General features: G+C 43.1%; 3 protein-coding genes, 1 long non-coding RNA gene and 2 other non-coding genes across 6 annotated transcripts; 3 read left to right on the forward strand and 3 right to left on the reverse strand.

Moving 5' to 3' along the window:
• Positions 1-6,873: 6,873 nt before the first annotated feature.
• CDR2L (cerebellar degeneration related protein 2 like) lies at positions 6,874-56,394 on the forward strand. The gene is made up of 5 exons (XM_033961516.1): positions 6,874-6,952; positions 36,329-36,441; positions 41,173-41,321; positions 49,651-49,815; positions 53,013-56,394. Exons 1-5 carry the CDS (start codon positions 6,874-6,876, stop codon positions 53,896-53,898), a joined length of 1,392 nt encoding a protein of 463 aa, XP_033817407.1. The 3' UTR covers positions 53,899-56,394.
• Positions 56,395-60,254: 3,860 nt separating this feature from the next.
• MRPL58 (mitochondrial ribosomal protein L58) lies at positions 60,255-70,634 on the forward strand. Its single transcript, XM_033961054.1, has 6 exons — positions 60,255-60,539; positions 62,022-62,058; positions 63,222-63,281; positions 63,695-63,777; positions 69,543-69,712; positions 70,388-70,634. The coding sequence occupies exons 1-6, from the start codon at positions 60,360-60,362 to the stop codon at positions 70,470-70,472; spliced, it is 615 nt and encodes a 204-aa protein (XP_033816945.1). The 5' UTR covers positions 60,255-60,359; the 3' UTR covers positions 70,473-70,634.
• LOC117367936 lies at positions 69,545-75,164 on the reverse strand. Its single transcript, XR_004540883.1, has 2 exons — positions 75,021-75,164; positions 69,545-70,556 (listed from the first exon to the last, which is right to left on the reverse strand). It is a non-coding gene; the product is annotated as an uncharacterized LOC117367936 (long non-coding RNA).
• Positions 75,165-77,243: 2,079 nt separating this feature from the next.
• Positions 77,244-77,316, reverse strand: TRNAR-CCU. Its single transcript has one exon. It is a non-coding gene; the product is annotated as a tRNA-Arg (tRNA).
• A 481-nt stretch (positions 77,317-77,797) lies between these two features.
• On the reverse strand, positions 77,798-77,870 carry TRNAR-UCG. Its single transcript has one exon. It is a non-coding gene; the product is annotated as a tRNA-Arg (tRNA).
• A 20,704-nt stretch (positions 77,871-98,574) lies between these two features.
• Positions 98,575-109,042, forward strand: LOC117367906 (5-hydroxytryptamine receptor 3A-like). Its single transcript, XM_033960988.1, has 4 exons — positions 98,575-98,696; positions 102,052-102,221; positions 103,757-103,914; positions 108,821-109,042. Exons 1-4 carry the CDS (start codon positions 98,575-98,577, stop codon positions 109,040-109,042), a joined length of 672 nt encoding a protein of 223 aa, XP_033816879.1.
• The last annotated feature ends 35,137 nt before the right edge of the window (positions 109,043-144,179 follow it).

The raw sequence follows: 144,179 nt of genomic DNA on the forward strand, positions 1-144,179 counted from the left end.
TTCTTTTCAATCTTTCCCTAAGCACAGGAAGGGTCCCCTTGGACTGGAAAACCGCCAATGTAATCTCACTCCACAAAAAGGGCTGCAGGACAGAGACAGCAAACTACAGACCAGTGAGTCTCACGTCTATAGTGTGTAAACTCATAGAAACACTGATCAAACAGCATATTGACACAATCCTAGACGAAGAAAAACTACGTGATCCACACCAACACGGGTTCACCCAGGGTAGATCATGCCAATCTAACCTGATTAGCTTTTTTGACTGGGTTACTAGACAACTGGACGCCGGAGAGTCACTGGACGTGGTATATTTGGACTTCAGCAAAGCATTTGATAGCGTCCCTCATCGAAGATTACTGAACAAGCTAAAATCGATAGGATTAGGAGACATTCTAACTACATGGATTGGGGATTGGCTGAGCGGCAGACTTCAGAAGGTGGTGGTGAACGGTACCCCATCTGAAGCGTCGGACGTGATCAGTGGAGTGCCGCAGGGATCGGTCCTGGGCCCAATTCTATTCAACTTATTCATAAGAGATATGACGCAAGGACTTAGAGGAAGGGTATCACTATTCGCCGACGATGCCAAACTTTGCAACATTGTAGGCAAAAGCTTATTACCTGATAATATGACACACGACCTACTGCTGCTGGAACAATGGTCAAATACTTGGCAGCTAGGCTTCAATGCTAAAAAATGCAAGATAATGCACTTGGGCAAGAGAAACCCGCGTAGAGCTTATGTACTAAATGGCGCGACCTTGGTTAGGACCACGGAGGAACGCGATCTAGGAGTGATCATTAGCGAAGACATGAAAGTTGCCAATCAAGTGGAGAAGGCTTCCTCCAAGGCAAGACAAATATTGGGGTGTATCCGCAGAGGTTTCGTCAGCAGGAGACCTGAAGTTATGATGCCGTTGTACAGAGCCATGGTGAGGCCACACTTGGAGTACTGTGTTCAGTTTTGGAGACCACACTACCGAAAGGACGTGCTGAGGATCGAGTCGGTTCAGCGAACGGCCACCAGGATGGTCATGGGGCTCAAGGATCTCCCGTATGACGAAAGACTAAAGAAGTTGCGACTGTACTCACTCGAGGAAAGAAGAGAACGGGGAGATATGATTGAAACATATAAATACATCATGGGACGCATCGAGTCAGAAGATGATATCTTCTGGCCCATGGGACCCTTGACCACCAGAGGACATCCGCTGAAAGTCAGGGGAGGGAAGTTTCATGGCGACTCCAGGAAGTACTTCTTCACCGAAAGAGTGGTGGATCATTGGAACAGACTCCCACTCCAGGTGGTAAAGGCCAGCAGCGTGACGGATTTTAAGAAAAAATGGGATACTCTTGTGGGATCTTTAAGGGAGTAAATTCAGGGGGGGGATACTTGGAATGGGCAGACTTGGTGGGCTGTAGCCCTTTTCTGCCGCTTTTTCTATGTTTCTATGTTTCTATGTACCACACAGGGCAGTGCGCTGGCATTTTTCAAGATGGCAGCACCAGAACTAGGAGTGAATGGGCATAGCTCCTGCCTCCCATTTTAAGGTATGGCAGGTGGGCTCAGGCAGGCCTGGGAGAAGGTTCAGGGTGGGAGGGTGCCAAGGATTTAGGCCCTCTTTTACAAAGGTGTTTTAGCACGGATTTAGCTCACGCTAAATCAATGCGTGCGCTAACCACTAACGTGTCCTTAGGATAACATGCATGTGTTAGCATTTAGCGTGCACTAAAAAGCTTAGCACACCTTTGTAAAAGAGGGGGTTAGTTAGGGAAAGAGGTTTGGGTAGGGTAAGGGAGTTTGGGTCATTGAGTTGGGAAGGGAGGATGCCAATGCAAGATATTTTGGGCAAAGTGGTTGGGCTGGAAGGAGAGGGGCACTAAACGACAAGAGTAATTATTTTCAAGTATGGTTAGAGGGAGTTGAGGAGGGAAGGGAGAGAGTCATTAAACTTATCATGGATTGGAGTTTGGTTTAAGGAAGGAGGAGGCCAATGCAAATGCTGGTATGGTTTGTTTTTTTTTTAAAAATCATCCTTCCTGTCAGTGCATGAGCCAGTCACTAATCACGGACTGACAGAAAGGGTGACATTTAGCAATAAGCTGTACATTATTGCCACAATTTTAACATGCCATTAATTTACGTGCTCATAGCTTAGAGCATGCCACGTTATTTTAGGATCAGTAATTTCATAAGTATGAGAGCGTTACTGGGTCAGACCAATGATCCATCTAACCCAGTATCTGATCTTCACGGAGGCCAACCCAAGTCACAAGTACCTGGAAAAAACCTAAATAGTAGCAGCATTCCATGCCACCGATTCAGGGCAAGCCACTGTTTCCCCCATGTCTGTCTCAAAAGCATGGACTTTTCCTCCAGGAACTTGTCCAAACCTTTTTTAAAACCAGCTTACATGAACCGCTCTTACCACATCCTCTGGCAACACATTCCAGAGCTTAACTATTCTCTTGAGTGAAAAAATATTTCCTCCTATTGGTTTTAAAAGTATTATTCTGTAACTTCGAGTGTCCCCTAGTCTTTGTAAATCTTGATGCAATAAAAAAATTGATCCGGTTGTAAATAAAAATCGATCCACTTCTGTGTCTTTTTTTTTAAGTGTGAAATGTTTTGCTATATAGGGGATCCTCTGTGTTTATCTCATACCTTTATGAATTCCATTACTCAGTCTCCACTAGGAGGGCATTCCAAGCATGCGTCAGCGTCACTCTTTCCAAGAACATGTGTTTCCTGATATTAGATAGATTGTGAGCCCGCCGGGACAGACAGGAAAAAATACTTGCATACCTGAATAAATTCATGTAAACCGTTCTGAGCTCCCCTGGGAGTACAGTATAGAAAATTGAATAAATAAATACAGTCAAACCTCAGTTTGCGAGTAACCCGGTTTGCGAGTGTTTTGCAAGATGAGCAAAACATTCTCGCAAAACTTGTCTCGCAAACCGAGTGTTGACTCGATTTGTGAGCACCCCCTCCCCCCGAGAACCAGCATCGCTATCCCCCGCTCGCAAAGGCCCCCTGCGTGAACCGGCACTCCCCGTCCGGGAGAGATTCTCGGTGAGAGGGTGAATTTGAAGGCCTTAAGCATGGGCAGATGCATGCTTAAGGCCCGGCAGAGGCAGGAAGTTCTTCGAGCGGCACCGGCACATCCTGTGGGCTGCATGCTGGTGCCAGACGGGGGAGTAAGTTTCAAGTTTTTCAGGTGGAGGGTGCCGGTTTGCGCGGGGGGGGGGGGGCCTTTGCTAGCGGGGGGGAACAGTGCCGCTGGCCTGGGGGGGGGGGGGTGAGAACGTATCAAGCGAGTTTCCATTATTTCCTATGGGGAAACTCGCTTTGATATACGAGTATTTTGGTTTATGAGCATGCTTCTGGAACGAATTATGCTCGTAAACCAAGGTTCCACTGTATTGCTTTTAAGTTTGCCTCCTTGTAGCTTCAGTTCCTGTCCTGTACTCATATAGCTTCCCCGTCTTTGGGAAAGCCTTCCTTGTTTAAATATTTGAAAGGTATTAACAAACATCTCACCTCCAAAGCAAGAAACCAAGACCAATGTGTCAGAAAAAAACAAACTCTCAGAGGTCCTTTTATCAAGGCACGGTAGGGGTTTAACGCGCGGAATACCGCGCATTAAACCGCCTGCCGCGCTAGTCGCTAATGCCTCCATTGACCAGGCGTTAGTTTTTTTGCTTGCCGCGGGGGTTAGCGCGTGATGAAATGTCCGACGCGCTAACCCCGCTAGCGCGGCTTGATAAAAAGGAGCCCTCAGTTTCAATTAGGATAAATAACACATATAGATCCGTTGAGTCAGTTTTCACACAGTAACTATTGGGGGCCGTGCCCAGTATTTTGTATCGCAGGTCGTGCATTAACATTCGCATTAATGCACAGTACCTGCTGCTGGGAATGTAGAAGTACTTGGTGCCACCGAGGTAGGAGATGGTAAGTGGTCTTCTGTTAACTTCACATTAGTTAGCATGCAGTGAGTTAATCACCAAACACCTTCACACCCATTCTCCACCCAAGCCACAAACCCTGACACAAAAAAGCACGTAATACAGTTTGCCATACAGTAATTGCTAAATTACTGCAAAGCCCTTAACACGGCTCTTTGCTACCAGTTATGACACAGTAAACTCTGCATTATGTGCTTACTGAGGTTTAGTAAAACGGGCCCCTAAGTTTGTACCTGAGCCAAGAGAGGATAAGGTAACTTGCCCGATATGACATGGCGTGGCAAAGGAATTTGAACCCTGGCTTCCCTGGTTCTCAGCCTTCTGCTCTAATCATTAGGGTATTTTTCCATGCTCTCATTAGATTAGGGCAGGGTTGGCAATCTGCGGCTCGTAAACCACATGTGGCTCTTCTGCCTTGTGGATGTGGCTATCCAGGCCTCAACCTTTTAACCTCCCAACCCCATGATTCCCCTCCCCCTGGGCCTACCAAAGTACTTTGTGGTCCAGTGGGGAGTGGGGGGGGGGGTCTTCATGGTAGTAGTGCAGCCCTCTTGCTTCTGCCTCCTCACGACTGCTTTTTAAAATGGCTGCCGCAACAGCTTGCAGTACTACAGGAAATGCCACGATCAGCCGTGAAAGATCATGGCAGCCATTTTAAAAGGCAGCCACATGGAAGCAGGAGCAAGAGGGCTGCGCTCCTGCCATGAAGACCCCACTGGACCACCAGGTACCTCGGTAGGCCTGGGGGTGGGGGTGATTATGGAGCTGGGAGGGAGTTTAAAGAGTCGGAACCTGGAGAGGGGAGAGAACCTTAGCTATGGGTTGGGGAGGGGGACAGGGAGGGGAGGGAGGGAAGAGAGGTGCAGAGAACTGTGAGTGGTTGGAAGGAAGAAAGAGGGGACAGAAGCTAGACTTTGAAGAGGGGAGAGAGAGTGAGAGACCTGGAATATCTCAAACTCCGTTCTCTACCCGTTGCGGCTCTGTAAATCTTGGGTCAATTTTTTAGGATAAATTGGTTCTTTGCTTTAAAAATGTTGCCGGCCCCTGGATTAGGGGATGCATCTTGGGGTTTTTTTTTTTTTTTAATGATTTTACATTGATAGTATATGGTATATGCCAGCCACATTAGGGGCCATATTCTATATATAGCACTTGAAAAATTAGTGCCAACTAGAATAGCACACAGCTTGTAGAACTACACTAAGTGCCAGCATCTGTCATAACTTTTAGGCGCACCCATGTAGACCAAGGAAAACGGCCTAAATACCTGAACCTAACTTATGCGCGCATTGGGTGTATTCTATAACAGTGCGCATAAATTTCAGGAACACGCATGATCTATCCATGCTCCTTCCCTCTTTTCAGATGGGCACACTAGAACTGGCACGCAGTACTTTATAGAATGTGCCATGGTGAACGCATAACTCCTAATTAATACCAATTAGTATCAGTTATGAGGTGTTAATTTCCAACTGGTGCCATTTAGGTTGGTTAATTAATCGGTGCACATAAAATCAGCTTTGCGCACAGAATTGCATGCACAAATTAAGGCACTATGTACAGAATTTGGGGGTAAGTGAATAACTGCTCATATAAGGTAGTATGTGAGCTGACTCAGGAATATGTCCCTACCCCCCCCCCCCCCCCCCACATGGATTGGATCCTGTTTAATGTTAAATCAGACATAGATCCTACATTCCTTTTGGCTGCTTTACATCCACAGTCACCCTTCTGGCCAGGATCGGCTAGCCACCGAGCTCCAGATGTGCCACGTTACTATAACCCTTGGCTTACACCTTAGCAAGTAGGGACTTGTAGTTACGATTTCCCAGTTATATCGCCTAAAAAAATAATCAAGGCAAGCCCTTACTTGCAGTGAGGTAAGCCAAGATTGGATGCACCCTGTGTAGCCAGTTGGCAACCCTGGTACCTCCTCCCTCTCTGGAGTAGGGCTGTGCCCCATTGACATCTCCCAGAAATCATGCTTCTGAGTGCTGCAGTGAATCAATAATACCTTTGGGCTCAGTTGAAGGGGGGGTGAGGGATATTGCAAAGAAGCCGAAATTTTACAGATCGTTTGCCGTGAGGGGGGTGCCTTACCAACCAACCTCTCCAAAGAGTGAGCAGGGAAAAAGCTGGCTGCAAACACCTCCTCCCATTTACGGCAATTGAAGCTAACGTGAGTGCAACAGGGACAGCCCTCTCTCCCTTTCTCGTGGGCCAGAGGAAGGGGTGGGATCGATCGTTTCGTGTAGCACAGATGATGCATCCCGGTTTCCTCTGACAGCTAAGCACGGCTGCAGGAGAAAGGGGGGGGGAGGCTGTCTGTTGCCCACGACCGCCCTCGGCATTTTTCTGCAGTCGTGTGATGCCAGAGGTCTCGCTAGCTGAGAAGGCCTGTCTCTCCTCCTCTAGTGCATGTGACACAAAGCAGACTGCAGTCCTGGAGGAGCTCTCTGCTTAATCCCTTCCAAGATAGCACTAAAAAGAAAGGCAATGGAATCCGAAAGAAAGATGGATTGAAAGGGGGGAAAGAAGAGCGCGGATTGGATCTTGGAATCCCTGCCACACTAGGAAGGACAGATGGACACAGAGAGAGTCACTGATGCAAGTCGAGCCTGGTACCAGCGCAGCCTGGAGGGACACATCAGCATTGTCCTGCCTTAAACACTGGCGCCTCTTAAATCTGCCCGGCCCCAGTTTGGCCATTGCCAAACTTGACCTATCCCTGGGGGTGGTCAGCGTCCAACCTGCCCAAACTGGTTGATGGCATCTAGCCAACATCGATGCAAGCCGATCCTCGCTTCGCTTCCTGTCCTCTCCTCCTTTCAAGCTTCTCTGGACCGTCCTGCTCTTGTCCTATAATATTTTCATCGGTTCTCTGGGAGGCCGGTGCTGATGCTGAGGGCTGGAAGAATGGAAGAGTTTCAAAGTGAGGAAGAGGAGTCCTGGTACGATCAGCAGGACCTAGAACAGGGTAAGCACAAGTGAAAACAGGCACTGCCCCATTTAGCTCCATCCTGATTTAATCTTGTAAGAAAATTTGATTTTAAAGCAGGTAAAACCTAACAGAATCCATAAGTTTTGGGACACTTGTTTTGGAGTGGGGGAGGTTAAACCTCTGTTACTGGCAAACCACAAGAATTATGGAAAGCTGCAGTATCAAAATTTAAGGTTTGCTCCTTAAGAAAATGCATTTCTTTTCTAAACATTTCTCCTGAGAAATCTACATTGAAATACATTTTTTCTAAGGTTTACATCCATTATTCATTTTTCCTTTAAAAAGTGTTGTGAGTGTACACAGTGCTATACAATCACATAGATTTTTTTTTTTTTTAATCTTTATTGATTTTCAAACTTTGACAGTGCAATACAATTAATTGAACATACACACTATATAAAACGCACTATTAAATACACAATTAATACATAAAACAATCATTTCCTCCCCCCTCTCCTCCCAATTATTAATACAAGAAGACATAATATGTGATTACAATATTATAATTAAGTAATTTTAATAATCAAAATACATTTCCCTCCCCCCACCCCCGGATGTTCTAGGAAATTTAACAAAAGGAGAGATACATGACATTTATTACGATGCAACAAATGCAGTCAATGGGCTCCATTCCTTATTAAATCACATAGATATTGAAAAGGAAATGTTCTGGGTCCAGTGATAAGGCAGAGAGGAGAAGGTGATAGCACTTAGGGCTCCTTTTACGAAGGTGCGCTAGTGTTTTTAGCGCATGCAGGAAATTACTGCGCGCTACGCTTCTAGAATTAACGCCAGCTCAATGCTCGCATTAAGGTCTAGCGCGCGCAGCAATGTAGCGTGCGCTATTCCACGCGTTAAAGTCCTAACGGGGCTTAGTAAAAAGAGCTCTTAGTTGCCTGTCTCATAATGCAGCTAACTAGAACCGTGTTTCTTCACTCGGTTCTGGAGTACCCCCTTGCCAATCAGGTTTTCAGGATATCCACAATGAATAAGCATAAAATTGATTTGCATAAACTGCTTCCATTCTGTGCGAATTTTTTTTCATACATATTCATTGTGGATATCCTGAAAACCTGACTGGCAAGGGGGTACTCCAGGACCGAGCTGAGAAACACTGACCCTCAGCCACAAGAGGGCATCTGCTCAAACTCAGGGGCGGGAAATTTCATGGCGACACCAGGAAATATTTCTTCACCAAGAGAGTGGTTGATCCTTGGAACGAGCTCCCGGTGCAGGTGATCGAAGCAAACAGCATGCAAGAATTTAAGAGCAAATGGGATGCCCATGTGGGATCCCTTAGAGCAGGGTTGTCCAATGTTGGTCCTCGAGGGCCGCAATCCAGTCGGGTTTTTAGGATTTCCCCAATGAATATGCATGAGATCTATTAGCATATATAGAGATCTCATGCATATTTATTGGGGAAATCCTGAAAACCCGACTGGATTGCGGCCCTCGAGGACCGACATTGGACACCCCTGCCTTAGAGGGTTAAGCCAAGGGAACCTGTCACCAGGAGTGGGATCCCTAGGATAGTAGACTTGGGGGTGGGTCAGTAGAGTGGGTAGACCTGATGGGCTATGGCCCTTATCTGCCGTCATCTTCTATGTTTCTATGTTAAACGGAAACATACATAATAACAAGTATATAATAATAACAAGTACAGTATAATCTTGTTATAACGGACTTCAAGGGACCTGGAAAAATGGTCCGTTATATCCAGAATCTGTTATATCCAGAGTTGCATTTTTATAAAACTTTATTTAGGGCAACTTGATGAACAACAGTCACTGCACAAGCATATCAGCAACATCAATAACAAAACTCAGCAAAACATTGGTATGGTACGAAATAATTGCAAACCAGAACACTGTACTGGAAAGAAAAATACTCTGTCATTTTCTTATGGGCTGCATTTTGATACTATATCACCGGCATGCCACATGCCTTGTAGGCGGAGCCTGCATGTCCGTTATAGCCGAATAAAACTACAGCTAAAAGCAGCTCTGGGGACCAAAATAGTTGTCTGGTATATCCGAAAGTCCGTTATATGCGAGTCCGCTATATCCGATGATTTTCTGTATGTTTATAATGGCGCTCGGTCAGGACCAGCAGACCTCATCCGCTATAGGCAAGGTTCGATAATAAGCGAGTCCGTTATAACGAGATTATACTGTATACAATAATAACAAGTATCAAATGTGAATGTAATATTACATGTATACACCCATCTTTAACATATTAGATTCTGATGTATTTTATCAATCACCTTTTCCAAGGCTTCAGATGACATGCACATTTTTACAGTGTACATTACAATACAAATTGAAATACATGCATCCAAAAGGCTGACAAATCTTTTGTACCACAAAGGAAAAGACAATCAAAACCGTAGTGTTGCTGTAAAGCTGTGCGGGAGTGTGCCTGCGTTTTTATTATTCTACGGGATACCCGAAGGACCTGCCTGCCCTTTGTGATTGAAACCACCAGATTGCAGTGCTACCCTTAACAATTAGAGCGCAGTCATTCGGGCTTTCATGCGGCTTGGAAGGGATGTTGCATCCATCCATATACTGTATAATAGCAAGTTTGTGAGTATCATATTTGGTTCAGCCTGCGTGTCTGCCTTTTCCATTAGTATGAAGCAAAGATAGACAGATAGATTAGAGGTGAGCAGGCCCAAATAAATACATTTCATTTGGTTTCCTGTGTCATTTATACATATTTTTCATTTTGTTCCTTTTGCATGAAACAGAAAAACATAGAAACGTGATGGCAGTTAACGGCCCATCCAGTCTGCCCATCCACTAACTCCTCTCCATAAGAGATCCAACATGCCTGTCCCACACTTTCTTGAATTCGGACACTACCGCCCTTTCTGTAAAAAAGTATTTTCTTAGATTACTCCTGGGCCTGTCACCTCTTAACTTCATCCTATGCCCTCTCATTCTGGAGCTTCCTTTCAAATGCGCATTTATGCCACCTAGGTATTTAAATGTCTCTATCATATTTTCCATCTCCCGCATTTCCTCTAAAGTATACATATTGAGAAATTTAAGTCTATCCACATACACCTTATGATGAAGACCACACAACATTTTAGTAGCCTTCCTCTGGACCGACGCCGTCCTTTTTATGTCTTTTTGAAGGTGCAGTCTCCAGGACTGCACATAATGCTCTAAATGAGGTCTCACCAGAGTCTTATACAGGGGCCAAAAATATGTTAGAAAAAATTCCACTATTACTTATTCAGAGAAGTGCACTCATTTTTTAACTTTTAATTTAAATTACAACGGGAAAAGGCCTCAGATATGGAGCCTACGCATAGTCATTGGCTGAATTGATCAAATTGATCAGCGTAGTTGTCACGCTCCTTGCTCCAGTCATCGGCCAGCAAAAACCCGTGGAATTTTTTCTAACATATTATTGGACTATATACTCCACTAGGGTAGGTTTATTTAGGTTCTTATACAGGGGCATCAATACCTCCTTTTTCACACTGGCCATCGTCTTTTCAACCTGTTTGGCCACCTTAAGATCATCACATACAATCACACCCAAATCCCGCTCTTCTATCGTGCACATAAGTTCTTCAACCCTTAAATTGTACCTTTCCTTCGGGTTTTTGCAGCCCAAATGCATGACCTTGCATTTCTTGGCGCTAAATTTTAGCTGCTAAATTTCAGACCATTCTTCAAGCTTCACTAGGTCTTTATTCACACCATCCAGGACATTTACTCTATTACAAATTTTGGTATCATCCGCAAAGAGGCAAATCTTACTTGGCAGCCCTTCAGCAATATCATTTACAAAAATGTAAAAAAAAACAACAAAAAACAGGCCCAAGAACTGAACCTTAAGGCACACCGCTGGTAGCATTCCTTTCCTCAGAGTGATATCTATTGACCACTACCCTCTGTCGCCTTCCACTTAACCAATTCTTGACCCAGTCCATCACTTTGGGGCCCATATAGAGGGCACTCAGTTTATTTATTAGATGCCTGTGTGGAGCACTATCAAAGGCTTTGCTAAAATCTAAATATACCACATCTAGTGCTCTCTATCCAATTCTATGATCACCCAGTCAAAGAAATTGATCAGATTTGTTTGACAAGACCTGCCTCTAGTGGATCCATGTTGCCTTGGATCCTGTAATCCACTGGATTCCAGAAACTTCACTATTCTCTGTTTTAAGTGTTTCTATTAATTTATTTTTCACAGAAGTCAGACTTACCTATCTGTAGTTCCCTCCTTCTTCCTTACTGTTACTTTTATGGAGAGGGATTATATTTTCCCCTCTCCAGTCAAGTTTCAGGTTTAATTAATTTTAATATACCGACCATTGACATGTACAGCGCTGCATATATCTAGCAGCGCTATATATAGACATAAGTAGTACTAGTGGTTAGTTTGGGCACCTTTTTAGCACTTACTCATTGTTACAACAGGTTTAGCCCCTGAAGTTCAAATTGTGCCCTAGATGTATTCTTAAATGTTCAATGATGGCAGAAAAATGTGCTTATTTATATAAGATGGTCCCACACCTCATTATATGTACTGTATTGCCTAAAGGTGCAGGAGCATTCACAGTATCTGGCATTGACTATACTCTGTGTGGTAAATGTAGGGCAAATGCATTCCATGCCCAATGCATTTAGCACACAGGTTTTGTACTTGCTGCATGTTCAATTTTGTGTTAAACACACAGTAAGTACAAAACTTACCATAGTTTAGCCTCTTGCTTCATTCTTGAGATTCTGAATAATCGCTGCCACCCGCCCCTCCCCCCTCATGTTTTCCCTCACCATCAGGATTGATGGCGTGAAGAGATACCACAGACACTGTTGGCTTTGCATCAAAGGGGTGCAGTAAGGGGACAGGTCCCTTTGTGTGCTCCAAGTAGGGGGACCATGTTAAATATTTTGATTGCAAGTTTTAGAAATTTCTGTTATGTGTCTGCTTACGAACCATGCAGTCCCTCTTATAATAAGTGATGGCAGATGGGAGAAAGGCTGTGCATGTACTATGACTTAATTATTGAATCCGATCTCCTGTACTAGCAACCCTATTGAATGTCCATGTCAATCTGTCCATTGTAACTTCCTGGGTAACTGACCCAAACTCTTGTATTGTAATCCGACCTTGAACTGAATAGGTAAAGGCGGAATAGAAAATCTGATTAACATAACATGCCTAGCTCTATTATGATAGAACATATTCCCCTGACGCAGGAACGAAACGGGCCACGTCGGAACCCTCAATAAAGATAAGTTATTTTGCTACAAGTAAACTAAGTACATTACCATTTAGACTGCACAAGCAGCAAAGAAAGAACCTTTTTGATGTTTGTTCAATCATATGCAATGATTGGGTGGTGAGGCGACATTCTTGGGGTTTGCCCCTTGGTTTTGCCTCTATGTCTCTGAGAATATTTTTGACTACATATGAAGATATGTAGACCCTCCCTGTAGAAGAATCCTCCAAAATCTTAGGTTGCGTCCTGGACTCCACACTTACCATGGAACCACAACTCTCCAGTCTCCGAAAGAAATCCCTCTATACCTTGAGACAACTAAGACTAATCAGACCATACTTTCACCAACACCACTTTGCCTTAGTTGTACAACTGATGATACTTCCACAACTTAACTACTGCAACTCCATCTACATGGGAATCAACACCATGCTGATTCACAAAATGCAACTCATCCAAAACACCACTGTCAGACTAATCTTCAACCTGAGAAAATATGACTTGATTATAGCCACATCAGGCAACTGCACTGGCTACCCATCCTGTCACGAATAACCTGCATCATTCACTATGTACTTTATGGAAACTCTGCGGCTCCTCTCATCCAGCTCTTCTCCAAGGTATGGTCTACTTCCCGCAGAACCCTCAACAGAATACTTCTAAATCTCCCTTCCACAAAAAATCTGCAATACAAACATGTTTTCCACTCCATGCTAACCTTTCTAGGCATAAAACTTGGAATGACCTTACTAAAATGACCAGGACGGAACCTATCCACACCAAATTCCAGAAGAAACTGAAAACTCATCTATTTGACACCTAATCACTTGTATCCTCTTCTCCTCCTGTATCTTCCTGCCCTCCATTGTCCTCTCTACCCTCTTCTAACCCCTTCCTCTGTAATGTCACTAAGAGCTTGTATAGGTATGTGCGACGCAATAAAATAAAATATTCCTAGTATTTTAAGGAGTTTGAATGACCTAAAAGAGAGTGATTTTTTGTAACTTAATTGTGACATTAGACATTAATTGGCATTAATCAATAATTGGCTATAATTGAAGCTAATTTGTGTTAATTGGCACTAAATTGCAGTTACTAACTAGGTCTCTGCATAAAACGGGACCTGTGCTAAAATAGTACAAGTTAGTGGAGAAGTAACCCATCTTAATAGCCCACACTGATAACTTCTCCTCTTTTTTTGGAGGGCTTAAGGTCTTTTCCTTACTCCCCCATTGTTTCTTTTCCCCGTTAAAATTGCCTGTGCAGAGAGATTGAACCCTCTGTACTTAATGTGGAGAATTTACATGTGTAGGTTTGAAAAAAATGGCAGAAGTACCCATGTAAGTGTCAGCATTTGCATGTATAGGTTCTTTGAACTATCCTTTTGCACGTGTGTTTCCACTTGCACGTGTAAGTTCTGAACTACCATTTTACACGTGCTTATTTCAATTTCTAGCCCATTCTCCCCCAACGAGCTCAGAACGGGTTACAGATTAAACAAATATATAGTCAAGACGGTTTACAGGTCAAGCATAAGGTTTAAAGGTTAAACATGCATTCATACATAATATATAGTCTGAACGGTTACAATATGTCATGTTTATGATACAATGTGAATATCCTAGCATGCCCTAAACAGAGAGTCAGGTTTCAGTTTACCTTTCTTTTTTTTTTCTTTTTTTAATAAACATATAATAGTAGGTAAGGGATTAGGTGAAGAGGTATGTTTTTATTGCTTTTCTAATGTTCAAGGGATCGGATCTGAGGATAGTTGGTTCCAGTAGTTTGGGAATAGGATCGTCATCTGGTGTTCTGTATTTGAAAGGCACGGCCTGGGGGTGTCGTTTCTTCCTTGGAGCAGAGTGGTCAGTAGATATGGAATAAGTTTGGTTGACATATAGTCTGACATCATGTTGTGCAGGGATTTGTACACTAGCATCAGGCTCTTAAAAACACAGTGTTTGGCTATGGGTAGCCAGTGGACTGAAGAAAGGGCCCGGGATGCAGAATCATGGATGTGAATGTTCTTTAGAAGTCTGATTGCAGTGTTTTGAACACGAAGATAGTGTATATTCTTTGCTGTGAGACCTCTGAAGAGTGCGTTGCAGTAGTCCGTGCGGGAGAGGAGGAAGGCATAGAGATATTGGGTGAAGTCAGATTCCGAGAGGTAGTTCCTTATTTTCTGGAGTTGTCGCAGGTGGTAGAATGAGGTAGAGACCACCTGAGAGATATGGTTTGAGAATGATGGGTTGAAGTCCAGGAGTATTCCTAGGTTGCGTGCTTAGTATTTTGCAGTTATGGTAGTTGATTCCCATAGTAGGGAGGGGCGGAGGCAGGTGCAGTGCTCTTTGCGGATCCAAATGAGTTCCGTTTTTGAGGCATTCAGGTGCAATTTGTTGATGGATATCCAGTTTTTGATTTTCGAAAGGCAGTTCATGAGTTTTCTGATTTGGGCGTCACAGATTTCACCCAGTTGGATGTCATCATTGAAGGAGTGAATCTGGATTTGGTGTCTATGGGCTATGTCTAGGACGGGTTTGATGTAGAGATTAAATAATAGAGGAGATAGTAGAGCCCCTTGTGGAACATTATATTTCATTGGTTTTGGTTTAGATAAGGCTGTGTTGAGTAGTACACTTTGTGGTCTATTATTCAGGAAGGAAGTGAACCAGTGTAATGCTGTGCCTTGGGTGCCAATTTCTGAGAGTCATGTGATGTGTAGATGGTCAACGGTGCTGAAGGCTGTGCTGAGATCCAGCAGCAGCAGAAGGATCTCATTACTTTTATCCACGAGTTTCCAACAATCGTCAATGATGTTGAGAAGGACGGTTTCAGTACTGTTGTTGGCTCTTGGAGTAGGTTGGCCTACTGCCATACATGAAACAAATAAACGGTTATTAGCCTTGTTGATGTGTGTATTTACATTTATTTAGTAATATAGATACAAACTGAGTTTGTAAGCTCTCTGGGAGGGAGAAGCATGCCTAGAGTACTTGACTAAAACTCATCTCAAGCTACAACTGAAAAGGACTTGAGCTAAAGCTAAAATCCCTTTCATTCCTTCCCATTCAAGAAATAATGTTTAGAATCTTCTAATTATCTTGCCACGTAGCTTTATCAGCTCTAGTACCATATAGGTGATATTTACATATACACTTCCCCCTCCGTATTCGCGGTGGTTAGGGGCAGAGCCAGGCCGCGAATATTAAAAAAACGCGAATAATATTCGGGCCGGTTCTGCTCCTAATCCCTGCTTCCCCCAGCTATTTTAAGCCCTGTGAGCACCCCCCCCTTAAGCCTTCCCTGGTGGTCTGGCGGGTTTTTGGGGCAGAAGCGATCTTCCCACGCTCCTGCTCCGTGCAGATCACTCGCAGGAAATAGCTGCCTTGAGCTCCCGTCATCTCTCAAAACTACGACGGGAGCTCAATTCAGCCATTTCCTGTGAGCGATCTGCATGGGGCAGAAGCGTGGGAAGATCGCTTCTGCCCCGAAAACCCGCTAGACCACCAGGTAAGGCTTAAGGGGGGGGGGGAGGGGGCTCACAGGGCTTAAAATAGCCCGAAAAATGAAAAAGCATTTTTTGTTTTAAAACTGCGAATAATCGAATCCGTAGATACGCAAGCCGCGAATACGGAGGGGGAAGTGTATGTTTAACGCCACTGAAAAATGACTTCCCGTTATTTTCAGCCTTTTTTTTTTTTTTAATTAGCCACCAACCAGGCCAGTATGATTAGTTCAGTGTGATTTCTTTTTCTTTTCCCCCTTCCCCCACCCGCCCAGCTGCATTTCTCTGGCTGGCATTGATGTGCTAACAATGGAGAACATCTGATACAGCTCAGTGGAATCTTCCTATGACTACAGACAGCTGATGGGGAGGAGATGAGGCAAGTCACGGGGTCAAGCAGTCAGAATTTGTTTCTTTTGATTTTTTTTGTACTTGCTGAATCAAGCACAAGGCCCCCCTGGGGTATTGCTGTGGAGGTTTCAAGCTTGATCCAGCAGATTTCCCCCTAGGACTTTACCAAACTGTTAAACTGGGCTCTCCATAAATAAAACCCCTTAAGAGTGCATTCTTTAGTAATGAAGAGGCACAATCTATGAAGTTTTTCTAGTACAGCCATTATGTCATTTCCTTTCTTTCCGTCTCTCTGTTGTCTTTTTCTGTCTCTCACTCTGTGTGTTGGACTGATTTACCAAGGTTTGTTTGGGGGTTTTCCCCATTTTGCATATATGAAAATAAAGTCAATCAAATAAGATCTATGCTAACTTAGGAGTCGATATTCAAAGCAATTTAGCCAGCCGATAAGAACTCCTGGCTAGTTAAATCGCCTGTTTCGGGATAACCGCTAATTTCCAGTAGCACTTAACTGGTTAATGCCATTTATAATGAACGTTTAACACCGAACTAAAAAAACAGCTATTTGGGGCAGTGGCATAGAAAGGGGTTGTGGGGGGTGGATTTCCCTGGGTGCCAGATTGGTAGAGATGTCACCACCTTCCTATTCTCCGCTCCCTGCTCCTTCCCATCCTTCCCCTGCCATGCGCATGCCTTCTCTTCCTCCCCCCCCCTTCCCCATACCTCTAGCTCTTTGGCACGAACACAGCAGCTCCAGCTACTGCTCACGCAGGCCTCAGCTCTCCCTCTGATATCATTTCCTGGTCGCAGAACCAGGAAGTGACATGAGAGGGAGAGCCAAGGCCAGCATGGGCAGCAAGCTGGAGATGCTGCTCGAGCCTGGGAAGTCAAAGAGATATGGGGGAAGGGGTGCACACATGCAGCAGGGCGGGGGGGGGGGGCAGTGTAGGAGCAGGTGGTGGGGAAGAGAGTGAGGGGGGTGTTACCACCTCAGGCACCTCCTACCCTCAATACACCACTGTTTGGAAGCATTCCAGGGTGGAGTCGGCACGGCTTGTTAAAAGTCAATATTCGCCATTTAACCAGTCAGGTTACCTTATATGTAAATAGCACCACATAAAAGTCAGTCCTATCCTGCATTAGCCAACTCCAGAATCCTGGCGTTGAATTTCTGGGTTTAACACCGGTGGCAGTCAGCAAAACACTGATCACCCAGCTGACTCTCGGCCCTTAGCTGAGAACCAGGGGAAGCCAGGATTTAAATGTGGCCTTTGATAAAACTCACTTAACCATCCCATACTTCAGGTACAAACTTGGAGCTTTATTTACTAACCTGCAACCCCATTTGAAAATTCATCACCCTTCCTGCAGGTTCAAGTATACACTGAGAATTCTTTGCGTCTGTATGGTTGTTACAATTTATTGTCTTGCTTTGACATAGGGTTGCTGGCAAAAGCCGGATATATCCTCTTTTTAGAGGACTGTCCAGGTGTCCGGGGGGGAGGGGGATTTCCAAAACCCGGCAGTTTGTCTAGGTTTTGGAACACCCTGAGCGCGGGACTGCATCTGAAGGGCCTCCAAGCATGCGCAGATGTGACAATGTCATATCACATCTCTGCATGCTCGGAGGCCCTCCAGACGCTGCCCCTAATCGGGGAAGATGAGATGAAGTTCATGTGGGGTGGGGCTGGGGGCGGAGCTGGGCAGGGTCACGTGTTCTCATTTGTTATACAGATGAAATCTGGTAATCCTGCATTGACTGGAACTGCTCCCACTCCCCAAGCTATTGCCCTAGACAACTGCCTAGTCATGCCTAATGGTGTGGACAGCCCTACACAGGTTAGTCAATGAGACCTTTTCATTGTAAATCCTCTTGGGCAGGCATGTACCTACTGTTTCTACAGATGTAGCTCACCTTGAACTCAGATTTGGAAAGGGCAACATATTAAATCTAAAATCCAAATCCAATCCTATGCATTTTTTTACATATGACAGATTTTGCCAAGCAGTGGAAGACTGTTGACAAGCCTAGCTCTGGTGGTCATCATTTCTTTCAAAAGGGCTGAAAGAAGACTGGTACTTTTGCAAAACCTGCTCAAAAATACATCATCTGATAACCAGAGCAGATATTGTGACATCATAATGCCTCATTCCACCAATAAGAGCCATCCTCATCAGTGGTGCATCCAGTGTTTGGGCCTGGACCACTGTGTGACATAAGACATAAGAAATAAGACATAAGCAGTGCCTCTGCTGGGTCAGACCAGAGGTCTATCGCGCCCAGCAGTCCACTCACGCGGCGGCCCATCAGGTCCAGGACCTGTATGATAATCCTCTAGCTATACCCTTCTATTCCCTTTTCCTTCAGGAAATCATCTAATCCCTTCTTGAAACCTAATAGCGTACTCTGTCCTATCACATCCTCTGGAAGCGCCCTTTGGGTGAAGAAGAATTTCCTAGCATTGGTTCTGAATCTGTCCCCTCTCAATTTTTCCGAATGCCTTCTCGTTCTTGTAGTTTTCGAAAGTTTGAAGAATCTGTCCCTCTCCACCCTCTCCATGCCCCTCATGATCTTGTAAGTCTCTATCATGTCCCCTCTAAGTCTATGTTTTTCTAGGGAAAAGAGCCCTAGTTTCTCCAATCTTTCAGCGTATGAAAGGTTTTCCAAGCGCGTTGCTCTTTTCTGAACCCTCTCGAGCATCGCCAAATCCTTCTTAAGGTACGGCGACCAATACTGGACGCAGTACTCCAGATGCGGACGCACCATCGCCCGATACAACGGCAGGATAACGTCCTTCGTTCTGGTTGTAATACCTTTCTTGATAATACTTAGCATTCTGTTCGCCTTCTTAGAGGCCACTGTGCCGATGGCTTCATTGTTTTGTCCACCAGTACCCCTAAGTCCTTCTCTTGGCTACTTTCACCCATTACCAGCCCTCCCATTGTATAGCTGTACATCTGGTTTCTGTTTCCTACATGTAAGACTTTACATTTCTCTGCATTAAACATCATCTGCCATTTATTTTCACACTCTCCCAGTTTGTTTAGGTCCCTTTGTAAATCTTCACAATCCTCCTTAATCCTAACCCCATTAAAAAGTTTTGTGTCATCTGCAAATTTTATAACTTCGCACTTCGTCCCTGTGTCTAGGTCATTAATAAATATATTGACAGCCAATTTTTGATCCATCTATGTACGTCACCTTTCACCCCATGGTTCTTCAGTTTCCGTAGTAGGCGTTGATGGGGTACCTTGTCGAAGGCTTTTTGAAAATCCAAGTATACGATGTCTATGGGGGCCCCTTCGTCCATTTGTTTGTTAATTCATTCGAAGAAGTGCAGTAAGTTCGTTAGGCACGATCTTCCCTTGCAGAAGCCATGTTGGCTTGTTTTCATCAGTTTTTTCCTTCCTAGATGCTCATCAATGCTGTCTTTTATCAGCGCTTCCGCCATCTTCCCCGGGACCGAAGTCAGACTTGATTGTCCTTTACTTGGCTCACTTTTACTACATTTTGATTTCTAGAGTGGTGCAGTGTAGAGAATGGCACAGGGACAAATCATGTCAATCAATAATCAGTGAGCAAAGCATGTGTCGAATTCCTCAAGCCCAAATATCACTTCAAAAATGGAAATGTGAAACTCAAAAATATATCACTATTAAAATAAATTTCACTTGTACAAAAAAGGCATAAATCTGTAAAGTTGATAAGTTCAAATCGTAAACCAATTTGTATAAATATAAATTAATAATTTAATTTAACAAGGGAAAAAGCCTCAGGGCACAGCTCAGGACTTAAATGTCCTCATAAACCTTGTCAATGCCTCCTTATCGGCATAAAAAACTCTTGTATTTAACATGCAAAATTAAAATATAACAATTCATTTCACATATAACTTATTTCAAATTGTGTGTGATTCACTAAGGGCTCCTTTTACGAAGGTGCACTAAACGTTTTAGCGCACGCACCAGATTAGCACGCGCTAGCCGAAAATCTACCGCCTGCTGAAAAGGAGACGGTAGCAGCAAGCGCGCGCTATATTTTGAGCGTTAAGGCCATAACATAGCTTTGTAAAAGGAGCCCTAAATTTTAACTTAGCTTGGTATTTATGTGACAATGTTAGGAAATTCTACTTTACGGAGAGGGTAGTGGATGCCTGGAATGTGCTCCCGAGAGAGGTGGTGGAGAGTAAAACTGTGACTGAGTTCAAAGAAGCGTGGGATGAACACAGAAGATTTAGAATCAGAAAATAATATTAAATATTGAACTAAGGCCAGTTACTGGGCAGACTTGCACGGTCTGTGTCTGTGTATGGCCGTTTGGTGGAGGATGGGCAGGGGAGGGCTTCAATGGCTGGGAGGGTTTAGATGGGCTGGAGTAAGTCTTAACAGAGATTTTGGCAGTTGGAACCCAAGCACAGTACCGGGTAAAGCTTTGGATTCTTGCCCAGAAAGAGCTAAGAAGAAAAATTTAAAAAAAAAAAAATTTAAATTGAATCAGGTTGGGCAGACTGGATGGACCATTCGGGTCTTTATCTGCCGTCATCTACTATGTTACTATGTTACTATGTGACTTCAATCTTTGAGTCAGCATTATTTTCAAAGTTCAGAAGTTATTTAAATCCCTGTGCCAACGATGGCCAGTGTTTCGCAAAAACAAAAAACAAAAAAAACCCCAAAAAACTGCTTAAGGCAAACTCGAGATTGTATCTCGGCATACAATGCTCAAATTCTGAACTAATATGCCTCACTCAGTCATGAAATCTGAATGAAGACACAGCCAGGTTCACAATCCCTGCTCCCCTTTTGGTGAATGTGTAACAGGGAAAAGGGAAGTCTGACACCAAAATTAAAACTCTCCTTTGATGAACACACATGGGGTCACTTCGAACTGTCAGAGGTCAGTGCCTCATAGACAGATGTCTACTTTGCCTAATTGATAAGCTTGGCCTGAACAGAGGAGATTTAGCATGGTTCAACATGTCGGGACAAGTTGAGTGGACTTAAAATGTCTTTTTAACCTTATATGGAATGCTTGAGAGAGAGGATATGTTGCTGTTCAGTATCCCACCCTTTCACTGAGTTAGTGATTTTCTGGATAGATTTTTATATAGAATAACCAACAGATGCTTTTGTGAACAATTCTTACCATAATTTAATCCTAGATAGAAAATGACACAGGGACAAATTTTTCCTGTCCCCGCGGGAACTCATTTTCCCGTTCCACCCCTGTGAGTTCTTTTCCTGTCCCTGCCCCATTCCTGCAAGCTCCGTCCTCATCTGCACAAGCCTCAGACACTTTAAATTCATAAGTAGCAACATTCTAGAGCTCAGATTGTGATGTCATAATGCCTCATTCCACCAATGCCTAAGCTCCGTCCTCATCTGCACAAGCCTCAGACACTTTAAATTCATAAGTAGCAACATTCTAGAGCTCAGATTGTGATGTCATAATGCCTCATTCCACCAATGCCTAAGCTCCGTCCTCATCTGCACAAGCCTCAGACACTTTAAATTCATAAGTAGCAACATTCTAGAGCTCAGATTGTGATGTCATAATGCCTCATTCCACCAATTTCTAAGCTCTGTCTTCATCTGCACAAGCCTCAAACACTTTAAAATCGTAAGTGTTCAAGGCTTGTATGATTATGGCAGAGCATACAGGAATGGGATAGGGACAGCGACCAAACTCGCGGGGATGGGATGGGGGGAAATTTGTCCCCATGTCATTCTCTAATCCTAGAGACTCAGACAAAGAGAGTGTGAATCTTATTTGTGGCTCACCACATCTAAATAGCAAGGGGGAGTGGTTAGGACATGGAGAGGGGTGCTTAGGGCAGGCCAAACATAGCAACGGGGAATACGCATGAATATGAAAAAAATATCCTTGTCAGGATTTACACCTGTCACAAGGACAAATAACTGACTGCTGGAAGGGCAGGAGTAAAGGCCAAGAGCCCCTCACCCAAGCAACCATACTCCATTTTGATACCGCCCCCATTTTGATCTCCCAACCCACAAGTCCTCCAGAAAGGACCCCACTCCAACATCAATCCCTAGCCCCATCTCCAGCTCTTATGGGGATTCCTGTGTTTCTAGTGAGAGCAGAAACGAACTTCAGTCATTCCTGCTCCATCAAAGTCCAGACTCAGAGTTCAAAAGAAAGCCTGTGACCCCTAGTACTGTGCTAGGAGTTGCAGGTGCCATTTTGAACACAGGATTTTGGCAAAGCAGATTCTTTGACACCGCCTAGAAGCTGCCGTCTAGTCTGCCAGAACTTAAGCCAGCCTTGAGGTTGCCAGTTGAGGCATGATTAACGTAACCATACATCCCATTTTGAAAGGGACCCTCCTGTTTTTAGGTAGCTTGTCCCGTTGTACCCAAGCTACATCAAAATGTCCCGTTTTCAGGCACCCACTGAAGGAACAAGTTCCATAGTGAATACAGCTCCCCTTTTTTAATCCCGGCAGCTGCCTCCTGTCCTGATGTCTTCCGGCAGTGGCAGAGCGGCGTGCCTGACTGGTCCTGCACCGCTCACTGAATGGCTGCCACATTTTATTAATTTACCCGTACACAATGTTTTTGCCATAGTATTTTAAGATTGCATTTACCATCTTGTAAATAAAAGTGAGATATAAATCTTTTTCCATGGAGTTTTATGTTTCAAGCTATAATTGGTGGAACACATTGCCTTTGGATATTACAATTCAACCTAATTTCTAGATTTTTGGAGAATGTTAAAAAACAGTTTTGTTCAACAAATTTTTACTGGAGGTTAATTATTTTCTAAATTTTATGTAATCTTTGCTTGCTTGTTGACTATTCTGTAAGCCACATTGAACTTTTGAGGTATATATGGAGTATAAATATTAAATAAAGGGGTACTTTTACTAAGACGCGCAAGCCATTTAGCGCAAGCTAAACGCTAACGCGTCCATTATAGTCTATGGACACGTTAGCGTTTAGTGTGCGCTAATACGGCTAGCACTCCTTAGTAAAAGGACCCCATAAGTTGCCAATATCCAGGTCCAAAAACAACAAGGCAACCGACTAACAAAATTCAACATGGAAGAAGACACCAGTAAGCCAATGAGAATAGAACTTTCCTTTATTCACTACCTTTGTTCCAGGATGCATCTGTTTTTAACAACCTGGAACAAGCATCTATTCTATTCTATTCTATTCTATTCTATTTCTAGTTCTAGTTCTATAATATAATAAAACGCTAGGCCGCACATGCGCACTTCCTATGTGTGTACTGGTTTTCCGTGAGCTGTAGCAACACATAAGAAGTGCGCATGCGCGGCTTACGATCTGTCCTGCTCCCTCTTCAAAGACGCAGCGGTCGCCGCCTCTCCGCTCTCTCTCTTCCTCCCCCCTCCCTCCGAGCCGGATTTTGACCGCCCTTACGGGTTTTAAGTTGGGCACTGCTTCTCCTGAAGTGCGGCGGCCCAAGTCGGATGTCGGCCCGAGTCGGATGTCGGCCACGGCGGCCCGAGTCAAATGTCGGCCGCGGCGGCTGCAGGCCGCGGCAGCCAAACCCTGAAAACACATAAGTAGGGCATGGAGTTAAGAAGCAATGTATGGGGGGGAGACAAATACTGCACAGGGAAGTGGGGTGGGAGGGAAATGCTGCAACACACGGAAATGGAGGGCAGAAAAGGGGTTGATGGACAGGGGAAGAGGTGCTAATGAACAGGGAGGGGGGGGGCAGAAAAATAAAGACAGGCCTACTGCTGGACAGGGGGAGCAGGGGGAGGTAAAACAAAGGGAGAAGGGCTTCTTCTGGATAAGGTGGGCAGTGATGGGGTGGTGGAGGACACAGGGGAGGTAAAAGGAAGGGAGAATGGACAGGGGGAGCAGGCAAGGGGTGGTAGTGGACAGCCAAGGAAAAAAAAAAAAAAAAAAACCAGACAGAAATACAGAAAGCGACTAAGAAGAGAGAAAAAAAATAAAAACAGACACACACATATATATTCTAGCACCTGTTAATGTAACGGGCTATAAGACTAGTAATAAATAAAGGTTTTTTTATTCTTCTCATTGGCTTACTGTTGTCTTCCTCCACGATAACCAAGTACTACAGCAGAACCTGTGCAGTTCTAATCAGAGCTCAGGATATTGTGTTTTGATATAACATGTGCAGGACTTCAACTTCAGGGGGCATAGGTTCTTAAATAAACTTTGCTTAGCTAAGCAAAATACAGTAGGAGGAATTGATGGATGAACAGAAGGCACACAAGGTCAGTGAATATAGGAAACCATATTGATTCTTAAATCCCCTGAGCAGTCTCGTACATGAAAATCCTAAACAAATATACATAAAAGTACTTAGTTAACTTGGGAGGAGATTAACTCACTCTAGAGAATGACATGGGGACAAATTTGTCCTTGTCCCTGCAGAAACTCAATTTCCCCATCCCGTCCCCGCGAGTTTTGTCGCTGTGCCTGTCCCTGCCCCATTCCTGTAAGCTCTGCCTTAACCGCACAAGCCTCAAACACTTATGGTTTTAAAGTGTTTGAGGCTTGTGCAAATGAGGACGGAGTTTGCAGGAATGGGGCAGGAACAGGAAAAGAACTCACCAGGACAGGACGGGAAAATGAGTTCCAACGGGGAAAAATTTGTCCCCGTGTCATTCTCTACTTGGGAGAACAGTATAGAAAATTGAATAAATAAATAAATAGTGTGAAAAGTTTCAGCCCCTGATAACCAGAGCTGGTATTGTGATGTCATAATGCCTCATTCCACCAATGCCTAAGAGCCAACCTCATCAGTGATGTCACAATGGCTCGATTGTCCTTTACTTGGCTCACTTATACTACATTTTGATTTCTAGAGTGGTGCAGTGTAAAGAATGACACGGGGACAAATTTTTCCCCCATCCCTGAAGGAACTCAAATTCCCCATCTCATCCCTCATGTTTTCTCCTTGCCTCATTCCTGTAAGCTCTGCCTTAACCACACATGCCTCAAACACTTATGATTTTAAAGTGTTTGAGGCTTGTACAGATGAGGATGGAGTTTGCAGGAATGGGGCAGGGACGGAAAAGAACTCTCCAGGACAGGATGGGAAAATGAGTTCCCTTGGGGATGGGGAAAAATTTGTCCCTGTGTCATTCTCTACCTCACACCAATGAAATGGACTTGTGTGCAGGGTAATTTTAAAGGTCTTCAGGAAAGACATTGCTATTTCTACTATTGAGCTTTTGCCTGCAGTGGTGTCACCTCCAGCACAAGCTTCAAGGTGAATTGTTGCATAGATGCTTATTTTAAAACAGCACTTGCCTTAAAGCATGCAGAACAAATCCCACATGCTTTTCAAGCATGAAATAGGGTGCAGGTGGTGCAGTCGCCTCTTAAGGAGATGCACCAGTTGTCTTAATGTGTCGGGGATGGAGTTTCCATAAGTTGCAATAACTGGGGCTATATTTCATATGTCAGGAAAAAATACAGTTTGCATAGATTAAGAACATAAGAACATAAGATTTGCCGCTGCTGGATCAGACCAGTGGTCCATCGTGCCCAGCAGTCTGCTCATGCGGCGGCCCTTAGGTCAAAGACCAGTGCCCTATTTGAGTCTAGCTTTACTTGCGTATGTTCTGTTCCAGTGGGAACTTAGCCAACCTTGTCTTGAATCCCTGGAGGGTGTTTTCCCTTATAACAGCCTCCGGAAGAGCGTTCCAGTTTTCTACCACTCTGGGTGAAGAAGAACTTCCTTACGTTTGTACGGAATCTTTTCCTTTCTAACTTTAGCGAATGCCCTGTCGTTCTCTTCACCTTGGAGAGGGTGAACAATCTCTCTTTCTCTACTAAGTCAATTCCCTTCACTATCTTGAATGTTTCGATCATGTCCCCTCTCGGTCTTCTCTTTTCAAGGGAGAAGAGGCCCAGTTTCTCTAACCTCTCATTGTACAGCATCTCCCCCAGTCCCTTAACCATTTTTGTCGCTTTTCTCTGGACCCTTTCAAGTAGTACTATGTCCTTTTTCATGTACGGCAACCAGTGTTGGACGCAGTATTCCAGGTGGGGGGCGTACCACGGCCAATCACAGCACAGCAGCTGATGCTACAGTAGGGTTAACTTCTGTCAATGGTAAGCCAAAGCCACATCAAATGTGACAGAATTAGTTCTTTTAAAAAAAATCTACCTAGAAACGGAGCTCCATGAAAAATTTAGGTGATTAGTTGAAAGAAAATTGAGCTGAAAATATGAGATAGGTTTTCCCATTAATGGCAATTGTTTATATATGTTGACTTCAAAACCTCCACAGTAATTGGGATGTTCCTGGAATGTGGGGGACAACCAGCCTCTTTGCTGATACAGCTTAACAGAGCAGCAAATAATGCAAAACTGTTAACTATACTTCAAAGGTACAGTTAAATATCTTTAGTATCTGCCTGCTTTGCAGATGACATGCATTAGGGATACGCACAAGGCAAAACCTTTTTTGGTCAGGAGATTTGATTTTCACCTAGCTGTAGATAGGATTTTCTTAAACATCACAGCATTCCCTCTCTCCTCCCCGCTTGTGGAACAGGTAAGAATAACATAACTAGACTTGGTCCTTCCACAAGCAATGTTGCCATTAGCCCATGGCCACTCAAAACAATTACAGTGTGAGCACTTTGGCCACTCATTTTGTAGGTGGTAAGGGATCATGCAGTGATCCAGCACCATTCAGTTAGCATGCGGTAAAGTAGGGTTGATTAATGCAGACATGCCCCCTCTCTACCCCAGACACACACCCTCATCCAAAAAATATTTTTAAAAAATTTAGTGTGCAGGATTTACTGCAGGGCACCTAAGCTTAGTAAATGTACAACTGCGTAGGGGCATGAATGTGGGTGGAGCATGGGCATGTCGCCTAGGAATGCACGCAACTTATGGAATAATACAAGTTGCTCATATGGCAAACCTAGGCACACCCAAGGAATAGCCTAATGGTTAGTGCAGTGGCCTGAGAACCTGCAACCAGGAAGTGATGTCAGAAGGGAGCTGAGGCTGGAAGGAGCAGCAAGTGGAAGATTCTGTTCACGTCAGCGAATGTATAAGGTAGAACGTGGGGGGCAAAGGGGAGGAGAGGTGCCAGTGCCCACTGTGAAGATGGTGCTCCCCCCCCCTTACGCTACTTCCCATACTGAAGCAGCAAATTGAACATAAAGGGGGCCAATGTTCAGACCACGGGAAGCAAACTAGGTAAATACCCCGGTCGTTGCTGACTGCGGATCTTCATTGCTGAGCCGTTTCTGGTGACTGACGTTGAATGTATCTAGGGGGAGAGGGGGGAGTTGGCAGCCAAAAGGTTAACCAGCTAAGTCAGTATTCAGATCTAGCCGGCTATGTTTATAGCAGCCAAAAATAGGACTGTTATTTACGTTGCCCAATTTGGCCGCTAAACTTAGCCACTGAGCATTGAAGATATACTAAACTAAACTAAACCTTACGTTTATATACCGCATCATCTCCACGGAAGTAGAGCTCGGCACGGTTTACAAGAACTTAAAAATGAGAAAGGGTAGGAAAAGGTTTACATAAGTTTATAAATCGAGTGGAAAAGTAAGGGAAAAGAAATTACATGTTAGAGAAGAGCCAGGTTTTTAGTTGCTTGCGGAATATAGCAGGTTAATTTTTAGTCACTAACCGGGCATATTCAATAGAGATAACCAATTCTCTAGCACTGAATATTCACATTTAACCGTTTAAGTGCTATTTACCGTAACCAGTCAGAGCCATTTCTGGCCAGTTAAATAGCACTGGATATCAGCTGGAAAATGGATAATTGTAGGGCACTTTTACTAAGCTGCGTTAGGTACCTAATGCAACTTAAAATTAGCGTACCATGGGATGTGCTCAGATATCCTGAAGTAACTGCCAAATGTGCACATGCAAACCATGCACTAAAAAATACTTTTTATAATTTTGAGGAGGCGATAGGGAGCTACTGCATTCTAACTGGTTAGCTCACGGATACCACTTGAGCCTTTACGACCTACAAAATGGATGGTGGTTAAGTGTTTACAAAATGGCTCCATTTTCCCTATTACTAGCCTTGTGCTAATTTCCACATTAGCGCTTGGCCATTTGCACGTGAGCCCTTACCGACACGTTTTGTAGGCCGTAAAGCCCGGATTCTAAAAGTGTCACTGTTAGGAAGGCGCTCGACCAGCTCCTAAGTTAATTTTTTCAGGCGATTACGGTGCCACTTTCAGAATCCAGGCCTAAGGTTGGGGGTTACCATATTTTGTAAGTAAAAAGAAAAGAAGACACATAGCCCGGCCCAAGCCCATCCTGCCTTTGCCCCAGTCCCACCCTAGCCCTGCCCCAGACAAACTTAATCTCTCTTCCCTTCATCCCCCGTCCCTGCAGGACGGTACCTCTCTAATGGCAATGGTGGGGGGGGGGGTCAATTATGTCAATTATGGACCCACCATGGGTTCCAGTGGTCCAGGGTTAGGAGCTCCTTTTGCAAGCCATTATAGGCTGATTTGGCACTGGCTGGAAGTGGCAGGAAAGGCCCCCGGCTCTGTCTGAGCTCAGGTCCACGTCTGGAGGGCGTCCATGCATGCACCTGATGTTATCAGACGCGGCCCTGAGGCAAAAGCCAGGGACTTTCCAGCCAGTGCCTAACAGGCCTATAACGCCTCACAACAGGAGCTCTTGTCCCAGACCACAGGTACTTCATGGCAGGACCGCGATTCATACGGCTCTCAACCATAGGTGGCCTCTGCTGTCCACCTGAAGATAAAACAAAAAAAATTAGGCTGTCCAACACTCGGACAAAATGCCAGATTTTAGAAAATCATCTGGACACCCAGACAGTCCTCTAAAAAGAGGACATGTCCGGGTAAATCCGGACATATGGTATCCCTTCCTAAGGGCTCACACACTTATCCTTTGTGGATCACTTAGCATGCAACAATGTTGCTGTCCTAACCCGATTAGCATAGTATATGTCAACGCTCTGCCCCCAGGCACACCCCAATGCTAAAAAGTAGATTTTGCTTTTTAGCACGAGTTGCGTGCCCTGATCCTGAAACTAGCGCAGGATGTCTGGGCGCACCCTGCGGTAGTGCTTTGCTTACTGCAGCTTAGTAAGAGGGCCCCTTAGTGTCAGCAGCTGTTTATAACGCAACACGGGCCAGTTAATATTCAGCCCTGGCAGTCAGTATTTTTAAAAATGCCAGCCACCTCCTTATGTCTGGATATTAAGCGCTGGGGCATACCCAAATATTGGCATTGAATGTCTGGGTATCAGGTGGCTGCTGGCTGCTCTATAAGTATTGATGGCGGAGTGGCCTAATGGTTAGAGCAGGTGTATATCTAACATAGAAACATGGTGGCAGATAAAGGCCAAATGGCCCATCTAGTCCGTTGTGAGTTCAATTCCTACTGCAGCTCCTCAAGAAAGATATAGTGGCGCTAGAAAAAGTTCAAAGAAGGGCGACCAAGATGATAAAAGGGATGGAATTCCTCTCGTAAGAGGAAAGACTAAAAAGGTTAGGGCTCTTCAGCTTGGAAAAGAGGCAGCTGAGGGGAGATATGATCAAAGTCTACAAAATCCTGAGTGGAGTAGAACGGGTACAAGTGGATCGATATTTCGCTCCATCAAAAATTACACAGACTAGGGGACACTCGATGAAGTTACAGGGAAATACTTTTAAAACCAATAGGAGGGGGAAAAAAAATTTCACTGAGAGAATAGTTAAAGTCTGGAACGCGTTGCCAAAGAGCGGATAGCATAGCTGGTTTTAAGAAAGGTTTGGACAATTTCCTGGTAGGAAAAGTCCATAGTCTGTTATTGAGAGAGACACGGGGGAAGCCTCTGCTTGCCCTGGATCGGTAGCATGGAATGTTGCTACTCTTTGGGATTCTAGAATCTTATTATTCTCTGGGATTCCGGAATCTTGCTATTCTTTGAGATTCTGTATGGAATGTTGCTACTCCTTTGGTTTTGGCCAGGTACCAGGGACCTGGATTGGCCACCGAGAGAACGGGCTACTGGACTTGATGGACCATTGGACTGACCCAGTAAGGCTATTCTTATGTTCTTATGACTCTGGGCAAGTCACTTAACACTTCATTGCCCTAGGTACAAAATAAGTACCTGTCTAAAATTCATAAACCGCTTTGATTCTGTAAACCACACAGAAAAGCAGTATCTCAAGTCCCATCCCCTTTACCCTTAGGAACATAGAAAAATGAAGACAGATAACGAGCCATTATGGCCTTTCCATGCCATCTATTATCCCTTCCTCTCCCTTAGAGATCCAGAGGCAGGTATACAGATAAAAGTTATGACTGTCTCTTTACAATTCCAATTTTATTGGAGATTATTCGGTTAGCAGACTGAAAACCGCTGCTAACCGGGTAACTCCTGGCTCTGCCCCGAGAGTGCCAAGGTGGTCTGACCAGATATTCCGGGTACTATTCACGCAATCGCCTGCTAAAAGCAGAAGCAAGGAGATGGGCGATATGTCTTCGGTGCTGGCAGGCTGCAGCTGTGCAGAGGGTAATAGTCATCCTTGTTGGCTTAATTGTGCGTATGCAGAGGGGCAAACGAACGCAGCTGCAGCCCTTGTATTGAGGAGCCAGCGTAGACATCAGCATTTCCTTCTCCTGGCTGTGCATCTATTCTTGGAGGCAGACTTTGCATGTAGGAGGCCAGAGTCACATTCCAAGCATAGCTCCCTTTTTTCTAGATTACAGGAAGGGAGGCGGTAAACATTTCCTCTCTTCCATTATCCAAGACAAAGCTGAAAACTTTCTTATTCAACGATGCCTATGATATCTAATCTAGGATCCCTTCTGCTGTCCCTGAAATGACTTTCGCTTCAGGATTTTCAACTCCAAACGCCTCTTTAGAGGCAAACTAGCCCCTAATGTCCAATCCACCCCTCCATCACTTTTTTTAAAAATCTCAATGTATTTTTTGTAGCTTCCTCCCCTATAATGTCCGTCTTAAGTTATGTTACCTCCCCCCCAACAAAGTTTTGTGATTTTTTTTTTCTTTTTAACATTTGCTTTTAAATTTTAAATTTTTATTGTTTTTACTGTAAACCGTTTAGATCAGTGGTTCTTAACCTGGATTCGACTGAACCCCAGGGGTTCGGTGAGTCAGTCTTGCGGGTTCGGCGGAGGTCAAAACACACCTCCGACTCATATAGCGCTTCGGTCACGTTCAATCATCTATCAGTTATTCAGTGATTTTGATCAAGACTGATCGTGTACTCGGTTTCTTGATCTATCAATCTGTAACTAACGCCTTATATAGATCAATCAATTCCTGATCAAAATTTGTGATTTAACTGATAGATGATTGAACGTGACCGAAGCGCTTATGATTCATGATGATACGCTCCGCTTGTCCATAATTGGCTGCAGGTGATCACGCAACATCGCTTGGCCTATCTGTGCTGCAGGGGATTTGATGCGCACAGTAGTCGAATTTTAACTGTTGTGATGGTACGTCGTGTGATACCTATCTTAATATTTTAATCCCTTACTAACTATGTCGAGCAAAATACGAAAGTGGTCGGACGAATATGTACAATATGGATTCACATGTATAACGGAACGTGATGGGAGTCAGCGTCCTAATTGCATGATTTGCAATGCCAAGTTGAGTAATTCTAGTCTAGCTCCGGCAAAACTAAGGGAATAAAGAAGGGTTCGGTGAACACGCATATGAAACTGGTGGGGTTCAGTACCTCCAACAAGGTTAAGAACCACTGGTCTAGATATTTTTTGATGGATAGTATATCAAGAAATGAATAGACTTGGAAACCATGAGATTGTTATTCTTGTTAACTCTCTTAGGGCCCTTTTACAAAGCTATAGTAACTACTAACACATACTTACCTCAGCAAAAAACGGATTACAGTGGGCCACGCTGAGGCATCTCGCAGTAATTATGGGATGGGCACGCACTGCCCTTGCTAAGGGCAGGTCTGAGGGGTTGAGAGTGGGCATGTTCTGCACTGATTAGGGTTACGAGACGTCCAGGAAAACCTAAACATGTCCTCTTTTTAGAGGACTCTCTGGGTGCCCGAACAGACTTTCCAAAACCCCATAGTTTGTCCAGGTTTTGGAAAGCCCTGACCTCCCGGCCGCGTCTGGAGGCCTGCCTCTGTTTTGTTTTTGTCTTCAAAACAACACGTCTAAAATAAGTTGAAGGAAAAATGTATTAATCACTTCTGAAATCTGATTGACCATTCATGCAACAATTACACAGTAGCTGCAGGGAAACAATTTGTTGTTAACATTTATAAAAAAAAAAATCTAATTTTTAGCTCTGCCAAGATTTCAACAAAGCTATTAAAGACCCTGCCTTAAGCCATTGTGAAAGCTGGCTATAAAGTAAATAAATGAACAATATGAAAATGCAGAGTTGAAAATAGCCGAATAAGCGCCAGGTAGTCTTGGTGGAAAAAAAAGCAGACAAACATCAGTAATTAAGGTGATGGTGCTTCTGCATCTTGTCATTTTGACAATTATTGTAGTTAAAAGAGGATACTAAATTAAACCTTCTGAAGCAGGGATTAAGTTTTATTGAAAAGAGACAGTCTGAGACTAGTTTTAAAAATACAACATTTCAGCCCGACTGGAACAGTTACATACGGAGATAGAAAACAACAGAAGGAATGCAGAGACCAGTTTCTTAAATGGGTTTTTTTGTGACACCGGGCTCTGCCACCCACCATCCCACATGAATATTATGGAGGGCAGCCAGGAGGGGGTTTAGGAGCTTCATTTCCTTGGTGATTAATGAGATAATTTTCCACTGACAAGGCAATAAAGGGGGTAAAACAGACACAGCTAAAGTCAATTACTTACAGTAATTAATCTCTTTAAGTAGCTTCAGGTCTGTCTGGGAAAATTGGCATCTTTTGGATTTTGCTGTTTTGAATGGATTGTTTTGTTGGATTTTTTTGTAGCTGTCCCTGAGCAGGTCCTATCAACTCTATCCCAACACTTCTCTGATAGGGCCTCTCTCCTTCCCCTCCCCCACCCCATCTCCATATTGGAAGCCATAAAAGCCAACATTTCAGCATTACAGAGGGCTAGATTTTCAAAAAAAACTGCATAAAAAACCAACAGGCTGCTAGTAATTGTAAAAAAGCGAGTCATTCTCCACAAAACGCTCATGCAAATGAGGTTGACAAAGAGTAGCAAAGACTCACTAAATTTGCATGTGCCCACTGCTGGTTACAGAGATGAGCACATGCACAGAATAAATGAACTCCCCCCCCCCCCCCCCCACACACACACATACACACACATAATAGCAGCAGGAGATATACCCAATATCTCCCGCCCAACCGATACCCCCCTCCCCGCAGCAGGAGAGTTTCCAAATCTCTTCCAACCAACCAACACCTACCCCCCCAACAGCAGGAGAGATGCCCAACTCCTCTCAGCAGCGGGAGAGTTGCCCATGCTCTCCCGCCGTCATGCAACTCCCGCCTCTCGCCCTTATTTTCAGATGGCTGGCTGGAGGGACGTCTACTCTCTCCAGCCAGCTGGCCCGCCACTTCAAAAAAGGTGGACCTTCCCCCCCCCGGTACATCAGGGAGGAGTCTGAGGCTCTGATTGGCCCAGGCTGTTTAAGACCCCTCCTATGGGTGGGGCCTTATGAATCTGGGACAATCAGAGCCTTAAGCCCCTTCCTGGTGCATCCAAGGAGTTTGTTCAATATTGGGGGTGCTCAAGCATCCACAGCACCTGCAGAACTGACTTCCCTATGCTGGAAGCAATAGGAAACTTAAAAGCCATAGGCTCAGAAAGCACTAGGATACTGGATGTCTGGTTTTAGTCTCAGAACTTATGAACAGAGGATAATGCATGGGGGGGCATGGAGCTATAAATGCCCCTAATATCTTCTACCTTTGGCCCTAAGTAGCATAGCCCAATACACCAGCTCTGCCTTTTGAGTAGAAAGGAAGTACAGTACTAGAACAAGAAGGCCATCTTATGAGACTGCCAGGGCAGATTAAGAAGTTAGCTTGATGCATGGAATAGCCTGTCAAGAGGAGGAGGTGGGAACAAAATGTAATTGAACCCAAGAAAACCAGAGATGGAGTAGGAATTGCTGGACTGCAGTAGGAAGGGGAAATGGGCAAACAACACTTGTGTTCACTGTGGTAATGTGACAATAACTGTCAGTTCTGGATATTTCAAAACAAAATTTATAATTGGGAGAGGGAGTCAAAGAACACATCACAAGAAGAGAAAGAGTGTGGGGCAACCAAACTTCCTTTTATTCAAATTAGTTTCAAGTTTATTAAGTCTTGATATACCGCTTTTACAAACCAAAGCGGTTTACATCTTTACAATGTTTAAAAAAATAGTTAAAAATCAGGGGAATGACAAACAAAACTTAAAGTAACTACTGAGACAAAAATAAAACAAGGGGAGAAAAGGATAAGGATACAATATTAAAAATAAAAGGAAGAGGTACAGGGAAAAACATCAGGAAAATGGTTGACTGGAGCAAGCATCTTTACTGATTTAATAGTTATTTCCCCCCCCCCCCTGTTATCAATCATCGATCTCATAAGCGTCTTTAAAGAGAAAAGTTTTAAGATTAATTTTAAAGTTATTTAAATTAGTTTCTTGCCGTAGGGTAAAGGTAAGTGCGTTCCAAAGAGTTGGCACAACTATTGAGTAGAATAGATGGTTTTACGTGTTGTGTGGCGCAGTGGATGGAGCTACAGCCTCTGCACCCTGGGGTTGTGGGTTCAAACCCTGCGTTGACCCTTGTGCAAGTCACTCAGTCCTCCATAGCCCCAGGTACATTAGATAGATTGTGAGCCCACCGGGACAGATAGGAAAAATGCTTGAGTACCTGATTGTAAAACCGCTTAGATAACCTTAATAGGTGGTATATAAAAAAAACCTAATAAACTTGTGTTGTAAAAAAGCTGCCGGATTGAAGGAATGGCTAGTAGATGTTGCTGAGATGATCTCAGTGACCTAGAGGATTCGTGAGGGATTAAAAGTCTGTCAGTGAACATGGGAGAGTGATTGAATTGGACTTTAAATGCCAATAAAAGAGTTTTGAATGAAATTCTGTGACTGATGGGTAACCAATGGGCTTTTTTAAGAGGAGGAGAGACATGGTCAATTTTTTTTTTTTTTTTTTTGCTTTAAAGATCCTTTTAATAGCTGTATTTTGGATTATTTGTAATCTCCTGATCTGTAATCTCCCTGATAGAGAGAATTACAGTAGTCTAAGCTGGAGAGGCAAACAGAGATCAATCATGGCTAGATTGAACCCATGGATAGTTAAACCTTCCCCTCTTTAAAAGGCATATCCCATACAGGCAAACTTGGAACATCCCTCCTCTTCAGGATCACCGAGCTGTGGAACAGCTTTAATGCCCCTCTTCGGAGTTCGACCTCCCTCCAACGCTTCAGAAAACATTTGAAAACTTGGCTTTTCTCTAAAATGTAACTACTCCCTCCCTCTCCACTATACTAAGTCCCCTCTTTCTTTCCTTTTTACGAAGCCCTTCTTCTTTCCATTGGAGTTCCTTTCTTTATTAATTCCTGTAAACCGTGTCGAGCTCCACTTCTGTGGAGATGATGCGGTATACAAACTTAAGGTTTAGTTTAGTTTAGTTTAGCATGTAAATAAATACACTTGTATGCATGAATTTAATAAATTATACATATAAATAGTGACTCTGCTCACGTTCTACCCGAAAACACACCCACAAGTGGGTTGCAAGAATAAATATGTCTTCTTGGTACAGAGAATACCTTTATATGTATACTACCTGGGGTAATTTGATGAAAGCTTTGTACAACAGTGTTTTATGTGCAAAAAAAAGTTTTTAAAAATTAGGGTTGCATTTCTGAAATAGGCTCTGAAAACTATTTTGCATGCTGTTTTGGATTCTTTGTCAATTTGTATTCTGTGTTTTTTATCTTTTCATTATTTTATATTCTTTAATTTATTTAGGGCTGCATTTTGATTAAAATTTATAATCGTGATTAATTGTGCAATTACTCGCACAATGAAAGGTATGTTATTTATTTATTCTTGTTCCCACCGCAGCTCCTTGGGCAGTAGAGGGTTAAGAGATTTGCCCAGAGTCATAAGCAGCTGCAGTGGGAAAAAAAAAAAAATAAGCTTAAGAGAGCAAATAACATATCTTCGTCATAATTAAAATTTTACTTTAAAAACAGCCCTAATTGCATTCTAGAAGCTGAAACGCCCCCCAACTTTTTAAAACATATTTTACAGATCTACACTTGGCAGCTGAATTAGGGAAGACACTTCTTGAGCGGAATAAGGAGCTGGAGGAGTCCCTGCAGCAGATGTACACAACCAATGAGGAGCAGATGCAGGAGATTGAGGTAATGGGAACAGATTGGTGAAGGTAGGGTTATCAGAAATCAGGATTTCCCCGGACATGTCCTCCTTTTGAGGACATGTCCGGGGGTCCGGACGGCTTTTCAAAACCCAGCACGAGGAGGAGGGAAGGAGAGAAAAGAAGATACTAGAGCACAAGAAGGGAGAAAGGGACGGAGAGAAATGTTGGACTACTGGAGGGAGAGGGAAGGAGAGAGAGATGCCAGACCAGGGAAGGAGGAGAGAGAGAGGGGAAGAGAAGGATGCGACAAAGGAGGAGGAGGGATGGGAAGGAAGGGAGAGAGATGCCATACATGGGAAAGACAGGAGAAAGACAGAGGAGGGGAGAGAGGGAGGAGATGCTGCACAGAGATGGGGAGGGAAGAGAGATGCAGTAGCAGGGGGGCGGAAAGCAGGAGGGGTGACAGCGCCACAAGGTAGATCACGCCAGGGGCAAACTCTCCTCTCCCCCCCCCCCCCCGCGCTTACTACGCCACTATGGGGAGCACATTCAGAGGGAGAACCGAGGCTGGCATGATCAGCAGGTTGGAGCTGCTGCTTGTGCCAGTGAAAAGTTAGAGACCCAGAGGAAAGGGAAGGCATGCACATGATGGGGAAGGACAAGACAAAGAGGAGGAGAGGTGCCGGGTCCCTCCCCCCACCTTATTTTGCCACTGAGTACATTGAGAGGAAGGAATGAGATGGGGAATGGGAAAGAAAATGGAACTTTGATAATTAGGTAGCTAAAAAGTGAACAAGAAAAGAGTGAGAGAGGCAGAAAAGAGCTAAAACAGAATGATCAATATTTCAGAGGCACATTTAGGGAGGGAATATATATGAGAGAGGAGAAAAAGACAAGTGGACAGCAGCCATTTTAAGAAGAATTAGCAAACAGACAGGAAAGCATAAAAGATAAACTGGAAAAATAAAACGTCCAGACAACAAAGGGAGAGCAAAAGCCAACATTTCCCTCTTTCTCTCATCTCCATCTCCTGTGTATCTCTCCCTCCCTCTCATCCACCCCCATGTTTAACATCTCTGTCTCCCTCCCTTGTGCCCCGGGTTCAGTATCATTTTATTTTGAATGTTTTAAATGGAATTTGGATAATAATTAGCAAAAATATTGTTTAAATTTTGACAAATAAACTTGCAGCATTTTGAAGAATTTACTAATTTTGTGTGCAGAATTTTGAATTTATTTTTGCACGGAATTCTGCAACTTTACCCCCAGAAACATCTATGCAAATATTATAAGAACATAAGAGTAGCCTTACTGGTTCAGAACAGGGGTCCATCTAGTCCAGCATCCTGTCTTCACAGAGACCAATCCAAGTCACAAGTACCTGGCAAAACCCCAAATAGTAGCAGCATTCCAGAATCCTAAGAACAGTAAGATTCCAGAACCCTGAAGAATAGCAACATTCCATGCCACTGATCCAGGGTAAGCAGTGTCTTCCCCCATGTCTGTCTCAACAGCAGATTATGGACTTTTCCTCCAGGAACTTGTCCAAATCTTTTTATAAACCAGCTACATTAACTGTTATGAAAGTAGGTGAGATGTTGCTGTGCACCTAGATTTTATGCGCATCTACCCCGCATGCAATTCTACTATAGCCATTTCTATGCAGTGGCGTAGCAAGGGGGTTGCCCCTCCTCCTCTCCGCCCCCCCCCCTTGCCACACGCACATGCACCCCTTCCCCAGTACCTTTTTAACTTTGGCGTGAGCAGCCACCATCTTGCTGCTTGCGTCGACTATGGCTCGCTCTCTGATGCCACTTCCGGGTCCTCACCTTGGAAGTGACATCAGAGAGATCGCCAAAGCCAATGCAGGCAAAGTTAAAAAGGTACAGGGAAGGGGGTGATTGTGTGTGGCAGGGGGGTCGCCACTGCCCTGGCCGCCGCTTACCCTCGCTACGCCATTGTTTCCATACTCTGTGTTATATGGAAAGCATGTTTTACATGTGGCTCTAAATCTCACAAGGAAGAAAAAAAACTTTACCAGGGAGGAAGGTAAATAAAAGCTGTGCTTTGTTTGGAAAGCAGTTGTATTATTTGCAAATTGTCCTAGCCTGCATCGATCCAACTTAACAATTAAACTGAAACATGAGGTTTTTGTACACAAGCTTTCAAACCACGTAGGCTTGCAGAGTCTTGCAAGGAATTCAGATTTCCACAGCATCAATACAATTACGAGCATGTTGTTTTATTTAAAAGTCTTTTTCACAAAGGACTAGGCACAAAGCTTAGGAAAATCCCTTACCAGCTTAGGAAAATCCCTCTCCCCCCCCCTTTTTACAAAACCGTAGCGCAGTTTTTAGTGCTGGTCACGGAGGTAACAGCTCTGACACTCGTAGGAATTCTATGAGCCACGGAACTGTTACCGCTAGAGAATGACACGGGGAAAATATTTATCATCATTCCCACCCCGTTCCCATGAGCTCGTCCCCGTCCCTGCGAGCTCAGTCCCCATCCCCACTCTGCAAACTGGCAGATCCCATTCGCACAAGCCTCAAATAGTTATGATTTTATACTGAACTTATTTTGTTAAAGTATAAAAAGAGACAATATTCTGTGTAATTGTCATTTTATAAACACAAATAATAGAGCAAGGATCAACAAAACCCCTGTCACCCTTCCCTTTCACAAATATCCCCTCCACTATTGTGAAAACTGAACAAACCAAATTACTAAAGAATGCTACATAGAAAAATCAAGCTAACAGAATACTTCAGTCACACATGGTAGGAATAGTGTTAGGGGAGAGCAACTAGGGCAACTGCCCCCTGCTCAGAGAAAGAGTCCTAAGCCAGCTGGAAGCTAAAGAAGCACAGCCTGAGCTTTGCGGTCCCCAGTTATGTCTAATACCAGCTCTAGCAGGACACATATTTCAAATCTGAAATATTCTAATCACAAAATATAAAATAAATTTATTTTTTTCTTTTTGTTGTCTGGTAATTTTATTCTTCAAATCACATTGGTCTCAGGCTTTGGTTTTGGGTTCCTTCTGTCTTCATCGTGGCATGGCTGGCTCCTGAAGGTAAAATAGGCGTAAGAGGAGCTGGGGAGAAGATGCCGAGTCTGACACGGGCGGGCGCAATTTTTTTTACCACAGGAGTAAGACTTTTCACCGCTCCCACGGGGTGGTAAAAGGTCTTGCCCCCGTTCCCACGGGGCGGTGAAAGGTCTTGTCCCCATTCCTGCGGTAAACCAGTTGCAAATGTCTCCATTCCTGCGGATTTACTGCGGTGACCATAGTTTACCGCGGTAAACGGTCCCTATGTCATTCTCTAGTTACCGCCATGGCCAGCACTAAAAACTGTGCTAAGGTTTTGTAAAAGGGAGGGTTAAATCTGGTTTAAAAACCTTTATATTTAATGATGCATGTCATTCCTAACTCTACGGTCTTTGTGCTGCTCAGGTGGACAGTGTTGAACAATGCTGTTCTGGATTTAAACTTCTCTATCTCTCTTTCCTATGATCTGATGCATTTCCTTCTATGCTATATTATTTATAATATGTAAATCACTCTGAAGAATAATTTAAGGGCTGTATATCAAATGCCATTAAATTAAAACTTGAGAAGTAACTTTTTACTATTTTTTGCCCATCACTAATAATAAAACCCTAAGTGCACATGTGCATTCCTTCCTGCGTGATCTGTGATCCATAGCTCCGTGGCCCTGCATGCGCAGTAGGAGTCAGCGGTGGTTTCTTCTGCACATGCAGAGTCACCTTAAGCAGGGACACGTGGAGGCGACTCCTCTCTCCCGCCCTCACTCCATCTAACAGAACAGCCCCACACTCGCGGCACCCCATGTACTGTTCTGAGGCCCGTAGTCTGGCCGTCTCCCTTACAGTCCCTGACCAAAGTTATTTTTAAGTTCAAAGCCGCTGCTGCAACTCCTCTCACAGCCGCACCTGTGTCGGAAACCTCTCCAACATCACATCAGAGAGAAGGCTTCCGACGCAGGCGGAGATCGTGAGAGGAGCCGCTGCGCTTTAAACTTAAAAATAACTCCGGTAAGGGTCTAAGGGAGCCGGCCATAAACAACCAGCTTCGGTGAAGGGAATGGAGGAGGGAATGCTGCTGCTGCACAGGGATGTGGAGGGGGAGGGAAATACTGCTGCTGCTGCACAGGGAAGTGGAGGGGCAGGGAATGCTGTTGCTGCACAGGGAAGTGGAGTGGGGGGAGAGAAATACTGCTGCACAGGGAAGTGGAGGGGGAAGGAATGCTGCTGTGGCTGCTGCACAGGGAAGTGGGGGGAGGGAAATGCTGCTGAGGGACAGGGAGAGAGACAGAAAGAAAGATAGACAGCGGGAGGGAGACAGACAGAAAGAAAGGAAGAAAGACACAGGGGCAGGAAGAGAGACAGAAAGACAGACAAACGGGGCCAAGGAGAGATAGACAGAAAGAAAGACAGATAGCAGGAGGGAGAGAGACAGAAAGAAAGAAAGAAAGAAAGACAGACAGACATATATTCTAGCACCCGTTAATGTAATAGGCTTAAAGACTAGTAAAAAATATATCTGCTGAATCAGAATTTTATGACCTAATTCTATATATGGAGTTTAACATTGTTTGAAGATATTTGGGCACTTGGCTAATTTCTGCCCTTAATTTGATTGAACAACAAGCCAATTGTTTGCAGAGGAAAAACTGTAGGAGATTCAGAATAAAGGCAAGTTGAACTAAAGCACCTCAACAGTTCACCTCCAGCTTCCCATCTTTTGCAGTACCTGACTAAACAGCTGGAAATGTTACGGCAGATGAACGAGCAGCATGCGAAAGTCTACGAGCAGCTGGATTTGACAGCACGGGACCTTGAACTAAAGAACCAGAAGCTTGTGCTGGAGAGCAAAACATCCCAGCAGAAGATACATTGGTAACATATACAAAGTAGATTTTCCCATGCTCTGAGGAATGAGGGCAAAGCATGAAGGAAAATTCACAGATATGAACAGAGCTGAAACAGGCATGTACAAATGCAGTATTCTTAAGGGAATGAGCCAGGTATATGAATGTGGAAAAAAAAGGGGGCAAAATGAGCCGAGTATTGTGTGTCGCGGCACACTAGTGGGCCGCGGCACACAGTCTGCGATACGCTGCTCTAAGACGTAGGGCAGAAAATTCTTGTCAGCCATCAGCAAATATTTTCTTTCAAAAGAATCCCAGGATGTGGGGGGAGCCTTTTTTTTAGCCACCAGCCATTTTTCTCCCACAACCTCCTCATTGCTTATGCTTCCAACTTAGGGCCAGATGCACTAAACTGGGTTGGTGATACCGCGTGGGTCCGCAGCGATCCGATTTTTGGGCAATTCCAAAAGAGCTATTGATGCACTAACAAGTATGCATGCAAACAATTCACGTGGGGGTTTGGCGTAACCCCCCATCTCTACTGTCTGACTGATCACTGTGAAAGCGACTCTTAACACCTGCGTAGAATGGCCCAGTTCATACAGCAACAATGCACGCAAGTGCCAGGTTTGCTACGTCAGTCGTAGGCGTGGATTATTGAAGCGCATCATATCATTAGCGTGCATTAGAGAATAACACGGTGACAAAATTCATCACCGTTCCCGTCCCCGCGGATAACCGCGGGAAACCATCTTCATGTCATTCTTTAAGGAGAGAGGGAAGAATCAGAGTATGAATAGCCACAACCACTGACCCGCAAGCTTTGCTTTGAAGAATGCTGAGATTGAGCAGCAACATTCCAGAGCAGATATTGTGATGTCATAATGCCTCATTGCACCAGTGCCTAAGAGCCAATCACATCAGTGATGTCACAATGGCTTCATTATCCTTGGCTCACATAAGAATCAGAGTATGAATGGCCACAACCACTGCCCCGCAAGCTTTGCTTTGAAGAATGCTGGTGTAGAAGTACTGAGGTTGAAACAGACTCTACAGAATGACAGTCTCTGGTATCCAGAGCAGATATTGTGATGTCATAATGCCTCATTCCGCCAGTGCCTAAGAGCCAATCACATCACTGATATCACAATGGCTTCATTATCCTTGGCTCACATAAGAATCAGAGTATGAATGGCCACAGCCATTGACCCCCAAGCTTTGCTTTGAAGAATGCTGGTGTAGAAGGACTGAGGTTGAAATAGACACTAGAAAATGACACGGGATTATTTCCCGTGGTTATCCGCGGGGACGGGGACGGTGATGAATTTTGTCACCGTGTCATTCTCTAGCGTGCATCAAAGACGTCAGCTGTAAAGCATTGTTATAGCAAAGCACTTTATAACATGGCCATTAGAGATTTTCCTTCTTATGCTGCTGTTGGTATTTCATGAGCTTTTAAATAGTACAGTGAGGGCAATCCTTTGATGCTCTGGGCTTCCTCTTGCCATACAATTGCCGTAAAGTAGCAGCCAATGTAACGCAGTGACATCATATACACACGACCATCGAGGCCGAACGGAGGGGACAGAGAGGCAGCAGCAGACTAAGCAAATGCAAAATTTTAGCCTTCTCTCATTGCCCCATCTTTTCGCTACCCTCTCTTACATATTGTACGCTGTTAATGTGCTCACAACGTGCATATAATACACATCCCTGCTATTGTAAAAACTGTATTTATGGTATAAATGTTATTTTAATTTCAGGCTGAGCCATCAGTAAGACACGTAAGCGCCTGGTCTTGACCAGAGGCTTTTTTCAGATCACTAAAAGCGATCACTTTTTTTTTTGTGCATCGGGAAGCCATGTTAGAGCATCAATCGCTTCGCTAGCTTACATGGCATTTCAATATTAATGAGCTTATTTGCATGGTTGGATCGGGGAACGAGAGAGCTTGCAGAAAACCACGCGGTGAGCCATTTTCTGCATCGGGTCGTCAAATGCAATCATCGCTAAGCCAATCAAAACTGGTTTAGCAACGATCGTTCGACAATTGCTGACTTTGATGCACATGGGCCTTAATCAGAACTGGCTTCTAGTTTAGTGCAGGATTGTAAGCCTTTATTCCCCCGTCTCCCCCCTCCACACTCACATGCATACACTTTTCAGCTCCTCCCTCTGTGATGTCAATGGCTGCTCTAGTCTTGAAAAAGCAGCTGCAGTTCTTTATGAAGCCAAGCACTGAGGTACTATTTACCCAACTAGAAGGTAGAATTACTACACAGTGGCTGGGACTTCCTCTACAGCAGTGTCCCGCAAACTTTCTCGAGCCGCGACACACTAAAGCTAGTGGCCACGGCTCGAGGCACCCGGAAGTGCGCAGGTGTCGCATTGATGACATCACGTGCGACTTCATCACTTCGATGGCCATGCACGCACAAAGGCCCTGAGACGCCAGTGGTGGTGGTGCTAGCAGCACACCTGAAATCCCAGAAGGTACACCGTTTGGGAGACGGATCAAAAGCACGCGAGGAGAAAGGCGTGCCGACAACCAAGCGCGGACAACTGAGCGCAGGGCTTACTTGCGCCGAAGAAAACCCGTATTTTAAACATAGTAACATAGTAGATGACGGCAGATAAAGACCCAAATGGTCCATCCAGTCTGCCCAACCCGATTCAATTTAAATTTTTAATTTTTTCTTCTTAGCTATTTCTGGGCAAGAATCCAAAGCTTTACCCTGCACTGTGCTTGGGTTCCAACCAGTGTTCCCTCTAAGCTGCGCTGGCGTGCGCTGGCGCACAAAATATTGCCTCGCAGCGCACAAGTTTCACGTCACAGCGCATGGCGTACGGAGATAGCAGGGCGGCGAGAGGAGAATCGGGCGAGTTGGCGCTGGCGCCCGATATTTTTAGCGCACAGCGAAAACAATTTTGCTCACTACACCCGCCCGCTTAGAGGGAGCACTGGTTCCAACTGCCGAAATCTCTGTTAAAGGGCTCTGACGAGGGGTGTGGGGGGGAACCCTCCACTCTACATAATAGGGATCGCGCTGCCTCACGCTGCCATGTTGGGGGGGTTAAGTTTCCACTATAATGAGGGGGGTTACAACCCCCCAAAACCCCCTACAACACCAGCGCAATCTCTATTAAGCAAAGTGGGGGGGGGGGTTCCCTACCAACACCCCCCCATCGGAGCCCTTTAAAATATGGTTTTTCTTTGGCACGATGAAGTCCTGCGCTCAGTTGTCCGCGCTCGGTTGTCGGCGCACCTTTGTCCTCGCGCGCTTTAGACTATGAACCCACCGTTTGAGATACACTGCTGTACAGCATCCCCAGCTAACCCGGGTCTCTCCAGAGTGATTGAGCCAGCCCTGATCATTTACTGATAAAAATTTTCATGTTAAAGGACCTGTTCCAACTAAGGGCATCGGAGCATTTACCTCGCCAACCCATGGCAGAAACCTCTACCGCGGCTTCGTAAAAGCCAGCGTAGGGTATTAAAGCATATGCAGTGGGATTTTGGCAGTTCTCTTTCAACCATCCTCTCCGCCCCTGGTAGTAGCCACGTGGTACTTCCTTTGCTTCTCACCGAGGAGAAAGGAACATAATTCCCTGAAATAAAAGCACCTTTCTTATTCCATTAATCCTGCAAACTAAGGGCTCCTTTTACGAAGCCGCGTTAGCGGTTTAACGTGCATAATAGCGCGCGCTAATCTGCCAGCCGCGCTAGCTGCTACCGCCTCCTCTTAGCGCGCGATAAAAAGTCGCGTGCGATAAAGCCACTAACGCGGCTTCGTTAAAGGAGCCCTAAGAGATCATCTGCGATTGTCCTGGTTCGTAGGAGCTGACTGGTGCAGCCATTTGGCTCCAAGCCCAATCTCACCCATCCTCTCTCAACAGCAAACATCAGCAAGGAAAATATGTCATCATTTTTAAAGCTGCTTATGGGGGGGGGGGGGGGTGAAGAAAAGGCATCCTGGTTGCAAGTTAAATAAATAAATAAAGGCTGAAAGAATACTGTAAGGCTATTTTTCGAGTCACGTTCAGCTCTTGCTTGGTTGAGATTTGCATATTAATTTATTTATTGCGATTTCTTAACCGCCTTTATGAAGAGATTCACCCAGCAAGTATAATTCAACACAGAACTTACAATTTTTGTTAACAGAGTAACTGTGGTAAAAAGACCAAATATAAACATAAATGGGATGAATCAGGTAGAGTTAAAATCAGTAAATTGTACTTATTAATAGCACTGAATTTAAAATAAGAGCGATATAATACATATTGAAAGGGAGACGTAATACTTGTATGAATCATCTAATAAGCACAAATCAGAACATTCAAATAACATAGATATGACGCTAATGTCTAATATACTGTACTTCACTGCAATTACCTGAATCATCTCTAAAATGCCTTGGCTGTTTTTTTAATATTGGCCCCCATTAATTTGTTTTTACCCATAAAGAACTGGAACTTGTGGAAATCACACCTAGAACATAAGAACATAAGAATAGCCTTACTGGGTCAGCCCAATGGTTCATCAAGCCTAGAAGCCCGTTCTCACGGTGGCAAATCCAGGTCACTAGTACCTGGCCAAAACCCGAAGAGTAGCAACATTCAATTCAGAATCCTAAAGAATAGCAAGATTCTGGAATCCTAAAGAGTAACATAAGATTCCAGAACACCAAAGAGTTTTAACATTCCATTATCTCAGAATAAGCAAGATTCTGGAACCCCAAATAGTGGCAACATTCCATGCAGAATCCACAAAGTGTAGCAAGATTCTAGAACCCCAAGGAGTAGCAACATTCCAAGGCAAACAGTGACTTCCCCCATGTTTTAATAACAGACTATGGACTTTTCCTCCAGGAATTTGTCCAAACCTTTCTTAAAACCAGCAATGCTATCCACTTTCCAGAGCTTAACTATTCTCTCAGTGAAAAAAATTTCCTCCTATTGGTTTTAAAAATATTTCTCTGTAACTTCATCGAGTGTCCCCTAGTCTTTGTAATTTTTGACAGAGTGAAAAATCGATCCATTTGTACCTGTTCTACTCCACTCAGGATTTTATAGACTTCAATCATATCTCCCCTCAGCCTTCTCTTTTCCAAGCTGAAGAGTCCTAACCTTTTTAATCTTTCCTTATACGAGAGGAGTTCCATCCTCTTTATCATCTCGGTCGCTCTTCTTTGAACCTTTTCTAGTGCCACTATATCTTTCTTGAGATAAGGAGACCAGAATTGAACACAATACTCCAGATGAGGTCGCACCATAGAGCGATACAGAGGCATTATAATACCGCTAGTCTTGTTAACCATCCCTGTTTTAATAATTCCTTGCACCTTGTTTGCTTTTTTGGCCGGTACCACACATTGGGCGGAAGGTTTCTTTGTATTATCTACAATGACACCCAGATCCCTTTCTTGGGCGCTAACCCCCAAGGTGAACCCTAACATCCAGTAACTGTGATTTGGGTTATTCTTCCCAATATGCATCACTTTGCATTTGTCCACATTAAATTTCATCTACCACTTGGACGCCCAGTCTTCCAATTTCCTAAGGTCTGCCTGCAATGTTTCACAATCCGCATGCGTTTAACAACTTTGGAAGAGTTTAGTGTCACAGGTTAGGATCTTAATGTTGTTATTTTTAAAAATCTATCTTTTATCCTTTTTTAATTGTTTGTATTTCTTAATATAGTTAACATTTTATCATGCAGAATCTTTAGAAGATTTTAATCCAATGTATGCATTTGTATTGTATCTGTTGCTTGATTTGTACTGTGATTGATTGTTGTAAACCGCCTAGAACTCTTAGGTATGGTGGTATATAAAAATAAATTATTATTATCTGCAAATTTAATCATCTCACTCGTCATTCCAATTTCCAGATCATTTATAAATAAGTTAAATAGCACCGGTCCCAATACAGACCCCTGTGGCACTCCACTGTTTACTGTCTTCCATTGAGAAAAATAACCATTCAATCCTACACTCCGTTTTCTATCTGATAACCAATTCCTAATCCACAACTGAACTTTGCCTCCTATCTCATGACTCTTTAATTTTCTCAGGAGCCTCTCATGAGGAACTTTGTCAAAAGCTTTCTGAAAATCTAGATACACCATAGCAACCAGCTCACCTTTATGCACATGTGTGAACAAGAAAGGTCATTGCAACAGTCACTTTGCTGCACAGTCAAACCAATAGATAATTTTTTGCCGTCAACATGAAGGCCATTATCATCCATCCAAATCCCTCTAGAAACAAACCCTTTTTGGGCAGGCAGCTTCTGACTACCTCAGCTTCCATTCTGCCCCTCTGTTACTAATTGCACAAGAGGCTTGAAAGGGAGGGTGCCAGGAAATTTCAATTGTAATTCTCTAGGATTTTCCTCTCATTTTAAATTTCACATAGTCCATCCCTTATAATCCAGTCTTCATGGTAGTAGGCCTACAGCTGATGGAGCCTAAGGTTACCAGAGGTTCAGGAAAACCTGAATATGTCTTCTTTGTAGAGTCCTGTCTGGGTGCCCGGGTGGATTTCCAAAATCCAGCAGTTTGTCCAGGCTATGTAATGCGATGACATCACACACATTTGCATGTGCGCGTGATATCATCGCATCACTCCTTTGCATGCTCGGAGGCCCTCCAGAAATGGCTCCGTGCTTGGGAAAGAAGAGATGAGGTCCGTGTGAGGGCAGGGCCACATATCCTCATTTTTTTAATGAGGAAATCTGGTAACCCTAATGGGACCTGAAACACAGCCCCCTCCTAGAGCTAGGGTTACCAGATTTTCCATCTGGTAAAGAAGATGCGTGGCTTCGCCCCGTTCTGCCTCCCAACCCAGCCCCACACAAACCTCGTCTCTTCGGGACAGGACTAGAAACATAGAAACATGATGGCAGATAAAGGCCAAATGGCCCATCCAGTCTGCCCATCCGCAGTAACCATTATCTCTTTCCCTCTCCGAGAGATCCCATGTGACTTTCCCAGGCCCTCTAGAATTCAGACACAGTCTCTTGTCTCCACCACCTCTTCCGGGAGACTGTTTCACGCATCTGCCACCCTTTCTGTAAAAAAAGTATTTCCTTAGATTACTCCGGAGCCTATCACCTCTTAACTTCATCCTGTGCCCTCTCACTCCAGAGCTTCCTTTCAAATGAAAGAGACTCGACTCATGCGCATTTACATCATGTAGGTATTTAAACATCTCTATCATATCTCCCCTCTCCTGCCTTTCCTCCAAAGTATACAGATTGAGATCTTTAAGTCTGTCCCCATATGCCTTATCATGCGCATGCGCAGATGCACTCCAGACTCAGCCCCAATCCCACCAGCTTTTCAAAACCCGGTCAAAGTGCTGGGTTTTGAAAAGCTGTCTGGGGAAATCTGCATGTCTGGTAACACCTACTCTGCTGAGGCTTGGCCATGGAGCAAGTCCCACATCATAAGCATATAGATTTGGGGCCTCAGATTTTTCTTACCTGGATTCAGGAACATTTAGGGGGGAATTCATTAAATGTAATGTAATTTATTTCTTATATACCGCTACATCCGTTAGGTTCTAAGCGGTTTACAGAAAATATACATTAAGATTAGAAATAAGAAAGGTACTTGAAAAATTCCCTTACTGTCCCGAAGGCTCACAATCTAACTAAAGTACCTGGAGGGTAATAGAGAAGTGAAAAGTAGAGTTAGAGGAAAAATAAAAATAAAATAAACATTTTAATAAGACAGCATTGATCTAAATACTTTGGAAGGTAGAGGAGAGGAGAGAAAGGAATAGAAGCAGAAGGGGGAGCCGTTGAACAGTAGAATTCTGGAGAAATTTAAATGATAGAAATAGAACAAAACAAAGACAAAAGGCAAAACAATAGATAAGATTAAAGATAAATCATAAGCTGGAAAGAAAAATAAAATAAAACTTTGTCTTCAATCCACGGTTTCAGCGTCAGTGATGAAGTGGAGCAAGTAAGTTTAGGAGGAGCGATTGACGTTTCCAGAAAGGGCTTCTTCAGGGAAGAGACTTGGCAGACAGGATGCTAAGTGCTAAAGATGCCCATTATATTCCTGTGGGCATCTTTAGCATTTAGCGTGCACTAATTGCACCCTGTGATGAATTCCCCCCTAAATGTTAAATGGCTGTATCTGTTAATATAACTCCATCAAGTATGTTCTGAGTGAGAAGCTATCAGACATTTTTTTACAGGACCTATGAAAATTCCTCCCAAAGCTTTAAGTGTGATATTTAAGAACATAAACAACTCGGAAGGACATCCGTGTAGGTAGATCAGGTATTTCGTATAAGGTCTGATTTGCTCATTATTGTCTCTGCTTTCTCTTTCCTTGCTGGCAGCCTAATGGGCACAATTGAGGGTCTGCAAAATCAGGTAGAAAGTCTGCAGAAACAGGTGGATGAGATGCGGAGCCTGGAGCAGCTGCGGATTCGCCGAGAGAAACGTGAACGCCGAAGGACAATCCACACTTTCCCCTGCCTCAAAGAGCTGTGCTCCAATCCCAGGTAGACAGCAAAGAAATGACAAGAACGCAGAAAAGCTGGGAATCCAGTTGTTAGCTATTGCAAGAATAGATTATAGAAACAGGCAACGTACTTACTACGCAGAGAGCAACAGAAATGGCCCACGTATTCATGTGAAATCCACTTACTCGAGCTTTTTCTTCTTTTTTTTAAGTTCTCATACTCCTCTAAAGCAAAAATGTTTTTTTTTATTATTCTAGGAACTCAACCCCACCCCCTCTTTTACAAAACCGTGATTGTGGTTTTTAGCGCAGGCCAGTGCGCTGAATGCTCTGCGCTGTTCCCGACACTCATAGAGTGTAAAAGGTTATGCACCTAGGAACGAGCATTCATATCAGCCTTTGTACACTTCAAATTCTACTGCCTACTATTCAAAGCTATTAACGGAGAAAGCCCAACCTACTGGAATAACCGACTAACCCAATCCACCTCAACCAGGCACAGGAGAACCCACTCACTATTCACACACCCACCAACCAAAAATGTTAAACGAGGAAAAATATATGACAACCTAATAGCCACCAAAGCAGCTAAACTGGACAGACAAATCACCACTCTGTTGTCATCGACCACAGACTACAAAACCTTCAAGAAAGATACTAAAACCCTACTCTTCAAAAAATACATAAAACTTATCTAACACGACCAGTTCCTACCCAAACTCCACCTACCCACTCTATACCCTTAATATACTCTAATATGCCCCCAACTACCCAACTAATGCTAAATGCCTCTATTTACCCAACACTTACCACCTTAGATCTCGACAATTTCCATTCTAGAATTTTCACATAGGACCCCTAACTTTAGGCAACCCATAGAAAATTACTAACCTAGAGGTCTAATCTTTAAAGGGGTGCACATATTTAGGTACCTAGAGGGTGCCTATCTGAGGCCTATTTTATAAATGCAAGTAGGCGTCTACTTTTCTTGATGGAATACTGGTATAACAGTTTAAATACATGGACCCAATATTGAACTGGCTGCAGGTAACAATTTTCCTGTCTGCCGCTGACATTAAAACTCAGGTATTCAATGCTGAGCCGTTTCCAGCAACCGGCATTGAATATCCAGTTTCATTTTTAGCCAGTTAAGCGGTTAGGCCAATATTCAGTACTTAACAACCATATAGACAGGCCTGCTATTTATGTGGCCTACTTTAGCCGCAAAACAAAGCCGGAATATCTCCACCTAGCCGGCTATGTCATGTAATATAGCCAGTTAGCGGCTAGCCGCCAGCCACAGATAGTCAACAGGAGATAGCTGCTTATCTCCTGAAAATATCTTTAGTTAGCCGCCAAGAGGTTAACAGTTTTGAATATAACGCAGGCATGAGCACTCACACCAACTATAAATTTACCTTTTTTAGCATTCTGTAATTTACCTGCACAACTGTTTACTCTCTCTCATTCCACCCAGATTCCACTCATGCTTATGCCCACCTTCAAACAATGCGCTGTCATGTTTAGGTGCCTGTTTCTAGAATAGTGGGTAGAGAGAATGTCAGCATTTATGCATATATTTGCCAGAATTCTGGTCATTTACACCCTTTCTTGATGCCACCGTTATAGAATTACCCCTGTAAAGGGCAGATTTTCCAAACCTGCATGTACTGTGGTTGCCAATGAAGGAAACATGCTCTGAAACGCAAACTTTTTCCAATCTTGGGGTGGGTTTTAACCCCTGAGAGGTAAGCACTAAACCCTCCTCAAGATTTCCTCACATACCCAGACTCAAAAGAGAAGCTAAATCATAGTTACATATGACTCCAATCTGGTTAAATGCTGACTGGGAAATTTTCTGAAATATACATGCATTGCTATTCTGAAATACAGAAGACGTGTATATTTTGAAGAACCATCGAGACCATGCCCTTGTCATGCCTTCTTCAAACCTATACATACTACAGTCATATATATTCTAAAAGTTCCACTTAAATATGTAGGGCAACTTACATATGCAGGTCAGCGTAGGGTAATCAGATTTCCTTGTTAAAAAAAAAGAAGACATGTGGCCCTGCCGTGTTCTACCACAGTCCCACCCATCCCCACCCCCACACAAACCTCGTATCTTCGTCCTCGAGCTCTGGGCTGTGCCTAGAGGGCCTCAGAATATGCGCAGATGCGATGCGATGACATTGCGTGCATGTGCACTTGTGTGCGACATCATGACATCGCATGCCAACACACGCTCGGAGGCCCTAAATGCGTGGCACTGAGCTTGAAGCTTTCCAAAAAAACAGAAAAACTTCCGGGTTTTGGAAATCCCATCTGAGCACCTGGACACTCCTCTAAAAAAGAGGGTATGTATGGGTCTTCCCAGATAGAAAATGACACGGGGAAAAAAAATCTGTCCCTGTCACTGCCTCATCACCGGACCACTGTCCCCTTCACCGCCCCATCTCCGCTGTCCCCTTCACCGCCCCATCCCCATAGCATCCACCCTTCCCTCTCGCCACCTAACTGCCCTTCTGCACCCCTCGCGTGGTCCGTGTATCTCCCTCCCTCCCCCTTACCTTTGCGGCGCTTTTTAAGGTTTGAGTAGCTTGTTGAAAGCTGCCGGAGTGTTCGTGCAGTCGCATGCGTGTGTGGGTGGAAGCTTCTCCGCTGAGGCAACCGGAAGTTGCATCAGAGGAGAAGCTTCTGCCCACACGCACGCGACTTCACGAACGCTCCGGAGGCTTTCAACAAGTCTCAAACCTTAAAACGCACCGCGAAGGTAAGGGGGGAGGGAGGTAGATAGATAGATTTGGGTAGGTAGGAAGGAGGGAGGGGGGCACGCGTTCCCTCCCTTAACTGCAGGGACAAGGCCATTCACCGCTCCAGGGGACGGTGGATGGCCTAGTCCTCGTCCCTGCGGTGAACATCTTTCCCCACTCCACCGTTTTGGCAGGTTAACAGTGGCTAGTCGCGGCTAGCCAAGGGTAACATCTACCGTGTCATTCTCTATTCCCAGACATCTGGTAACCCAGGCCTGTTCCAAACGTTCACCTTCCCCCTTTTACACCCTACTGCATCTTAAAGTTATTTCTTTAAGCAATTCTGCTTTTGTCAAGAAACGTGTTTTCTTATGCCCTTTTAGTCTCATCTTCAAATGTCCTTTTCTATAAGAACAAAACTAGGAATTATGCTGAATTCTTTGGATATGTTACAGCTCACTGCGGTTCTTCTATTTCACAGGTACGAGGATGCATTCCAGGTGCACAGCTCTTCCATGGAGATCACTCAAAAGAGCATGGAACAGGAGAACGAGCGTCTGCAAACCATGGTGAACTCTCTGAGGTCACAGGTCGTTCAGGAAAAGCAGCGGAAAGAGAGGGTAGAGCGAGAGTACACATCGGTCATCCAAGAGTATTCTGAACTTGAACAGCGGGTCTGCGAAATGGAGAACTGCAAACTGCGCATCAAGGAGCTGGAGGCCGAGCTACTGGAGCTTCAGCAGATGAAGCAGGTCAAGAAATATCTTCTCAGCAGGGAGGAGAACCTATCCGAGGCGCTTCTGGAACCATTAAATAATACCCCAGAATCAGACTACATCGATCTCTCTGAGGAAGACAGGAGGAAGCGTCAGGACCCGGCCATAGACACCTCCCTAAATCACCCTGTCCGAAAAAGCTGCAGCGACACCGCACTCAATGCCATTGTGACTAAAGATGCGGCGAGTCGGCATGAAGGCAACTATACGCTGCATGCCAATAACGTGCGAAAGCGAGGGATGTCGATTCTGAGGGAGGTGGATGAGCAGTACCACGCTCTCTTAGAGAAGTACGAGGAGCTTCTCAACAAGTGCAGGCGACACGAAGAGAGCATGCGTCACGCCGGCGTCCAGACGTCCCGCCCCATCTCTCGTGACAGCTCCTTTAGGGACTTTCGGGTGGAGGGCCAAGAGCTGGAGGAGCGAAAGGCAACAGAGAAGAGCCTCAGCAAGCAGGTGGAGGCTGTGGACAAGAGGCTGGAGCAGAGCCAGCCAGAGTACAAAGCCTTGTTCAAGGAAATCTTTTCGCGCATACAAAAAACAAAAGCGGACATCAACGCCACAAAGGGGAACAACAATTCAAGCAAATAAAGACTAACCACTGTGCATTTTCCATTCTTGTATTCGACTTTAAATGCCACGGCTTTTCTGTCGTTCCCAGGAAGGTTTTCATGCTATTCCATCAAACTTGAACTGAAACTGCAGTAAAATATTCTTAGACTAGATGTAGGACTGAAGTTCGGCAAATAAAATAAAAAAAATATCTCACATAGTACATACCACAAAGCAATATTGTAGCTGTAGCAGCCTCAGACACTTTCTAAGACCTCCTGCATGTGGTGTGTACTCTGCAACCAAACTCACAAGCCTACGCTACACACCAGCTGTGACGTTGACTTCTGCTGCTTCCCTTTTCTGTTATTTGTTCTGATGTGCCATATGGACCAGCTGAATTTGCTAAGAAATGCACTAAAGAAGCTCGGGGTAACCGTTTAGAAAAGCCATTGTCACGTCCTGACACTGTCTCAGGTACCCCATACCTTTTTTATTCCGGTTTGTTATACTAATGAGGACACATAGGCTTGTACCTTAATGATTCCTCTTGTGATCTTCACTAAGTTAAAGAGAGAGTAAATTGTTCCCAACTAAGCCATTCTCACTCTCTCAGGTTTTCTTAAATTGTCTTTAGTGAAAAACCGTGTTGCATACTGAAAAAGTGTGATGAGAAATTGTTGCATCCACGAGTCCCTTAAAATGACCGTTTTCTACATACGTTAGAACACAGCATTTGTCTTTTTCAGTTTTTGCCCTATTTATTTCAGTATATTCAAAGGTTCTTAACTGGGAAATCCAATAACGAAGGCTTTTATTCAAAGCCAGAAGTGAAAATTGCCATTATTCAGAAAATGCATACACTTCAGTTCTTTTCAGCTTTACTGGTTTAGCAGCCAGCACGGTCTCTTCTAGGGATATGCATGTTATTTTTAATCTGAAAAGATCTTTTTTCTGTGTCATCAATAGCACACACTGTTGCTCAGTAATGTACATAATTTATTAGCAGGTGCGCTATTTGAGCAGTAGGGGGCGCCATTATGCAATAATGCACACCATTGTCCCTAAGACGAAAACGTAAAAGAACAAAACAAAAAACAACCCAGAATAAAATAAAAAAAAAAAATAAACAAAATGGGAAACAAAATGAAATGAAAATGTTTGATTTGTTAGTCTTTTCCAGCTAGCTTCTCAGATGCATCAAAGGCTTACAAAGAGCTTGCAAAAACTAAAGAGCCAATCGTAGCGTTCTCTACCACTTGTCAAAGCAGTCTTCCTCACCTGTCCATGTTGTATTTTTGGTTGATAGCTTCCATCGTCTGTTGAAGTTGTGCCAACACTGATTATCCTTTCATAGTTAAAAAGCTCTGTTAGTACCGATGCCTTTGATCCCGCACCAGCTACCCAAGTCTACCTGATCTCAGGAATTGCCACACACCTCTTCCTGTTTACCCAAAGTTGCCCTTGCTGGGTGTCTTCATAAGTGTGCATAACATCTTGAATTCACAGTATTTGCATATAATTCATAGTAACTGTACACATAGCTCACAAGCAAAGGGCAACGGCAACTGAAAAGCTACTAAGCAGTGTTTTATTCATTTTTACTGAGTTATATTTTATCTCTGTTTTCAGAACAATTGTATTTTTAATGCATAACTTATCCAGCACTACATCTCTTCTGTTCTGTCCTCCAAAATGTGGTGTTTAATTTCTGTGTACTTCTGGTTGGCTAGACATGGACCAAGTTTACCTCTAAGATGGCACCATTCCATCACTGCTGTCCTGTAATCAGTCACTAGGAAAAGTAAGATGCAATCCTGTAATCTCCCCACACCTACCCTAAAGCCAAAAGCATTTCTTACACCCGAAGCCAGTTCAACTTCAAATCTAACACGTTAGACACCTTGCAAGTAATTATGATGGCTAAACTACAGATCTCTTGACAAAATAAAGGATCTTTCTGGCGAATTCTATAAACGGTACCCTAATTGCAGCTGCCTAGCAACGCCTAAGTTTGGGATCCACGCCTAATTTTTATTTTTTTTTTAATTGGCTTAATCAGCGTGGTAATTGACCACGCCGATTTTCAGTCAATAAAACAAAATATATCAATTAAACAATTTAAGAGTTCAGCATCAAAATCTTAGAACGCCTAGCGACACCCTCCCACACCTAGGGACGTCTATCTTAAACGATGTTCGTGCCACTCTGTGCCGTTTATAGAATCTGGCCCTTTATGCCTTACTCATATTTGTTTATATTAAAATGTGAATTGCCATCTTAATAAATGTTGGTTTGTCTTCTTGCTGCATTGCTGCTCTCCTAGAAGCTGGTGCTTTATTTATATTTAAGCTTTCAAAACTTTAAGTGACTTTGAATTCATGTTTTAAAAAAATCTGATTTGTTTTCGGAAGATCATAAACCGTGAAAACATGATGAAGGGGGCCAATGTCTGTTTTCATTTGTACATCAGATTAATATATTTAAAAATGCTTTATTCTCTTCTTAAATAAAACATCAATATTCTTAAAGTTATATGCTGTCTATTTCTGTCCTCATTTCTTCAAACACTAGTTTAATATTTTTTTTAGAGTAAGTTTATTTCTAGATAAAAAATATATTTAGATTTCTATTTGAATCCATTGACATAAGCACAGTCAGGGATGCTGAGAAAATTAAAAACTCCTTCTACAAAGCTGCGGTTGCTATTCCCCTGCGGCAAATGTACCAAACCCCATTCAATTCCTATGGGCTTCGGAGTATTTGCCAAGGGAGAATCACTGCCACAGCTTTGTAAACGAGGCCCTAAATTAACCTTCCAATAAATGAGTCTCAACTTGGGCTGAGTATGTTTGGTGTTACGCTGGTCCTTTATAGAAGTGTCTAGCTAACACTGGGGTCCTTTTACTAAGCTGCCGCAAAAAGTGATCTTAGCACACCCTTATCTGGGTCTTTCCTGCATACTTAGGCCATTTTTACCGCAGGAGTAAGATGGCCGATTTTCTAATTTTCTTTTCGTATTAATGGCCATGTGTTAATATTGCCATGAGCGTGTGACAATTTTTTAAAAAGATTACATGAGCACTTACACCCAGGTTCTCTAAACGGAGCAGTGGTCGGTGGTCGCCGATCATGTGTCAATCACAAGACAGTGCCGTTTAGAGAATCATGCCTCCAGCAAACGTGGGTGCCATAAATGTAGTACACTAAGCCCTCTTTCCAAGTAGAAACAAACAGACACAATTGAGGACTTATGAGAATGAAAATTCTTGCTTTTTGCTACACCGCTGACGTGCTTGAATAACACAGGTCTCTGAGAGCGGTGTAGCAAAAAGCAAGAATTTTCATTCTCATAAGTCCTCAATTGTGCCTGTTTGTTGCCATAAATGTAGGCCAGGGTTTTAAAGGCCTACATGTCCAACGCCTTTGATGCGAATTGTGCTTTGAGGCGCCTACTGGCGTCTAACGCCACTTCCGGCATTAGCAATGCCTACAGTAGCGTTAGCTGCAGGTAGGCACCTCTGGACGCATAATTGCGGTGCTGTTCGTTTAGGTGCCAGTAGGCACCTTGAAATTTTATTTAAGTACCATTTGAAATGGCGTTTTCCTCTTAACTTAGGGGCCGGTAGGGTGCCGTTTATAAAATTTCCCCCTTACTGCCACCCATTTTGCAGGCAATAAGGGCTCACATGATATTTCTGTGCTTGCCAGTCAGCATGTGATAATGTGGATATGCTGATTAGAAACATGGAAACATGAAGGCAGATAAAGACCAAATGGCCCATCTAGTCTGCCCATCCGCAGTAACCATTGTCTCTTTCTCTCTCCGAGAGATCCCACATAACTATCCCATGCCTTCTTGAAATCACAGTCTCTGTTTCCACCATCTCTTCCGGGAGACTGTTCCATGCACCTACCATCCTTTCTGTACAAAAGTATTTTCTTAGATTACTCCAGAGCCTATCACCTCTTAACTTCATCCTATGCCCTCTCATTCCAGAGCTTCCTTTAAAATGAGACTCGACTCATGTGCATTTACATTGCATAGATATTTAAATGTCTCTATCATATCTTCCCTCTCCCGCCTTTCTTCCAAATTATACATATTGAGATATTTAAGTCTGTCCCCATACACTTTATGATGAAGACCACCCACCATTTTAGTAGCCTTCCTCTGGACCGACTCCATCCTTTTTATATCTTTTTGAAGGTGCGGCCTCCAGAATATTCTAATCTAAATGAAGTCTCACCAGAGTCTTATACAGGGGCCTCAATACCTCCTTTTTCCTACTAGCCATACTTCTTCCTATGCAGCCTAGCATCCTTCTAGCTTTTGTCATCACCTTTTCAACCTGTTTGGCCACCGTAAGATCATCATAATCACACCCAAGTCTTGCTCTTCTGTCGTGCACATAAGTTGTTCACCCCCTAAAATGTACCCTTCCCTTAGGTTTTTGAAGCCCAAATGCATGACCTTGTAGTACTTAGCATTAAATTTTAGCTGCCAAATTTCAGATTAGTGCAGGAAAACCAACTTTCTGCCCATGACACATCTCCTCAAAAAGAAACTGAAATATTAGCGCAGTTACATTTCTGAGTTATTTTCTGATGTAAATTTAAGAGACACCATCAACAACTTCTATCGTATCAAGCAGCCTTATGGGGCAAAGACCTGGAAAAACTAATTATACACGCAAATAACTATGGCGAATTTAGGAAACACCTAAAAACAAACCTGTTCTTGAATTACCTAGGTAACGAATCTGTACAATTGCTCCCATCACAATCTCTCCCCTAAATCTGATTCCGTAAACTGTTAGCCACTAATCTGTAACTATGTATGTTCCATTCAATCTGTAGCATCTTTCTAATCATTGTAAACCGCATAGAACTTCACGGTCCTGCGGTATATAAACTGTTATTATTATTACCACAGGATGCCTGAGCACATCACTCAGTGCTCTATTTTTAGCTGCATTTTTGTAAAAGGGTCCCATTGTTAGCAAGATACTCACAAAGTAAACTAGTCACATTTTTAACAAATTTATCAAAACATACTTGAATAATTCAAACATTAATGACTTGAGTTTCTTTTTTAAAAAAATATATTTTCAAATAAAACATGTAATGGGGCCAGCACAGTGGCTCTAATTAGTCCAATAAAAATGCAGCACTTAGATTTTTTGTTTTCTTTTTCTTTCTATATATTATCTTTAAGAGTGGACTAATTCGGCTGCCACACTATTTCTCCCAAACATAAATCTCAGAGCAGAACAAGGTTAAGAGTGGATCCCACAGATCTCCATTAGAAAGCATGGAAATCCAAGGGACCGACTACAGATCTGCCAGATCTCACGGATTCTGGACCACCTTAGAACGGCGTCCTCTTCTTTTTTGACCGTATTCTATTAATATAGTTGCGGCTGTAGTTGTAAAAAATAGCAGGGAAATCCTGAAAGATCCGGGACATCCATCCGGACAATCCGGATCTGATTTCCAGACTTTTTTTTCAACTACAACAGTAGCAGCAGTAAAAAGAAGAGGATGTCATTTATGGTAGTCTGGAATCCAGATGCCCCAGATCTTTCCGGATTTCCCCAACTATAAAAGCAGCGGCAGTCAATAAAGAACAGGATGCCTCTACTAGGTTACCCTGCTCTGCCTTGTCCCCCGTTTTTATCCCCTTAATTTTAAAGTAGGATCCCTCCTTTCCTTATATTTCTTTGTTCGACTGTTTAACTGTATTTTACGTTTTATTTATTTTTTCCCCACCCTAATTCATTTTTTTACATTTACTTATTTTTAAATTTTATTGTAAACTGCTTAGATTTACCTTTGGTTTTATATTTGTGATATATTAAATAAATTGAACTAGGACTTTACACCTGATCCAACGGGGATACAGTAGTAGAAGATCCAGGGTAGAGGCTTACGGGATTAAGGGCTCCTTTTACGAAGCCGTGTTAGCGGTTTAATGCGCGTAATAGCATGCGCTAGCCGCTACCGCCTCCTCTTGAGCAGGCAGTAGTTTTTCGGCTAGCGCGCTAAAAAGGTGCATGCGATAAAGCCACTAACGCAGCTTCGTAAAAAGAGCCCTAAATTTCTCATGTAGTTTATTCTTCATTGCCGGTCTCGCCCTCACAGGAAAGGAGTCGGAAAAAAAAGCGGGACAGCCTCCCAAAGCAATGTGGGATTTGTAGTTCCTGATGTTATCCACTGAAATCACTGCTACAGGTGGCATAATGTGACTGGCCTAAAATCTCGCTTCTGGAGCTGGGGAAACTTGAAAGCTCTGCAGTTGTTAAACTCTGCTGCGAGCTACTCCGCAAAGACTAAGAAGAAAAGGAGGGGGGGGGGGGACAGACGCTCTTATGCCGCCCTCTTCCGACTCCCTTTCCTGGTCCCAGAGTTTCCGAGCCGCGGCGCGCGGCCGGACATTTTTATCGCGGACACGTCCGGAAGTGACGTCCGCTTGCCTCGCGTGCTTCTCCTATTCCAAGATGGCGGCGCTCGCTGTCTTCCGGGTTGCTGGCCGCCGCTTGGCCCGGGGAAGTGCGGCGCCGGGGCAGATGTTCTGTGGCTTCCTGCACGGGGCACCCGGCTCGGAGTTCCGTAGCATCTACAGCTTGGACAAGCTTTACCCGGGCTCCCAGGCTGGGGGCAGCGAAGGCCACTGCGAAGTGAGAACTGGAAAAATCTCTAGCGATGAGTTTCTTCGTTGGAGGAAAAGCAGATGAAGCAGAAAACTTAATAGGATAAGGAGTCAGCAACCAGTTCACCTCTGGCGCCTTAGCAGTAAATCTGAGAGGCTAACATGATGCTCTGCATATCCTAGGTCAGAGATGTCAAAGTCCCTCTTCGAGGGCCGCAATCCAGTCAGGTTTTCAGGGTTTCCCCAATTAATATGCATGAGATCTATTTGCATGCACTGCTTTCGTTGTATGCTAATAGATCTCATGCAAATTCATTGGGGAAATCTTGAAAACCCGACTGGATTGCGGCCCTCTGAGGAGGGACTTTGGCACCCCTGTCCTAGGGTATTCCGGAGGGGGGATGGTAGAGCCAGAACTCAATCGGTTATCAGCAATATTCAGCACCTTAATCAGCTAAGTAAGCCATGGTTTCACTTCTGTGTGACCGCAGTTACCTGACTTTTCAATGCTGGAGCCCAGTCCTGGCCCCATATTGAATATCTAAGGTTAATTCAATCCACAACTGTTAGAAAGTATGGACTGCAGCAGTCTGAATGTCTGATGATATATAATGTTTCAAATGTAATTCTTTTCTTTATTGCCACAGCAAAAAAAATCCTGTAGTGAAGAGTCATGTATAGCTTTCAAACTCCAGGTTGAGTTTTATTGATTTAAATCAAGACTATTGAAATCTAGATCTCCCTCACTGAAACTGGTCAGATACAATCTTACTGTCCTCATAGTTCACTAAAGGTAAATAGCACTTTTCTCTTAGTAGCTACTTCTTCAAATTAAGTCACTTCTCTTTACAGGTTTTGTTTTTTTTTTTTTAAACCTTAGCCACCACCATGATTAGAGTTATGGGGAATTCCAAGTTGATATTGCAAGATACCACTAGTAGTAAAAAGCCTTAAGCAAAATTTCTACAAGACATTCAGCCAATTGGAGCTTTTGATTTATTGCGTTTTCTAATTCATTTTATTCTGTACTTAATCCTTAGAATGCTATATATATATAGCCCAACAAATTTGGCTAAAGACCCAATTAGACCCAATAATTGGGTGCTAATTGGTGCAGAATTTGTGCACACATCTTACTACTTGCTAAATAACGTGCCCAAATTTCATAGCGTGCAGCCCAGAAGGGAGAATGGCCATAAGAGGTGCATAGGTGGGTCAAGGACGTTCTTAAAATTTGCACACAGTATTATAAAATACCGGGAATATACACCCAAATTGGGCCCCAAGAATTATACCTGGTTTCAGCAGGCATAAATCTGGGCACCAAAATTGGTACTCATGCTATTCTATAATGGGCATTAATTTTTGAGTGCCTGTTATAGAATGCATTGATCACCATTTACTGAATTTAGCTTAATATGTTCTCATGAAGATGTAAAGGAAAGTACACTTGACTTTGATATCCACCTTCTCTTCAATATTTACCTGTTTACGTTTGTGTATATTGCAGAATGGAACAAAACAGAGCAACACTGATATTCCTTTAGGTAAGATTGCATACCACCTGGGAAAATGCTTTCATGGCTGGGCTATCTAGTGTTTAATTACACAAGGGAGTTTTATCATCTGACCAGAACTAACAAGCAGCTTTCATTTGGATTGTAGTATTTGTTTGACCAGAATAGATATCTCTTAGCATAATGTAAGCACTTTGGCCCGGATTCTCTAACCCAGACATGGGCAACTCCAGTCCTTGAGAGCCAGAATCCAATCAGGTTTTCAGAATTTCCCCAATGAATATGCATTGAAAGCAGTGCATATAATAAATCTCATGCATATTCATTAGGGAAATCCTGAAAACCCGATTGGATTCTGGCCCTCAAGGACCGGAGATGCCCATGTCTGCTCTAACCGATACCGTTGTTCTCGGCTGCCTTAAAAGCGTCTGCCGATCATGTGTCAATCATGCGATGGCACCAGTTACAGAATCATGCCTCCGGTAAAAGGTAGACACCAGAAAGTAGGCCAAGGTTTTCCAGGCCTATATTTTCAGCACCTACCATTGATGTGAATCGTACCTCCGTAGGTGCTTTAAGCCACCTAACACCACTTCTGGTTTTGGCCATGCCCATATTGATGTTAGGTGGCCTAAAGCGCCTATGGCAGTGCAATTTTAGCACTGATTTTGTAGGTGCCGATAGGCACTTACAGAATCAGTTAAACAGATCATTTAGTGTTTTATTTTTACTGAGCTTGGGTGCCTAAAAAGTGGCACCATTTAGAGCCGGGCCTTTGAGTTAAAAAGAAGTTTTAAAGTTGGCATCCTATTGCTTTTAAATCCAACTTGTCATGTGATCTCAGAATGATACATCAACCCAAGCTTGACACACACCGCAGTTATAGAAATTGATTGCGTTCTCTATATTCAGAGTCACTGTGACATTAAATTTTGCTTAGAAATCCAACTGTACAGTTAAGGGTGGAGAAAGGAAAGTATTTTATCCTCTTAGAGCAGCGGTGCATTGTTTTAGCAATAAACCTGCAGTAGTTTCAAATATGTTTAAATGCCATTATCATTAAAGATCTCGGTTTCGATCTTTGTGCAAGTAATTACACAAAATGTTTATGGTGTAGAAAACCTGTGGCACCATATTTGAGACTCTAGATTTGAAAATAATTTTATGTCCCATTTTTGCTTTCTGTCTTCCAGATCGTCTGACAATCTCCTATAGCCGAAGCAGTGGACCGGGAGGCCAACATGTGAATAAAGGTAAAAAAAACAGGTTTGCTTCTTGATACTTTGCACAGATCCTAAAACTCATTGCAGCCAAAACTCCTGAGCTCATCTACCTTCACAGAAAGCTACAAGAACAAAGTCTTGCTTATCCTCAATGACCTCTTTCCATAAAGATACAATATGGTTTCAAATATCCACATTTTAAAGAAAACAGAAATATACATTTTTGTTTGGAAATCCTTGACATTTTAATTTCCTGAAGAATAAATATTTTCAAATGTTATGTGGTTATTTTGATGTTTGTACCTTACTTAAAGATATTATCTTAAGCATCATATCCTTTGAAAAGTGACAAACCCAAAAGCCCATATTTCTGTGTCACTCCTGCACTAGGAACCTTAATGTCACCCTCTCTGGTGATTATCACTTTCCTTTCTGGTTTCCAGTTAATTCTAAGGCAGAAGTTCGTTTCCAGCTGGGAGCAGCAGATTGGATTGCAGAAGATGTACGTCAGAAGATAGCTATGATGGTACGAAGTGACCTTTGACCCTAGGCACAGTTTCTGTTAACAGAGGAGCCTCTCTTTTATTAGCCATGAAGATAATTAGTTTGGGGGTGGGGAGCTCAGCTACCCAGTTTGACCTCAGTTGGACTTCTTTCTGCATGTTTTCATTAAATGTTTTGCTGGCAATACTATGCACTGCTGTATAATGGGCTAAAGTCCTGAACCTGGTTTCTATTTAGGCAGCCAGGATAAGGGATGCTGCAGAGGTGGCATTTACAGCTCCTGGGATGAAAAGTCCATTGCTAACTGGTTGGTTAAGAGTGCACTTGTATCAGTTTGTGGATGGAAACTGTAGCCTCTGTTTCTCAACCAGAGGATTACTGCTGCAGTGTCTGGGCTAAGGAAGAGAGATGAAAAGTAAAGAAAGTGCAACAGGTAGCTGTCATGGATGGCTCATGGTGCCATCTCAAACTGAAAAGCCAAAAGTAATGTATGTTCAGCAGCAAAACTTATTGAGTAAATATGGGATTCTAATTTGGCCTTCTAAGACAGTAATAAAGCTGGAGGTAATCAAGGGAGTGGTGCTGGGTCTGCTGCAGAAGCTACAGAAGGTGAGGCTTCAGAGCCTAAATATGTATATCCAACATAAGTCTGGGGAATAAATAGAAGATGATTATGGAAGCGTTTGAGCCATTCACAGAAACCCAAGCGAAGAAGATGTTGAGAGGAGCAAAAAAGGGCCCTTCTTTAGACACCTGCACAATATATTTGATGTAAAATGTAGACTGTCCTAGACTAACCTACCTGACAGACCTTATTAATTGCTCACTAGAGTCTGGGCAGGTACCAAACAAATGGAAATATTCAGTTATTAAACCCATTTTTAAAAATAAAGAAGAAAATCTTGCAAACCGCAGCCCCTGTAGCAAACCACCCATGGATATCTAAACTAGTGGATATGTTAGTCTGCCAACAAATCTCATCCTTTTTGGAAGATTATTCAAAGCTGGATCAGGCCCAGTTAGGATTCAGAAGACACCCAAGTACTGAGACTGATTAATAGCAGTACAAGATTTAGTTTTAAAGCCCGAGGCAAAAGGGGAGGATGTGCTGCTAGAGTTGCTAGACCTCTCGGCATCATTTGACTTAGGGCAAAATGCACTGCTGGGATCACGATGTAGGGAAGTAGGACTGAAAGGAAAGGTTATGACATGGATAGATTATTTTCTGTCCAATAGGATGACAAGAGTGGAATGGCAGGGAGACAATAGTGACTGGAAGAAATGGATAGAGGAATCCCACAGGGGTCAGCTTTGTCCTCTATCCTGCTCAATATATTCCTAAAACCATTGGGGGAATTTATCTGAAATTTGGGATGAGAATGCTACATCTATGTGGATGATGTCCAACTGATCATTTTGCTGAGGAAACCTGATGTAGGAGCTAAACAGATGGTTAAAACGGGACTGGAAAAATATTTGGATGGTTTCAAGCCAATGGTCTGGTAGCAAACAAAGAAAAAACTGAAGTACTACTGATTAACAAATAGGGAGGGCTTGGCCCATGAATCTAGTTAACACTTAATGGAAGTACAGTAGAATCATCCGTGGGGTGGGGTGAGAAACTGGCTGTGCGGCTGGACCCAAGTTTTGATTTGTCAACACAGGGTCCAACGTGTTATTAAAAACTAGCTCTTTAAGCCCGTTACATTAACAGGTGCTAGAGACGCTTCCTCCCTTTCCCCTTCCCCTTGCATTTCCCTTTGCACGGTCTCCCTCGTGATCAGGACGGGGTGGAGGGCGCTGCTGGCCGGGGCCGGCGGAGAGGAGCTAGGCAGCTGGAGGAGTAGCAGCAGTCGCTGCCGATCGCAGCCTCCGTCCTACCTGGATTTGCTTTTTTTCTGCATCGGGAAGGTGGAGAGCGGCCTGCGAGGTTCGCTACAGCGGCTTGCGAACCTCAGCAGGCCGCTTTGAAGAGCAGCGGGAGGGAGGAGTCTCTGGAACACGCGCCTCCAGCTAGCGCAGGCGCCATGAGGTGTGACACAGAAGCACACCTCACGCCACCAGGAATCACGATCTTTGAAAAGCACATGCGCTCTTAGCCTTTTATTATTATGGATGCTTATGAAAAACTATACTGGGTTAGATGTCTGAAACCATATCTCTCCTTTCAAGCAATGACTAATGTAGTAGTTTCATTAGTTCTCTCGGTCTTTGATTACTGCAATGCCGTCCTGTTGGGATTACTAAAGTACATGATTAGACAAATCCAAACTCTACAAAATGCGGCAGTAAGATATTACTGGGAAAAGCACAGTAAACAAGTGCTACCCTACTATTGAAAAAACTACAGTGGTTCCCAATCTAGAGCAAGGTGAAATTCAAGATTACACTACTGACATTCAAGGTCATGTACCTTTCTGAACCACAATATCTGTCTGCCAAATTACACAAACATTTGCCACCACAGTCCTTACATTTGAGCCAAGAACCATTGCTAGAAATGCCCTCCTTCAAAGACGTTAAGTATGAACGCATCGGGGTGAGAACGTTCTCGGTAATGGCTTCAGTGTGGTGGGATACCCTACCAAAGGAACTAAAAATGGAAACGGATGTTGGCAGATTCAGGAAAAACATGAAGACTTGTTTTCTCAGACTACTTTAGCTGATAAAACATTGCCAGCCACCAGGAAGGTACAATGGGGGAAGAAGCTTTATAAAGGTATACATTTTTATGCAGCAGTATATGTAACATAGGTATCTGGTGTGTATTGTAACTCAAATTTATGAATGTTCATTGTAAACTGCTTTTAATTGACTTTCTAGTTATTATAAGTGGCATATAAATGTAAGATCCAAAACAAAAAAGAGTGGAACAATAGTCTCTGGATGTAGCAGGAAAAATTAGTTAATTAAAAGTTTATTAAAATAAAATGTCCAAATATAAAACCAAGTTTGATAATTAAAGTTTAAAGTTTATTATTTTTCTTGATTAATCGCTTTATTTAATTCAAAGCGATGTACATAGTAAAAAATAATTAAAAGAAAACATACAATACAAACTTTAAATACTTACAATGAATAATAAAAACTACATTACATTGGGTAAGAGGGGTTTATGAAATACATTTGTCGAATAAAAGAGATACATAGGAAAAACACAAAAGGGGAAACATTAAAACGAATGGTACAAAAATATTGGAATTATTGGTTTGAATATTATTAAATTAAGTATTAAAAGCATCATTAAATAAAAATGTTTTTAATTGTATTTTAAATTTTACCAAGTCTTGTTCATTACGTAAGAAAATTGGAAGAGCATTCCAGGTTTGTGGGGCTGTTACAGAAAATATAAATTGTCTTCTGGTGTTTATAAATTTTAATGAGGGAACCGTCAGTAAATATTGATCAATAGATCTTAATGTTCTAATTGGTTGGTACGGTATTAGTAATTTATAAATGAAAGCAGGTGTCTTATATAGTAATGTCTTGAATGTAAGTAGACAAAGTTTATACGATATTCGATGGATGACAGGAAGCCAATGAGCGTTTTTTAGCAAAGGGGTAACGTGATCAAATTTTTTAGATTTAGTTATGAATACAATCCATGTGTACAGTCAAATAATGCATATGCCACAGAAATGCCACAAATAACTAATTGCTCATAGACACGGGTCTGGTATATGTTACTATCTCTGTGAGCAATTAGTTTTTTGTGGCATATGATTTATTTGACTGTACACATGGATTGTCAACCTTGATGGTTTTTTATTTGGACATTTTTTTTTTTTTTTTAAATAGAATTAAACATTATTCCAACTCTTGCACACGTAATACTGAAGGAAAATCTAAAGTCAAGAAAAAAAGTAGGAATCTCCAATAACTCAATATTAATTAATATCTTCCTTAGACCACAATAATAGTTGGAGGGTAGGTCCTAGAAAAGGGAAGAGAACCAATTTAGAATCAAAATAATAGGAAAAGGCCTAACGGCTTAGGGTCCTAATTTTCCATAACAGCATAACTGAACATTTCAAGTCACCGATTTCTTCAAATCCAGGAATGTTCTCAATTGCTCTGGTGAATAAAAAACATATTCTACTCCTAGGTATTTAATCACACACTTACAAGGTTAAGCCAAGAGAAATGAGGCTCCTAAAGTCAGTGCCTCAGATCTCATTGCCGGAAAATAATTTTCTTCTTTCTTGTGTTTGCCGGGTAATGTCCGGAAACATCCACACTTTTTTACCGAAGAACAATGCTTGTGAATTACAGAAATACAATTGAAAAATAGCTCAAATACAAGTGATACAAGTACCAAGGTTCAAGGTTTCAAGGTTTATTAAATATTTGATAAATCGCTATATCTTTATACAAAGCGATGTACATTAAAATACAATTAATTAAGATAAAAACATACAATAAATATATAAACATTAGATATTAGACAAGACAAACAACAATTGGGAGGAAAGGGAGGTTAAAGTTACATATCTTATAATAAGAAACACATTTAAGGGTAAAACATTGAGGAGGTAGTAAAATTATTGAAACGAAAAAATTTTTATTAAAAAACAAAATTTTTATGTATTAAAAATCTTTTTAAAAAGAAATGTTTTCAAAGATTTCTTAAAAGAGGGAATGTCTTTTTCATTTTTTATATATTGGGGCAATAAATTCCACCATTGGGGGCCCACGACCGAAAACATGTCTAATCTACGGGTGCCTATAATTTTTAAAGATGGAATAACTAATAAGTTTTGGGAAGATGACCTGAGTGCGCGTGCGGAGCTATAGGGAATTAGCATTTTAGAAATGCACTGAGGTTCTTTGAAAATCAAGTTTTTAAAGATAAGTAGTAAAACTTTAAACTGTATACGCTGGCAAATAGGAAGCCAATGTGCATCTTTGAAGAGTGGAGTCACGTGATCAAATTTTCGAGCATGATAGATTAGTTTTATTGCCGTGTTTTGAACAACCGTAAGTTGCTTCATTCAGATGTTTCAGAAAAAATTATTTCAAGCAAATCTGTGGTGGTTAAATTTTCCTGAGTGTTTATATTAATTTGTTCCTACTCTGGATTTATTCCTAAATCTTTCTTAGAAGGCAAATAATAAATTTTGTTGATAGGCGGAATAACTTCTTTTATTTTTAATTAACTAATTTTTCCTGCTACATCCAGAAACTGCTGTTCCACTCTTTTTGTTTGTTTGTTTTAGATTTTCCAGTTTGTGCGTTGAACAAATGTCTCATTGTTTTCTTTTTGTGGTTGCTTTGCCCGATATAAACATAAGACACAAAACATAAGTGCACAAACAAGCCTTTTCCAAAGGAAAAGAAGCAATAGGACTAGAGCTCATGATAAGAAGCTCCAAGGAAGTAGATTCAGAAAGGAGTGGTGGATGTATGAAAGGCAAACAAAAGTTCTTAAAAAATATACAAAGAAATCTTAATGCTATCATTTACTGGGTTACTGTAATCTGTGACAGCTTATTTAATTAAAGTGCACATTTTTAAATTCTTTCATTGCTGCTGAGTGATAATGGCTTGTGTATGTCAGGCTCTGCCCATAAAACTGCCAAACAGCTCCAAGCAAAACCTGTAGTATGCCATCTTCACAAACATTTCACTTGGTACTAAGAGAGAATATAAAAAAGTATCGTTATTGGTTGACTTGGCGCTGTACACAGTCACCTGAAAGGTCCTTTATTTGATCCTCAAATCAGGTCTTCCAAGTTGATTGGGTATGCAGTTTGTAAAATGAGAATGTTTTCCCCTTTTTTTTCCTAGCATAAAACCAAAATAAATAAATCTGGGGAGCTGATCATTAGCTCAGAAGTGAGTCGTTATCAGATGAGGAACCTGGCTGAGTGCTTGCAGAAAATTCGGGATATCATTGTAGAAGCCAGTCAGAAACCCAAGTCCATGAGCAAGGAAGATGCGGCGATTCGAAGGGAAAGGTACAAGAAAACAATGTGGAATATGGTTCTGCTGCATCCAAAAGGAACCTTCTGAGTAATAAACAGGCAGACACATTGGGCAGTTTACTTGCACCTTTTAATTGAGGGTTTCCCTTTTAATCATATTTCACCAAAAAATTACCTGTTGAGTCTGTGTATTCATATGCGTAAATGGATAGCCATGGACCTATTGTGAGGCAGCTGCATGTACACAAGTCAAGCAGCTGAAGACATATATAAAATTATGTGCTAAGCAGCAGGATTCAAAATAGCCAGAGTGGGTGGATGTCATTGTTGCTCCAAGGCAGTAGGTGGAGCCGCAGCAGAATGGTCCTGCTACTTCTGCTTGAGTGCAAGAGAACAGCAGAAGGCTGCTGCTGCTTCAAAAGTATGCGAAGTGCTGCTGATCTGTTAGAAGGAGGTGGCTTTAAGCAGGCACTTCTCAACTTTATTTTAAATGGTTTAGCATTATAAATGTAAAACACATCCATTGGTTTGGCATCCTAGTGTTAAAAGCCAGAGAGGATATTCTCATTGCATACAAAAGTATTTCTGCGTTCTTTTTTAAAAAAATAATTTCTATTTTACATGGTGAAGTGCAGCATGGTGTTGCTGACCAAGAAAGACCCCTCTTAAGGAGATCCAAGTTTCTGATTCTGTTGCTTATGATTCTAGGGTAGAGAACATGAATCGTGAACGACTTCAACAGAAAAGAATTCATTCCATTACAAAGCAGAGCCGGAGAGTAGATGTGGAGTAAGCTTTACAGCCTGAGGGAAACAGGACCCAGGAACAGGATGTGATTATATTCTGAAGGACTATCTTGCAGCATATTGAAGAGTTCCTTGTAAAAATGTAAAAAAACAAAAGATATTAACTTGGTTTTGTTGTTGTTTAAAAATAAAATATTCTGTGATGTTAACATTATGTACTGAGTTAATAATATACCTGAATATAGTGAAATTATGCCCAGAGTTTTTCTAATATATAATGTCAAATATGCAGCCTGCATTGTAGTATATAATGCACATTTTGAATTTAATATCTAGTTAATTACATAATTAAATTTGGCTTCTAAGTACCGTATATACTCAAATATAAACCAAAATTTGGGAGCCAAAAAAATGGGCCAAAATGGAGGTCTTGGTTTATATTCAAGTCTACCTACCCCATAGTGTCCCTTCTTCTCTACCTGACTTCGGTAGTTCCCCCACCGTCAGCTTGCTCCACCTGCCTCATCATCCTGCTAGACTACTAGGGAAGCATGGGGTCCTACTGCTGGGTCCAGGAGGGGAGTGGGTCTTGCCTCTATAGGGTGGGAGGAAGGGATGCATTGATGACAGGGAAATGGCCGGGTCAGAGGGCTGATGGGGGGGGGGGAATGGCAGTGTGATGAAGGTGGAAAAGGAACACCACTGGGAGGGAAAGTGGGTTGGAAGGAATGCCTGGGGGATGTAGGGGTGGAATGGTAGGATATCAACCCTCAGTTTACATATATTCAAGTTACCATTTTTCCCCTAAAAGGGGTAGTGTAAAAATGGTATCTTGGTTTATACTCGGATGGGTTTATATTCGAGTATATATGGTAATTGTAATGGGGAGAATAGGGAAGGCAAATATTTTAGCGTGGCCCATCGATGAATGCATGGCTACCGCAGCGGCCCAACATTAGTCATGAGTTTGACATACCTACTCTATGGGGTGCTTTTACTAGGGTGCGCTTAGCTGTTTTAGTGTGCGCTAAATGCTAACGCTACCATTATATTCTATGGCCGCGTTAGCATTGAGCATGCGCTAATATTTAGCACCTGCTAAATTGGCTACTGCACCTTAGTAAAAGGATTACTATGTCTTGAGCTGGGGATTTTCTCCTTTATTTTCTGGGATAAATACAATATTGAATTTAGGATTATGCCTTCTTATCTATCTTTTGCAAAAATTTCAAGACTTATTTATTCCAGAAATCATATTTTTAATCCCGACATGGACCATGTTTCAAGGGTCTTTTTCAAGGAACCCAAGAAAAGAGAGGTTTTAAGACTTCAAATGCCAAGGAAAAACATGTGATTCAGACCCTCGAAACATGGTCCATGTCAGGACCTGTACCAACTCTTTAAGTTAAGTGAATTTATTTTTCTTCCACTGAAAATCTTTATTGTTATTACACAAAGAGCATTTTGCCTTAGCCAGCATTTTTATACTAAAGCCATACACTGTGATGGGACAGTGTGTTCGGCTATAGGAGTCTAGGCTCTTGGTCGGATCACACATTTTCTGAGTGTATTTGAAGAATGTATAGATGCAATTTATATATTTATACTTTCAGTTCCATATATATTGAGAAGTCTTATTTACAGTATTATTTGGATATTGTGGCCATTGATTGTCCAGACCGCCAATATGTCTATCTTGATACCACATTTTCAACCAAAAATTCATCCAAGTCCCAAACACCCAGAACAAAACCATTTGAACATGGGCAGGGCCAGCGTTATGATGGACTGGTCACCCAGACATGGCAACAGAGCAGTGGGGCACCTTATAGGGCACTGCTGTGAACTTCACAAAAAGGGTGCCACATAAACATCTCACCAGAACTCCCTTATAGGTTATGGTGAGCTCTCCCCAAACCCACTATACCCACCTGTCTACAACCCCAATAGCCCTTATGGCTGCAGGTGGCACCTATATGACAGTGAGTAGGGTTTTGGGTTTATTTTTATGAGTTCATATTTTCCACCATGAATGTAGTGCTTAGAGTGGCTTATGGGCCTGGGTCCTCTCTATGGTTCACTAGTCCACCTCCAGGCTACTTAAGACACCCGTATGCAGCTCTTCTAGGCTTTTCTTTAGCAAGTGCTGATGTTCCGAAGACTGGTACATAAGTTTTTATTCTGATAATTGGCAGTGTGAGGGGGGTCAGTGATCACTGGGGAAGTGTGTGGGGGTCTTTACGTTGTCTCTGCAGTGATTATCTGGGCACTTTGGATACCTTTTTGCCACTTATACCTGCTATTACATTGTCTAAGTCAGTGTTTCTCAACTTCTTCAAGCCAAGTACCACCCTAAGTCTAGCAAATATCAGCAGAGTACCCCTGCCCAAGTTCCACCCCCGGCTCCACCCCAGACCCCACCCCCATAATAATACTAATTGTAATGCAATTTCTTCTATCCATTTTTCATATACACACAATATAATCCTATTAATATAAAATGGTAACCACAAAATTTTTAAAAAATACACACAAAGTACACTGTATGCAGAGAAAATGTTAATTATTTATATTTGGGGGTTCAAAGAAGTCAGATGACTTTAAATATGTATTGTCATCTCAGTAACAATAGAAAAAGAGAAACATATAGTGTAAAATATAGACAGCAGATATAAATTCTAAAAATGGACACATTTCGATCACTAAATTGAAAATAAAATAATTTTTCCTACCTTTGTTGGCTGGTGATTTCTTGAGTCTCTGGTTGCACTTCTTTCTGACTGTGCATCCACTATTTCTTTCTTTCTGCCTCCTGCACACTTCCTCTTCTCCAGATCTCATTCCCTTCCCCAACCAACATCTCTCTCTCTGTCCCTCCATGAGTCCAACATTTATCCCTCGGATCATATGCAGCATTTTTCACCACTGCCCACCAGCCCCATGCCCATTTCTCCTATCAGCCGCTATCCAGCACCATGCCACATCTCTCCCTCCATGACTGTATTCAATATTCTTCCCCCTTGCATCCCCTTCAGTCTGTTCCTCTGTTCCCTCTCCACCACCATATCCATTTCTCCCTCTCATCCTTCTCTTCCCCATGCATCTCCTCTCCTCTCTCTCTATGCCCAATTTTCCTCTTTCTTCCTTTCCCCATGTGCTACCATCTCTTTCCTTCTCACTCACACACTCATGCCCAACAATTCTCCCTTTCTATTCTCTCCTATGTCCCAAGTTAGTGCCCCCTTCCTCCCTCCCTTCTGTGTCCCATGTTCATATTCATGTCCCTTCTTTCTGTCAAGTTTGTGCCCCTTCCCTGTCTTCCAGCCATTGTCCCAGAATTGTGCCCCTCCAATGCCCCAATGCTCTCCTTCCCCCCACCTCCTTTCTTTCTTTGTCGCAGAAAGATCATGTCCCCTTACTTGTTTGAGCCCCATTTGCTCCATCTGCCTTCAGCAGATGTTGGGGGAATCCACAGGTAGTGATTCACGCGCTGCACATAGCTGACCCAGAAGCCTTCCCTCCGACGTCAGCTCTGACATTGGAGAGAAGGTTTCTGGGTCAGCTACGTGCAGCATGTGAACCACTGCTGGCTGCATGTCCTCCCCCAACAAGCTGCTGAAGGCAGAAGGAGCAAGTGTGGCAAGGAGGTAACTAGGAATCCCCCCCCCTCCTGCTGATCTGGAAGGCTTTCATCTGATGTCAGCTCTGACATCGGAAGGAAGCCCTATGGGTCAGCTTCAGGATGGAGGGAGGAGAGGGGGGCAGGCAGGGATCCCAGACAGTGGCTTCAGCAGGTGGGGCGGGTAGCAAGAAGGCATCCCCGCTAGCAGCAGCATGGGTTCGACGGACTTGGAGGCAGGGAATATTCTCTGTGGTGGTCATGCTGTGTACCCTCAAGGGTACACATGCCACATGTTGAGAAACACTGGTTTAGGTCACACCATATAAGTTTCGTCCAGGAAGTCTCATGAAACATTCAGTTATCCCTGCAGGATGACTAAGGCTAGGTTGGCTCACATCCCACCCAAATACTGCCCTAACCACTTTGCTACAGCCTTCTAACTGGCATTCTGTCTTGGATAAGAGATGTTTTTCAATCCAAAATATGATGAAAAATAAATAAACATAGGTGATCCTCAATAATCACAACTTCATAATCACCCCCTGAAGAAGCTCCAATTTGTGAAACTCGATTGGAAGAGGGGGGGGGGGTCAAGGGAAATGTGAGACAGCATTTATTAAGTTTCATTGTACAGACCGGAGCAGTTGTTGAGGGATCACAGCCCTACCACCATCAAAGATAAGTCACAAACAGATAATTTTGAGTATAAGATTCATTTTAACATGTGGTGGTATGAGAGTGAACAACTGTGATGGTCTCATTAACAACCGGCTTCGTGTTTAACACTAGAGGTTGGTTGTTGGGTCTGAGTTTTTTACATATATATTTATACTTCCTCTATAATAAAATCCTAAGCGCGCATGCACATTTACGATGGCATGTTCCCCGACAGCCTGATGTGTCCCTCTGTGCCGAATTCCATTTTTCAAACACGGAGGTAAGGAACATGCCGGCGACTCCTACCATCACTCACCGCCAGACAAACCGCTGCTGCAGCAGCTGCTGCTCCCCTTCAAAGCAGCCTGCCACATCTACTTCTCACCCTCCTCCCTCTCGCCTGCTCATCCACCTGACGCATCTTAGATAAGCGCTGCGCCGTGCTGCTGCTGGCCTCAACGTTTTCTCTCCACTGTGGCCCGCCCTCTCTGACAACTTCCTGTTTCCACTAGGGCTGACCGCAGTGGACAGAAGATGCCGAGGCCAGCAACAGCGCGGCACAGCGCTTTTCTATGAAGTTAAACATGGCGGGCGGATGAGCAGGCGGGAGGGAGGAGGGGGAGGAGTAGATGCTGGCAGGGGTGCAAGCAGGCTGGCAGATAGCTAGGTGTAGAAGGGAGGAGCATATGGGACTGGGGAAAGGGAGAGATATGGACAGAGGAAGTAAGAGAGGGAGAGATGGACATGAGGGAAGCAGGGGAAAGGGAGAAATGGATGTGGAGGAGGCGAGAGGGAGAGAAATTCAGTGAGGGGACTTAAGGGGGAGGGAGAGATATGGACAGAGGAAGTAAGAGAGGGAGAGATGGACATGAGGTTCATGCTAGTGGGCCAGAAGGGGTGCTGCTGGACAGGGGGAGCAGGGAAAAGGTGCTGCTGCTCAGGGGGAGAGGTAACAGGAAGGGAGAAGGCCTACTGCTGGACAGGGGGAGCAGGGGTGCTGCTGGACAAGTGGAAGGTAAAACGAAGGGAGAAGGGCTTCTGCTGGACAGGGGGAGCAGGGAAGGGGTGGTGGTGGTGAACAGCTGAGGAAAGAGAGAGACAGAAAGAAAGACAGACAGAAAGTGGCCAAGGAGAGAGAGACAAAGAAAGACAGACACACACATCTGTTCTATCACCCGTTAATGTTACGGGCTTAATAGTATAATTATTAAGGTGATTATGAAGTTGGATAAGAAATGTACAGAAAATACATTTTTTTTTTTAAAGTACCCAACTAGGGTACCTTTTAACTTTGCTTCCTGTTTGCAATATTGCCCTGCCTACCATTAAATAAGTTTCAGCTTGTCTCGTAATTTGCAAATCCTGTGTTCAGCCAAATGCTAATGATGCTATTGGCAGAAAATTGTATCAGTCCAGTACCACTCTCTAAAGACACAGCTGGAGGAAATGAGATAATGGGATTCAAGGAAATGAAAGGCAGAGTTGCTTAGCATAAGTTTATAGATGGGGGCTATGCTTTCAATCAAGATTTATCACAAATAATACAATTTCATTAAACACTTTCAAGTGCACTGATTGACCAACATATAAGAAATAAAATATATCTGGTTGGAAATAAAAGGATACATAGATCCATTTCAGTTTTCTAGTCTATTCACTTTCCAGGCCTTTTGAAATTCTAGCTCCCTCAAGAAATCCTGCCTCATCCAAGACAGAAGGTGTCTAGTCGTTTTTCTTTTTAATCCCTCATCTTCCTTCTAGATCCGGGCATTCAACCTGAGTATCACAAGCAGGTGTCCTCAAGTGTCTTCACAGCACCCCTAGCCCCTACTAAGCCAGAGAAGCCACCGTCACGCAGAAAGCTTTCCTGAACATAAAATCGATGCTTCCACCTAGAAAAAAACCCCCACCCAGCTACTTTTCTTTAAGCTATTTCCTCTTCTTAATTGTGTGTAAATGTTATCTCTATATGGGAGCTATTTGGGCATTTTGTCCTATTGCCTTGAATTGAAGGGGGGGAGGGGGCACATTTAGATGATAAAAAGTGTGTATGATTATCTTACACTTTTGTAAACTGACAGCCTGAAAAAATATGTTTGCAAATTGCAAATAATTGTTTCTGGCAGGTAGAAGAAGCCTACCAGTAAAACCTGAAGCGCCGGAGAATGTCTGCGCTAACATTTGTTCTTTCCGGGAAGAGTTACATGTAATCGGAAGGCACGTGAGCAGGGGCAGCCAATGAAGCTCATAGCTCTGTCCCAGAAATAAAATTAGATCTTGTCCGATTGTGTTTTTTAAGAGGTTAAACTCCAAGCCCAGGAGAGACTTATTAGCGTGGATCACAGTAAACTGCTAGAGATTGTCATGGGTCGTGTATCCCTTCTGAGCATATTAAATAATCATGTGCCCGTCAAACTGGTCAGATCACAAATCCATAAAGATTCAACTACAGAATCTTGGTGTAGGGTGGAGCCTATTAAATTAAAGATAATGATTTTAAATATTTTAAAGTAAAAAAAAAAAAAAAAAAAAAATGAGACACCCCAGATGGGACTCGAACCCACAATCCCTGGCTTAGGAGGCCAGTGCCTTATCCATTAGGCCACTGGGGCGATATGGAGTCGTGGGTCTTCCCTATTTTACTTAACCCTTGCTGAACAGTACTACTAACGGCACAATATTACATTTTCTATTTGTAGGTAAAAAAATAATGTAAATTATTTGGTCCGCAAATATATTTTATGCATTTAGCTAAATCTATTTGTTTGTTTTACTTTTCTATCATAAATTGTATTTCACTTCCCCTTTTTACCTTTTGTTACGAATATGTTGAACTATTTCCAATATTATGTTATTATTTAAGTTTGATTTGTATTATATGTTTAATCATTTTTAAAGTTTGTATTGTATTGTTTCCCTCTGAATGTATTTTAAATTGTACATCGCTTTGAATTATGATTAAGCGATCAATCAAAAAATCATTAAACTTGAAACTCCATTCACCCATTTGTCATGACGTTTATTTCTAAAGGTTGCTGAGTATAAATTGTATTTTACGGAGCTAGTCTCGTTTTATCACTCTTTAAAAGGATGCGACCACGAAGGGACTCGAACCCTCAATCTTCTGATCCGAAGTCAGACGCCTTATCCATTAGGCCACGCGGTCAGCTTGTGTAACACTACACAAATTTTTGTTAGATGTAGTTAGTTGTTTGCCTGTTCTGGGCAAATAGACACTTTCCAAAGCCGAGAAGTATGCTATGAGCAGACAGAATATAATACACGATGGTACAGCAAAAGAGAAGGTGGAGCCATGATTCCCTGGTACCACTCTAAGGAAAAGCTAGAACAATGAAAGGGGATTGGGACTGGTATACATACGCCTTTTTGTAGTTTTACAACCACACTCAAAGCGGTTTTTACATACAGGTACTTCAAGCATTTTCCTTATCTTTCCTGGTGGGCTCACAATCTATCTAATGCAGTGTTTTTCAACCTTTTTACACCTATGGACCGGCAGAAATAAAAGAATTATTCTGTGGGCTGGCATCGGTCCGTGGACCGGAGGTTGAAGAACACTGGGCTAAGTTGTGGGCCAGACCCCGCCCCCATAATAGTACTAATTGCACCTTGCATATCATGTGCCTCATCTGGAAGCCTTCCCTCTGACGTTGCAACATCAGAGGGAAGGCTTCCGGTTCAGGCACAGGATGCCCGTAGGAGCCACTGCCCGTGGCTTTGTGCACTGAATCAGTTAGGAAGAGGGAGCTGGCTCGAAGATAACGCCGCATTGATCGCACCATGGACCGGCGGTTGAAGAACACTGATCTAATGTACCTGGGGCAGTGGAGGATTAAGTGATTTACCCAGGGTCACAAGGAGCAGCACAGAGCAAAAGAAATGCATTGGCTTATGTAACATGTGTTGGAGGTGAGAGCAGTGGCAACCCTCCCCCGCCATCTTTCCCATCCCTCCTGCTGCGCGCACAGTTCCCCTTCCCCGTACCTTTTTAACTTTGGCACCAGCAGCCACTAACTTATTGCCCATGTCAGCTTCAGCGCTCTCTCTGATGTCACTTCCTAGGCGTGGGAAGTGACGCCAGAGAGAGCGCCAAAACCGATGCAGGCAGTAAGTTGGTGGCTGCTCACGCTGAAGTTAAAAAGGTATGGGGGAAGGGAAAGGTCACGAGTGCGGCAGGGGAAGGGGGCAGAGAGGAGGAGGGTTGCCTGCGCCAGTGGCATACCAAGGACGGGGCAGGGGGAGGTCTGCCCTGGATGCACAGCTGGCACACCGAGTGTGGAACCTCCCACCCTACTCTGCCACAGGAGCTTCCTGCAACTTCCCATGGCTGCCACTCCACCCCCCTCCGACGTCACTTACTTGTTCCAGAGCAGAGTCGGTTAACGTGGGGAGGTGCAGCAAGGTCCCGCAATGACTGCTGGCTCTGCTCTGAAAAAAGTAAGTGACATCAGAGGGGGTGGACTAGCAGCTGCAGTCATCGTGAGACCTTGATGCACCTCCCAACAGCTGCCGGTCCACCCCCTCTGATGTCACTTACTTGTTCCGGAGCAGAGCTGGCAGCTGCAGTTATTGCAGGACCTTGCTGCATGGCATTGGGATGGAGGAAGAGAGAAAGGAGCAGGATACTTATATGGAAGGGTGATGGATAGAGAGGGAAGTGGGGGTGAAGGGAGAGAGGAGGGAGCAGGATACTGGTATGGAAGGGTGGTGGAGGGAAAGAAAGGGGGCAGATGCTAATGGAATTGGTTAACATGGAAATGGGAGAGAGACATAAGGGGAAAGGATACTGGATGGAATTGGGTTGGAGGGAAAGAAAGGGGGCAGATGCTGATGAAAGGGAGGGGAAGGGAGAGACAAGAGGCAGATGCTGATGGAAGAGGGGTGGATGGAGAGAGAGAAAGGGCAGACATTGGATGTTAGTGGGAAGAGTAGAGGGGGAGCCTATGCTGGATAGAAGTGCAGATAAGGGAGCAGGTGCTGGATGGAAGTGGGGAGGAGAGAGAGAAAGAGGGGAGCAGGCACTGAATGGAAGTGGAGTGAGGGAGCAGTTGCTGGATGGAAGTAGACAGAGAGAGGAGTAGATATTGGATGGAAGGAATAGAGAAAGAGGGCACATGAATGGGGGGGGGGAAAGAGGATTGAGTTAGTGAAATACTGGAGGGGTGAGGGAAAAAGATGGCAAGCTGTAGGTAGATAGTGAAAAGTGAAATTGCAGTGATTACAGGGGCTTATGAGCATGGATCTTCCTCTCCATGGGTCTCTAACCCACCCCCAAGACTAGGCTTTCCTATGCCAGGCTGCCAGGACCAGTGATGATATTCTGGAGGCACAATTTTCAAATTGTGATTAATATTTTAGGGGGGGGGGTGTCAGTGATCACTGGGGTAGTGTGTGGGGGTCTGTATTATGTGTTTGCAGTGCTTATCTGGTCACTATTGCAATTCTCTCTTCAAAGGAATTGCGTTGAACGAAATAAAGCGCCTTCAAATCATTCAAAATGCCTCAATTAAGCTTATAACCAAATCCAGAAAGTTTGACCACGTAACACCACTTCTTAAAAATGCACACTGGCTTCCAGTTATCCATCGAATTACGTATAAGCTTTGTATACTGACTTTCAAAACCCTTTGTAATAAGACTCCAGCATTTCTATTTAAATTACTAATTCCATACTCCTCAAATAGAGTTTTGAGATCTAATGAACAGAACCTATTGACTATTCCTTCATTGAAAGTTATTAATACAAGACGGCAATTTATTTTTTCGGTTACTGCACCACAGACTTGGAATGCCCTTCCAATGTTTTTTAAGGGAAGAACAGGAACTCAGAAAATTTAAAAGTAATTTAAAAACATTTCTTTTCAAGGATGCCTTTGAAAACTAATTTTAATATCCTCTAACCCTAATAAATTTTATCTTATTATATTTTATTGTCATTTTGTTTACCTTCGTATTTTTCCCTTAATGTTTCTTCTTTACTTTATTGATTTGTATTTCATTCCCCCTTACCCAATGTTATGAGTATGTTAAAATTTGATTGCAATCCCGTGTTGTTTTTTAAATATTGTCGTTTATTGTATTGTTACCCATCAAATGTAATTTTTAAACTGTTCATCGCTTAGAAGTATGATTAAGCGATTAATCAAAAAAACTATTAAACTTGAAACTTGAACTTTAGGTGGGTTTTTGTGACTTAGACCATGTCCAAGTTCCGTCGATCCTGTGCTGTATAACTTTTGGTTATACATGCAGTACGACTAAGGGCTCCTTTTACAAAGCCGCACTAGGGCCTTAACACGCGGAATAGCGTGCTAAATTGCCGCGTGCACTAGCCGCCACTGCCTCCTTTTGATCAGGCGGTAGATTTTCGGCTAGTGCGCGCTAATCCGGTGCGTGCGCTAAAACCGCTAGCGTGGCTTTGTAAAAGGAGCCCTAAGTCTAAGCCTGCCCACGTCCCGCCCAAATCCCGCCCTCAACCCTCTTCCTGACACGCCCTGTTTAGCTATGGTCGTTCAGCGGCACTATGAAGGCCTAGGTCATTTATAAATACATCCAAAACCCAGTTTTATTAACGGCACTTGGATGTTTTTGACTGATGATCATCCAAGTGCCGATTTTTGGACATTTTTCTCTTTCGATTATGAGCCCCGGTGTTCTTCAATGCAAGGCCCGGGGACCAATGGCAGCCCTCGGAGACCTCTTTGGCGGCCCTTTTGCCATTCTGGTTGGGTTGAGGTTTTTCTTTTCTGCTGCTCTGCCTTTCTACCCAGGCTCAGGACAGAAAGTAAGTAGATGCTTTAAATTACTGATATTTTACACCAGTTTTATACAGGAAAGTGGCTTATATACACATTTTAAATCAATTTAATGTCTTTTTATAAATACAAATAGGACAGGAGTTTGCCAAGGTTGGGGGAGCGTTAACAAACTGTGGCAGAAGAGAAACATGAGTGTGGATAAGTGCACATTGGAAATGTGGCACATTGGAAATTTGAATGAAGTCAAGAGGTGTGAAGAGGAATGAAAAATATTGGACGCCCCCACCCCTCCTCATATTTTCAAATATAATTACATTCTGTATTGTATCAGTATAATAATACATTGGGGGGAAAAAAACTACTTAAAGCAAATAGACTAATATCAGAACAAACAGAATGCCTTTGTCATTAGACTTTTAATATCACGTCCGCTACAGCCTCTTTCTTTAAGTGCATTGTGGATTTAATCCAGCACCACCACTACCACTGCCCATATATAAAAGCATATTTGAATCAAGCAGAAGCCAGTTCTGGTGTGATTTATATTATAATTTTTATTATTATTAGGAAAGAAGAAAGCAAGAAAGATGTGGAAAGCCAGTCTGACGGCAATCCTATTGTTACTGCTACCAGGTAAAATTAAGGGTTTTGGTTTTTTTTTCACCTTTAAAACTTTGCAGAATTTAATCAATGTAATGAGGTTCCAATCTCTGTATCTTTGTTGCATAAGTGGTGGTGGTGTTTAATTCCAAATAGAATATATGATAGCATTATACAAAAATGGTGTGATGAGTTGGGGTCTCAAATATCACTTCAAGATTTTAGTCAAGCCTAAAATTATTAAGGGTTATGTCTGGAGGGAATGTACGTATCGAGTTTTGCATATGGCACATTTCTCACAGGTACAAGCATTTCATGCAAGATTAGTTAATTCTCCTATTTGTATCAAATGTGAGAAAGCTCCGAATACTTTATCTCATGCATTGTGGCAATGTCATTCAAAAGAGGGGGGATAAATTTCATTTTATATTATAGTTGTATTAATTACTTCAATACAATGTGAATTGGAGGGGGAAAAAGGGAGGGGGGAAGGAGAGGGGGGGGAAGTAGGGGGAAGGGGAAAGAGGTGGGGGGTAGTAGGGGGTAGATTTGAGTCATATGGAAATATATTTTGAAGAAATGATAGAAATATGTATGTAAATATTATAATTGTGAATTTATTTGAACTGGAATCATTTGTATTATATTATATTATTTCCTTCAATAACATATTATAAATTAAAACTTTGCAGAATGTGTGCACAGTTCAAGAGCTGAAGTACGGACATTTTTTCATGTCTTCAGACACTCTGAGATCTTAAAGAAACCTTCATTCATGCAAAATTATACACTAAAGTTTGTATCAGTTTTATATCTGGGCCAGTGAACAGAAAGAAAAGATGAAAGATAGTGAGAAACTAGCAGAGCTGGGATTCTGTTTTACAGCTTTCTGTTCACACTCTAATTAATGGATGTTAACAGCAAATGGACAAACTCATATTTTATTGAGTCTGTGCCTATAACCATAAAAACCTATGAATGCCGTGAAAACATGCAACAAAGTGGAATTCTGAACATGTTTATGTGAATTTGTAAAGTGACTTGCACTTTGGACGTGTATTCTGATTAATTCGTTTACATGACTGAACAAAATTTTCAACGTTACCTTACAGTTAGAAGGCATTTATCTGGAATGATCCTGTAATGTTTATTTTACATGTCTTAATTCTTAACAGTACCTGATTAGAGACTGGCCAGCAGGGGCAACTTGGTATACAGATGGGTTACTTTTATGCATACCTTCTGGGGGATGCACTAAAGTCAGCGATCGTTGCTAAACCCGTTTTCACAGCTTTAGCGACGATCGCAGTTACCTATCCCAATGCACAAAACGGCCCACCGAGTGTTTTTCCCCTCGATCGCCCATTTTCCAATCCAGCCATGCAAATTAGCTAAAACCCCATGCAAAATAGCCAAGCGATTGATGCACTAACATCACCTGGCTAGTCCAAATGGGGTTTTAGCGATCATAAAAAGCGATTGATCTGCCTGTTGTTGTTTTTTTCTTCTTTTTTTCAACGGCACAGATATTTTGCATGTGTTAGACACGCATAAAAAAAAATGAAAAAAGTCCCCTAACGGCTCTCCCCCAACGACCCCTGACAAACGAGACCCCGCCCCAGCCACTGTTTCCCACCCCAAACTCAAAATTAATGGCAGAAGGGATGCCCAATCCCTGCTGCCACCGGATGCCTCCGAACTCCACACCGAACCCCAAAAGTTTCAAGTTTTATTGAAATTTGATAAAACGCTAGTCATATATTCTAACGTGTTTAACAGTTAAAAAATTAAAATGGGGAACAATTAACAAACTTATTAATGACAGGACAATACTTACATGGAAACAACAGGATGGTAGGGAGACTTACAATTTTAAAAGAAAAGAGAACAAATAAGGTTAAAAACAAGAGGGAAAAGAGAAGGATCATATCAGTGTGGAATATAAATAAAGCAGAATTTGGCATGGAAGGACCCTAAGATCATTTAGCAATCATAAGCATCTTTAAATAAGAAGCTTTTAAGACCGCCCTTAAATTTATCTAGATTTTTCTCAGACTTTAAATGTGGTGATAACGAATTCCATATTGTAGGGGCTATTGTGGCGAATGAAGTTGCCCTATGTGTACTAATGATTTTTAAGGATGGGACATAAAGAAGATGCTGAGAGGCAGATCGTAAAGTTCTTGGAGGATCATGAGGAATAAGGAACTTATGAATAAAAGAAGGTTCCTTGGAGTCCATAGTTTTAATGGAGATTAAGGCAATTTTATAAGTAATGCAATGGTGGATTGGTAAATGCAGTGTGCACTTTTTAGCAAAGGAGTGACATGGTCAAATTTTTTCTTGTTAATAATAATTTTTATGGCCGTGTTTTGTATTAATTGTAAGTATTAATTTGGCATCCCTCCTGCCACCGGACGCCCCCCCCAAACCCGAAAAATGGTAGAAAGAATGCCCAATCCCTCCTGCCACTGGATGCCCCCCACCCACCCCCACAAACCTCCCCTTACTTTTTAAAATTGTTGGAAGCATGAAGCCCGCTCTCAGGCTTCTGCTTTTGGCCCGGCCCCTCTAAATGGCAGGCCTTCTCCCCGGTGCATTACAATGAACGGGGAGGAGCCAAAGACCCTGATTGGTTCAGATGCCTAAGGCCCATCCCAAGGTGGGAGGGAGGTGCCTAATGTCTGATTGACTCAGATGCCTAAGGCCCTACCCCTTGGGAGGGGCCTTAGGCATCTGAACCAATCAGTGTCTTTGGCCCCACCCCATGCATCACATGATACACCAGGGAGGGGAAGGCCCATTATTTAGACGGGTCAGGCCAGAAGCAGGAGCCTGAGAGTGGGCTTCCTGCTTCCAATGATTTTAAAAGGTATGGGGGAGGTTTGGCGGGAGGCATCCAGTGGCAGGAGGGATTGGGTATCCCTCCTGCTATTTTTTTGCGTTGGGGGGATAGTGGCTGGGGGTGCCTGGTGCGGGGGAGGGGTGTTCTTTTTTTTTTTTTTTTAATGGGACAGATTGTGCATGTGTTACACACACATCTGTGCCATTTAAAAAAAAAACCAAAAACAGAAGCCCTAACAACAATGGTAGGAGGCTGCTTCCCCTGTCATTGCTATTAGGGCTCTGCGCATGTCTCAATCACTCACTGAGCAATTGATCCACGCAAATCATTTGCATGCAAACTTAATAGCTCATCAATCGCTGCTGCAGAATCAGCAAGAGAATCAACCATGAGTGCTCGAGCCACTATCTTCAGTGCATGTAGCCCCCATGACAGGCGTGAACCTTATCCCTATGCCAGACTATTTTGGAGACTGTCTCAATGTCTCAGACTCACTGTTAATAACGTTCATCTCTACACTTGATTTGGTCTTATCGGAGCTGTAAGGTGTGATAGGCACCGGCAACTTTGCTCAGTGGGTGGCTCTGGTGATGCCTCTCCCTTTTCTGATTTGGACTGGAAATGTCTTCCTTTCCACTAATGTCAGGGCTGTGAATTCTTTACAGAGTGGACTTCGCCAAAGCAAAGCTGTATGATCTATGATGTTATGAAGTATCTGAACATTTCTTCCCGAAGCACGCTTTTATCCGATATTGTGCCCACGAAAAACTGGTCAGAACCCTTGACAGTCACTTTGGATTTGAAATTACTTTCCATTCTCTCAGTGGTGAGTTCAATAAAGCGTATCATACCGCTACTGCTTATCATTTCTATAACACTACCAGCTGCACAGTGCTGTACATTAACACACACGAGACAGTCCCTGTTCAAAAGAGCTTATAATCTAATTGTGACAGACAAAAAGGGTGAATTAATACACACTGCTTAGATAGGAAACTAAAGGCAGATAGGGTAGGGGATTAAAGAGGGAATGACAAATAGATTTAAGGTACATTTGAAAGCAGAGACGGAGCGTGACATACCGAGTCAGGCAATTTGTTCCAGTCATACGGTACAGCAAAGTAGAAGGGACGGAGTCAGAAGTTGGCAGTAGAGAAGAAGGATATAGATAAAAGAGACTTACACAATGAATAGAGCTCCTGGGATAGAGTATAATGCAGGGGTGGGCAACTCTGGTCCTAGAGGGCCAGAATACAATCAGGTTTTCAGGATTTCCCCAATGAATATGCCTTGAAAGCAGTGCATGCAGATAGATCTCATACATATTCATTGCGGAAATTCTGAAAACCCAATTGGATTCTGGCTCTCGAGGACTGGAGTTGCCCATGTCTGGTATAGGGAGAGATACTGAGGAACTGTAGAGGGAATGCACTTGTAGGTCATATGCGGAAACAGATAGGGAATCGATGAAGTGACTTGAGGAGAGGTGTAATGTGAGCATAACGACCCTGGTGACATTGGCACCAGCTCTGAGGATGCTTTGGATGCTTGAGCACCCCCAATATTTTATGGACCTCATGTGACCAGGGCCAACGTATGGTCTGGGCATCTCTTCCCCTTCAGTTCACCTCCCTACCTTCCCCTCACCTTCCTGAAGTGGCGTACCAAGGGAGGGGGAGCTGCCGCTCGAGGTGCAGCCCATAAGGGGGTACTCTGAGGCCAGCGTCATGAACTTCTTCTGGCAACAGCAGTATTCACAATTCACTGCTCTTGCCAGCTTCAGGGCTTCCTCTCTGTCGGGTCCTGCCTTCGCAGAAACAGGAAGTAGGCAGGACCTGGCAGAGAAGAAAGCCCAAGTTGGCAAGAGCAGTGAGTTGTGAAGGCTGCGCTGCCAACCAGGGAAGGGATAACATAGAGAGGGAGGGAGGGGAGCAGAGGGGGAGAGAATTGCTACACTTGACTGAGGAGAGGAAGGAAGGAAAGGAGATGCCAGACAAAGATCCCAGACCAAGGGGAAAGGAAGGTGAGGCGATGCCAGAGTATGGAGGGGCGGGATAGATGGAAGGGAAGGGAAGGAGAGGAGAGAGATGACAGGGCATGGGGGGAAGAAGAGAAGGAGACAGAGATGTCAGAGCATGGGGTGGGGTGGGAAGATGGAAGAAAGGAGAAGGGAGAGAGATGCCAGAGCAAAGGGGAGTGTGTGGAGACAGAGAGAGAAAACTGGAGAGGGAGTGAAGCTGAAATGAATCATGTACAAAAGAGAGAAGGGGCAGTTTATGGAAGGGACATAGAAAGAGGCAAGATGCCATATGGAAGGGAGAGGATGGGTGGAAGAGAGAGGGCAGACAGTGGATGGAAGGGGCAGAGAAAGAGGACAGAGAAAGGGACAGTTGCTGCATGAAAGGGAGAGAGAAGTCAGACACTGGCTAGAAAGAAGAGAGTGAAGAGAAGATGGTTAATGCAGTAGAAAATATTTTTTTTGTTGCTTTAGAATCAAATAGTATTGTAGGTATATTGATAAACATTTATAAACAGAAAATAGAAATTGGACTAATTTTAATACTTTTTTATTATTATTATTTATATTTTTATTAATTTTCAAACTTAAACATCAAGTATAACACTTGTACAGAAAGCAATAGTAGTATACAAATTAAATTTCAATAAGAGTAAATCCTTAACAATAAACAAATTTACTAACTATCCTCAAGTCCTCAATAGGAATCCAGGATCGAATAGGTGAGTAAAAGAAAAGAAAGAAATATATTTTAAAGAATGCTATTGGCTATAGAGCTGAGAGCAAGGTTCCATATTTAAATCCAAATATAGGGTTCATGATTTTTCTACATCCAGATGAGATAACGCCAGGAAAGTTGTCAATTGGTTCGGTTCAAACAAGATATATTTAACAGTGTCTCAAATAAAATGTAGCTCCCAGAGAAATAACCGCAGGTGTTAAGAGAAGAAATTCACGACAACGCTTTTGCATCTCTCATGAATTATCAGGAAACATCTGTATTTTATGGCCTAAGAATTCTTTCTGTCTATTTTTATAGAAAGATTTTAACAACCATGATTTATCTATCGAAAGAACTAATGTTATAATCAGTGTTGCTGTGTTGCTGGCACTGCTGCCTCTCTATCCAATGTTTCTAATAATACAGACCAGAGTTTAACCAGAGGTCCAACTTCGTCTGCAGTGAATAATAATAATACAGATACATTCATTAGTTCTTGAACTGGAACTAATTTTTGTTGTAGAGATATATATCTATCAGGCAAATAGTATAGTCGTGAGAATGGAGGTAACATTTCTTCTGAGACCTCTAAGATTTCCATTAGATATCTCTTAAGTATTTCCCTAGGGGCTACCATTGCCAACCTAGGAAAATTAATCAACCTTAAATTATTATTTCGACAGTTGTTCTCAACCAAAAAAGTCAGAGGGTCCAACTTCGTCTGCAGTGAGAAACCAACCAGAAGCAAGCAAACCAAAACTGCAGGCTTGTACACGATGCAGGCAAATTTTATTGTGACAAATAAATCATATCTAAAAACCTTTTACAAAGCGAGGGACCCAACACGGTCCGTGTTTCGGACAACCTTCATCAGGGGTCCTATTGAGTACAAATACAATATTAAAATAATCATATAAAAACATATAAAGAAAAAATAATATAATATATATATATAAGTGTTGTATAATCCTGTTTGCACTTAAAGAATTAGGGGTCATGCGTCATTGTTTCTGTGGTGTTTCACTGTATGCAGAGTCTTGGCAGTTCAGTTTAACTTTTATCTACATATTTCTACTTTTAGTTTGTGATTACTTGTTCCCTACTGGATGAGGGTGCATCTGTGTTCTGTATGTATGAAAAGGAAAAGGTTTTCTTTTAACATTGATGGTGCAAAATCAATTTGTATTAATCTGTCTTATTTAGTTTTACAATGGGTATATTGATGTCACAGTGCTCTCTGCAGTGTTTAAGATGCTACCTTTTTCTAGGTGTACCCTTGTTGTGTGTCTCATGGATTATTACTAAAATATATATATATATTTTAATATCTAAAGAAGGGGGTGTTACAAAATGATCAGCCCCAGGTGTCAAATATACTAGGTATGCCACTACTTTCCCAGTCTCCTTTCAAAATTAAAAAAATCTTCTTTTCCAGTGGGTCCTGGCACGGCAGCTATTCTCACAGGCTACTAATGCTACATCGAAGCTTTCCATCTGCCGTGATACGCCTCCCTCTGATGCAACTTCCTGTTTCTGCCTGGATGGATCATGGCAGAGGGAAAGCTAATGGGCAGTGCTGACAGCCTGTGAAAATGTTTGCCACACCAGGCCCTCTGAAAAGACTTTGACTTTGAAAGGAGACCGGGAAGGTGAGGACAAGGGAGGGAGGGAGATAGACAGAAGGGGAAGAGTTGCCTAGATCACAGATCCCTCTGGAGCTGCTTAAGTTAGCCCAAGGGTAGGAGTGGGGGTGGAGAGGGATGAGAACAGGAGGAAATGCAGACCCGGGGGGAGGGGAGATGTTCAACTGCAAAGGGCAGAAAGGAGGAAGGGAGGTAGAAATGTTAGACTGGGAGGGAAGAGAGACGACTCAAGGAAGGGAGAGATGTCAGATATCAGAAAAGGGTGATTGAAGAAGGGAAAGAGAGATGCCAGATCAGAGACTTGAAAGGAAGGAGGGAAAATGATATGCCAGACTGTGGGAAGGACAAGAGAGAGATGCTAAATCATGAGAATGGGGGAAGGGATGGAGAGAGATGTTGGACCATAGGAAGGGGGAGGGAAGGAGAGAGAGATAGATGCCAGGCTATGGGAAAGGAGAGGAATGCCAGGTTCTGGAAAGGAGAGGAGAAAATGGCAGACCATAGGAGGGGGGAGGGGAAAGACAGATATCAGACCACAGGAGAGGGGGAGGAGATGGTGCACAGCGATGGATGTGGAAGGGAAGAGGGATAGAATAAATGCTTTTTATGGATAGATGGGAATAGGGAAGAAAAAGGGAGGAGATGGTACACATGGCTAGATGGGAAGGGAAAGGAAAACATGGAAAAGAAGATAGATTTTGAGAAGAAAGCAGAAAAATGGAAGAGAGTTGAATGTTAAAAGTTAATGCCAAAGATGGATGCAGGAGGAGGCAGGAGACAACTGGCAGTAACGGACATTCATATAGAAGTGAATATGGAGGCCTTTATAAGGCAGCTTTTAATTGACTTGCAATATCACTGAGTCACTTTACTTTGTACTGGGTCACAGCTGTGCCGAAGAGGAATTAAAACTTTGAAGAATATGAACTAAGTGATTTAAATGAAGTTCTTTACTGGTTAACACTACAAGGTTCTTCCATCTTTGGCCAATGCCGTTCACACGGTCCACTGAGCACTTAGTTGAATTGTAAAGTTATTATGTGAAAAACTATTGTGTGATTATAAGTTACTAAATGTTATTAGGTTGGATAATTTTTAAATGAAATGTTTTCAACAAAGAAATTAATTAAAGAGTAATTAGAGGGTATTTCTTATATGTATGTATTTAATTAGAGAATGCCAGGCAATTAGTTAAAATATCCCGTTTTGTGTGGATAGTATAAAGATGGATGTAGTAGAGAAAGTGAAGAAGGAGAGACAAACAACAAATGAATTAGGCGGCCCTGGAAACACAGATAAGAGCACAGATAGAAGGAAGTGCAACCAGAGCCTGGGAAAAGATGATTAGAAAAATAAAAGCACCAGACAACAAAGGTGGGGGAAATGATCTTATTTTCAATTTAGTGATCAAAATGTGCCAGTTTTGAGAATCTATATCTGCTGTCTATATTTTGCAATGTTCAGGAAGAAATTATTTTCTCTCTCTTTCTCTGGTGTTGTATTGCATGACGAGTCTAGCATCTTAGGGTTTCGTTTGTGTATATTAGTACTTTTAGTTTGCGGTCCTGTATTTGCATAGGGGCTCTCTGTGTTCTGCATGTGTGACCAAGGCCAGGTGTTCTGGTAGGAATGAATGTTGAGAAGCATACAGTGTAGTTTAATTTAGTGGTTAACCATTATGTATTGTTAAAAAGATTATAATGTGTGTATGTATATGAAAAATGAATGAAAAAAAATGGCATTACAATTAGTACTATTATTATGAGGACGAGGTCTGGGTCGTAACTTTTGAGCACCCCTAATCATTTTGAAAAGTTGGCTCCTATGCCTGGTGGAATATGAGATGTGCAGCAGCATTCTGAACAGATTGAAGGGGAGACACCTGTGGAAAACCTGTGAGAAGCAAGTTGCAGTAGGCTAGCTAGAGAGAAAGTTCTGCTGAAATTTAAACCTTAGTTTTTCATGGGGGGGGGGGGTCCATATACCCTACCTCAACTAGAAACATAAAAACAAGATGAAGGGACTGGGAGCAGGGCCGGCTCAAGAAGTTGTGGCACCTATATCCCTCCCATGCCCCGCCGCCCACCTTCCCCACCCCTACCTTAGGGCCATTCAGCAACTCTTCTCTGCCTTCCTTCATCTCCCCCCTAATGGGTCCTCCACCTCTTCTCCTCCCTCCCCCCCCCTCCTCCCCATATTGTGACATGTCCCTCCTCTCTTCCCTCAGCCAAGGTCTGATACTTCTATTCTCTGCCCCAGCACCACTCCCTTTGCCTTCCTCCATCTGGGTCATAGGCCTTAGTCTCTCTATTCCCTCCTCCCATGCCCCTTTCTCACACCAAATGGTCCAGCATCTTTCTTCATCTATAGCCCTCTTTCTCCTCTCCTTTCCCGTCTAGCACTGTCCCTTCTGGCTCCCCCATCTTCCCTCCCCCTAGGGAATAGCTCTCTGTAAAATTGCCTTATTTGCCTCCCCCACCTCCCCTGGTCTAGCCCCAGCCCCCTCCCCTCCAATTTGCTGCAGTTCCATGCTCTTAAATACATTTTTAAAAAGCATGCTTTAGCTGCATCTATGCTGTGAGTCCAACACTTGCCTCCTTCTCTCCCCGTGAGTCTAGCACCATTCCCTCCCCCTCTCCACCCCCCCCCACGTCCTTCCTGAACACCATGAATTCAGCCCTTTCTACCCTCTCCTATGAGTCTGCCCTGCTCCCCTGTCCTTCCAGAGTGTCGCAGTACACCAAAACCTGTTGTTTTTTTCCTTCCAGGTGCAGGAGAAGTAACATGCTGGGGACAGCTGACCCTTCCCTCTGCAGCATCCTGCCCCTCTGATATAACTTCCTGTTTACGCATGGGCGGATGCTGAAGACGGAAGGATCCCAGTTGGGCCCAGCAGTCTGTTACCACAGCTGCATTTGGAAGAAAAAAAAACGCCAGGTGTTTGTGCACTGCGGCGCTCTGGAGGGGCAGACTCGCGGGAAAGGGATGGGAGAAACATTGGTTGAGAGCCGATGGCCTAGCTTAATTTATGGGCCGGTGAGGTCACAGGCATGGGCTTTTGGTACCCTTTAGCACCAGAACCCTAGACCAGAGCATCACCTGGCCTGTAGGTTAAGCTTGCCTTGGCTGGGAAATCATTGGCTGGTGAGTGTTGTGTGACATGAGTGAAAAGACAATACAGCTTCAGGGCCTCATATTATAAGATGCTTCACATTGTCAATGTCATAAAAAACTATTAAATTCCTTCTTAATCAAAAGGCAGGTCCTTAAGGGCTACACTTATACATAAATCCAGCCCTGGGCAGAGGTGTAACTAAGGGTGGGCCTAAGGGTAAATGAGAGAAAATTTATTTTAAATAAATATTTCCAAATCCTATTTCGCTCTGCCTTCAGTTCTAGGCAGAGTACAAGTTTAACATATATATGTTAAAAACACAAATAGAATACAAAAATAAAAACATAGTACCGTCAATATGTACTAAAAACAGTATTTTGCCATCTGAGAAAGAAAACCACTTGTGCTGGAAATGCCTCATTAAGTAAAACTGCCATCGTAATAAACCATTTTCATTTTACTTCTCTAGGTTGAAAAGTTACAAATTGCAAACTTTTACGTCTGGCTGGGAATGGTAAGAATCTCTGGTTTCAGCAACATTTTCTCTTAGGTGAATAGGAAATATGACCCTTCTTTTTCAAGCAAAAATCTATAATATGAGCTAGTGGCAAATACAGTAAAACCTTGGATTGCAAGTAACTTGGTTTGCAAGTGTTTTGTAAGACAGGCAAAACATTTTATTAAATTTTAACTTGATATACAAGCAATGTCTTGCAATACAAGTACTTACAGTATACACATGTCACAACTGAGCCGATGGTTCTTCTCTCTTTGACGCTGCAGGAGTATAGTGACAGTTCTAAACGAGTGAGGTCTTGCAATACAAGTACCTATAGTATTTTGTATTAAAGTTTTTGGGTTGTGGAACGAATCGTCTGAGTTTCCATTATTTCCTATGTGGAAATACGCTTTGATATATGGATTTGGATTACAAGCATGCTTCTGGAACGAACTATGCTCACAAACCAAAGTTGTACTGTATTATACAATTAAACAGGCCCCCTGTAGTGCTTGGTATCTTAAAGCATATTCTTTTATACGCCTTGCTGCCTTCAGTAGGGGCAAAAAAAGGCCTAAGAGCTGGAGCCTTATCCCATTTCGGGTTACAAGCGTGATAAATCACTTCGCTCCTACTAAAGTCATTGGCAAAAATACCCCCTTTCATGTCTTCTCATTATTATTTGTCTTCTTATTTATCTTTTTTATATATCTATCTTCAAAAGCAATGTATTATAGTAAAACACCATCTACTTCTATGCTGTTAGTGTGTCTTTGCATTTAGGTAGATGTTAGATAATCATGCAGTTAAAACCATTCATGCATCATCATACTAACTTCTGCCTCAAGATATATCACTAGATCGAAAACCAGCAGTTCAACTGTAACTATAAATAATTTCCTATTATCTCCAAAGGGGTCTGCTCACTTGAGACAACTTTAGATCTTAACAATCCCTTGTATATTACATTGCCGCTGTGTTAGCACCATCTTTTTCATGAACATCAACCACAATTGTTTATTTTCCAGGACTGGAAAAACGATTTTTTGTCTTGGGATCCTCAGGACTTCTGTAATATCACCTCTATTACACTGCCAGTGAATCGATTCTGGGTCCCAGATGTCTTCGTAATAGAACAGTAAGATCCTATTGGGTTTATCTTTGCAGAAAACGAAGTCCTTTTATCCTTTTTATATGAAACTAGTCTTTTAGCCCGTTACATTAACGGGTGTTAGAATATATGTCTGTCTTTCTTTCTGTCTCTCTCTCTCTCTGTGTCTTTCTCTCTCCCTGGCCCCCTTTCTTTGTCTGTCTTTCTGTCTCTTTCCCTGCCCCCTGTGCAGCAGCAGCAGCAGCAGCAGCAGCATTTCCCCCCCCCCCCTATAATAACTTCTTAACCACTCTGATCTGAAGAAGCCAGGAGGTCCATAAAATTTTAACAAACAGACATGCTCTAGTTCAAAATGCCTGCTGCACACTATGCAACCTGTTTTCTCGTGTTATAGTAAGGTGCCCACTGGCTGTTTAGATCTTGCACGCACTCTGGCACTAAGAAGCTGGGCACAGGTCCAGCCTGGCAAGAAAGCTGTGTGAAGCTCATATACGGTTCGCTTGTCATCGAGCTAAACCTGACTGGGATTAAGAAAACTAAGCACAGTGACACTTTACCTTCGCCTGGGCAGCCACAAATGTGATTTTGCTAAAAGTTTTCTACCGCAAGGGAACGCGTGCTGAAAGAAACAAAAAAATCCACCCCACACAACCTTCAGTCTTAAGACAACTGCTTCTGATTCGTTTAAAGTTTCTGCCATAGATGCCTACCCCTCCTTTCTATGGAATTTTTTTTTTCCTTCAGTCTCTTTGCTCTTAGTCGGTGCTCTGCCTTGTAGCCGGTGTCGTCATGTTGGGGGCTGTAGGCAGCTGTTTGGCCGGGGCCCTGCGTGCGTTGAGAGGGGGTAGGGGAAGGGGGTTGGGGTTGGGGTTGCGGCTCTATGAGACGAATTGCCTCCTCTCCGCGTCCCCTTTCCTCCTTCCTTCCTTCAGACGGCAAGAGCCGCTGCGGCCGACAGGCTCCGCGCCGCCTATCTGTGGGTCCCTACAGCTCACGGAAAACGGGCACACACAGGTGGGAGTGCGCATGCGCGCTTAGGGCTTTATTATATTAGATGGTGTGGTGGCCATGTTAGTCCACTTTTCAAGGTAATACATAGCATTCTTTAGCGTCCCTCCAGACCGGCACAAAAACGGATGGGTTTATGCTCCTCTGCCAACAGGTGGAGACTGAGACATTGACTTTTGGCTTCAGTACAAGTGGGCTGTGCAGTCCCTATCAAAATCAGTCTTTTCTCAGTCTCCAGCAGGTGGAGTGGTAAGCTTGTGCAGTCTGTACTGAGGTTTGTTAAGGCCTGTTAGATCTGATTAGTGAATCTTTCTTGTCCCTTTTGCTGTCCAGACAGAGCTTGGGGGACCCTCTTTGGAGTCCTACCGACCTTGGGGATGCCACACTCGGAAGGGTCAAGTCCTTCCCCCCATTTTCTCCACCTCCCCAGATTTTCTGACTTTAGAGGAGCCTGTACACCTGGCTACCTGTTAGGCACAGACTACAGTTTAGAGAGCCAATAGGGTCTAGATAGCTGGTGAGCTGTGAGAGGTTTATAAATAAAAAAAAGAAAAAAGACATAAGAAATAAAAGGAGCATACAAAGGACCTGAGGCCACTGTTTTTGTACGGCGTTGTTGTGCGTGGGTTTTTTGTGCGTTCATTAAGAGCACTTAAAAAAAGCAGAAAAAGTGCATTTTCTGTGGGTGCCGAGTGGCGGATGTGGCCGGCTTGTGCACAAAATGTTCTGGCCGCCTCGAGGGGGACCTGGCTTCGGGGTGTCGGTGTGAGGGCTCCTCTTCGTGTGTGCACCACTTGTCAGCGGGGACAGTGGAGAAGTCCGGACTTCCCCTGCTGCCCATACTGCAGTTTCCTCATTGGCAGTCTGGGAGATTCGGATTTGCAGTCCGCCGGGGATGCTGGGGATTCTCTTACCGCTGCAGCAGTGGGAGCTGGTGATTTATCTTTAGTGGCGGGATCAAGTCAGGCCTCGATGCTGCTTATTCTTTCAGGAGAGAGTTTATCTACGGGCCTTCCCTCGGTTTTGGCGGGAACTGCGCCCATTTTGCCCAGGGCCTCAGGTGACCTTCCTCCTGTCTTGGAACGACAGGAACAAGTCGTAAATGTGTCCTCTGCTCCTGCTATGAATTCTGTATTGCCGTCAGGGTTTATTTGCCCTGATTTTGTGTTGGCCATGTACAAGGCTTATTTACAGGTGTCTGGGGGGTCCTGCTTCAGTTCCGGGGGTCTTGGGGTCTTCTGTGGTTTTTTTTATACCTTCCATAGCCGCCCCCTTTCAGTATCCTGCTCTGGCAGTCTCTGTACAGCCCCCTCAGCCATCATCCAAGCGGACATGGGTGTCTTGGGATGAGGAACTTTTTCTGGCTGATCTGGTTTCTTCGGATGAGGTCTTGGATCTTGTTAGGTGGGTTTGGGGGGACCTCCAAGATCCTTTTGAGGGGCCTGATGTTGTGGATAGAGACTTTTTAGAGGTGTTGGTTGTGCGCATATTTCATTGAGAAGAGCTGCGGAAGCTTATTCTTCAGGTGTCTTCAGTTTTACACTTTGAAGAGGAAGCTAAGGACCTCCTCGTATTTTGGACCCTCTCTTGAGAGGGATCAGATCAGGACCCTCTCTTGAGAGGGATCAGGTCAGCATCCTGCTCTTTCTCCATGCATCAGGATATTTGGGATGTAGTGCACGCTCGGTGGAAAATTCCAAATGCACCTTTTCACTTGGTGTGGTCCATGACCAGACTCTACCCCATTCCTGGTGGGAATAGAGATAATTTTAAGTCTCCTGTGGTCAATGCAGTGGTTTTGACTATCGCACACAGACAAACAGTGCTAATTGAAGATGGTTCAGCCCTGAGAGACCCTCAGGACCATAAGATGGGAGGCCCTCCTTAAACAAAGTTTTGATGTGGCTGCCCTGGCTATCTAGGTGGCGATTTGTGGCGGTCTGGTTGCCCGGGCCTGTTTCCGGTGGTCTGAGTGGGTTCTTGACCAAGAGTCGGCTGACTGGTCCTTAGTGGATCAGGAAGTAGCTAGGATTGAGCTGGGCACTTCTTATCTCTCTGATGCCATATATGATATGTTACTTACTTCGGCCAAATCCATGGCTCTCGGAGTAGTGACCCGCCGTACCCTGTGGCTTCGGAGTTGGCCTGCAGAAGTGGTATCTAAGGCTAAGCTCAGTAAGTTTTCCTTTTGGGGCTCTTTTCTCTTTGGGGAGGAGTTAGATAAGCTGGTTCAGGACTTGAGTGACTCTAAGGTTCCTCGGTTACTGGTGGACTGACCTCACCAGGCTTCACGAGGTGGTTCTGCCTGGGGGGGTGTTTACATGAATTTTGTAGGTACCGCCCTGGCTTTTTCTTCCAGAGGTTGTTTCTTTCAGTGCATGCAGTCCTTTTCGGAGTCCTGCTTGGAGGGGGGGACGGGTGTTCATGACTCCTTCAGAGGCTCCTCCTCCATCCGTCCAGCCCAATGACTCAATGCGGGTCCTTCCCTTGGTTCTGGTCGGAGTCCAGTTGTGGGAGTTTTACCAGGGGTGGGCTGGGATCATAATAGATCAATGGGTCCTAGAAGTGATTTGGGATGATTATTCTCTAGAGTTTTCCCGACCTTTGCCAGATTGTTTCTTCTCCTTGTCAGGCAATTGGAAGAAGAGGGCTTTTCAGCAGACACTGCTCAGGTTGCTAGACCTCAAAGCAGTAGTGCCAGTGCCTCCTCAGGAGATTCACACTGGCAGGTACTCCATTTACTTTGTGGTGCCCAAGAAAGAGGTGTCTTTTCAGCCTATTTGGATCTCAAAGGTGTTAACAGAGCTCTCCTGGTTCCGTCTTTTCGTATGGAAACCCTGAAATCTATAATTCTCATGGTCCAGCCTGGGGGATTTCTGACTTCTCTCGATATGATGGAAGTCTATCTGCATGTTCCGATTCAGGCCTCCCATCAATGATTCCTTTGTTTTGCGATTTGGAGAGAGAATTATCAGTTTTGTGCACTTCCCTTTGGTCTGGCCACAGTGCTGCGGATGTTCACCAAGATTATGGTGGTGGGGGCAGCGGCCTTGCGCAAGGAGGGCATTCTGGTACACCCCTATCTGGACGACTAGTTGATTCGAACAAAGTCATTTCAGGAGAGCTCCCGGGTTACGTCTTGGGTTGTGGAGTTTCTTCAGTCTCTGGGCTGGGTAGTCAACATGCCCAAGAGCCGGTTGGCTCTGTCTCAGCATTTTGAGTATTGCAGCATTCTTTTCAACACCAGCTGAGGGAGAATTTTCCTTCCAGAGGCCTAGGTGGCAAATTGCAGATGCAGATTCGCTCCCTGATGGAATGCCAATGTCCATGGGCACTGGACTTTATCCAGGTCTTGGGGCCCATGGTGGCCTCTCTAGAAGTGGTCCAGTGGGCTTGGGCTCACAAGCGTCTTCTTCAGTATGCAGCCTGCGCAGGTGGCACCAGTCTTCCAATCTGGTTTAGGAAGTGAGTTTCGATCAGTCCCAGTGAACAGTGCTTCTCACGGATGCCAGTCTCCTCGGTTGGGGGCTCAATGTCTCGGTTGTTTGGCTCAGCGCAGCTGTCACCAGTGACAGTGTCCTGGTTGATCAGTGTTCTGGAGACAAGAGTCATTCAGCTAGCTCTGGTAGAATTCCAGTCATTGCTGGAGGCCAAGTCAGTTTGAATTCTCTCAGACAATGCCACAGCAGTGGCCTATGGCAATCATCAGGGGGGCACCAAGAGTCATCTAGTAGCACCGGAGACCTCTCTTCTCATGGAATAGGCAGAGGCTCATCTTCGGGACATCTCAGCTTCCCACATTTCAGGTGTGGATAACATCCAGGTGGATTTTTTTCAGTCATCATGCACTGGATCTCGGCGAGTGGTGTTTTGGGCTGGAAGCCTTCGAGTTGATTGTTCAGTCAATCATGGACCTCATGGCCACAAGTGTCAATGCCAAAGCTTCAAGGTTCTTCAGTCAATGCAGGGATTGCCAGGCCGAGGGGATGGATGCTCTGGTGCAGGTTTGGCCGAAGACCAGCCTGCTGTATGCCTTTCCACCATGACCTCTGGTGGGCAGAGTTCTTCTTCGGATTGCCCGACATGCAAGCCATGTGATCCTAATGGCTCCAAATTGGCCCAGGCACCCATAGTACACAGATCTGGTTCATCTTCTCATGGCAGATCCTCTTTCTCTGCCTTTCTTGGCCGATCTTCTGACCCCAGGGGCCCATTCCAATGTTCAATTCGGGTCCCTTTTGTCTTACAGCTTGGCTCTTGATAGGGCTCGCCTAAGGAAAAAGGGATATTCAGCTAAAGTGGCCTCCACTCTCTTAGAGTCTCGGAGACTTTCCACCTCTCGGGCTTATGTGTGGGTTTGGCATCTCTTTGAGGAGTGGTGTTCTGTGCGTAGCGTGGTTCTCCTTTGCGTTACTTTGCCTCTTGGAGTTTCTGCAGGATGGCCTCCAGCGTGGCCTTGCCTGGTCCTCCCTTAGGGTGCCAATTGCCGCTTTGTCTTCCTTTGCAGTCTTTTGCATGGTTGGCTTTTGGCCTCTTCCCCATATATGATTTGATTCTTGAGAGCTGCGAAATTGCTTCAGCCACCAGTTCAGCTGTCGGTTCCCACCTTGGATCTCAATCTGGTTTTCTCTGGGCTTGTTTGTCTGCCTTTTGAGCCTCTCGGTTCCTGCATGTTGAAGGACCTTACTCTTAAGGCAGTCTTCCTGGTAACCATTACTTCCGTGAGACACGTTTTCGAACTGCGGTCCTTTTCCTGTAGGCCTCCCTTCTTGGAGTTCTCTAAGGAGCAGATCGTGCTGTGGCCGGTTCCCTACTTTCTTCCGAAGGTGGTTTTGCCTGTTCATGGGTAGTCGGGAGGATTCTTTGGAGCAGAGACAGTTGTGCAAATTTGATGTGCATAGAGTCCTTTGCTCTTATGTTCAGCAGACCAAGGAGTTCTGTAAGTCGGATCGGCTTCTTTATTTCTTAGTGGGCCCTCATCCACTTGATCCATATGTAGAGATGGCCCTACTTCCCACCCCATCCCAAATTTTTTTCTCCACCATTTCAAATATGTTTTAGAAATTTTGAGTTTGATAAGAAAAGATAATATATTGAAATAAAACAAAAACATCAAGGAAATAAAGTGATACCTTTTTTATTAGACTAACTTATGCTGGCTTTTACAAAGCTGCAGTAGGGGTTTCTGCTGAGGACAGGCAAAGGAAATGCTCTGATGCTCATAGAATTCTTATCAGCATTTACCTGCCTAAGAGTAGGCCCAAGCCTATTAGGCCTATCCATCTGGGTAGAAACCTCTACCGCAGCCTTGTAATAGGGACTCTAAGTTAGTCCAATAGAAAAGGTATCACCTTATTTCCTTGATGGTTTTCTTTTGTGGAGAAATTAGGTCCTTACCTCCTAATTTTAGTCCCTCCAGACTGGCACAGAAATGGATGGGTTTATATTCCTCTGCCAACAGGTGGAGACTGAGACATTGACTTTTGGCTTTAGTACAAATGTGTGGGTGGGTGGGGAGAGGGGGGATTGAAAAGAGAGATGCCAGATTGAGAGGGGGGGCGTGCACCAATAAAGATGTTCACTCAGAACATTACAGTCCCTTGAGCCAGACCTAGGAGTGGGACTTATCTATGATTGAAAGACTTAGGGCTCTTTTAATAAACTGTAAAGCACGAACGTGCTAGCATACAACCACTTTAAGAGGCTTTGCAGTATTTTTGCAGTTACCATGCACATTAAGGACCCTAATAAGCTTCCAGTGCAGGTGATCGAGGCAGACAGCGTGCCAGACTTTAAGAATAAATGTGATACCCATGTGGGATCCCTACGAGAGTCAAGATAAGAAAATTGGGTCATTAGGGCATAGACAGGGGGTGGGTAAGCAGAGTGGGCAGACTTGATGGGCTGTAGCCCTTTTCTGCCGTCATCTTCTATGTTTCTTCTAATTATATATATGCTGCCTATGAAATCAGTGCTAAGCGTAATTCTATAAAATTTACCAGCACTGTATAGAATCATGCTTAAATCCACCTAAGCACTGCTACATGTTTTAACTTTTAGGCGCACCCATATAGGCCAGGTTTATATTGGCCTAAATGCCTGCGCCTAAGCTGTGTGCCCCATTGAATGCAAGTGAAAAACTGGCACACAATTAAAAATGCCCACCCACTATCCGTCTCTTAACCACACCCACTTTTAGACATAACACTTTGCTATGCACCTAGCAATTTGTGGGCATATTTCAATTAACTCTAAATAGCATCAAATATGATGTGTCAGTTGCCAATTAAATTATGGACATACATTGGGGTAGCTGATATATATGCATAACTTTAGGTGCCAAATATAGAAGTTGGGGGTAAGTGCAGTAGGAGGTGTGTCATGGGCAGAGAGTGGGCATGGAAAGAATTTAGTAGTTCGCATGTTGCACTTACTGTGCGTTAATCAATTAATGTGCAATTAGCATGGGATCACTTAATTCCTCTGCACCAAGTGCCATGTGCTAATGGACATATTTACAGGGGCCTGTATACAACATGCTGGGTACCACTACCATTGTTCCCTCTAAGCTGAGCGGGACTCCTCCATCTACAGATGTGGCAGCGAGTGATGCTGTTTCGTATCACATTTTCAATAGCAAGAGGCGGGCAAACTCCTTAGGATGCCGGGGAACCTACCTGTCCCTAGTGATTGAAAATACAATATTGAAGCATCAACCCCCACTGGCATTTGGAGGACTCTCACTCATTTTAGAGGGTACAGTGACCCCCCCAACCCCAACCCCCCCAAAAAAATTGTCTCGTTAAATTTGCAGCTATTGCCGCAGTAACTGCATATTTTACTGTGGTTTATTAAAAGGGCTTCTTACGCAGGACTAGGATTCCTTAATGTAATCCACACTGCAAATAAAAATCCTCTATGAAAACTCATTCAGAATTATTTGTGGATTTATTCTAGAGACAAATAAGATTGCCTTATATTTATATCTGAGTCTTCTTGCTTTATTTAGGGTTGGTGAGGATAAAGCACCTAAGATGCCTTATCTTGTGCTTAAACATGATGGTACCATGATGGCATCCAACCCCCATCAACTTATTTTAGCGTGCAACCTAGATATCAACAAGTTTCCATTTGATTCGCAGATGTGTGAAATATCAGTTTCACTTTGGTTGCATACAGGTATTTTACATCCCTAAAAATATATTTTCATTTTCTTATTATCAACAATGACTAAGAACATAAGCATTGCCATGCTCAGTCAGACTGAAGGTCCATCAAGCCCAGCCTCTTGTCTCTGATCGTGGCCAATCCAGGTAACATTACCTGGCAGTATCCCAAAAAGTAGCAGAATATTCACTAGCGCATAGCTCTTCCTCCCTGAACTGAGTACTCTTCTTCCCTCCACCCAAGGATTTCCTTACTCTTAACTCCTCCCTGATCCACCTCAACCACTGTTCACATTTTTGCCTTTCATTCTCATGAGGTTCTAGCATCTGCCACAGCCAGCAGATGGTGGACTGAAGACCATCCTACCCTATGCTCTTTGCACTGCCCTCAGCATCCCCTAATGGCCAGAGCAACAATAGCTGGCTCCCAGCAGACATCATGCCTAGTGTTTCTAAAACCATAAAGTTCTATGACCTTAGAGGAGGAGATAGTGGATGCTGTGAATAGGCAGATTGGATGGGCCATTTGGTCTTTATCTGCCATCATGTTTCTGTTTCTAATGCAGAACAGAAATATTTGTTGGGGTATGCACCTTGGGGGCAGGAAGAGTGAGGATTTACAGGGAGCTAAAGCAGGGTTTATGTTGGGGGGGTTCAGAGCAATGGTGTAGCAAGGGTGCGAGACGGCCAAGGTAGTGGTGTCCCTTCCCCGCCCCCTCCTGCCATGTGCCCCTTCCGTTCCCCCCTATTTCTAATTTTCCCAGCACGAGCAGCATCTCCCACTTGCTGTCGGCGTGGGCTCTCCCTCTATTGTCACTTCCTAGATGTGGACCCACAGGGTTGGAGTTACTGCTCGTGTCGGCGAACAGCTAGAGGTACAGGGGGGGGAGTGAAGGCGCATGCGGCAGGGGGAGCAATGGGAAGAAGTGGGGTGGCAGAGAGGAAGAGGGGTGCTGGCGCCCCCACCAAGACAGTACCTGGGATGGGCCTCTCCCCTTACTACACCACTGGTTCAGAGAAAGACCTTGTGTGTTTGTGGGGGGGTGAGGGAAGATCTAAGAGAGCTAAGAGATGTGTGTACCTGAGGGAAGGGTCTAAGAAGGATGAGATAGAACCGGGGTAGGGATCCTGCTGAGGGCAGAAAAAACTAGAGATTGAATTTGCAAAGGCAGGTGGGGAAAGGGTTCAGGTTAGGGGGGAGGGGGGGAGAAATGAGACTGTTGGGGGAGGGGAGAAAGCTGGGAGGAGGTGTTCTCATTAAAAGAGCCAGGTTTTCATGCTAGGCAAATCCTATGCAATTAAAAGGGGGGGGGGAAACCCTGTAAATACAGAATGCAGAATTCCTTCAGGAGTATTACTGTAGAAACAAAAATGCTTCCACATGCGGATGCCTACCCAGAGGCATCCAAAAGCAAACTATTAATGAAGCTCTAACAGGGGAAAATCTTTGAGAACAAGTCTCTGGACTTCTACCTCAGTGGGCTGCAAGCTTCAAGTCCCTGAAAGTACGTCGCTCTGAACATCACCTTTCTCTTCCTGCCCCTACAGCCAAAGAAGTGAGATTGAGGTTCCTGCAGAACCCAACTGAAATAACCAAAGAAAGCCAAGATCTCTATTTAAGCTCTGGAGAATGGAACTTTACGAAGATAAACATCATAAAAGAAAATCTGACAGACGTTGAAGTATATCCAGTAATCGTTTACAAGGTATTAGACTGTTGAAGTTTTTATATATATATATTTATATATTTTTATTTTTTTGCATTTTTCCAATTACAATCATACAGCTTGAATAGAACAATATAACATAATAATAACTCAGAAAATCAGGAAAAACAATTATTATATATTTAGTCCACAATATTATGTTTAAATCTTTTTTATTAACAAGAAAACCCCCACATACCAACAAATGCAAAATGGCAGACAAGAATTGAAATTATACAAGACAGGGACCCCCCCCCCCCCCCAAGAAGACAGGACTCTGATGTCCTCCTAGGTTACAAAGGCACCCCTATCCCAACCCCCCCCCAAGCAGACCCCCCCTGCACCCCCTCCCCAACCCCTCCCATCCCCCTCCCCCCAAATCCAAGAACAAGGAAAGAACCAAGGTCATACAGGTGGGGTGGGATACACCTGAAGTCTGTTCAAAATGCAACTATGACTCCAGGGAGGCAAAATGTTCAAATAAGGAGAACAAATACGGACAAAGTCTCTGCTTCTGCGGCGAGAGGAATAAGCCATAGCGGCCTCCCAGCCCAAAAGTTCATATAATTTATTCCTCCAGTATCAGAAGGAGGGAGGAACATCAGCCAGCCAGTAATTCAAAATACACTTTTCCCCCAGAATATAACATTTGCTCAAAAACAATTCCTCAGCAGAGGTATAAACAGAAAACACAGAGAAATGAGCAAACAGCATATGAAATAAGGAGAGAGGGACAGGAACACGCAACAGGCCCCAAAGAAAGGAAGCCAAAGCCCCCCAAAAGCCCTGAATACTTTCACAACTCCAAAGGCCATGAAAGTAAGAATTCACCTCCTAGTCCACCTCCTAGTCTTCAAAAAAACAAAGAAACCCATGGTTTAACGTTTCCTTAGGGCTTTTAAAACAACAAGTGCGATCAGTGGAATGCAAATGGCGCTCCAAACCTACCCAGGATAACTTAGACAATTATAATAAACACTCACAGCATTATCGGCAATCAAATTAATATTACTAAGAAACAATTCTATGCTAGCAAAATTTCTAAAACTAATAACTCAGCTTACCTTATTCAAAATTCTTAAGCAACTAACAGTATTTAAAAATGAAAAAATCAGTCAAACTGCAGAATACCCAACAGCTCAAGCATTAGCAAACTATTTTCAGGAAAAAATTACATTGATCAGATCTAAAATCACAAAGTATCTACCGTTTCAATTTTCGCTAGTCCTTCTGAAAATGACAATGTAACCACTAGGAGCAAGACATTTTAGGCTTCACTATCCAATTTTCTTCTTCCTTCCTTAAAAGCTATTGAAAACATCTTACATTGTATTAACATTAAAGGTTCCAAATTTGAACCCATTCCTCCTTTTTTTCTTAAAAGATATTTCACAGTATTCGGGCCATATATTCTTCAAATTATCCACTCTTGCCTATCTACAGCTAATATCCCACCAGAATGGAAACATTCCATCATATCCCCAATCATAAAAGATCCAAAAAATAATCTTGACGATTGTTCTAACTACCGTCCAATAGCAAATCAACAACTGTCAGATTTTGTTGAAAAAACGCATGTCCTGCATCCTAATCAAACTGGTTTCCGAATAAACCATTCTACAGAATATTCTTTACTTGGTCTCACTACAACTATAAACTACTATCTTGACCAACATAAATCAGTTCTATTGATCTCTTTAGATCTTGCAGCAGCGTTTGACACTATTGATCACCATCTCTTATTGTAACGCCTTTCTTCTATAGGGGTTGCTGACCAAGCCCTTGAATGGTTTCGCTCTTATTTTTTTGATAGAGCCTCTACTGTTCATTTCAATAACACAGTTTCAAAATCCTATCACTCTAACTTTGGTATTCCACAAGGCTCCATCTTATCACCTCTTTTATTTAATATCTATTTGGCCCCTTTCCTGACCCTCTGCCAATCAATAGGGTTTTCTGTTTACGCTTATGCCGATGATCTACAATTATTGCACCCAATTGATCCCAATAGCCAAACAGAGATTCACTCAATTAATCATAAATTAAGTAAAGTTCATGACTGGTTAAATTCTAACAAACTTTCTTTAAACATTTCAAAAACTAACACTCTCCTCTTCCCCGGTAAAGAGGGAGCACAATTAATTTCTCCAGTCACCATTGAAAATACTTCACTTCCACCAATCACAACTACTAAAATATTAGGTGTCCTTATAGACAATAAATTAACATTTCGCCCACAAATTAGTGCATTGGTTAAAAATTGTTTTTATAAATTAAGGATGATTCGATCATTGGCCCCGCTACTTGATGTTAGTTCCCTGAATGTTCTGATTCATGCACTCGTAATTTCAAAAATTGACTATTGCAACTCATTATTAAAAGGGATCTATCATAAAGACTTAAAACGCTTGCAGCTTATTCAAAACACAGCCATTAAGATAATCTCTGGCGCAAATAAATTTGATCATGTCACCCCTTTGCTTCAAAAAGCCCACTGGTTGCCTGTCTCACACAGGGTAACTTATAAAATCGCCCTTCTGACATTCAAAACTTTGCAGACCAATACACCAGCATTCATAGACAGACTTTTGATCCCATATGACCCGCCGAGAGCTTTAAGATCTATATCTCAATACAATCTTAACATTCCATCCTTAAAAATAATTGGTACTCGTCGCACCTCCATTTTTTCTGTGACAGCCCCTATGATCTGGAATACTCTTCCTTTAGACTTAAAAATGGAAAAAATTTTTAAAAATTTTAAAAGCAATTTAAAGTGCTTTCTTTTTAAAGATGCTTTTAATTGATTAACTGAAACTTAGAGATTAACCTATTCTTGTTTTTTACATTCATTTTCCCAGTCCCTTTTGTGTTTACCTTAAATGTTTCTCACATTTTCTATTCAATTGTATTTCTCCCCCCCTTCCTATTTGTGTTTAGGGGCCTTTAGGTCCGTATTTACCCAGTATGTATTTGCCGTCAGTCTAGTAATTTTTTATATAAATATATGTCTTAATTGTTAAATTTGTTTAAATGTTTAAATGTCTTATTGTTAAATTTGTTTAAATGTTATTTTAAACCTTGTTCAACGCTTTGTAGTTTCGAAAAAGCGTTTAATCAAAAATCTGAATAAACAATAAACAATTAAAGGAGATCAACAGGAAATAACTCCAATAGGATAAAACAAAATACCGAGAAAGCAGCATAGCTCTGGGTTACCTACAGCTGGTATAGCAAGCTAAACATTATCGGCTACAGGTGCTCCTCCTCCTCTCAATTGAATAAATTCTAACAGCTGTTTGGGTTCAAAAAATAAGTAACTCTTGTTTTGATAGGTAATAAAGCATTTTACAGGAAATTTTAACAAGAATGTTCCACCCAAAGCCAGGATTCTTGGCCTTATTGCCAAGAACTCCATCCTCCGCTTCTGGGATTTTTGAGCCATATCAGGAAATATACGAATTTTGGCCCCAAAAAACAGATCATTCAAATGACGTAAATACATAATCACGGTCATTTTCCAATGCTAAAGTAACTAATAGAGTTCTTCTCTCAGTTACCACCTCTAATGAACTTTCTAGAAAGGTTGTCAAATCTAAATCTCCCCTTTTATCTCCTTGAATCTCATTAGGAGTTGAAACCTCCACAGAACCTTATAACTGCAAGTAATTAACTCTTACTATTGGAGGTAAATTATCTGGTGGGATACACAATATTTCCCTGAAATATTTTCTAACCATCTCCATAGGAGAGATGACTGGAGATTTAGGAAAGTTCAAAAGTCTCAAATTATTCTTCCTCAGCTGGTTTTCAAAACTCTCCATTTTTCTAACCATATAAGTTCTTTCTTTTAATAGTCCAAAGTTTATTTGTTCTATTTCAGAGAGTTATGTCTCCTGTTTCCCTAAATTCTCTTTCATTTGAGCAATATCAACTCCTTGTTGCTCAACCTTGGAAAAGACTGTTCCATAATCAGTGGATAAAGTAGTAATAGAAAATTTAAGGTTAGCATTTATAACCGATAGAGCTTGCCATAGTGCCTCCAAATCAATTTTTGAGGGTCTCTCCAATGCTCCAAACTGCAAGCTGACCCCTCCCGAAGCACCTCTCACCTCCAACCCGGTGTGGGGCAAATGGTCTTCTCCGGGCTCACTCTCCTCCATCACGGCCTGAGCTGGCCTCCCTCCCAAGCCAGAAAATGACGATTCCATCCTCAGGAACAACGCTTCCAACTCTCTCACCATCAGTGTGCTTCTGGGTTGAATTGGCACCATCCGCTGCTCAGGGCTCAAAGACGCCCCTTCTACCTACACGGGGTCGCCCGAGATCTCCATGCTTACCCCCAAAGTAGTAGCCACAGATGCACCTGAGCGGGAGAACACCTCCGCTATAGTCGCCTGGACCATCTGCTGTTGGATTGCCAACACCGCCATAGGGGTGCTCCCTTTCTCTTTCCCATTCCAAGGTAGGGGAGGATTACACAGCAGACTTGTAGCGGCTCAATAGTGGAGCCTCCTCTCAGGCGTCTGCTCCTGACGCCATCTTTGATTGATCCTTTGAAGCTTATACTACACACTACTCTATGAGGCAGGATGCCTAACTCCCACAACGCTTGTCCGAAAAGGGGGCACAGCCTTGGGCATGTCAGGGCCATTCCAAATTGTTACACTACCTCAGCGTATCTCATTTGAGTACCAACATTTTCCACCAGGTTTCAGCAGGCGTAAGTCCAGTGCCTAAAGTTTGGGCCCAGAAATCGACACTTAAAATATAACTGAATAAAAGCTAGTTTTTTAGGGGTGTTTTTTTTAGAATTGTTCTTAGTGACAATCTTGTTTAGTAACTATATTTGAGCATGATTTAAGGAATTCCCCCTCACTAACTCATTGTTGTTGTTTTTTTACAGATATCCATGGAAAGAAGACCAGTTTTACATGTGTTGAACCTTATTTTGCCTACAGCCTGCTTTCTGTCGATGGATATATTCATTTCAAGCATCCCAGAGCATTATGACGATAAGATCAGTTTCAAAATAACACTGATTCTTGGAGTCTCCGTTTTATCCTTGATACTTAATGAAATCCTGCCTATTACCTCCACTAATCCTCCCCTAATAGGTATTTTCTAATTTTTAATTATGTAATACAAGCGGTTATGCTAGATAGCTCAAAGAGGCTAGATGAAGAGGAAAATGAACAGTCACCTAATATTGGAGTGGTGAATGCAAAATTTAAGAAAACAAAAAGCTTAAGACAACATATTTATACAGGAGAATGTGAGGGTAAAGGCTGAGAACAGGAGACCCATGTATTGAATTACAGTCCTTACCTGACATTACTTAGTAAACATAAGCAAATCCAAAATCATATCCTGTGTTTCTATATGTTAGAGCTCTAACTCAGGGATAAAAAGACACATTATATTTAATACAGGAAAGGGACTTGGGAGTACTTGTAGACAAGTCAATGAAGCCGTCCATGTAAAACAGTGAACAGAATGCTAGGAATGATTAAGAAGGGGATCACAAACAGATCTGAGAAGGTTATCATGCCACTGTACTGGGCCATGGTGTGCCCCCATCTGGAATACTGCGTCCAACACAGGACATGGTACTACTCGAAAGGGTCCTGAGAAGAGCGACTAAAATGGTTAAGGGGCTGGAGGAGTTGCCGTACAGTGAGAGATTGGAGAAACTGGGCCTCTTCTCCCTTGAAAAGAGGAGACTGAAAGGGGACATGATCGAAATATTCAAGATATTGAAGGGAATTGACTTAGTAGAGAAAGAGAGACTGTTCACCTTCTACAACGTGGAGAGAATGAGAGGGCACTCGCTAAAGTTAAAAGGGGATAGATTCCGTATAAACATAGAGAGTGGTAGAAAACTGGAATGCTCTTCCGGAGGCTGTTATAGGGGAAAACACCCTCCAGGGATTCAAGACAAAGTTGGACAAGTTCCTGCTAAACTGGAACGTATGCAGGCTGGACTCATTTAGAGTACTGGGGGCCGCCGCGTGAGCGGACTGCTGGGCACGCTGGACCACTGGTCTGACCCAGCAGCGGGCAATTATTATGTTCTTATGTTCGGATGATAGCCCGCTGGAGTTGCCGCATATGGGTGGGAACGCAACTGCTTTCCTTGGGCCAGATATGACCTTAAGCCCCAATGCACAAGCACCGCATCCGCAGCCTCGGATTACCAGCTCTCCACGGAGCGAGGAAACCCCAGAGGAAGGGTTGTTTCCTCTTCTCGAGGCAAGTGTAGCAACAACGGAGGGCTTGGAAGTAGGGGCACTCCAACAGGGGAGCCCAACCATGGGACCTGAGGCTGTTTTATCTGTGGTTGCTGGACAAGCCCTGACAGAGGAGCAACAGGAGGAATTATCAAATGGTGAGCACTTATTCACCAAGCAGGAACAAGCTATTATTAAAAAACCCACTGAAGTGACTCTAGAGGCACTTTGGGATCTTGTGGCTAATTCTGGTAAAGCCATAAATCCCCATTTTTTTGTATATTGAGGGGAAATTAATTGAACATACAAGAGAGTTGAAAACTTTAAAAATGGATATGACTGTCTCTAAATCCTGCATTTATAATGCTGAACAAGACTTAATTTCTTCAAAAAAATAAAATCCAAGAGACATTAATTAAGGACAATACAAATCTCAGGAGGGGGAAGGGGAGGGGGTGATGAAAGAAATATATCTTGTGACCTCTTCCACATGATGTCCAGCACCCATTGATCTGAGGAAATTTGCACCCTCTCCTGGTAAAAGGAGACAACCAGCTCGTCGGACTTCTAGCACCATTGGGCCTTCTTAGATGCGGGGCTGGTCATACAAGGCCTCCGCTACAAGCAACCTTCTCCTCCTCAGAGGGCACACGGCGTAATCTCGAGTCACATGCACATGCTGCAAATGAGGCAGCTGCAGCTGCCTTGATGCCTGAAGAAGCCAATTCAAAAAGCTTCTTCAAGGCAATGCCCACCCTACAATCCTGAGAGTCTTTAGGCCTCACTCCCCCATCACTAGGGAGGGCTGTGCGCTTGGTGACCTGAGCCACTGCTAAATCTACTTTTGGCTGCTTATACAGCTCCTGAAATTTAGCGCCAAAGAATAAAGCTTAGACTGAAAGAACTCTCAGGAGTGTCCAAAAGTTTCATGACCAGGGCAGTGAGATCTAGATGCACAGAAACAAAAGAATGTCAGTGCATTAAAACAGCTCATGACAGAAGACAGAACATTGAGATGTGGAGGGCTGACACTCCAGCTTCAGCTTTTTCATGCTGTCCGCAGTAAAATGATGGAAGGACCCCGACTTAATGAGTTTGCAAAAGAATGGGGTCATCACCCGGATCAGGGTCCTCTGATGTATCCTGTTTAATCATTCTGCAGAGGTTATCGGCATCATCCAGGGTGGAAACAGCCTCTGGCGACAAAACCGGCATTGTCTCAGAGTGCCAACTAAGGCAGTTTGGGGCCACAGGAGCCGGAACAGAGGGGCCCTGAATAGAAACATAGAAGATGACGGCAGAAAAGGGCTACAGCCCATCAAGTCTGCCCACTCTGCTTACCCACCCCCTGTCTATGCCCTAATGACCCAATTTCCTTATCTTGACCCTCGTAGGAATCCCACATGGGTATCCCATTTATTCTTAAAGTCTGGCACGCTGTCTGCCTCGATCACCTGCACTGGAAGCTTGTTCCAATGATCAACCACTCTCTCTGTGAAGAAATACTTTCTGGTGTCGCCATGAAATTTTCCACCCCTGAGTTTGAGCGGGTGCCCTCTTGTGGCTGAGGGTCCCTCGAGAAAGAAAATATCATCTTCCACTTCGACACGTACCGTGAGGTACTTAAATGTTTCGATCATGTCTCCCCTCTCCCTACGTTCCTCGAGAGTCTAGAGCTGCAATTTGTTCAGTCTCTCTTTGTACGAGAGACCCTTGAGCCCCTAGATCATCCTGGTGGCCGTCCGCTGAACCGATTCAATTCTGCGCACATCTTTACTGTAATGTGGCCTCCAGAATTGCACACAGTACTCCAGATGAGGTCTCACCATGGCCCTGTACAACGGCATTATGACTTCAGGCTTTCGGCTGACGAAACTTCTATTGATACAACCCAATATCTGCCTTGCCTTAGATGAAGCCTTCTCCACTTGATTGGCAGTTTTCATGTCTGCACTGATGATTACTCCTAAATCTCGTTCTGCTGAAGTCCTAGTTAAAGTTTCTCCGTTCAAGAAGTACATCCTGCATGGATTTCCGCTTCCGAGGTGCATGACCTTACATTTCTTAGCATTGAAGCCTAGCTGCTAGGTTGAGGACCAACTTTCCAATGTAAGCAGGTCCTGCGCCATATAATTCTGTAAACTGCATTCACTTACTATATTACATAGTTTGGCGTCATCGGCGAATAGTGTTATTTTACCTTGAAGCCCTTGAGTCAGATCCCCTATGAATATGTTGAAAAGGAGTGGACCCAGGACCGAGCCCTGCGGCACTCCACTGGTCACCTCCGATGTTTTAGAGAGGGTACCATTAACCACCACCCTCTGAAGTCTGCCACTCAGCCAATCATTGACTCATGCAGTTAGTGTCTCTCCTAACCCCATCGATTCCATCTTGCTTAGCAGCCTGCAGTGTGGGACACTGTCAAAAGCTTTACTGAAGTCCAGGTACACGACGTCCAAAGACTCTCCCAAGTCCAACATTCTTGTTACCCAGTCAAAGAAGCTGATGAGATTGGATTGGCAGGACCTACCCTTGGTGAATCCATGCTGACTGGGATCCCGAAGATTCCCTTCATTCAAGATCGTGTCCAATTTGCTTTTAATTAGTGTTTCCATGAGTTTGCACACTATTGATGTGAGACTCACTGGTCTATAATTCGCAGCCTCTGCCCTGCAACCCTTTTTATGCAGAGGAACGACATTAGCTAATTTCCAGTCCAGGGGAACTTTCCCCTTACTTAGGGAGAGATTGAATAGCTCAGCCAACGGTTTCGCCAGGACATCACTCAATTCTCTGAGCACTCTTGGGTGCAAATTGTCTGGTCCCATGGCTTTGTTCACCTTGAGTCTTGCCAGTTCACTGTAAACTTCACCTGGTGTGAACTCAAAATTCTGAAACGGGTCTTCTGTGCTTTGTGTTGCCTTCAACTGCGGACCGTGTCCCAGTGCCTCACAGGTGAAGACTGAGCAGAAATATTCATTCAGTAGTTCGGCTTTATAGGGATCTCTGCGAAAGCAGGCACCGGCTTGGAAGTGGGTGACTTAAGGGGCTCTATCTCTTTCAGATAAGCTCTCCACAATGAGCTGGATAAACTCTGAGGAAAAACCACACACCTGAGTGGAGGCCGTGTCCCGCTGGACTACCAAAGGGGCCCGTAAAGGGTCTCCAGAAATAAGTGCACCTACGTTTTGTGCCATTGGCAAAAACAGACATTGGGTGGGATTTTTTTTCCCCATTTCCCATACCCACAATGGCTCCCCAGCCCTAGAGGACCTGGAGGAGGCGAAGTCCGAAGGTCTCACCCCTCCCCTCACGCGCAGCGGTACAAGGACGCTCCTCTGCCGGCAAGCCAACACAACCCATACATATATTCAATAGAATAGGGTCTAAGGAGTCCATCCCTATCAATTTGCAAAATTGAGGGGTTTTGAGGCAGAAAATAAACTTAGAAAAAAAAGATCAATAAAATCCAAGATGGCTGCCACCAGGAAATTTGCACCAAAAATGGCCTGTAGAAATAGTTTAAAAAATAAACACAAAATTATGGGTTTTGGAGATGATGGGAGACCTGAGCCCTACCCTCAGAAACCTTCAAAAATGTTATTTTCAGACATCCTTCGATTCTCCAATAGGCTATGATGGAGGTGTACTAACAGTCTCTGAAGTGCTTTGCCTATCAGCTCTGCACACTGCAGCTGAAGTGAGGGAAAGGAATTTCTGCCTCAGAAGTGCTCCAAACAGTCTAATCTTCAAGATCTTCGGGCTGCCAGTTAGACAGACCCCCAACTGAATCCTCTGCCCCCCTCGGAACCTTTCACACAACCAGAGGCAGGAAAGTGCAGCCTGCACCCCAATACGCTGAAGGCTGTTACTCAGGATGCAAAGCAGCCTGCGTTTAAGCCTCTGACAAGGCCAGACCCCAAGCCCGTAAGGTGGCACACAGCAGGCTTGTTCCACAGGCAAAGGAGCAGGCTTGCCCTGCAAAGCTGCAGTCTGGCTCTGGGGAAACTGCTTCCTTTCCCCAGCAGAGAACCACTATAAAGGCACCAAAGTCACCGAAAAAAAAAAAAAGATTTAAAATGGAAAAATATGATGAAGCAGAACAGATCAGAAAGACTTCCGAATGGTTCACTTGCAGAAATGAAAACTGTCACTCTCAGATAAGTAGGAGGAGCACATGAAGAAAATATGTGGATTTTTGCAAGTCTTGGTTCATGGGCATGGATTGAACAACTTTAATACAGAATACAGAGATAGGGTTACCATATTTTACGTTTGGAAATTCTGCCCCCCCCAGATCTGCCCTAGGCCCACCCAGTTTCACCCATCCCTGCCCCAACCGCACCCCCTAGAAGCTGGAGAGAGTGCTTATGACACTCACATTTCTGTACTTTTATTTATTCATTCAATTTTCTATACTGTTCTCCCAAGAGAGCTCAAAAAGGTTTACATTAATTTATTCAGGTACTCAAGCATTTTTCCCTGTCTGTCCTATCTAATGTACCTGGGGCAATGGGGGGATTAAGTGACTTGTCCAGGATAACAAGGAGCAATGTGGGGTTAAACCCTCAACCTCAGGGTGCTGAGGCTGTAGCTTTAACCACTGCTCCACACCCTCCTCCAGTACGATACCCGAAGTGAGCCAAGTATAGAACAATGAAGCCATTGTGACATCACTGATGAGGTTGGCTCTTAGGCATTGCTAGAATGAGGCATTATGATGTCACAATACCAGCTCTGGTTATCAAAAGCTGAAGCTTTTCACACTATTTATTCAATTTTCTAAACCCTTCTCCCAGGGGAGCTTAGAAAGGTTTACATTAATTTATTCAGGTACTCAAACATTTTTCCCTGTGTACTCAGCAGACAAAGGAAATTAGATTGCCTCAGTGTATTTTCAGCAAGACTGTACAAAGAATAGTTATGTACCATGAGATGAATTTCACATCATACCAATGTCTGTATGTTTAAGGACTGTTTTTTCCCCCCTCCCCCACCTACAGCAATATTTTTCACAGGTACATTTATGTTCCTGAGTGCTGGTCTTTTTGAAGTTTTCTTCTTACTGTACCTGAAGGACAAGCCGCAGCATCCTTTTTCCAGGCTCATGAACCACATTTTCACACACTTCAAGAGAGACAAGAAAAAGGCTAAAATGTTACACGATTCTGATCTAGGTACGTATAAAGGGCCTCATAGATAGATATCCAAAATTCATTGGTTGATTTTAGACCTTCAACCTCACAGATCGTCAAATATTTTGATGCCATATTATAATAAGGTAGGAAGTAGTATACTGTTACATGACTATACATCAGGAAGCTGAAGGTTGATGGTGAAGACCAAATTACTTGATAAGTATGAAAATAGGATAAGAATATTCAACATTGAAATACTTATTGAGATTACAAAGTTAGTATTAAAAAATACATTAACATGTCATTGGTAAGACAAGATTTAGCAAAAAAAAAAGTGCAACACACATACCCTGAAGACAGGCCATTATATTTCTCAGGTTGATAGGATACCAAAACACAAAACTTACTTGTGAGAGGCGTAGAGAGACTGCACATGACTTCAACTCTCTATTTATAATACCTCATCTAGCTGGATAGGTAGCACAAAAAGATGGTCAAACTCGAAGGTGACCTTGAGACACCAAAGAAGCACTCTACTCACATCATAGAAACATAGAAACATAGAAAAAGACGGCAGATAAGGGCCGCGGCCCATCTAGTCTGCCCACCCCAATGACCCTCCCCTATTTATCTCTGTGCAGAAATCCCACGTGATGATCCCATTTCTTCTTAAAATCAGGCACGCTGCTTGCCTCAATCACCTGAAGTGGAAGTCTATTCCAGCGATCAACTACTCTTTCGGTGAAAAAGTATTTCCTGGTGTCACCGTGCAATTTCCCGCCCCTGATTTTCCATGGATGTTCTCTTGTCGCTGTCGGACCTTAGAAAAAGAAGATATCTTCTTTTACCTCGATACGGCCCGTGAGGTATTTGAACATCTCGATCATGTCTCCCCTCTCTCTGCGTTCCTCGAGTGAGTATAGCCGTAATTTATCCAGCTTTTTCAGAATCCAATCCTGCTTCCTGGAACCTGTGGCCTGGAATGTTTGCAATCTGACTTCCTGATTGACGTGAAATGCCGAAACCACCTTTGGAAGGAAAGAAGGAATGATACATAATGAGACTCCAGTGTCAATGATCCTAAGGAAGGGCTCCCTACCAGGGCAGTTCCACTGGGCCCCCTGCCTCACCCCACCCCCTCTCCACCATGCCCTGCCCCCCATTTATTTACCCATTTTCTTCTTTACTTCTTTATTTCCACTTTAATTCTTTTATTTTAAAATTCGAAACAGGGAGAGATTCAAAGATGGCGACGATAGCGGATGCCTGAGAGCGAGGCTCCCTCTCTTGTTCTCGGCCGGCGTTGCTTTTTCTTTTGAATTAGCAGTTCTCTTACCTTAATATGGGTAAGAGAAAAGGAGCCCTTCGCGGCAACCCTCCAGCGGCGGTAGCGGCACCGCGTCTGGTGCAGTCCACAATCGAGGAAGCCTTAGCCCGATCGGGCGAATCAGCGGTGGCTACTTCAGGGGTGAGCCCGAATTCGTCGGGCGAACTCAGCCAGCAGCTTCGGGCGATGTTAAGCCCGGAACAGAGGCAGCCACCCCCACAACCTGGAAGCAATGCAGTTTCGGGAGTTCCTGATGCATCATGGACCCGGGAGGAGTCTTTGATCCTCAGTGAAGGAGGGCTGGTAGCTCCAAGTAAATCTGGAGCCGAAGAAGAAGCTGTAGTACACCGACAGCTTACCCACACTGCAGGAGAGGAGAGAGGAGCTTCGGGAGGAAGTAAGATCACTTTTGGGGTGTTGGAGAAGCCTAAGGTAATAGATATGGAGGCTTTATGGCAGGCCATTTCAGTTATGGACGCTAACCTCAAAATGTCTTTTTCCACTTTAAATACTGACTATGGGACTATCCACTCTAAAGTGGAGCAACAGGGTTTGGCCCTTAAAGATTTAAGTGAGAAAATAGAAAAACAGGAGTCAAGAATTTGTGGAATGGAAACATTGGACTTGGAATTAGTAAAAGAAAGAACATTTATTGCTAGAAAAATGGAAAGTTTCGAGAACCAATTAAGGAAAAATAACTTGAGACCAGTGTTCCCGCTAAGCTGCGTTGGCCTGCGCTCACGCACAAAATATTATATCGCAGCGCACAAGTTTCTCTTCACAGCGCACACACGCGTCGCAAAGGTAAGGGGAGGCTATAACAGCTCCTGCAGCTCTGCACTTCCCCACAATTGCCATGCTTCGGTTCCTCTTCTTCCTTCCTTCCTCCCCCCCCCCCCGCGGGACCCTGCGGCACCATCAACTCTTACTCCCTCTAATGTCGGCCCTGCAGCTCCAGACTTCCTCGCACCTTCTCCCCTCCCCCTTTGGATCGCTATTATTTTAAATGTTATAGCCGCAGAGCTGTATCCATCAGTGGAGATGTCTAACCTCGGCCTGCCCCGGAACTCTTACTGCAACAGTGACTTCCTGTTCCTGCCTAGACGGGCGGCTGCTGCAGTAAGAGTTCCGGGGCAGGCCGAGGTTAGACATCTCCACTGATGGATACAGCTCTGCGGCTATAACATTTAAAATAATAGCGATCCAAAGGGGGAGGGGAGAAGGTGCGAGGAAGTCTGGAGCTGCAGGGCCGACATTAGAGGGAGTAAGAGTTGATGGTGCCGCAGGGTCCCGCGGGGGGGGGGGGGGGAGGAAGGAAGGAAGAAGAGGAACCGAAGCATGGCAATTGTGGGGAAGTGCAGAGCTGCAGGGAAGAGTGTTGCGGTACCCAGCTGGAGGGAGAAGGAAGATGAGGGAGGGAATTAAAGGAGATGCCAGGGCTTGGAGCATAGGAGGAAGGTATGCCAGTCTAAGGGAAAAGGAAGGGGGAGATGTGAGAGCATGGAGGGGGAACGAAAGATGGAAGAAAAGGAAAGGAGAGAGATGCCAGAGAATCAGGGAAGGGGAGATACCAGACTATGAGGAGAGGTGTGGGAGAGGGAAGGCGAGGAGAGAGATGCCAGACCAATGGGGTGAAAGGAGAGATGGAAGGGGGAGGCATACAGTTTCTGAAAGGGGCATAGAAGGAGAGAAGATGCCATATAGGGGAAGAGAGACGGCAGACAGTGGATGGAAGGAAGAGAGTTACAAGAAGATGAGGAAAGGAGAAACCACAGAAGACAAAGGTAGAAAAAAATTTCTATTTATTTATTGCTTTAGGAGACATGTGTCACTGTTTCTGTGAAGCATTGTATGCAGAGTCCAGCTTCTTGCTGGTTCAATTTAACCTTTGTCTATGTATTTTTATTTTATCCCCCCTTTTACAAAACTGTGAAGCGTTTTTAGCACCAGCCTTGGTGGTAGCAGCTCTGATGCTCAGAATTTTATGAGCATCAGAGCTGTTACCTCCGTAGCTAAAATCCACACTACAGTTTTGTAAAAGAGGGAGGGGTTAGTTTGTGATTACATATTCCTTACTAGGCGAAGGTGTTTTCTGTGTTCTGTGTGTTTTCTGTTAGGATTGACGGTGTAGGATTGATCTGTGCTGGTCTGGCTTGTTTAGTTTTACAATGGGTGTATTGATGTACTGCTCACTGCAATATGTAAGATGCTGCCTTTTCCTAGGTACTCATGTGTGACGTGTGGTTTGTTACTAAAAATCATGTTTTTCTTACAGATGGGGGGGGTGCCAAAAAATGATGGGCCCCGGATGTTACATATGCTAGGTACGCCACTGTATGTAAAGATACCAGAAAGCTGGCGTAGCAAAAACTTCTAAGTTTTGAGTATTTAACCCTCCCACAATCTCACGGGCACTCGTTTCAAGTTTATTGAGATTTTGATTTAAACGCAATATCAAATATTTTCAATGCGTATAACAAAAATAAATTTGGGGAAATAAATAAAACCATTTGAACCAGTGTTCCCGCTAAGCTGCGCTGGCGCACAAAATATTACATCGCAGCGCACACGTTTCTCGTCACAGCGCACAATCGGAAGAGGCGTACGGCAGATGGCAGGGCGGCGAGAGGAGAATCGGGCGAGTTGGCTCATAACTTGCTGGCGCCCGATATTTTTGGCTCACGGTGAAAAAAGTTTGCTCACAACACCCGCCCGCTTAGAGGGAACACTGCTTGAGACTCCTAAATTTTCCAAAATGTCCCTTAATTTCACCAATGGAGATGGCAAGAAAGTATTTTAAGGAAATTTTGCTTATTCCTATTGAAAGTTTGCCACCTATTGTTAGAGCTAATTACTTTCAAATCAAGAGACCTGTGGAAGTTTCCACTCCTAATGAGATTCAAGGGACTAACAATGAAAATATGAACTTAACAACTTTTCTGGAAAACTCCTTGGAGGTTATAACGGAAAGGAAAACCCTGTTAATAACTCTCGCTTTAGAAAGTGATAGAGAATATATATTGCGTTTGTATTTTCGTCATATTAATGATCAGTTTTTAGGTTCTAATGTTCGAATATTTCCTGATATGTCTTTAAGATCCCAGAGGCGTAGGAAAGAATTCTTGGCATTAAGGCCAAGAGTCCTTGCCTTGGGGGCAAATTTTTTGTTGAAATTTCCTGTAAAATGTTTTGTGTCTTATCAGAACAAGAATTACTTGTTTTTTGAACCTAAACAACTAGTAGGATTTATAGAATCCAAAGAGCAAGTAGTGCCTATGGCTGAGAATGTATAACCTGCCATGAATGGCTGTAGCACCGCAGATAATTGCCGCTTTCTAGGTTGGATAAAGATTGTTTCTATTGTTAATTTATTTTCTAAAAATCTCCCTTCAAAGTTTGTGGACTAAATATATTGGAAGCATAAATGAATAACCAAAACACTGATTTAAGTGGAATTGGTTTATAAGTTTTCTTTTTAATAACTTCTGTTAATCTGAAATACAAGTATTAATGTATTGCTTGTTTGTATTGATAAAATTGAATAAATAAATAAAGTAAAAAAAAAAAAATTCAAAACAAACAGCAAAGATTACCATGCCAGTGCCAGTGTACAGATTTTCTCCAAACATCTCTGAGCAAATCCCCCCTTCCTTCCTAGAGGAAGAGATCTTCAGCTGGCAGGGCTTTGGGAAGCACACCAGTTTATATTTTGCATTTGGGTAGGAGGCATGGGGCATGGCGGGAAGAAAATTTAGTTCCCATCATTTTATTGGACTAATACATTTCTCAATTAGCTTTCTGGGGTTAAAACCTCTTTCTTCAGGTCAGTAAACTATATTGCTGTTATAGTATCCTTGTCCTGATCTGAGGAAAGGAGTTATGGTCTCTGAATTAGTAAAAAAATGTATCAAAATTAGTCCAATAAACAGGATCACCTTATTTCCACTTTCTATTAATAAACGATTATCAACACAGCTACAATAATACTTTATCCTAAAGCAAAAATAAGTATATAAAACAAATAGAAATTTTTTTTTCTACCTTTGTTGTCTGGTTTCTGTTTTGTTCATCTTCTCATCATTTTCATCCTTCCGTCCACTATTTGCCCTCTCTCTGCCTCTTCCATATGCCATCTGCTCTCTTTCTATGCCTCTTCCAGGAACTGTCTGCCTCTCCCTTCCATCTCTCCCTCCCCCCCATTGGTGTAGCATCCATCTATTTCTCTCCGCTCCCCCCATGGTGTGGCATCTGTCTTCTTCCCTTCTATCTATCCCTCCCTCACAGCAGATTTTAGCATATCTCTCTCTCTCCTCTCCTCCCCTCCTCTGTCTCCTTCCTCCTTTCCTTCTTCCAGGTCTGGTAGCTGTCTCCTCCCCTTCCCTTGCACTGGCATCTCTCTCTCCGCTCCCTTCCTCCTGTTCTTCCCTGGTCTTCCTTCTCAATTTATTTTCTGCCTCTGTCTAAATTCTTTCTTACTATTCAGTCCTCAATTTCCCTCTTTCATTGTGTCTACCTATAGCTTGCCACCTCTTTCTCTCACCCCCTTCCAGTATCTAACTCTAACCTCTTCCCCCAATCCAGCATGTACCCTTTTTTCTTTTTCCTTCCCACTTCCTTCTAGCGTCTGCTCCCCTCTCTCACCTCCCTTCCATTCAATGTCTGTTCCCCTCCCCCACACTTTCATTCAGTGTCTGTTCCCCTTTCTATCTCTACCCCTTTCATCTACTGTCCACCTTCTCTTTCACTCCTTCCATCTACTGCCCTCTCTGCCCTTTCTACCCAGTGTCCTCTCTCTCCCTCTTTCTTACATATTGCATCTTCCCTCTTTGTATGTCCCTTCAATAAACTGTCTGTCCTGTGCTCCATCTCTCCTTTGTACATGCTTCATTTCAGCTTCACCCCCTCTCCATTTTTCTGTCTCCACCCCTTCCCCTATGCTCTGGCATCTTTCTCTTCTCCTTTCCTTCCTTCCTTCCCACTCAACCCCCATGGCCTGGTATCTCTCTCCTTTACTTCTCTTATATCTCTCCCTTCACCTCCATGCTCTGGCATCTCATCTCCTTCCTTTCGCTCTGGTCTGGCACCTGTCTTCTTAGTCTCCCTTCCCTCCCCCCCCCCATGCACTGGCATCTTTCTGCTCTCCTTCTCTTCTATCTCTCCCTCCCCCTCCATTATTTGGCATTTTCTCTCCTTCCTTTCTCTCCCTCCCTCCTTCCTTTCCCCTGATCTGGCATCTGTTTCCTTCCCTCCCCTCCATGGTCTGGTATCTCCTTTCCTTACCCTCCCTCCCATGGTCTTGGCATCTCTCTTCTCCTCTCCCTTCCCTGGTCTTCCTCCTTCCCTGTCCCCAATTGCATGAAGTAGCATCCCCCCCGACTGCCTAGTGAGGTGAGGTCAGCTTCACTCCCTTCCACTCCCTCACTGCCCTCTTGCCCACCGCCCGCAAGCGAACTGAACCCAGGTCACAGGGCTCTAACACTGTGCGCATCAGTTTCCCTTCTCCTCCAAAACAGGAAGTTACATCATTCCTGTTTCGAAGGAGACGGGAAGCTGGCACGTGCATTGTTAGAGCCCCACCCATGTCTGGGTTCAGTTCACTCTAACACTGCGTGTGCCGGCTTCCCTTCTCTTCCCTTCCCCTCGTGACATAATGAAAAGGGAAGCTTTGGAAATGGAATCTCCAATTCATTGTCTAATACAGAGCATTCTGCAAGCAGAGAACAAATAAAACAGGATAAACCTACGATGGCCGCCACCAGAGTTTTGGCACCAAGAGAAGCTTAAAAATGGTAAAAAAAAAAAAAAAAAAATAGTGATTTTAGAGGTGGGGAAACATGCATGAACCTTTAAAAATCAGATTTTCAGACCTTCCAGCGCTGAATCTTCAGGCTGTCAACCAGACTGGCATCTGACTGAGCCTCCAGCCCTGTGCACCGTGACATGCAAAAATAAATGGGCGAGGCGAAACAAAGCCGCGACCCTGCAAGACACTGCTGAGACTCCTACAGATGCCTGACAGCCTATGCTAAAACCCCTGCAAGCAGTAGGTGAGCAAGCTACACAAGGATGGCCCCGAGCTCCAAAAATGCTTTTGCAGGCTGGCTAACAAGTACCACAAAGGATTGGCCTGTCAGCTGCAGACCACAGTCTGTTTCTCCTCCATGCAGGCAGAGCTGAACCCTCAAACTGGGAAGCTCTTAGCTCCGAAAACTGAAGAAAAGAACCCAAAATAGACGACCAAAATAAAGAAAGAAGGAGTGTTAACCTTAGGGGCAACCTTTTATTTACTTCACCCATGCAAATGTATAGTGTATTATTCCTCACAGAAATATGTTTTTTTTTAACCTTTCAAGCTGATGGCTTTGCTGTCATTGTCACGCCTGGAGAAAGAAAAAGATAAGACCTAGCCCTAGATAAGATGGATTTTTAGGGAACCCTGAGTTCAGTCTAAATCAGCCGTAGCATTCTTCTATGATATATTTCTTGTTACTAAAATCGCTCTTGTTCCATCTTGATCCTGAGTGGAGGACTTGAGTTAAAAATTTAAGTAAACTTTATGTTATGGATTCAATTCTGATTATTAAGGTTATGTACTATTGATTTTATATTCTTGATCTAATTCGATTAATATGCTTATCTACTTTTGACTTAAATTTTACTTTCTGTACAAGTTTATACTTGATAAATAATTATAAAATGATAAATAAAAAAATATAATAATAATTTTTAAAAATCATCATTTTTGCATGCATAATAGGTATGGCACAGGGAAAAAGAAATATATAAAAGTTATCACCCAAACTTTCAGATTAATTGCAAGCCTCAGAACTTCATCCTAGAACAAACTAGAGATTGAGAATAATGTAATCATACAGGCATAATTCAATCCTTTAAATAAGAAAAACACACACACACTTAAGACAACATTCAAAATTTCACTTTATGACAGACATATCTCATTCCTTATAAACTCAGTCTCTAACAAATGCCAACACTCTGCAATTACTGCTGTTGTACAAACAGATTTATATCAGCTTATGACTTTCACACCTATACAAGGGAGTGTGCCCAAATTTGGGCACCATGGGCCTGATTTTCTAAAAGATGCCGATCTTGGCAGCTGTTGATCTATGTCAATCATGTATCGGCATCCTGTAGAGAATCGGGTCTACTTTTACTAACAGATACCTACAGACATGTGTAGGGACACTTAAGGACACCCAAGGCCTCTTCCAGTGGAGACCATGCCCAAGCCATGCCTTGGGCATCTGTAAGCAATCAGGATGCCTTTTTCTAGAATCAGCCCCCATATAAACAATCTGGTCAGGGATAGTTTTTAAACTGAAAAAGATTCATCTTTCAGCCCTATCTTTAAATCTACTAGTAGGATGTAAAGATGGCATTTTTAATCTTATTCCCATTTTCCAGTAGACAGAAATGTGCATAATTAAATTCCTCTGAGTTTTTACTAATACACACCCCCTCTAGCAGTCTAAGCAAACAGCAAGGCTCAAATAAATGTTGAACATTACATTACCCTGGTTCTAAAGCTCACACTTAAGGCCAATCCAGGTGAAAAGAAATAATCCGTCTCCAGCAATATCAAAGTAGCGGCATTTAAAAGGAGGTAAAATTAAAAAAATAATAATTATAATTACAGGACTGGGCAAATGTCTATTTTTGTACCTCCTCTTCTGATCTGAAGAAAGAAATATGAACTCCCAAAAACCTAGTCAAGAAACGTATTTATTAATTTCACCTTTATCTTTTTTTTGTAAACCCCGGTTAGATATGCCCATTGCAGTCACTTTCGCCAGCTTTTAGAAAGCCACATTCGAGATTTTTACCACAGACCGTCGAGGTAAATGCTCAGACGCTCAAAGAATTCCTATGAGTGTCAAAGCATTTACCTCACTAGCCCACAGTAGAAACCTCTACCGTGGCTTTGTAAAAGGAACTCTTTGTTTGCAGTATATACTGTAAATATCAAATGTAATGGAATAATATAATATGCTCTGTGAAAGCTCTGATACACCAGCAGCACACCCCAGCCTAAAACTAAGATGTAGTTATTCTAAGTTATATTGACACTCAATTTCTGCATCTTCTGCTCTTTTCAGGATGCATTCCTATTGAACCACTGGGTGAACAGCTGGAACCCAGGAATTTCAGTCCAATGAAGGGAGACAATGAAGAGATCATACTTTTGAAGAAAATCCATTTGGAATTGCAGCTGATAGAGCAACAAATGGCACCCATCAAAAGCCAAGACCCAGCTCACATCGAATGGGCATCTGTTCTTGCCGCCTTAGAAAAGGGCTTATTCTATATTCATATGATCTCTGTTATATCGTTCTGTATCATTCTTGCACTAAAATGGGCTAGTGCAAATTGAAACTTTAGTAGTACCTAGAAAAATCCTTAATATTGAGGTTCAAAGGGAGCTTTCAGCAGCTAAAATTATTTTGATTGCTCGAAGCGGGAAGGAGTAAAACGCGGACCTCACGGATCTAAACCCGCACGTCTTTAAAAATCTGAGGTCCGTGCCACTTTTACTCTCAGCATAGGTTATGGCTCCGACAGACCTCTAAGACAAGTTAGCTCTGACGGATCCTAATGCTTTTCCCTCCCTATGATGAAACTAAAAGTGGCAAAACCTTTGCCCTGAGGTCCGGGCCCCTTTTAGTCTCAGCATAGGGAGGGAAAAGCATTAGGATCCGTCAGAGCTAACTTGTCTTAGAGGTCTGTCGGAGCCATAACCTATGCTGAGACTAAAAGTGTCATGGACCTCAGATTTTTAGGGACGTGAGGGTTTAGATACGCGAGGTCCGTAAGGTCCATGTTTTACCCCTTCCCGCTCGAAGCTGAGGCAGCATACACTGCCAATCACCAAAAACAGCTCAACTACATTCGTGACACAGAATGCAAAGGTGAGACTGGTGAAAATATTATGGACTAGAGCTTATCACCAGTTCTTTCTACAATCTGACTGTCAATTTCCCATTTAGAAATATATTTTTCCGTAGAAAATGATAAATGTGTAGAACACATAATTCAGATGAACCAATTCCTGCTATCCTTGCATGGCGCCCGCTACAAGTGCCCCCCCCCCCACCCCCACCCTGTTCTACATGTAAAAGTCTGGGGTGAAGGATTTAAATGCATGAAATGTTATATATGCCAAGATTTTTCTTATAACAAATTATTTTGACATGCCTTCAAAGAACCCTTGTACAGTATTTGTTACAACCACCAAATTTCATAAAACAGCAAATGCACTGACCTTCAGTCATTTAAAATATTGAAAAATGTAGCAAACTCCCCTATAACGAACCATTCTCTTCCTATGTAGGTGTGGGTGTGACCAAATAGACAAGGACTGAACACATCAGCGGAGTTCCCTACAGAATGATAGGAGCAGTGTGGGCATTCCCTGGAAGAAGGAATGTGTAATGGGCAGAGTCTACATGGGGGGGAGGGGTACCATGGGAAGAGAAGAAAATTTTACATAGGGTGAGGGAAGGGTTAAAAGAGAGGGGAATAATTTGGATAGAGGAGTTATAAACTAGTAAGGGGGAAGAGAGACATGCTGGGCAACCTGGGGGGGGGGGCAAGAGAGAGAAGAGAGATGTTATGGATAATGGGGGAAGGGAGGGCAGATATTTATGAGATCAAGAAGCATCTATTGTCCTTTGATACTTAATTTTTGGAGGTCAATATGGGGTACGATTAACAACATATTGGAATCATCAATTCCACTGACGTATGAGGCTTCATATGTGGAACGTTATAAATGCCGCCTTTTTCTTGACATGACCGAGATAACCATGCAGATGGTAACCCGAAATTAGAAGAACTATGGCCGCCTAAATTTTCCTTTCTGTTGGGCAAATTTGTGCTCCAGCTATAGATATGAAAAAATGAATTCCGATAGTTTGGGGCACAGTAATTTATTTAAGCTGGTTTGGGGGCCGTTGACATCATATATTACCTCACTATAGTAGGTCTTTGATTATGAGTCAGTTTTGATTTATTTTCGTACACATCCAGGAAAAGGGGGGGGGGGGGTATTTCTGTCCTAATTTACTTTTGAGTATGTCCACCTGGGGTGGGAGGATATTTTTAATCTGAATAGGGTAAGGTTTCTGTGTTTTATTGAATAATCATTGGGTGGGGGAGGGGAGAATGGTATGCATATTTGTAAGTTGAATGTGCTTTTATTAACTTATTATATGATATATATTTGTGTATTGCACTTTTGAAGTTTAGATAATCAATAAAGAATTAAAAAAAAAAAAAAAAAGAAGAAGCAGGACAGGAAGAAAAGACGCTGATCCACAAGAAATCAAGGGAGAAAGATGCAGGAAACTGAGGTGGGGAATGAAGAAGAGCATATCAGAGACAAAGGAGAGAGATGCTGAAAATCATGGATGAGGAGAAGGAAGGAGTTCAGAGATGGAAAGTAACAGGGAAATGCTGGACATCGTGAGGGGGTGAGAGGACAGAAATGCTGGACATCACAGTGGAAGTTTGAGGGATAGGGAACTGTATTATAAGCATGGCAAATTGAACACTGTCTTGACTGTATATTATTTATGTTAACCTGTAACCTATTCTGAGCTTGCTGGGGAGGACGGGATTGAAAATGGATTAAATACATAAATAAATAAATACATACATATTTACTAAAATGGTCAGTTATCTTCGTCATAAGGCATATGGGGACAGACTTAACGATCTCAATATGATAGACACCTACATGGCATAAATGCACACAAGGGGAGTCTTTCTCAATTGAAAGGAAACTCAAGAGTGAGAGGGCATAGGATGAAGCTAAAGAGGCGATAGGCTCAAGAGTCATCTACGGAAATATATTTTTTACAGAGAGGATGCTAAATGCGTGGAATAGTCTCCTGGTGGAGGTGGTGGAGACCAAACTGTGTCTGAATTTAAGAAAGTTTGAGAGAGGTAGGTGGGATCTCTTAGGGAGAGGAGGAGATAGTGGATGGTGCGGATGGGCAGACTGGATGGGCCATTTGGCCTTTATCTCCCATCATGGTACTATGTTTCTATAACCATAAAGCTCTATGACATCACAATGCATGTGTAAAGAGCCTTAGCCAATAGGGAGAGGAGGAGATAGTGGATTCTGTGGATGGGCCATTTGGCCTTTATCTGCCATCATGTTTCCAGGTTTCTATCATCCTCCGTTCATTGTCGAATTGACAGCCTATTAAAAAAATATATTGTGAACCGCTGCCTACACTTTTGACTGGTAGCTATTAATTTATCAGATGCTGAAATGTTCTCTGATGAAGGATTCTTTGCTGTATCCCTCACCTTTTTAAATAGTCATACAAGGCACCTGTGTCCTGCCATACAATAATTGAGTCTGACAGTTCATCCTTGGGTTGTGTGTTTCTATATTTGCTTTATTGCTCTCATTTTCAGTTGTGGGAAGTTAAAGTTTTCCTCTGATATCCCTGTTGGCATTCATATCTCTACATTGTGATGTTTTTTGTTTGGTTTATGTTTTATTAAAACGTGATATACCGCTTGTTCTTACGACAAATCCAAGCTGTTTACATAATTAAAAAATGAGAGTCATTTTATAAATAATGTACACTATTTTATTTTTATTTTTTTTAATTACATGTTTTATTTTTTTCAAGTGTTTCTTTACAGTCCTTCAATATAGTCTCCCTGCTTTGTAATGACCGAGCCCCAACATACAGGAAGCTTCATTATTCCATCCAAGACACTGTCTTTGTTCAGTTGCCGAATGGCTCGGGTACTGGCGGAAGAAAGCTCTTCCAGAGATGCAAAACAATGTCCACGCATAGGTTGTTTCAACTTTGGAAAAAGGTCAAAGTCTGGTTGGACTCATGTCTGGACTATAGGGAGCATGAGGTAACACTTCCCAGCCGTATTTGCGTAGTTTTTCAATGATGACATTCCCTATGTGCGGGCAAGCGTTGTCGTGAAGAATGAGTGGCCCAGCCAAGAGCAACTGAGGTCAGGTTTTGTGCATTTTTTGTAAAAAAAATCATGATAATACACTGCTGTGACACTTCTTCCACATGGAACTTTGTCTGTGATAATGATGCCTTCATGATCATAAGCAAAAATCATCATTTGTTTGACGTTTGATTGAGCTTGTTAAAATTTTTGTGGCCGTGGGGAAGATGGAGCTCGCCACTCGTCATTGAAAAACTACACAAATACGGCTGGGAGGTGTTACCTCATGTTCCCTACAGTCCAGACATGAGTCCACCAGACTTCAACCTTTTTCCAAAGTTGAAACAACCTATGCGTGGACATCATTTTGCATCTCTGGAAGAGCTTTTTTCCGCTGGTACCCGAGCCATTCGGCAACTGAACAAAAACGGTGTCTTGGATGGAATAATGAAGCTTCCCAGATGTTGGGACTCGGTCATTGCAAAGCAGGGAGACTATATTGAAGGATTGTAAAGAAATACTTGAAAAAATGTAAATTTAAAAAAATAGTGTGCATTATTTATGAAATAACCCTCGTATTATCATATTTCAATGTACAGTATATGAATTATTTCTGCCACAACAGAATCTTCCCCAAATACTTCTTGAAAGAAAAAAGGTTTTAACATAGCCCCTCATTCACAAAGCTGTGATAGCATTTTTAGTGCCACCTGTGGCAGTATCAGCTCTGACGCTCATAGAATCCATATGAGTGTCTGATCTGTTTCCACCACGGCCAGTGCTAAAAATCGCTAGTGCATCTTTGTAAAGGAGGGGATAGTTCTTTATCCATACAGGATCAGTGGTGGATATAGGATCTCGTATGTCATCTCCAGTGCTTCCAAAACCTTCAAATGGATGAAATATGGATCATGGTGGGCAAACAAGGACCCTATTAAACTGCGGTCAGATTAATTTATGGTCTGAAGAAATACAATCACGTGACTCCACTTTACTGGGAGCTGCATTGGCTCCCAATGGAGGCACAAGTTGTTTTCATGTTGGGATGTCTGTGTTATAAAGTTGCTTTTGGATTACCTCCATCATATCTGGCTGATATATTCCTTATAGCACCTTACAAGAATAGTAGAAAGTCACATGCTCTGTTCGTTTTTCCATCAGTTAAAGGATGTAAAAGTAAAAAATATCTTGACCACACGCTGGCCTATTAAGCAGCCCATTACGACAAAGATTTTCAATATTTAATATGTACATCTTTCTCTTACAAACAATTTAGAAAACAACTGAAATCTTTTCTTTTTTCAAAATTTCTTATGAATAATTTAGAACATAATTGAAAACTTTTTTTTCTAAAATTTCTGATCCTATATTTTCCATTGTATCTTTTTTTTTTTTTTAATTCTTTTACAAATTGTTAAACAACAATTTAAATGGAAATAAACAATTGAAATAAGAAACAGATAAAACAAATTATGAAATAATTCCACATTAGTAACCAGTATCGAAGTCCACAATATGAGGAGAGAGAATCCATCACCTCCAAGGGAAGTTGGTTTTCAGGAATAGTTCAAAATTAAATCACGTTACAGAGTGCAGTTGGATTCAATTAACTAACGGCCTGGTTGAGAGACTCCATGGAAGCCTCTGAAGTTCTTCCAGCTGCCTTACCCTCAAGAAAAAAGTTCAACTGATCAGGTTCATAAAATATATATCTAATACTCTGATAGGTAATGTAGCATTTACAAGGAAAATGTAACTGAAAAGTTGCTCCCATACTCAAAGTTGACTGACGATAAGCCAGGAATTTCTTCCGTCTGGCTTGCATCCATTTCGAAACATTGAAATTTTGAATCCATGAAAGTCCACATTATCAGTCCTGTAGAATAGACGGAGAATTGCCTCCTTATCCTGGAGAAAAACAAAGGTTACATTACATTACATTACATTAGTGATTTCTAACATAAGAACATAAGCAGTGCCTCCGCTGGGTCAGACCAGAGGTCCATCGTGCCCAGCAGTCCGCACACGCGGTGGCCCAACAGGTCCAGGACCTGGACTGTAATCCTCTATCTATACCCCTCTATCCCCTTTTCCAACAGGAAATTGTCCAATCCTTTCTTGAACCCCAGTACCGTACTCTACCCTATTACGTCCTCTGGAAGTGCATTCCAGGTGTCCACCACACGTTGGGTAAAGAAGAACTTCCTAGCATTTGTTTTGAATCTGTCTCCTTTCAGTTTTTCTGAATGCCCTCTTGTTCTTTTATTATTCGAAAGTTTGAAGAATCTGTCCCTCTCCACTCTCTCTATGCCCTTCATGATCTTGTAAGTCTCTATCATATCCCCTCTAAGTCTTCTCTTCTCCAGGGAAAAGAGTCCCAGTTTTTCTAATCTCTCAGCGTACGAAAGGTTTTCTATCCCTTTTATTAGACGTGTCGCTCTTCTCTGAACCCTCTCGAGTAACGCCATATCTTTCTTAAGGTACGGCGACCAATATTGGACGCAGTACTCCAGATGAGGACGCACCATCGCCCGATACAACGGCAGGATAACTTCTTTTGTTCTGGTTGTAATACCCTTCTTGATTATGCCTAGCATTCTATTCGCCTTCTTAGCGGCCGCTGCGCACTGTGCCGTCGGCTTCATTGTCATGTCCACCATTACCCCCAAGTCCCTTTCTTGGGTACTCTCCTTCAATAATATCCCTCCCATCGTATAGCTGCACCTTGGGTTTCTGCTACCCACATGTAGTACTTTACATTTCTCAATGTTGAACTTCAACTGCCATCTCGTCGCCCATTCCCCTAGTTTGTTCAAGTCTCTTTGCAATTCTTCGCAGTCCTCTTTAGTCCGAGCTCCACTAAATAGTTTTGTGTCGTCCGCAAATTTTATTATCTCACACTTCGTCCCTGTTTCTAGATCATTTATGAATATATTAAATAGCAACGGCCCAAGCACCGAGCCCTGCGGGACACCACTCGTGACCCTCCTCCAGTCCGAGTAGTGGCCCTTCACTCCCACCCTCTGTTTCCTACCCGCTAACCAGTTTCTGATCCATCTATGTACATCTCCTTCCACCCCATGGTTCTTCAGTTTTCGAAGTAGGCGTTCGTGGGGTACTTTGTCAAAGGCTTTTTGGAAGTCTAGATATATGATGTCTATGGGGTCACCTCTGTCCATCCGTTTGTTAATTCCTTCGAAGAAGTGCAATAAGTTAGTTAGGCACGATCTCCCCTTGCTGAAACCATGTTGACTGGTTGTCAGAAGTTTGTTTCTTTCAAAATGTTCATCAATGTTGTCTTTTATAAGTGCTTCCACCATCTTACCTGGAACTGAGGTCAGACTCACCGGTCTGTAGTTGCCCGGGTCACCTCTTGATCCCTTTTTAAAGATGGGCGTAACATTGGCTATCTTCCAGTCCTCTGGGATCACGCCTGTTTTCAGGGATAGATTGCAAATTTGCTGCAGTAGTTCCGCTATCTCCTCCTTAAGTTCCTTCAGAACCCTAGGATGGATTCCGTCCAGACCCGGGGATTTGTCAGTTTTTAGTTTTTCTAGCTGCCTGCGTACGTCTTCCAGGCTCACTTCCATGGATGTTAATTTTTCTGCTTGATCTCCCTTGAAGATTTGCTCAGGTTCTATTCCGCTTGTACCTTGCGGTTCTAAGCGGATTACATTAGAAGATGGCTGGTCATTTCCAGGCGATGACAATACAATACTTTACATTACTTTACAAACTTTGCATACCTTACTTTACATGACTTTTCGTACATTCTATTCTATCTTCTACATTTCGTAGGTTCTATTCTATCTTTTTGATAATATTTTGTAAACCGCATAAAACTTCTGTTGGTTATGCGGTCTAGAAGTCCGATGTTATGTTATCTAATAATTCTGTCAACTTTTTAATTAGTTACACCATTTTGGCCTTTAGAGCCATGGGAGGTCTGTGCTTGGCTTATCTGGCAAAAATAAGTTTAATTGGTTTATGTCAGGACTAGTCTTGAAGCCCGTTACATTAACGGATGCTAGAATATATGTCTGTCTGTCTTTCTTTCTTTCTTTCTCTCTCCCTCCCACTGTCTTTCTCTCTCCCTGGCCCCTTTTCTCTGTCTTTCTGTCCCTCTCCCTGCCCCTGTGTCTTTCTTCCTTTCTTTCTGTCTCCCTCCCTCCTGCTGTCTGTCTGTCATTTTTTCCCTGCATTTCCCCGTGCAGCAGCAACAGCATTTCCCTCCCTCCCCCCCCCCCCACTTCCCTGTGCAGCAGCGATATTTCCCTTCCCCTCCAGGTCCCTGTATAGCAGTAGCAGCATTTTCCCCCATCCCCTTCCCTACTCTTACCACAATGTGGCCTGCTCCTTTTGGCCCCTCCCCCTTCCCTTCCTGCAGTCTAGCCTGCTCCAAGGGCCCTCCTTCCCTTATTGCGTTCCTCGCAGGCAGGCCCAGCTTCTCCCTGCACGTTACCTTTTTTTTAATTGTTGCCCTCCCACGCATGGCTGCCTGCCTGCCTGGTCCTGTTGAGTGGCTCGCGGCTATAATCTTTTTTGTTGGTGCTTCCCTGCCCGCCCCGCAGTCTGGCCGGCTCCGGGCAAATTTTTTTTTTAAGTTTTAAAGTTGTCGCGGCGACTCCTCTCAATCCCCGCCAACGTCGGAAGCCTTCTCTGACGCTGGTGCGGCTCGTAAGAGGAGCCGACACCGCAATCTTTTGGAGAGCAGGGAGTCCAGCGCTGGCGGCCAGTCCTGCCGGCGAGTGTAAGTAGATGCTGTAAGGCTGGGGACTCGCGCATGCGAACTCCTGCAGCCATGGACCTACATCTCACAGATCAGAGATCATGGGAGCACGCAGGTATAAGTGCACATGCACGGCTAGGGTTTTATTATATAGGATGGGAGTTAAAGGCATAGATTCACTAAACTTACTGATCTGGATCGGTGTTGGGCGATTCATGGCTGAGTTTTGCCGAGAGACCGATTCACTACAGATTCTACGTGCAAATGATCTAATCGGACGCACGCCCTATAGCGATCCCACTCATCACTGTAAGAGCGATCAAAACACATGCGCAGAGTATCCTTGTTATTTATTGATGCAATTTACGCACGCGATAGCTCTTCGCTCTTACTACATAGTTGGCGGGGTGTATTCCCGCACGTCTTTGGCGGCAAAGCACAAGCGAGCTCAAAAGAATGGGGGAGGGGTGGCAGCAGTTTACTTTTGCTGGCCCTACGAGTTGAACTGACTTCGCATTCAACACAAACCTGTCTATGAAGTGTAATCAATATGTTTTAAGTTGCTCAGAAATGTGAAACTCAACAAGGGGGGAACGCACCCCCCTAGAAAGGGAACAGAGTTTACCTCCCAGTCATTGCAACTGTTTCTGTAGAGATCACACTTCAAGCCAGGATGTTGGTTAATAAAGATTGTTACAGTCCTTGAAATGATATAAAGTATAGGATTTTCTCCTTTCTTCTTATACTTGTTTTATACTTGTCAGAACATCACTTATGCATGATTAATAGAATCATAACTTAGCTCAATGAGGGGTTTGGGGTCCCGACGTGGCCCCGTTTCGTGTCCTTCGTCAGGAGACCCACTCACGATTGCTGGAAAACTGGCTGTAGTCTTTTAAACTTCAGTTATGTTAAAGTTAGTGATACGACAACATTTCAAAACTGAAAAGCTCTCACACCACAAAGTGTATTCAAACTGCCAGCTTTTCAGTTTTGAAATGTTGTCGTATCACTAACTTTAACATAACTGAAGTTTAAAAGACTACAGCCAGTTTTCCAGCAATCGTGAGTGGGTCTCCTGACGAAGGACACGAAACGGGGCCGCATCGGGACCCCAAACCCCTCATTGAGCTAAGTTATGATTCTATTAATCATGCATAAGTGATGTTCTGACAAGTATAAAACAAGTATAAGAAGAAAGGAGAAAATCCTATACTTTATATAATTTCAAGGACTGTAACAATCTTTATTAACCAACATCCTGGCTTGAAGTGTGATCTCTACAGAAACAGTTGCAATGACTGGGAGGTAAACTCTGTTCCCTTTCTAGGGGGGTGCGTTCCCCCTTGTTGAGTTTCACATTTCTGAGCAACTTAAAACATATTGATTACACTTCATAGACAGGTTTGTGTTGAATGCGAAGTCAGTTCATATATTATTTATCAAAGCAATTTCTGACTTCTTCTAGTTTTCACTAGTGACATCCTCGCCATCTCATAAGGAAAATTATTTGGCCCTACGAGTTGGGCATTTTTAAAAAGGAATGATTTCTGACCAACACAATGCGCTTGTTACAGAATATATAAAAAAGGAATTCTTACGCATATGTACAGATATTTTACAGTTTTATTTTTAATTTTGATGGTTGTTTTATGTGGACTTGTAACCTCGATTCTGATATTTCAGGGCGGAAGAGGGCAGGAGAGTTGGCAAGGATAGTAAATGACTGGTCCTCAGCTTCTTTTCGGATCGGCAAACCCAATCGGTGTTTCTTCTTCTGCTTAGTTAATTGATGGCTTCAAGTTTATTAAGGTTTGTTGTACATGCAATGTCAAATATTTTAATGCGTAAAACATTTTAAAAATAGAGGACAAAACAAAACAGTTTTATACAATTAAATATGTGGTATATACGTACAAATAAATAACTGGTACAGAAGGTGAGGGGGGTGAACTACAATCTTTAAAGAAAGTGAAGAAACATTTAGGGAAAACACATCTGGTGGGTAACAAGAAAAGATATAAGAGCAAAGATAAGCATAGAAAAGAAGGAAGAGAAGTTTGCGACCTATGCATAGGTCTACTTTTGCGTGCCATTTCCCCTCATTTGCATGGGTGGATCGGAGATTGATCGGGAAGCTGTTTAGTGAATCGAGTTGGGGTCGGGGAACGACCAGTAAAACTGGTTTTGTGATTGTCGGGACAGGATTGGAAGGTTTAGTGAATCTAGCCCAAAGTGTTGATATAGAGCAGAGGTCTCAAAGTCCCTCCTTTGAGGGCCGCAATCCATTCGGGTTTTCAGGATTTCCCCAGTGAATATGCATGAGATCTATGTGCATGCACTGCTTTCAATGCATATTCATTGAGGAAATCCTGAAATCTGACTGGATTGCGGCCCTCAAAGAGGGACTTTGAGATTCCTGATATAGAGCACACACTGATAATTTCATGACAGTGGGAGATGTGTTGGGTATGTCACACATTGTAGACATTCACAATTGTGGCTTTCATCTTGAAGAATAAAATGCTGGATTTTTCCGAACTAATGAGGATCTTTGAGAATGTCCTTTTATTAGGGGTTTGTTGCATTCATTCTTTAGCTACATACTAGAGAATGACACGGTGACAAAATTCATCACCGTTCCCGTCTCCGCGGATAACCGCGGGAAATAATCCCATGTCATTTTCTAGTGTCTATTTCATCCTCTGTCCTTCTACACCAGCATTATTCAAAGCAAAGCTTGCGGGTCAGTGGTTGTGGCCATTCATACTCTGATTCTTCCCTCTCTCCTTAAAGAATGACATGAAGATGGTTTCCTGCGGTTATCCGCAGGGACGGGAACGGTGATGAATTTTGTCACCGTGTCATTCTCTACTACATACGACTGAGGAAATGCATAGTATAGCCTTATGCAAAGGTCTCACCAACTGAGTTGCTAAATGATCCAGTTCCCATAGTAACGTGGGAGTTGTAGTTCCTGATTCTGGCCATTGGCCTCAATGCTACAGGTTAATACATCAGGATATAATAGAAATACATAAGAACATAAGAAGAAAGAACATAAGAAATACGTAGAAAATATAAATCCGTAGAAAATATAAATCCATGCTTGGCCCAAAACCTTCCTCCTGTAACTGGGATAAGTTGGCAGCTCTGTAAGTGCAGATTATCTACATTTTTTTAGTGATTGCTGTGGATGTTGGCATTTTTTTTAATCCGATCAATTGTTTGTATGTTACTATTTTTTTAAATGATAAATCTGCTGGTTTTGATTACCGATATTCTATACCATTGATATTCTATACCACTGATATTCTATACAGGAAAGCAGCATACAGACACACTTTAAAACAATAATGTCAAGTTATAATTACAACTAGGACAGGAGATAGTCAAAGTTAGGGGAACTGGCAGAAGAGAAACTTGAGTGTGGATAAGTGCACAGTAGGCAACTTGGAAATTCAGATGAACGGTAATGGAAGCCAAGAGGTCCGATGAGGAATGAAAAATGTTGTACGTCCCCCCCCCCCCCCCTCATATTTTCAAATATAATTACAGTCTGCCTAGTATCACTATAACATTACAGTGGAGAAAAAAAACACTTAAAGCAAATAGACTAATATCAGAGCAAACAGAATGCATTTAGTCATTAGTGGACTTTCAATTAAATAACATCATGTTCAATACAGCCTCTTTCTGTGAGTGCGTTGGCATTTAATCCAGCTCCACCCCCACCCCCAAATATATAAAAACGTACTCGAAGCAAGCAGAAGCCAGTTCTGGTATGATTTATATTATAATTTTTATTATTATTAGGAAAGAAGAAAGCAAGAAAGATGTGGAAAGCCAGTCTGTCAGTAATTCTTTTATTACTGGTACCAGGTAAGATTAAGGGCTTTTCATTTTTTTCCACCTATAAACTTTGCAGAATGTGTGCACAGGTCAGTAGCTGAAGTTCGGACAGTTTTTCTTGTCTTCAGAAACCCTGAGATCTTGAGGAAACCTCCATTCATGCAAAATTATACACCACGTTTGTATCAGTTTTATATCTGGGTCAGTGAACAGAAAAAAAAAAGGATGAAAGTGAGAAACTAGCAGAGTTGGGGTTTAGTTTTACAGCTTTGCGCTTTGTGTTCGTTCATGCTCTAATTGGTGGATAACTCTTAGGGCTCCTTTTACAAAGGTGCGCTGCTAGGGCCTTAATGCGCGCAATAGCGCATTTTAAATTCCCGAGCGCGCTAGCCACTACCGCCTCCTTTTAAGGGGGCGGTAGATTTTTGGCTACCGCACACCATAGCGCGTGGTAATTTTGTGCGTGCGCTATAAACCCTAGTGCACCTTCGTAAAAGGAGCCCTTAGTAACAGCAAATCTACAAAACTCATATTTTCTTGACTCTGTGCCCATAACCCTAAAAACCTCCGAATGCCATGAAAACATGCAACCAAACTGGAATACGGAACATGTTTATGCGAACGTGCAAAGTGACTTGCACATTGGACGTGCATTCTGGCTAATTCATTTACAAGAGTCAACAGAATCTTCAATGTGATCTCGCAATTAGAAGGCATTTAGCTGGACTGATCCTGTAATGTTTTTCTTTCCATGTCTTAATTCTTAACAGTACCTGATTAGAAACTGGCCAGATGGGGCAACTTGCTCTCCAGATGGGTTCATTTTGTGCGTACCGTGCCTAAACTAAAATAAACTAAACCTTAGGTTTGTATACCACGCCATCTCCGCAAGCGTAGAGCTCGGCACGGTTTACAGAGTTAGGAGGAAAGGAACTACAATGAAGGGTTATAGGAGAGGAACTAAGAAGATAGAGAGGGACAAGGGTACCAGAGAGTGGGAGGTGATTAGATTTTTGCAAAGAGCCAAGTTTTCAAGTGTCTGCGGAAGGATTGGAGGGAGCTTGAATTTCTGAGGGGGGATGAGAGGTTGTTCCAGAGTTCTGTGGTTCTAAAGGGGAGGGATGTTCCAAGTTTTCCTGCGCGGGATATACCTTTTATAGAGGGGAATGATAATTTTAGTTTTTGGGAGGGTCTGGTGGAGTGGGGGTTTGAGGAATTCCAAAAGAGTGGGATAACGGGAGGAAGGATGCCGTGTAGGATCTTGAAGGCTAAGCAGGCACATTTAAAGAGGACTCTGGAGGGTACAGGAGTGACAGGAGTGAACCTCATCTCTCTCTATGTCAGGTAATTTTGGAGATTATCTCAGGGTCTCAGACTCACTGTTAATAATGTTCATCTCAACACTTGATTTGGTCTTATCGGAGCTGTAAGGTGCGATAGGCACCGGCAGCTTTGCTCAGTGGGTGGCTCTGGTGATGCCTCTCCCTTTTCTGATTTGGACTGGAAACGTCTTCCTTTCCACTAATGTCAGGGCTGTGATTTCTTTACAGAGTGGACTTCGCCGCAGAAAATCTGTAAGTTCCATGATGTTGTCGAGTATCTGAACATTTCTTCCCAAAGGAGTCTTTTATCCTCTACTGTGCCCACGAAAAACTGGAGAGAACCCCTGACAGTCGATATAAATTTGGCATTAGTTTCCATTCTTTCAGTGGTGAGTTCAATAAAGAGTATCATACGAGTACTGAGCATTTCTATAGCACTTACTTATCTCGCCATTATATTGAAAGCCAGCATAAGCTTTCAATATAATAATAATAATAATAACTTTATTTTTGTATACTGCAATACCACAAAACAGTTCAGAGTGGTTTACAGGAGAATACTGTACATTTACAGCGAAGATGCAGAGTCAGATTAACCAGGGTAAAGTAACCAGTAACAATAACAATTAAAATTAAAAAGTAAGATAGGTACTTAGAAATTCCCTTACTGTCCCGAAGGCTCACAATCTAACTAAAGTACCTGGAGAATAACAAAGAAGTGAAAAATAGAGATAGAGGAAAAAATAAGAAATAAACATTCTAACAAGACTACATTGATCTAAAATACTTTGGAAGGATGAAGAGAGGAGAGAAAGGAATATATACAGTTACAAGGGAGTGCAGGATGAGGATAGTAAGATCCGGGGAAGAAAAGTGAGGAAGGAGAGGAAAGGAAGGAAGGATGGGGTTAGAGAAATTTATCAAAGAGGTAAGCTTTGAGAGATTTTCTGAAGGATAGGTAGGATGGGGCAAGAGAGATGAGGGTGGTAAGGCAATCATTCCATTTGCCAGCTTGAAAAGAGAGGGTTTTGTTCAGGAATCTTTTGTAAATACATCCCTTTGGCGAGGGGAAGGCAAACAGGTGGGCATGGCGAGATAAGTAAAAAATCTTTTCATGCTTCCTAATAAAAGTATTTTAGAGTAAAGCATATTGCCAAAAAATCTAGTAATTTGATTATGGCATTTTCTGACATATGTCGGTTTCCTGATAGTAAATACGATGTTGGCATTAAAGTTTTTCGGTAAGGAGAAAAACCTCTTAGAAAAGAAAACAAAGAAAAATATTTAAAATTAAATTATACATTATTTAGATTTTGAAAAGTTCCGATAATAAGTTAGATAGACTAAGAGTAAAATATTAAATAAAGCACGTCAGAGTAGTTAAATAAAATGAAGGTTTGGTCAATGAAAAAGAACCATTACCACTGAAATCTAGGGTGAAAGTTCATGTGATCCCTTAAAGTGGGGTTCTGAGACACAGTCCTTCATAGCTAGACATCTTCATTAAATTTGCATTAAATGTGGATCTGATTTTGAGTGGCAAATTAGTTTTTTTTTACTTTTTGGGCTCCTTTTACTAAGGTGCCGCTAGCATTTTTAGCGCGTGCTGCCCCCCTCGTTACGTGTAAAAACTAATGCCAGCTCACTGGTGGCGTTAGCGTCTAGCGCGCGGGGCACAGCGGTGCACGTTAAAACCGCTAGCGCAGTTTAGTAAAAGGAGCCCTTTGTCTAGATTAAGTTTTACATTAAAAACAAACTACAAGATTTGATGGGGGTTTTGTTTTGCTTTGGACTGTTTTGTCTCGTACTGAAGAGTCCCAGTATGACTTTTGGCGGGGTGGGGGGGATGTGATTGTATGGGATGTTGGTTGCCTTGTTCATGGTTATGTATCTTTTTTCATTTTCTCAATAAACTTTTGGAAAAAAAACAAACAAACCCAAAAAACAAATTACAAGATTTACCTGAATTATTGTAGTTTTTGGGAGAGAAAGGCATGTTACATTACATTAGTGATTTCTATTCCGCTTGTGCCTTGCGGTTCTAAGCGGATTACATTAGAAGATGGCTGGTCATTTCCAGGCGATGACAATACAATTCTTTACATTACTTTACAAACTTTGCATACCTAACTATACCTAACTTTTCGTACATAACTTTACAAAACTTTACGTGGGATTACTTTGCATTACTTTACATTATCTTTACAGTACTTGCATAACTTACATTACATTATTTTACATAGCATAACTTTATATTACAGAAAAGCTAGATTCTGTTTTTAAGTTGTTATATCTGACGTTTTGAGATATTTGGTGGATACAATGTTTCCAGATAAGAATTGACTTATCGTCAATTGCGACTAGATTAGATGTTGCCTGTGGAGAGGAATTGCAGGAGGTTGCGAAAGGTGAGAGGATGAAGGTAGATTATATTGTTGGGATGTGTTTTTTGAATAGAATGGTTTTGAAATCTTTTCGAAACGCTTTATAGTCAGTAGTTGTGATCAGCAACTTGGAGATGGTGGGGTCAATTTTCGTGGCCCGTGTAGCAAGTAGGTTGTCATATAGTTTTTGGCGTCTTGTGCCTTTGAGTGGGGGGTAGGTGAATGGGATCTGGGTTCTCCTTACTCCGGGTGAAAGTTTTATGTGCGATTGATAAAAATCGACCTTGCTTCTCCCCTCCTCTCCTTTCCATTCATCCAATAGTGCAGCAGGAGAGTGTGGGTTGTTTTGGGGGGTTTTACGGCGTTTTTCTGCGCATGTGCCCATCAGCGATGGGTACATGCAAATGTAGGAATCTTTGCTGCTGTCCGTCCATCGTATTTGCATGCGCGATTTGTTAAGGATGTCTCAGGTTTTTAGATTCGATATCAAAATGGCTGCATTAGCAGCCCCGTCGCTTTATAACGCAGGTTTTTGAGAATCCTGGCCAGAGTTCTCAGGGTGTAGGGAGAGATAAGAAAGGAGAAATACTGAGGAGCTGCAGAGTGAATACTACTTGTAGATCAATAAGATGAGTTTGAACTGCATACGGGAACAGACAGAGAGGGGTGGATCCCCCTATGCAACAGCTCTCTGTAAAATTGCCTCATCTGCATCCCTCACCTCCCATGGTCTGGCACCAGCCTCCTCCCCTACAATATGCCACAGATCCATGCTCTTAAATACATTTTTAAAAAGCATGATAAAACTGTGCTCATGCTGTGAGTCCAGACTAAAATGGTTAGGGCTCTTCAGCTTGGAAAAGAGAGGGGTGAGGGGAGATAGGATTGAAGTCTACAAAATCCTGAGTGGAGTAGAACGGGTTCAAGTGGTTCGATTTTTCACTCTGTCAAAAATTACAAAAACTAGGGGACACTCGACGAAGTTACAGGGAAATACTTTTAGAACCAACAGGAGGAAATATTTTTTTCACTCAGAGAATAATTAAGCTCTGGAACGGTTGTGGTATGAGTGGATAGTGTAGCTGGTTTTAAGAAAGGTTTGGACAAGTTCCTGGAGGAAAAGTCCATAGTCTGTTATTGAGAAAGACATGGGGGAAGCCACTGCATGCCCTGGATCGGTAACATGGAATGTTGCTACTATTTGGGATTCTGGAATCTTGTTACTCTCTGGGATTCTGGAATCTTGCTATTCTTTGAGATTCTGTATGGAATTTTGCTACTCTTTGAGTTTTAGCCAGGTACTAGGGACCTCGTTTGGCCAACATGAGAACGTGCTACTGGGCTTGATGGACCATTAGTCTGACCCAGCAAGGCTATTCTTATGCTCTTATGTTCCCCCTTTCCTTCCCTGTGAGTCTAGCACCATTACACCCCCTGTCCTTCCTGAGCACCATGCTCTCCTGTTAGTCTGCCCCGCTCTCCTGTCCTTCCAGAGTGCCGTGGTGCATAAAAACCTGGTTTTTTTCTTCCAGGTGCAGCAGAAGTAACGTGCTGGGGATGACTGAGACCATTTCCGCTGCAGCATCCTATCCCTCTGATATAACTTCCTGTTTATACATGGGCGGATGCTGCAAGAGAAAGGATCCCAGTTGGCCCCTAGATGGCGCTGTCTTGCGTGATCAACGTAAATATCAGGGTGTGGCAGAGATCTTGCCAGAACTGGATAATATCCTGTGCTCAGCCCCAGCAGTCTGTTCCCACTGCTACACCTGAAAGAAAAAAAACCCCAGATTTTTATGCGCCTGACAAAACAAAATTCATCCTCCTCGCAAATAACAAAACCCCAACCATAACAAACTCAGAGGAGGGAAATTTAGGGGTGACATTAGGAAGTATTTCTTCACGGAAAGAGTGATAGGGCACTGGAATAAGCTTCTGGAGCAGGTACCCAAGGCCAACAGCGTGCTTGACTTTAAGAATAAATGGGACATCTACGTGGGATCCCTACAGAGGCCTAGCAAGACACTCAGACTTGATAGGGCGGGTCAGTAGAGTGGGCAGACTTGGTGGGCTATAGCCCTTTTCTGCCGTCACCTTTCTATGTTTCTATGTTTCTATGTAACAAACCTAGTAATAAACTCAATCACATACCTCATTCAACCCACTCTAAAACTTCTGGGAATGCTGATAGATAGAGGCAGTGGCGTACCTAGGGTATGTGGCACTCGGGGCCAATCATTTTTTGACACCCTCCCCCATGTAAAAAAATATTTTTTGTAATAACCATGAAACTGAATAAATGGTCATAATAGAAACAGGCAGTGAAAATTTTATTTTATTGAACCTCATATATGTAACCATTATTCCAAACATACCATAACATAACATAAATTATGTCTGAATTGTCATGACATCAGAAGTACATATGGAGTAGTTGCAGGTGATGCTTGGGACAGTTCTGATTGTGTTAGTTCGGTTTTATGTGTTTTTTGAATAGAAGGGTTTTTATTTCTTTTTGAAGGTTTTGCAGTATGTGGTCAATGTCAATTGGTTGTAGGGTTGGGGGTCGAGTGTTGCAGCTCGAATGGCTAGGAGGTTGTCGAACAGTTTTTTTCCTTTTGACGTTTTTGGTTGGAGGGTGTGTGAATGGTGCGTGAGTTCTCCTATGTCTGGTTGAGGTGGATTGAATTATTTAGCTGAAGTTTCCAAGTTTCCAAGTTTATTGGTTTTTAATATCCCGACCATCAAACAATTGTCTGGCCGGTTTACAATAAAATTATTTTAAAAAAAAGCATTAAAAGTAGCAGTATGTGCAAAAAGATGTCTTAAGTTAAACATAAATGACAAAGACTTGACGAACTGGAGTGTGAGGGCAGTAACAGCGGAAGGGGAAAAAGTTACATTGTGTAGATGAAAAGGAGAGAGTGGGGGGGAGGATTGAACAAAAGGGAGGGGTACATGAAGAAATTAGTTACCCCCCCCTTTCCACACACATTAATTCTCTTCCATTTTTGTTCCCATTATAAAAAACACTGATAAGTTCCCAGAAAAAAAATACATTAAAATAAGAAGTGAAAACAAAGGCCCCTACAGATGAGAACATAACATAAGAATAGCCTAACTGGATCAGACCAATGGTCCATCATGCCCAGTAACCCATTCTCATGGAAGCCAATCCAGGTCACTAGTTCCTGGTCAAAACCCAAAGAGTAGCAACATTCCATGCTACCGATCCAGGGCAAGCAGATGTTTCCCCCATGTCTTAATAACAGACTATGGACTTTTCCTCCAGGAATTTGTCCAAACCTTTCTTAAAACCAGC

The sequence above is a fragment of the Geotrypetes seraphini genome, chromosome 10, assembly GCF_902459505.1.
Source record: "Geotrypetes seraphini chromosome 10, aGeoSer1.1, whole genome shotgun sequence".
NCBI lineage: Eukaryota > Metazoa > Chordata > Amphibia > Gymnophiona > Dermophiidae > Geotrypetes > Geotrypetes seraphini.

What these genes read in the sequence shown, in the direction of transcription:
- CDR2L (XM_033961516.1), top strand. Translation starts at nt 6,874, where the DNA reads ATGCTGAGGGCTGGAAGAATGGAAGAGTTTCAAAGTGAGGAAGAGGAG. An exon ending in AGCAGATGCAGGAGATTGAG is followed by an intron (nt 36,442 to 41,172) that starts GTAATGGGAACA and finishes CATCTTTTGCAG; the next exon opens with TACCTGACTAAACAGCTGGA. An exon ending in TCCCAGCAGAAGATACATTG is followed by an intron (nt 41,322 to 49,650) that starts GTAACATATACA and finishes CCTTGCTGGCAG; the next exon opens with CCTAATGGGCACAATTGAGG.
- MRPL58 (XM_033961054.1), top strand. Translation starts at nt 60,360, where the DNA reads ATGGCGGCGCTCGCTGTCTTCCGGGTTGCTGGCCGCCGCTTGGCCCGG. An exon ending in AGGCCAACATGTGAATAAAG is followed by an intron (nt 63,282 to 63,694) that starts GTAAAAAAAACA and finishes TCTGGTTTCCAG; the next exon opens with TTAATTCTAAGGCAGAAGTT. An exon ending in GCGGCGATTCGAAGGGAAAG is followed by an intron (nt 69,713 to 70,387) that starts GTACAAGAAAAC and finishes TTATGATTCTAG; the next exon opens with GGTAGAGAACATGAATCGTG.
- LOC117367906 (XM_033960988.1), top strand. Translation starts at nt 98,575, where the DNA reads ATGTCTCGGTTGTTTGGCTCAGCGCAGCTGTCACCAGTGACAGTGTCC. An exon ending in CAGTCATTGCTGGAGGCCAA is followed by an intron (nt 98,697 to 102,051) that starts GTCAGTTTGAAT and finishes TGCTTTATTTAG; the next exon opens with GGTTGGTGAGGATAAAGCAC. An exon ending in ATCCAGTAATCGTTTACAAG is followed by an intron (nt 103,915 to 108,820) that starts GTATTAGACTGT and finishes GTTTTTTTACAG; the next exon opens with ATATCCATGGAAAGAAGACC.